The sequence below is a fragment of the Alosa alosa genome, chromosome 3, assembly GCF_017589495.1.
Source record: "Alosa alosa isolate M-15738 ecotype Scorff River chromosome 3, AALO_Geno_1.1, whole genome shotgun sequence".
Taxonomy (NCBI): domain Eukaryota; kingdom Metazoa; phylum Chordata; class Actinopteri; order Clupeiformes; family Clupeidae; genus Alosa; species Alosa alosa.
In genome coordinates, this window is record NC_063191.1 from 312501 (window position 1) to 430000 (window position 117500).

Below are 117500 nucleotides of genomic sequence, written 5' to 3' on the forward strand. Positions count from 1 at the left end.
ATCTTTAGGCCATCTGATGTACAGTATAGGCTTCCCTAGGCCTTCCCGTGTTCATGGATTTCTTTGACAGTTGCAAAGGGAAAAATGTGAGGATAGTCTTCTTTGCGCCCAGTGTACAAGTATGACGTTCCAACCACTCAGGTCTTCGTCAGATAGGCCTACACCATTACCTGTTGCAATATGTCTGTGTGCATTCCTACATTAACCTACGTCTATTTCTATGATAACATGATTTGCTAACACGTAACAATAACCCGCTATTATTATTAGGACTCTACACGCTTTAGTGGTATTATATGCTGTGGGCTTTAATTAGCGCATTTCGGGTAGCCTATCCTACATCTGGGCAATACTTATTGAACAAATTGCAGTCTACATGCCATGACAAATATTACCAGTAGTACTGACCGAACATGAAATAGATTGTTTACAAGTTATGGTAATGTTATTCTGGCGTGAACATTGCGCTTTCATCACGTTAGCACCCTATGATTACAGCTCGTTATGTCTCGTCAAAATGATTACAGCTCGTTACGTCTCGTCAGAATTCATTGATGAAGGAAGGTTCGCTTTATCCCAGAGAACCTTACTCGTTTCACTTAGGCTAGACTAAAACAGAAAAGAAGAACTTGGCACTAACCATGTAGTTGTGTTTTCTATAGCATATTCGTTAACCTGCCGTTCTTTGAACAAAAATGTTGGGATATGTCTGCGAGGTATTTAGCCAAGTTCCATGCGTAGCCTACTGCTTTTAAATGACTTTGAAACATATTTCACAAACGGGCCTCTGTGTACCTGATGGCTTGCCTTCACTATTCGCGATGTATCCAAAATAGTTGCAGATTTCACTTCACCTTTTGTTTTATCCACAAGGCCGAGGACGATCGGCAAAGAACTACTGTATGTTGACGTTGGCTGCGCACTCACTCACTCAGAGCTGCCTGCTTGACACGTCCACTTGCCTAGATGCATGCAAGGAGCAATGAGAGCAGCAGTTCACGCAGACACAGAACGTTAATTTTAATAAAGTATCGATTCTAAAAACGTCGGAAATCGTATCGTTTTTTGCGTGAAGGCATCGTGATACCTTTTTAGTATCGATACACCGTGCAACACTAACCTATTCAGGCTCTTTTTTAAACTGTTTTATTTGTTCCAAAAGCATGACACAGACCGATTCAGGCTCTTTTTTTAATTGTTTTATTTGTTCCAAAAGCATGACAGAGACCTATTCAGGCTCTTTTTTAAACTGTTCTATTTGTTCCAAAAGCGTGACACAGGCTGACTGAGGCTCTTTTTTCAACTGTTTTTAAATCGGAAAGGCTCAGCAGAGTGAGAGCTTGTGAAAATAAAAGTCTGAATTTGTTCCCATCAACTGTTTGCCATCCCATAACGATCAGGCGCTGCTAGGAGACGAGGGGCTGGTGTTTGCCATCCCATAACGATCAGGCGCTGCTAGGAGACGAGGGCTTGGTCTGCTGCCGTTGCCGTGGTCTCTTGGCCCCGTTGCATTGTGGGGAGGTGCTGGGGTCTCTCTTCTCCTGCAGACGCTGCTCCTTACGCTGCCTGTAGGTGGCGGTGTTGTCAAAGCCAGCCTTGTACAACTGCTGCAGCCGCAAGCCAGCCTCTATAGGAGAGAGCAGAGGTAAATCACACACGCATGCACACACACTCCTGTCTCTATAGGAGAGAGCAGAGGTAATCACACACGCACGCACGCATACGCACACACATAGACATACATGCACACACACACTCCTGTCTCTATAGGAGAGAGCAGAGGTGGCTTACTAATCACACATGCACACACATACGCACACACACGCATGCACACACACTCCAGCCTCTATAGGAGAAAGCAGAGGTGGCTTACTAATCACGCATACACACACACACATGCACACGCATGCACACACACACACACACACACACACTCCTGCCTCTACAGGAGAAAGCAGAGGTGGCTTACTAATCACACACACACACTCCTGCCTCTATAGGAGAAAGCAGAGGTGGCTTACTAATCACACACACACTCCTGCCTCTACAGGAGAAAGCAGAGGTGGCTTACTAATCACACACACACACTCCTGCCTCCACAGGAGAAAGCAGAGGTGGCTTACTAATCACACACACACACACACACTCCTGCCTCTACAGGAGAAAGCAGAGGTGGCTTACTAATCACACACACACACTCCTGCCTCTATAGGAGAAAGCAGAGGTGGCTCATCTCAGCTGAAGTCCCATCCCTGCGACTGCCCTACCATCGCCTATTGCTGTCCCCCTGCCCGGATTCCTGGCCCGTGCAGCCTAGCGACCCACCACTTGCCCTATGACAACTCCTAATCCCCCTGGACAATTAATTTCCTACACTGGACTATTGAACTTTCTGACCCTAAATAAGATTCATGCCCATCCCACCTCTTTGTAACATGCACCTCCGGTGGCTTTAAACACCATGTTCTTTTCTCTACACCTGACTAACTTATTCATTTATCATGTAAACAGACCTTACTGTTACTCATGGGCTCTGATTGTTTAACACTGATGTACCAAGTTTTGGCGCTCGTGATATTAAATTGAAATTGACTAAGGTTAAATCTCACTATAATCTCCTAGCTGTGCGATATGTCCCATTGACTAGGGTTAAATCTCACTATAATCTCCTAGCTGTGCGATAAGTCCCATTACAACCCATTGATTTGATTTGTCTTCTTGCCGTCCACTAGGCTATTTCGCTGTGACGCGAACAAAACGTGACGTCACATACCACGTGACAACCAGCAACAGTGAATAAAACATGTCGGAAGCTGAACATACTGTGTGTGTTTAACCCAGGGTCTGACCTCTGACCCTGCCATACCCTGCTCGCAGCGCAGTCCTTTCTTGGGCAGCCGTGGCCCACTGGTTAGCTCTTCAGCCGTGGCCCACTGGTTAGCTCTTCGGACTTATAACTGGAGGGTTGCCAGATCGAACCACGACCAGTAGGCACGGCTGAAGTGCTCTTGAGCAAGGCACCTAACCCCTCACTGCTCCCCGAGCGCCGCTGTTGTTGCAGGCATCTCACTGCGCCGGGATAAGTGTGTGCTTCACCTCACTGTGTGTTCACTGTGTGCTGAGTGTGTTTCACTAATTCACGGATTGGGATAAATGCAGAGACCAAATTTCCCTCACGGGATCAAAAGAGTATATATACTTATATATATATACTGTGTATGTTTAATCCAGGGTCTGACCTCATACTGTGTGTGTTTATGACCTCATACTGTGTGTGTTTAATCCAGGGTCTGACTTCTAATATTAATAATAAAAACAGCTGTGACTGTTTTTCTTCTGGAAACATCGTTGCCTGCCTATTGACACTGACTGATATACTGCCCTCTGGTGGACAGAACATTACAATTTAAGTTTGATACCAATATGGGTCTTACTGAAGGCATTTAATGGACAAAATATTATTTATAAATATTAAAATATATTTGAATATTAATATTAATAAACAAACGAAATATGATTTTTGGACAAAAGTTGCCGAACACTTATGCATGTATACACACACACATTGTATCACCCTGCTACACACACACACACACACACACACACACACATACATACATACATACATACATACATACATACATACATGTACAATACATACACACATGTACATACACTACACACATGTACATACACTACACACATGTACATACACTACACACATACACTCACATGCATGCACACACCACACACACACACATACAATACACACGCACACACACTCACCACACACACACACGTACACACACATTAAAACACACACACACATTACACACACATAACACACACCACACACACACAATACACACATACACACACACGTGCATTAAACACACACATTATCCTTACCTGGCAGAGGCACACTGTGAGTCTGTAGAACTTCAGTCACTCTTTTCAGATCAGGCTGATCCGCATCACACTGCAACACACACACACACAAAACACAACACAACACAACACATTTATGTATCTATACAGTATACAGTCTAAACATATTACATTGGCGTGTACGTGTGTGTATGTGGTGTATGTACGTGTATGTGTGTGGTCTATGTACGTGTGTGTGTGGTGTATGTATGTACGTGTGTGGATGTACTGTACCCTCCAGAATTATTGGCACCTCTGCTAAAGTTGACTAAAAACCTGTATCATACATAATCTGTTGGTGATTTATTGTAATCTCACAATGAAAAAAAAAATAGGAAGAATCCAACCTTGAAGGGAAGCAAATTTATTCCGAGAAAAAGTAAAATCTCATATCTCAATGAATATTTTTAACAAAATCACGTCGCTCACAATTATTTGCACCCCTGCTTGTAATACCTTAAGCCTCCCTTTGCCAATAAAACAGCTTGTAATATTCTCCTACGACACCGCATGAAGTTGGAAAATACAAAGCAAGGGATTTAAGGCCGTTTGTCTTTACCAAATCTCCCCAGACCGTCCAGATTCCTAGGTCCACACTTGTGCATTCTCCTCTGACTCACCCCACTGTTTTTTTTATGGAGTTTAGATCAGGGGACTGAGATGACTGAAATGGCCGAACCTTGATTTTGTGTTCAGCAAACCATATTTGTTTTGATCTGGACGTTTGCTCAATTTTTTATCGTTTATGCACAATTGCACAATTTCAACCCAAATTTTGCTGCTCTTATTTCTTCATTGTATGTGCCTTCTTATTTACTTTTTATATTGTTTACTTGAATGTTATGTTTGTCTGTGGACTTAATTTGTAAAATATGTCTTGTCTCCACCGTGGGATAGTGGGAAACGTAATTTCGATCTCTTTGTATGTCTTGACATGTGAAGAAATTGACAATAAAGCAGACTTTGACTTTGCTTTGGTTCATTGACCTGATGAATGATCCAATCATGACCAACTTTTAGTGTCTTGGCAGAGATTGACAGATTTGCTTTGAAAAGGTTTTTCTTGGTGTTCATGACACCATGCACCTTAATTAGGTTCCCAAGGCCTTTGGGAATAAAAACAGCCCCACAATAGCACAGCGCCTCCACCATAATTCTCATTAGGAATGGGGTTCTTTTCAGTATAGCCATTCTTCTATGCATGCCAAACACACCTTGCACACCTAAGTGTTTCTAGCTAAAGTGCACAATTTTAATTTCTTCTGACAATAGACCACACTTCCAGACAAAGTCACTGTACCATTCAGTAACTCCTGCCGTTTACATTGGTAATTAAATGATGGGACAGGCATTTACCTGGCATGCCCTCTAAATAAGCTATTAGCGGGGTTCCGCTTCCGGTCATGGGGCAGGTTAGACGTGACTGAAGCTAGCTCCATGGACATGTGAAAATTATCGTTTTATTTACAACAAACACTGTAATGCAGGTTTAATATATAAGCGCAAAAGTCATTCGGTTTGCTTAATTGTCGCTACCATCTTTTAATTCACCAGCTGTTTGCTACGTTTAGCCATTTTTACTCAGTCCTACCATGCCAAAGCAACGCCTCGCTAAAGATAACGATCTTGGGGGAACAATCGGTCCTTGGCCATGCTAGCCAGCGGATACTCCGTTGAATGTAGCTACCTTTAATGACCAGCTGAATTTATTGAAGACAGATATATTTGGAAAAATTGACTCAGTGGTCGGGTTCATTGAGGACGGAAATATCATCAGCAATGCGACGAGCTAACTTCCTCTAATAATGCTCTGCGGGCAACATTGGACTTGCATTCTACCCGGCTAGGTGAACTTGAAAACACCGCTGTGTTCTGCGGGGATTCAGTTAGAGACCTGCAGACCACTGTTGATACCCTGGTCGGCGAGGTATCGTCATTCAAATCCAAATGCGAGGAGCTGGAGAGCAGATCCAGGCGGAACAATATCAGGGTGGTTTGCCTCAGAGAGGATGTGGAAGGTTCGACTTCGCAGGGAGCTGCATGGTTTGCTACATGGCTACGCGACATTCTAAACCTCGACTTTGAGCCATTGATTGATCGTGCTCACAGGGCTCTTCGTCCCAAACCGAATGCAGAAAGCGCACCGCGCCCTGTGATCATAAGACTGCTTTATCAACGGGACAGGGCCACTGTACTTCGCAAGGCCAGGGCTATTGGTGATTCTTTGAAACACGACGGAAAGCGAGTGCACATTTTCCCTGACCTCACTGCTGTTCAGTCTAAGAAGCGTGAATCATTCTCAGGAGTTAAACGCCTGCTGCGTGGGAACTCTGCATTCAAAGGCTATGGATATTTCCATCCAGGCTATCTGAGGGTTACCCTGCTGAACGGAGAACAGCACAAATTTGAGGATCCGGCTAAAGCTGAACATTTCGTTCAGCAGCATTTGGCCTTGGGCAACTCCACTGATGTTGCTATGGCACCTGCTACCACTGGACTGTCCTGATGTGTGTCCTGTTAAGGTAACGGGCTATGCTTGATTATGTCATGTGTATTGCTTATTGACATGGCCCTACGCTGCGTTCTCAGGATAACTTGATTGCTTACTATTGATACTGCTATTGATTCTGTGTTTCAGTGTTTCCATATTGTGATATTTGTTATAAATGGTTGTCACATGTTCTAGTCGAAGCATTAGAAGTTGCTTCTAGATGTTCTGGAAGATACCAAAGTGTTCCTTAATGCAGCTTGTTTGGGTAGCTGCTGGGTTCCTATTGGCTGTGATTGTATGTTTTTTTTTTTTTTGTTCTTGTATTGTTTTTTTTTTTTTTTTTTTTTCTCCTTCTCTCCCTCTGTTTCTCCCGCTCACATATGGTCTCTACCTATCACATATCTTATATCTCCAAGGCTGCTCTCTCTCAGCGTGTTTTATAATGACATTCTGATCTTTTTGTCTTATGGCTACATCTACAGGCTCTTCCACTCAGGGAGGTAAGCTCACCTTTGTGAGCTGGAATGTCAAGGGTTTAAATTCACCTGTTAAATGTAACAAAGTGCTTAACCATCTGCACAGCCTGAACGCAATGGTAGCCTTTCTGCAAGAAACTCACCTGGGGGCTTTAGACCACAGCAAATTAAGAAAGAAATGGGTTGGGCAGCTATATCATTCCAGCTTCTCCTGTAGGTCTAGAGGGGACTGCCATTGTAATTCATAAGTCAATCCCATTCCAAGCTTAACAACACTGTAGCAGACCCCAATGGGCTTATGTTTTTGTCTCAGGCAGATTATATAATACACCAGTAGTTTTGGCTAGCGTATATGCACCTAACTGGGACAATGACACTTTCTTTCAGTCACTGTTTTTGGCAATCCCCGACGTTCAATCTCACTATCTCATATTAGGTGGCGACTTTAATTGCTGTTTAAGCCCAGTTTTGGACCGGTCCTCTGTCAGGGTCATGCGAGATTCAAAATCGGCCGGTGTGATTAAATCTTTCATGGAAGAATATGGAGTGACTGACCCTTGGCGATTTCTATATCCCCAAATAAGAAAATTTTCTTTTTTCTCCCCAGTGCATCATACTTTCTCACGCATTGATTTCTTCCTAATGGATAACAGGTTGCTTTCTTATGTACGCACAGTCTCTTACAACCCTATTGTTATTTCTGACCATGCCCCGGTGTCCCTTGTGCTCTCTTTCCCAGACAAACCTTCCTCCCGTAGTCCATGGCGTTTTAACTCACTTCTACTTTCAGACGAAGCTTTTGTTAACTTTATTTCATCTCAAATAGATTTTTTTGTATCCACCAATGTTACTCCAGGGGTGTCTGCGTCATTGATATGGGAAACTTTTAAGGCATACATTAGGGGACAAATCATAGCTTTTTCTGGATTTCAAGGTAAGCAGCGTAAGGAACGACAAACTCAACTTCTCACACAGATAGCTCAACTAGATGTTGAATACGCCTCTGCCCCTTCTCCAGAACTATTTAAGAAACTGCTCATTCTAAAGTCTGAATTCGACATGTTATCCACAGAGCAAGCAGAATCTGACTTGCTGAAGCTAAGACACTCTGTCTATGAATCCGGAGATAGACCTTCCAAACTGTTGGCTTACCAGCTGAGACAAACTAGCACGTCCAATCTCATTACTAAATTAACCACTCCCACCGGCACAACTACAGACCCTTCTGAGATAAATAATTATTTCAAAGACTTTTACAGCTCCCTCTATACATCTGAACACACTGACCCTCAGACCTTGGAGTCTTTCTTTAATGGATTGGAAATGCCCACCATTTCTTCAGATCAGAGGGAGTCCCTGGATCAAACACTCACTGAGGATGAGCTTATCAGGGCAATCTGCTCTATGCAGTCTGGGATATCTCCTGGGCCTGATAGCCTTCCGATTGAATTTTATAAAAAGTTTTCCACTAATATTGCTCCTATGCTGCTTAATATGCTAAATGAATCCCTATCAAGTGAAATCCTCCCCCCCTCTCTTCGGAAGCCTCTATCTCTTTAATATTAAAAAAAAATAAGGACCCTGACCATTGTTCATCTTACCGCCCCATTTCTTTACTTAATGCTGATATTAAAATTCTTGCTAAGGCTCTTTCTCTCAGACTGGAATTGGTCCTCCCCTCCATCATACACTCAGACCAGACTGGTTTTATTAAAAACAGACATTCCTTTTTCAACATACGGCGCCTCTTTAATGTTATTTATGACGAAAGCAATTCCCAGTGTCCGGAGGTAGTTGTATCGTTGGATGCTGAGAAAGCCTTCGATAGGGTTGAGTGGGACTATCTCTTCTCCTGCCTTTCTAAATTTGGAATCGGTGAGGGTTTCCTAGCCTGGACACGACTTCTTTACACCTCCCCTCTATCTTCAGTTCGTACGAATAGCAACTTCTCAGAATACTTTGCCCTCCACAGGGGCACCAGACAGGGCTGCCCCCTTTCGCCTCTCCTTTTTGTGGTGGCAATTGAACCTTTAGCCATTGCTCTCCGTAATCTGTTGGATTTTAAAGGGATCACTCGCTATGGTATTGAACAAAAGGTGTCACTATACGCTGACGATCTCCTCTTATTTATCTCTAAACCACTGGAGTCTATGCCATTTATCCTTAAGACCGTAGAGCATTTTGGGGCTATATCAGGGTATAAAGTTAATTTAGACAAAAGTGAGGTTTTCCCTGTCAGCGCAGCTGCCTCTTTGAGTTCACTATCAAGGCTCCCCTTTAGAGTGGCAAAAAATGGCTTCCAATACTTAGGGGTATCAGTTTCTAACAACTTCAATAACCTTTTGAAGCTAAACTTCGATACTTTACTCTCACGTACTAAGGATGATCTTCGTCGCTGGTCAGTCCTGCCTCTGTCACTTGCAGGCAGAATAAATTCAGTAAAAATGAATGTTCTCCCTAAGTTTCTTTATCTTTTCCAGTGCATCCCGGTTTTTATTCCAAAGTCATTTTTCCACAACTTGGATACGGCAATATTACAGTTCATCTGGAACAAAAAGGTGCCACGATTACGCAAGACAATGTTGCAAAAACACAAAAAAGATGGGGGGATGGCACTACCTAATTTTTTATCCTATTATTGGGCAGCTAACCTGCAGGCAGTTATGTACTGGATGCGCGTAGCTCCTGATGACTCCCCTGCTTGGTGTCTAATGGAGTCCCTGTCATGCACACCTGCCTCTCTGTCTGCGCTAGTTGCATCCTCCCTTGTTTCAACTAGATTTAAGCCTGTAAAAAACAGAATTGTCTCATCTACCCTGCGTATTTGGAACCAACTCTGTAAACATCTGAAAATTAATACACCACCACTGTGTATGCCACTCAGTAATAACCCCCTATTCCCCCCCTCAATGCAGGACGGTGCTTTTAGACCGTGGCTGCAGAGTGGTTTGTGCTCAGTAAAAGACCTGTTTATAGAGGGTGTCTTTGCATCCTTTCAGCAGTTAGTAGAGAAATTCCATCTTCCCCACAGTCACTTCTTCAGATACTTACAAGTAAGAGATTTTTATAGAAAGACGATAAAGATTTTCCACTAATCCCAGCCACCACTCCTATTGATAGAATCTTGAACGTCCCCCTGACAATGAAGGGCATGGTGTCCACACTATATGGTGTTATAGTCTCTTTCTATTCTCCTTCAAATGACACACTTCTAGCTCTCTGGTCACAAGACCTGGGCATAGATTTGACACTGGCTTGGGGATCAATTCTTGGACGTGTGCATGGCTCCTCAATATGTGCGAGACATGGAGTTATTCAATGTAAGCTTCTACATCGCGTGTATTGGACCTAAGGTCCGACTGTCCGATGTCTATCCAAATACTGACCCACTCTGTGACAGATGTCGGCAGCACCATGGTACACTTTTGCATATGTTCTGGACTTGCCCCTCCCTACATACATACATACTGGATGTCTATATTCTCTTCTGTCTCGGATGTTTTGCAGACACCCCTGGACCCAAGCCCACTCACCGCTTTATTTGGAGTCTTACCGGATACCATCAAGCTATCCAGCTCCAAATCAGACTTTGTTGCATTTGTTTTTCTAATTGCTAGGCGTTTAATTTTGATACACTGGAAAGACTGCCACCCACCCTCACATACACTTTGGATAAGGGATGTGCTAATGTTCTCAAAGCTGGAGAGGATGCGGTACTTAAGGCGAGGCTCTATATCCAAATGCAATAAGATATGGCAGCCCTTCCTTCTGCATGTTGAAACACTGAACTTGCAACTCCCAGATCCCTCATGAGCTATACCTTATTTACACAAGGATGCTAGGGTATCCCTGACATTTGCACTCACCTGATTGTGCTGGGGACTTCCTTGGAGATGCTATACGCATAATATGAGACCCCCACCCCCTCTCCCCTTCTTCTTCTTCTTATTTTTATTTATTTATTTTTTATTTAGTTAGGGTATTTTTTATTTATTTATTTTTTTATTTATTATTTTAATTATTTTAATTTGCATCCCCTGGTGTCATGTCTTAGTTTCAGTTTTCTCTGTGTTTGTAGAACAGTACAGTCTGGGTGGGGTGGGTTAGGGTGTGGAGGGCGGGTGGTATTGCGGGTGGGGTGGAGGGTGGGATTGAGGGGGGGGGAGGGGAGGGGGTTGGGTGGGGTGGGTATCCCTGTATTGAGTTTATGTCAGCTTTGCAATGTCATTGTGGAATGGACTTTTACTGTTTCATGTACTCTGTATTGGAAAAAAAAACTAAAAACTTGCATAAATAAACCATGAAAAAATAAATAAATAAATAAATAAATAAATAAATAAGCTATTAGCAATGAGGTCACTTTTGAAGATTGTTTTGGGGGACTTGGTGACACCAAGATGACATTGTCTGTAACTCTCCAATAGTGGTTCTTATGGAATTGTGTGCCCCTCTTACCATCCTCCATACTGTACGTGGGGGCAAGATAACCTTGGGTCTTTGTCCAAGCATGCTTGTGACATTTCCAGTTGATTAGAACCATTTAATCATTGTTTTAATTGTAAATATAGGCATTTTCAACAAAGTACCTAGTTTTTATAGACATCCCCTAATTTACAAATGTCAGCACGCTTTGTTTTTATTTAGATTCAGTGTTTTCTCTTGTCTTTCCAATGTTGAAAAATGACTAGAGGATTTAGCCTCCCGTCACTTTATTTTCATACCTTAGTGAAAAAGAAAGTCATGAACTACGTCTGAAAGTTCCGGCGGGAACTGCAAAAGTGTGCTTGCCCTGGTCCGGTCACCAACGTGAGCAGACAGTGGCATACGCTATGCTGAACCTGGCTTGATCCAAGCATTGTAACAGTGCCTTTCAGTGTTGGAGCAGTGGCAATATCTCAAAAGCTCTAGGAGAGGGCTATTCAACTATTGGCTTGCGGGTTGAATGCGGTTCGTTGAGAGACTGCTTTGAGTCCACTGACTGGAGAGTGCTACTGAATAGAGAGGACTTAGAGGAGGTCACACATTGCACTACTGACTATCTGAACTTCTGTATGGACATTGTTGTTCCCACAAGGACTGTACGCTGCTATCCAAATAACAAGCCTTGGATAACCAGTAATGTCAAGACCCTTCTCAATAGGAAAAAGATGGCGTTTAAGGAGGGGGACATAGCAGAGCTGAGGCGAGTACAGGGGGAACTCAAGATTAAGCTGAAAGAGGCTAAGGAGGACTACAGAAGGAAGATGGAACAGAAGCTGCAAGATAACAACATGAAGGAGGCATGGGACTGTATGAAATCTATCACTGGCCTTAAGAAGAGCAGCAGCTCTGTGGAGGGAGACCTGGACAGGGCGAACCAGCTACAAGACCGAGTCATGCCACATGCAGAAGTTTTCTGATGATACTGCAATTGTGGGGTGTATCAGGAACGGGCAGGAGGAGGAGTACAGGAGCCTGGTGGAGGACTTTGTGCAGTGGTGCAAACTCAATCACCTTCAACTAAACACTTCAAAGACCAAGGAGATGGTGGTAGATTTCCGAAGGTCTAAGCCCGCTCTGCTACCAGTCTCCATTGATGGGGTCAATGTGGAGGTGGTAAGCACCTACAAGTATCTGGGTCTCCACCTGGAGATAAATAGGACTGGTCAATAAACTGGACTGGTCAGCCAACACTGATGCACTCTACAAGAAAGGACAGAGCAGGCTGTACTTCCTGAGGAGGCTGCAGTCCTTCAATGTGTGCAGCAAGCTCCTCAGGATGTTCTATCAGTCTGTTGTGGCCAGCGCCCTATTCTATGCAGTGGTATGCAGGGGAGGAAGCACAAAGAAGAAGGATGCTGGGCGACTTGACAGGCTGGTAAGGAAGGCTGGCTCTGTAGTGGGAGCTGAACTGGAGTGCATCACTTCAATATCTGACAAAAGGACCCTAAACAAACTGATCAATATCTTGGACAATGAATGTCATCCGCTCTACAGCACTATCAAAAACCAAAAGAGCTTGATCAGCTGGAGACTTCGCTCACTGCCATGCACAACTGAAAGGCTGAGGAAGTCATTTGTTCCTAGGGCCATTGAACTGTTCAATGCCTCACTAAAGGGAAGAGGAGAGATAGACTTCTCTGCTTAGTCTGTCTGCCTCTCCACCGTCTCCATGTCCATGTTTTTTGAGTACTGACTGCCCACTACTGCTTACTACTGTTTTACTATTGTACACAGCCTAATGTTTTCACTACTGTTTTACTGCTACACTGTTTTTCCTGCTATATTAGCACACATGATCAATGGCTGCAGTCAGGCTTCTGATACAATACTGAATGAATGAATGGCTATAACCCTATTACCTCAACCTGTTCTTGCACTGAAATAGTTTTTTATTTTACCTTGTCTACATTACACTTTACTCTCCTATTTGTCTATATTATTTATGCTGGTCTCTAGACCTTACTCTTGCACTGTTGGACTAATGTTGGACTACTTTTTGCACCTTCACCATGACACTCACTCTCTTGAGCACCTTGCCAGGCACACATAACTAAGGACTATGGTTGGACTACTGTTTGCACCTTCACCATGACACTCACTCCCTTTAGCACCTCACCAGTCCTGGCCCTGTCACTACAAGCGTCTTATGCTTGATCACCCTCAAGCACATCGGACTTTCTTAATTTAACTTATATAGTGTATTTAGTATTTAGTTTTCTTATCTGTCTTATCTTCTACTGTCTTCATTGTACAGTGTAGTTTAGGTATATGTTTATACTTATACTTATGTTTACCATTTCTGCTGTAAGTTATGTCTGTATGCTACTGAGACCCTTGAATTTCCCCTTGAGGATCAATAAAATATCTATCTATCTATCTATCTATCTATCTATCTATCTATCTATCTATCTTGAATTTTACCTTTGGCCTGCCTTCGAATTTAGCTTCTATGACTGAGATCAAATCAATAAAATAAAATGACCGCAGTAATTGGCTGCAAAAATAAATAATGTCACACGTCTTGCGCCTCTCAAACTGGGCTATCAGGTAACCTACAGAGGAATTGAACTTATGAATAATGACCAAGGCATTAAAAAGCTGCTTGTTTGTCAGGATACTTTTTCACCGATTTATTTAAAAAAATATGAGCTATGAGTGTGAATGTTATATATTCCATCCCACAAATTATGTTTTACTGGTTTATTTGACAAATAATCTATATGGATTTGCTCTATAAAGCCCTTATGTCTGTTTGGAATTGTTTTGTGAGCCTGGGGTTGTTTTGAGAGCCTATTGATGTAGCCTATCTCAGATGTATCTCAGAATAAAGGAATACTTCATATTACTCTAAACCACCGTCTGTAAATCAACTGTATACTACTGTCTACATTGCACTATATTTTTTGACCTGTCTCTGTATATTTCATCACCTTTCTGTGCCTCACATTACAACACAGCTCAGATCTTTGGTTGCTATTAAGGCCAATCGTTCTAAATGGATGGTTGCTATGGCCAAAGGCCAGTTCTATCTCTGCCGTTGTCAAGCGGGCATATCGTAGAATTCTGATTAACCTTATCTTATTTAAAACATCTCTATTTTACTTAGCCCACTTCCATACAGTGGGTCCCATTAAGAAGTGGCCACTTCCTGCACGCTTACCGTGATTCACACAGCAGCATTATTAAATTAATCTGTCACCATATGCCTATGCCTACGTTTGCAAAGAAAACATTTTAATTTGATTCACATGAAACGTTACATTTCATGTACATGTTGACAATGAGTAGGCTAGTTTTGGTTGTTGGTGGTGTTATTGCATCCCTTAGTTATGCCTACAATGCAAGTTCCCTCGCGATTGGAAGCTCCTGTAGACAATAGTAGACGCATTTCAAAACATCGCGTTAGGAGTCCTTGCCACTTCTTTTAAGCTGTCACAGACGTAGGTGCTACTTTTAGATCTAAAGTGCTTCGTGAATTACTGTTAGTAAAAAAAAAAAAAAGACCTAAAGTTACCGTGGACGGTAATGAAAGTGCAAGCATCTCATATCAAATGACCATGGCATTACGCTAAACAACATAAATCCCAATTAGCAACATACATCTCCTCCCTATAGCTAGCCACACAAGAAATTAATGATACTAAATCTCTGCTTAGCATGCTTCTCCGCTTAGCATTCTAATAACAGAAGGGGCACATTTATGTTGACCACTACAACATGACTCATTATGTCTGTAACGTTAACTGTATAAAACACTTACTTTCATAAAGGACTCACACCATCCAGCACATGGAAACCGATATTTTAGGTTCTTGACCACAAACTCAAAACGTGTCTCTCTGAAGCCCTGTTCTAGAATCTTTGCTCTGAAGGCTGTGTTGCTAGGCGACATCAAATAAACAAAATGATAGTCTTTCAGTATTAAATGTGTGCGTGTGATTCCGAATGGATGTGTGTGGTTTGCAATTAGAATAAACAAGAAATAACATTTCCAATAATTTCCCATGATAAATTACATAATATTTGCACTTTCCTTACTTGTGAATCTCACACCGTATTTCAAGTAGGCTACACTAGTGAAATGTAATACAACGTTGCCACCTAGCGTTCAGATGTCGTTCTAGGCTATTTAACATTAACGTGACATTGCTTGTTTATTCTTTCGTCAACTCCATGCTTTTAGGAAAACAATCATAGTTCCCTCTTCAATGAGAGATTACCAGCTCGTTTTTGTAACAGAGATAGCTGTTTATTGTCCCTAGGTTTACAGAAACACCTATTCATATTAATACGTAGCCTATGGAGTGCTGCCGACCACTGTTCATTACGGCCCAGAATGCCTTGCATGTCTTTACAACAAAACAACACAGTAAAACCTAAATGCCCGTAAACATATGCATTTGCATACTTGTAACATTTTTAATAATACTCTCCCATCATGATATTTAACAATAATGAAAAATTTAATTTGAATACCGTCAATGTGAAAACAACTCTATTATGTAAGCTATATAGCTACTGTTCTCCTTGCTATTTCAGTTCGTAAGTCCATACTATCCCATGGCAGAGAAAGGATTTCATGATTGGGCAAGGTTGCCCGGAGACATTGTGGCTGCCCAGAGACATTGAGCATACTTGGAAGGCATTGTGATAGAAGGTGAAAGGTGCAAAGGTGAATGGTGAGAGTTACCAAATACCTGTGGGTGGTTTGCCAAATAATGGAAACTTTTGGAATATTTATTTTTTTTTTAGCTTATGCACCCTTACATTGGAGTCCCAAGTTCATATACAAAATTTGGTATCGATATGTGACAGTGTTCCTGAGATATGGACAACTTCCTGTTTCGGAGCTTCGCCGCCGATTTAGTTTGGCTGTGACGGGCAAACGCTTCTGAAAATCAAAAATCTTTTCTGTAACTTTTGTAAGGCTTGGTCCAAGGATCATGTACGTCAAGTTTCGTGAAGTTCTGACCAAATTTGTGACCTGTGAATAGAATTGGATTATATTCAATCCAATATGGCGGAAGAATGACAAGGGTCAGTGACGTCATTTTCAATTTCCACACTACACCGATTCCGGCCGGACGTCCCAGAGTTGGATCGGTGGTGATATCTCAAAAGGTCTAGGAGCAGGAGCTGGCCCAAAATCGGGCTTACAGGAATAATAATAATAAGAAAACTTAAGAAGAACAATAAGTGTGCTGCTTTGCAAGCACACTTAATAATAATAATAATAATAATAATAATAATAATAATAATAATAACTAGAAATGCAATTCCAAGGAATTACCAGTGCATGAAAATGCTAAAGTTGTGATGTAAAATATCATGTATAGTTAAAACAGATAATACAGAGATGGTTACTACGGTGATGCTAGGATAGACATGGCGGTTGCATAGCTTAATAAAAGTTGATAGTTTAAAAGTAGACTGTTTAAAAGCTGAATGTAGATAGTTTAAAAGTTGTTGATAGACAGTAGATAGTTTAAAAGTTGTTGATAGACAGCTAGTTTAATAGATAGTTTAATGATAGTTTAAAAGTAGACCATTTAAAAGTTGAAGGTAAATAGTTTAAAAGTTGTTGACAGACTGGAAGTTGAATGAATGTTGATATTCAAATAGTTTAACCCTTTAGCCGCCAGGGTTTAAAAATATATAAATTGGATTTTTACATCAAAATTTCAAAAGGCCATGGCTTGCAAGTGGTCAGAGATAAAGTCTTACTGTAAATGTGAAAATCATTGAGTATGACCAGAAGTTTATGAAGGGGGTACATTTACTCATCTAATTTGCATATTATGACGTCACTGGATGGCAACCACCGTGAATTATGCACATTTCAGTAAATACTAGATGTTGAACATATTTGAGCAGTTTTACTTTCTTTTTTTGTGATTTCACCGACATAACTAATGAACAGGAACACAGTCACATGTAAACCAACAATAGTAAACTATTACTATAATCACAAACCCTATGCTACTATACAATAAAGTAGCCTGGTCAAATCAGTTCCATATCGCTGGGTGACTTTGAAGTTCTTCAGAGCCCTATTTTTACAACCCCTGCTGTCTATACCACGCCCATTACGGACACTATCATCACTATTGTCACTGGCACCTCCAGCTATGTTGGGCAGAGGGTCGAAATAAGCATGGTATGCTTAGTGAACACTGTCTAAAAAAGACGACCTCCATTCACAGACGCTCCGTGACTATCAGTCAATAGACGATCGATCATATTCTCCAAAAGGCAGATATTCTCCTTCAGAATCAGCATAGGTGAATAACAGACCCAAGACTTCATCACACGTGAATTTTTTTTTTTTCAACATTTGGTGTATTTCTGCTTCAATTTGTGCAAAACTAAGGCCCGCGATCGTTTCCGCCAAGATTATGGAGGAAATGCACGCCTTCTTCGCGGTGTTTTCGCGTGTTTTCAGCGAGCTTCCTGAAAACTTTGAAAAAAAGGTTGAGCTTGAATCAAAGCTCTGGGTGTCTGCCAACTAGTGGCCAAGAGTACAAATGAGATTTCACACTGTACTCGCGTCTATCGTCTGTTTTATTCAGTAATGACGCTTGTCGCAATATTGCGACATGGGCGGTTAGAGGGTTAATGGCTGTGTATAGGTAGATATTTGACAATAACTGAAAGTTGGAATGGCTCTAATGTTTGCTAGCAGTTATGCTAAGATTTTTAACTATGCTAACCATGCTACTTAACTAATGTTTTATAGCAGTGCTAGCAATGCTAACCTGCTAACCATGCTACTTAGCTAACGTTTTCTAGCAGTTTAATGAATGTTGATATTCAAATAGTTTAATGGCTGTGTATAGGTAGATATTTGACGATAACTGAAAGTTGGAATGGCTCTAATGTTTGCTAGCAGTTATGCTAAGATTTGTAATTCTGCTAACCATGCTACTTAGCTAATGTTTTATAGTAGTGCTAGCAATGCTAACATGCTAACCATACTACTTAGCTAACTTAACTAACATTTTCTAGCAGTTTTGCTAAACATTTTCTAGCAGTTTTGCTAAACATGCTAACTATGCTAGCAATGCTAACTATGTTAACCATGTGACTTAGTTAACCAAGCTTATCATTTTTAGTAGTTATGCTAACTATGCTAACTAGCATGCTAACTATGTTAAACATGTTACTTAGCTAACTTAGCTAATCATTTTTAATAGTTATGCTAACTATGCTAACTAGCATGCTAACATATTAGCATGCTAACTATGCTAACCATGTTACTTGGCTAACTTAGCTAATCATTTTTAACAGTTATGCTAACTATGCTAATTAGCATGCTAACATGCTAGCATGTTAACTATGCTAACCATGATACTTAGCTAACCTAGCTAATCAACTAGCATGCTAACTATGCTAACCATGTGACTTAGCTAACCTAGCTAATCATTTTTAACAGTTTTGCTAAAAATGCTAACAATGTTAGCAATGCTAACTTTGCTAACCATGCTAACTAGCTACAGTTGGTAGGAGTCATAGTTGATGAAAAGTGTTGACAGTTGATGACAAGTTAAAAGTTGTTGATAGACAGCTAGTGAATGTAGATAGTTTAAAAGTTGTTGATAGAAAGCTAGTTTAATAGATAGATAGTTTAAAAATAGACCGTTTAAAAGTTGAATGTAAAAAGTTCAGTAGTTTAATGGGTTACATTGTTTAACAGTGGATTATTGTAGTGAGGACTTTTATTTTGAAACAGTTTTGGGCAGAGGAAACAGTTGAATAGGATGTGTAGTCTTAATTGACCCAGATTGTATGCTTAAAGCCTGAGGCTGCAGGTGGCCTGAACACCTGCCATAGGATTCTAATTGTTTAACGGTTGTTAAGTCTAAATGTTAAGTCTATGGGGATTTTTAAAAAGTTTTTCTTTAATAGTTTAAAAAGTATAAAAGTTTCAAAGTTGAAAAGTCATACCAACCCGATCTGTTTGAAGACCTATGTTACAAAGTTTGAATGAAGTTTCTAAGTTAAACTGTTTTTTGAAATTGCGTACGGAAAAAGTGGTAAGCGGAATAATAATAATAAGAAGTTGTTGCCTAGGAAGAACAGTACAGTGCATTTTCATGCACTGTAATAATAAAACTTAAGAAGAACAGTAAGTGTGCTGCTTTGCAAGCAGACTTAATAAGTTGAAATTAGATAGGAAAATGCTTCTGTTAGGTTTTGCATTGAAGATTTTTGTAGGGGTGCCAATATGTATAAGCAACGTGTTTTTGTTCAAATAATTTATTTATTTATAATATTTTCCCTTTTCTCAGAATAAATTTGTTTCCCTTCAAGGGTGGATTTTTCCTCATTGTTTTCATTGTGAGAGTACAATGAATCACCAACGGATTATTTTTTATACCTGTTTTTAGTCAACTTTACCAAAGGTGCCAATAATTCTGAAGGGTACTGTATGTGTGTGTGTGTATGTATGTGTGTGTGTGTGTGTGTTACGTGTGTGTGTATGTATGTATGTATGTGTGTGTGTGTGTGTACAGTGGGTCCCAGTTAAGTTTGGACGGGTTCCTTCATGAATCACGCACCCCATTTTCTCAGCAGAAATGGCACAAACTACAATTGACACAAACAACCACAAGGTGTCACTTGGAAGTTCTGCCACTACTATTTTTGATGCGACTTGACTTAACTGCTTCCATGACGCAGTGAGCCATTACCAAACATATATGATAATACAATAGCGTGAGTTTATATATCTTATACCCTATTTGTCACGGTTACTTATAGATGTGATAGTGTAACGATAAAGCGATGAGACTTTCAGCGGGGCCTCGGGAACTTAAATTGATCACGGTAGTTTAAGCTTACACTTAAACAGACAAAACATTCTAATATGAAAATGTAGATGCAATTGTTGTAAAATGGTGCAGCTCCTTTAAGAAAGCCCCGTGCGCAGGGATGGAAAGAGAGAAAGCGAGAGGGGATGTGTGTTAGAACTTAGATGCGTGTGGAAAAAGTAGACGTGCTGTTTAGACTGGAGCGAGTCATATTCAAAATAATGCAAAAAATAAATCCGCAGATAAAACCAATTATCCTCATTCATTGCAACCGCAGCATGCCTGCTTGCCGACGTTCAAATGAAAAAGATATCAAAGCACCTTTTGCGTTTGAATGTAGCACGATTTTTTTTAAACAGCTGGACAAATGATTTAGCTAATTGATTATAGCCTGCACACCAGCAATTGTTGAACATTTACCTGTACAAGACAGTAGCCCAGCCTAACAAGCATGTTGCATGTTGTAGGCCTACTGTAGAAATTTAACTTAAATTGCAAACCAAGAACATGCCTGCTTGCCGACGTTAAAATGACAACTAAAAAAAAAGATATCAAAGCAACAAGAGGGTTTAGTCTGAATGACACGGAGTTCAGACTCATATTGCTCCTCATAACCATCTATAAAAAAAGTGTTTTTTCTTTTCTTTTTGAGCACGTCCGAATCCCAGGACATAACACACTAGACCTTATAATAGGCTCGAGATATAATTCCAAAGGGGGCAGATAGGGGCCTACTGCACTTAAAACTTAAAAAGCACCCCGTCGCTTAAAAAGCACCTCCTTGCGACGGCCCTGCAGCTCCTCCTAAGACAGCGAGGAAAAAGTTAAAATACGCGATAAACCCAGGAAAAGTTGACAGGTTTGTTTCGGTCCAGGTGATTATTTGTGAAATTGTGCAAACGACAGCCATTTCAAGGAAGGTGTCGTAGCATGCAAGCTCCCAAATTGACCCAGTAGCCTACAGAAGGCATCAATAAATTGTTGGGACTGGGGAGGGTCATGTGTTTTTTCTCTATCACTTTGGAGGGTCATAGAAAAATTTCTTGCTGGTGAGGGAGGGTCACGTCTTTTTTGACTAACGCTCCCAAAACTTCTACGGTAGCCCCTTAAATAAATAACGAACAGTCCCTAATTGATTATAGCCTGTAGGCCTACACCAGCAATTGTTGAACATTTACCTGTACAGGACATTGACAGTAGCCCAGCCTAACAAGCAGATGTTGCAAAAGACATCAAAAAGAATTAATTAATCAGAAATAAATAATGTAATCTGCATCGCTTTATTTAACAAACTGCAAGCAACAAGAGGGTTGAGTTCGCCAGAGGCCAAACCTGAAGAGCAGAGCCTATCTGTTAAGGCACTCGATAGGCTATGGTAACGAGCTGTGTGCGTCTGGAAAGACAATAGAAGATGCTTTCTGAATAGCACAGCGAAGACGGCTCTGGTCCTTCCATACCCTCCCCCCACTTCCTGTAGCCTTCCATTATGACTTGTTGCCGTTTTGGGACATTAAGCTTTTTCACGTTAAGCCCCCCTCCCCCACCCCCTTCTTTCACAAGCAGTGGGGGAGCGCGGGGCACAAAGTAACACTTTTTGGTAGACAAAGGAGGGTTCTCCGCGCTTCTGTCGTTTGGCCACAATCCGTTGCAACCAGGCCAGGACAGATATTTTAGAGAGGAGAGACGCTGGTGCAGCTCAGATGTCTTCTTAATTTTCTTTATTCTTCAGTAAAAGGTGCAGAACATTATTAAACTTTGACTAACGTTTCGATGTGTCGATGTTTTTGACTAACGAACATCGAAACGTTAGTCAAAGTTTAATAATGTTCTGCACCTTTTACTTAAGAATAAAGAAAATTAAGACGACATCTGAGCTACACCGGCGTCTCTCCTTCTCTCTAACACTGTTTGGCTTTGGCTAAATATTTCTAAAATCATTTGAGTTTCACTAGTCACATGTTTTAACAAGGAACACTTGTTATTGAACTAATAACAGACTTGTGTCGAAAATTTACTTTATTTTCCATACGGAGAAATAACATATGCAGAGTCTAACCAAGGTCAATCTTGCCAAAAAAGCCCTCAAACCTGAAAACACATGAGGCTAACAAAGCTCTCATTTTAAAACATTACTGAGCGACAGGCACTGTACAATCAAGACATCTTGCCACTGAATTCAAAACTATGTTTAACATTATGTACAAAGCTTATAGGCTATAGTGGACTAGCATGTTGCAGGGGCTGCTAAAAACACAGAGAAACGCACTGAAAACTCGGCCAATCACAGCCCTTGCTGTCGAATGCTCAGTCCGGTTCGACCGTGGAACGCCACAGCGGACTATGCTGCCCCCAAGCGGCTGCAGTTGTACTTACATTTCACCCAGCTGCGTGAATCACCTTGATGGTGAATGAAGTGTCAATTCTTAACTGGGACCCACTGTATGTGTGTGTGTATGTATGTACGTGTGTGTGTACCTCCCAGTGACGTGATGTGTGTGTGAACAGCAGCACAGGTGTGTGTTGGTCGTCCAGTAGCACCCACAGGCGACCCTGAGGGTCAAAGGTCATATCCAACGGTGACTGTGGGAGGGGCAAACACTGGGTGGGCGTGGCTTCAGATCCTGTCTTCATCTCAAAGAGCTGTAGCCTTGGCAACCTGCACACAATGCAGCTAACACTTCACTAGGAGGTAACACACACGCTCGCACACGCACACACACACACACACACACACACACACAACACAGCTCATTAACACTTCACTAGGAGGTAATACACACACACACACACACACACACACACACTCAGATCAGCTCCACCCCCAGGCACTGCATCTTCATCAGTTGTACTCAATACACTGCACTGCACTGCATCTTTATGAGTTGTACTCAATACACTGCACTGCATCTTTATGAGTTGTACTCAATACACTGCACTGCATCTTTATGAGTTGTACTGAGTTGTACTTAATACACTGCACTGCATCTTTATGAGTTGTACTCAATACACTGCACTGCATCTTTATGAGTTGACTCAATGCACTGCATCTTTATCAGTCACTTTGTCACTCCACTCTGTCCTGTTTGTCAAGAGAAAAAAAAAGAGCTTAATGCTCAGTCAATTACCCATGGATAAACACAACACACACACACACACACACATACACCTCACCTGTCACACAGCACAGTCAATTTCCCCATGGATAAACAACAGTTGATGATGATGATGATGATTACCATTTGGCCAGAGAATGATGTGTTTAAAATGTACTTTATAAATAAAATGTACTTACTTACTTACTACTCACACACACACTGATGCCTTTTCGCCTTCACATATGCACTCGCACCACAGTCACACTCTCTGAGACACACACAGTAGCGTACGCACACACACACACACACACACGCGCGCGCACGCACGCACACACACCTCACCTGTCACACAGCACAGCTATATTTTGCCCATCAGGAGAGCAGGTGATGCGCTTGATACACACTCTCTGGAGAGAGAGATGGAGAGAGGAAGAGAGAGAGATAGAGATGGAGAGAGAGAAAACAAGAAACTAATGAAACATCAGGACATTAACAAGCATCAGAAAGAAATTAACATGCTAAAGACATTAGATAGAGAGATACTTTATTAATCCCTAAGGGGAGAGAGAGAGAGAGAGAGAGAGAGAGAAAGAAAGAAAGAGAGAGAGATAGATAGATAGAGAGATAGATAGTTTATTGATCCCCAAGGGGAGGGAGAGAGAGAGAGAGAGAGATAGTTTATTGATCCCCAAGGGGAGATAGATAGATAGAACATAGAGCTGGTATAAGAATAGACATGGTGTGAGATTAATTGCTATTTTTACTTTATTAATAAAAAAAAAATATTGTTTTGTTACTATTTATAGATGTTGGCTATTTATAAATACAAATGATATACATCAAGTAAATGTCACACATTTTAAATGTTTATATTCAACTCTATATTCATACACCTTACCTGTTTATATTCTACTTTCATATCCACTGGTGCCCTGGGGAACAAAACAGCCTGACCAGCTAAAGGTGGTTTGTTGGTTGACCAGCTAAAAGGTGGTTTGTTGGTTGACCAGCTTGTTAACCAGCTTGTTTGACCACCCTCTGATGGTTGACCTGCTAGACCAGCAAAACTCTTGCGAAAACATATATTCAGCTGGTTTAACCAGCTTATGATGGTAATTCTGCTGGTTTTGCTTGTCGTACCACCTCAAGCTGGTCATTTTAGCTGGTGTTGCTGGTCTACACTGCTGGTTTAACTGGCCGTGCCAGCTTATGTTGGTCATTCTAGCAAACCAGCATGACCAGCTTGACAGGCTGGTCACCAGCATGACCATCTTGCACCAGCTGTATCCCACAAGACAGGCTGGTCAAACCAGCATGACCAGCTTCCTCAGATGGTCGCGCCAGCATATCCAGCTGGTGGCCTAACCATATAGGCCTGGTGTGTGTGTGTGTGTGTGTGTGTGTGTGTCTCCCTCACCTCTGCTTGGTGTGTGTGTGTGTGTGTGTGTGTCTCCCTCACCTCTGCTTGGTGTGTGTGTGTGTGTGTGTGTGTCTCCCTCACCTCTGCTTGGTGTGTGTGTGTGTGTGTGTCTCTCCCTCACCTCCTCTTGGTGTGTGTGTGTGTGTGTCTCCCTCACCTCCTCTTGGTGTGTGTGTGTGTGTGTGTCTCCCTCATCTCCTCTTGGTGTGTGTGTGTGTGTCTCCCTCACCTCCTCTTGGTGTGTGTGTGTGTGTGTGTGTGTCTCCCTCACCTCCTCCTGGTGTGTGTGTGTGTGTGTGTGTGTGTGTGTGTGTCTCCCTCACCTCCTCTTGGTGTGTGTGTGTGTGTGTGTGTGTGTGTGTGTGTCTCCCTCACCTCCTCTTGGTGCATCTCCTGCAGGTCCAGACTCTGTAGCCTCTGGCCGTTAGCATATTCCCAGAGTTTTACTGAGCCGTCCTAACACACACACAGACAGAGTTTTACTGTGCCATCCTAACACACACACACATATAACACACACAGAGTTTTACTGTGCCATCCTAACACACACACACACATATAACACACACAGTTTTACTGAGCCGTCCTAACACACACACAGACAGAGTTTTACTGTGCCATCCTAACACACACACACACAGTTTTCCTGTGCCATCCTAACACACACACACATATAACACACACAGAGTTGTACTGTGCCATCCTAACACACACACACACACAGAGTTTTACTGTGCCATCCTAACACACACACACACACACAAACACTAATTTAGAAGTTCTAAATCCTCTTCAACAGAGTTAAAATCAGCTGGTGCTGCAGATATAATAATAAATAAATACATAACACACATATTTCTGTTTTCCAGCAACATATTAGGAAGCATAGGCCATTTTACAGTATTGTACAATATATTCAATGAAATGCCAACATGCTGCATTAAATGGATCCATAATCCAGTCATACTGAGCACTGCTGGTTGGGAAATATTTTTGAAATAAACTTTGCAAACTTGGATGTGATGTAGGCCTACTGTTCAATACATGGGATCACAAGAGTGCCTCCCAATCAGTTTCAGCGATTTCGCTCAGAAATCTCAAAGGCATTAATACTGTCGCTTGATCGCTTTTTGTCCCATACTCAAGTTTTTTGGTGAATGCAGTAATCTTATATGCTAGGTGAGGTAGGTGCTTGTCTTTGCCTTGTAACTGGACATTTAACTCAAATGTATCGCTAAGATATATCAAATATATCGCTAAGATAGGCCAGCTTCGTCAAGAAATGTTCATTAGTGATCGTGCTTGCAGATTCAAACATGCGCTCTTCCTCCAAGAAGAGGCTAATTGAGCTCAAACACGCGCGACAGCACTTCACCTCGGGAAAGCCACCTTGCCTCGCTGTGAAACAGTACAGCCTTTTGGTCAGCTACCATCTTTTCGCAAAGTGCGGAGAATAGACACGCTTTTAAGGGCCGGGTTAAGGGCTCTCACAACAATGTTCAAAATCTCATGTAGGTCGGGACTAACTAAGCTGCCTTGACACGAGCGCTTCCCTGTGAATAACACAGTGCGTCCATTGCGCATCGGGTGCTACCTGGGCCCAGGCTACAGATAAAAAATAAATAAATAAAAAAACCTGTTTTTCACGTCAGTTCGCGCCCCACCTGGCATGTCCCAATACCCACAATTTGAGAAACGCTGAGCTAACCCATGCTAACCCTAGCCCATGCACACTCACTCACACACACAAAAAAATCACACACACACACCAAACACACACACACACACACACACACACAGGTGAGGTCTTACCCCAGATCCTGAGAGGAGGCGGTCAGGGTGCCCCGGGGGGACAATCAGAGTGCTGACGAACCTGAAACACAAAGCAGCCTTATCAACACTGGTGTGTGTGTGTGTGTGTGTGTGTGTGTGTGTGCTCTCACTCTGTGTGTGTGTGTGTGTGTGTGTGCGCGCATTTGTGTGTGTGTGTGTACTCACTCGGTGTGTGTGTGTGTGTGTGTGTACACTCACTCGTGTGTGCAAGGCAGAAGGCCTGGATGTTGTGGGGTGCAGCCTTGTGTGTGTGTGTGTGTACTCACTCGGTGTGTGTCTCTGTGTGTGTGTGTGTGTGTATACTGACGTGTTGCCTGAACACCATCCGTATGCGGTAGCACAAAACCAATATGGCTTATACCAATACCAATAAGGCGAAAACGCAGAAAGGCTATCAAGGTAATCTGTCTGACCTAGAAAATATGATTAGGCAAATTAGGAAAGAAACTGATCAGGAATTTCATCGTAATGTTAAACCAGTGGCCTTGCAACCTACTCTTGAATTAAGTTCACCTGAAAGTGTGGAAGTGAATGAATGTGCTGTAACAGATGTTGAACAATGTGCTAGATTACTGAACCAGATTGCCCTGACCTCAGAAATACTTGATGATTATTGAATGTGAATAAAAAAATGGAAAATGAACCATAACTCCAAACAATGACCTCATAATAAATAATAAAGTGCGATGAATGAAATGTATCAATACAAGTACTTTAGTAGCCCAACATTGTAAAGTTTAGGGAATTATGTACGTAAGGAATTGTATGTCTCAAAACTGAAATGGGTAAAGTGCCTTTAAATGTTTAAATGATTGTATTCAGATTGCATTGTGTGAAGAGTTAATGCAATAAATGTTTGTAACATGTTAGAATTCAACCGATCTCTCTTAATGACTGTAAAAGTGTACGTTGCTAAATGTAATGTGTCACGTTGTTATAATTGTCGTTGAATGTAAACTGTTTGTGTAACTTCTGGAAACTATTTGTTAACCTACAGTACTGAATGTAATGTTAGCATCTCCTAAATGTAACCCGGAGAAGTAACGTGTGTCATATCAAATTGTTGGTTAAGATCTGTGACTTATAGAATGTTTTTAGCTATCGTGGGAATATCCCTGCAACGTGGGAATGTTCCTGCATCTTCTAGAAGGTTCTAAACTGTCGTGGGAATGTAGGATTGATTTGCCTTAGGAATGTGTGGGGGAGGACAAGGCATCCTAGTATAAATAGGAATGTGTGGGGAAGGATTAGTGTACCTATAGATAAATAGGGGTCGAACTAAACAGTATAAATAGGGGTCAACAGTATAAATAGGGGTCGAACTAAACGGACGGGGCGTGTGCAAGGCAGAAGGCCTGGATGTTGTGGGGTGCAGCCTTGTGTGTGTGTGTGTGTGAAGGCAATGGTACGCTCCCACGTCTGCGGCACTGGTGAGCGCGTGACGAGAATTGCGTCATTTTCACGGCATGCGTCGCGTCTTTGAGTCGACCGAAATTTAAGACCGAAATCAAAGTGACGCGTAGACTGCGCATGTGTGAAACGGAACTGCTGTAAACACTCCCCTCCAGTAGGTGGACCACATAGAAGAACAACACTTAAAACCTAGAAACAAACCTAGACAGAAGAAGACTTGTTTGGTTACCATAATGACGATGGAGCAGAACGCCTGTCCACAGCTTGCCTGGCTATCGAGTTACGTGAAACACCACGACATGGAGTCAACTTCGACTGATGTAAAGCCAAAATCCACAGATACATTCTTTAACATCATCTTTAACGGTTACTTTACCATCTATGGTGTAGAACCCAAAGTATTTCAAGACACCACATTTTAGATGAGTTGGGGACGTAATTGTCCGCTCAGGCTGGCCGTTCTGTGCGTCACCTTTCATTGTTGAAACAGGGTGGCTGCATGGGCTCATTGTGGCTACTGGCTATTATATTGGCTTGATTTGGTCATGAGCCCTGGATCATAGAGCACTGAATGAGATGGCAAACAATAAAATAAAACTGATCATAGACTGTAGAAATGCGCTACACAGCACTAAAAACCGAATAGTTTATTTATAGTTCGACTGCGGATATTTCACGTCATGTTCGAATAAAAAGTGACAGCCCTACTCCCTGCATAGAGAGCTGACATGACTTTGGATTAAATGCATCTTTTAAAAATGAGCGTAGCCTAGCACCTATTACTGAACAATGCTGAAATCAAATCGCGAAACCCAGAGCCATATAAAGGTATCTATCTACAACGCTCAGGCGAAACCCAGTAACACTTGCTGATCGAGATGCATTCTCGCCTGTTCCGTATATAATGCGTTATCAATAGTGATTATAATAATAAAGGGAATGTAGCCTACCTCTCCCAGGTGCAATCATTATCACCTACTCCTGAACAATGCTGAACTCAAATCTCGAAACTCGCCTGTCAACACCGGATAATGCATTATCATAATAATAATTGAAGGAATAACCTAGGCTACCTCTTGCTCTAAATACACCCATTATCACAGCGAGACATTATACATTATGAACACAAAGAGTTAGGCTACTTCAAAACTTTTATTGACACGTCATAATTACAGGTTTTTGGTTCATCCTTGTTGGTATGAGGCAGGTGTGAAGACTCAATACAAATTTAATTGAGGACATCTGTAATGCTACAACTCTTTTCTTACCATGACACTGCTGTGTTTAGAAAAATGTCTTTACTTTGTATCGCACCAACATTGCTGCCCTCGCGGCACCGAGTCACTTAGCTATAGGCACTTAGCAATAGGCAAGCAAGTAGGCTAAGCTATAAGCAAGTCTCTCAGCTATACCAACAGGTGTGCTGTGTGTGTTCTAGTGGATGATACATGGAGCAGTACGATGGGCCAACTTATCAAACTTTCCCAGCAGACAGTCGAAAGTACTCGTGGTGCTTTTTCCTTCGTTAGCTCTTCCTTCGTTCAGTGCTCGCACATCCCACGTTCTTCTTTTCTTCAGGCATCTTTGGTGGTTGTGTCCTACTTTCAGGCTCAACGTAGCGCCCCCAGTTGGTGGGGCAGAGTATCACAGTTAATTAGCAGTGCGCAGGCGCTAACCTTAACGATTTAACGCACATTCAGGACAGCAGAATGTGGAGTATGCTTCACGTCCACGACAAAAATGACACGTCTTGGACACGCCCAAATGTGACGCGGGACCATACCAGAGCCTTAAGACAGAAGGCCTGGATGTTGTGGGGCGCAGCCTTGTGTGTGTGTGTGTGTGTGTGTGTACACTCACTCGGTGTGTCTCTCTCTCTGTGTGTGTGTGTGTGTGTGTGTGTGTGTGTGTGTGTGTGTGTGTGTGTGTGTGTGTGTGTGGTGTGTGTGTGTAATGTGTGTGTGACGTGTGTGTGTGTGTGTGTGTGTGTGTGTGACGTGTGTGTGTGCTCACTCTGGATGTTGTGGGGTGCAGCCTTGTCTGTGTATGTTTGTGTGAGTTTGTGTGTGTGTACTCACTCTGTGTACTCACTCTGTGTGTGTGTGTGTGTGTACTCACTCTGTGTGTGCAAGGCAGAAGGCCTGGATGTTGGGGTGCAGCCTTCATAACCCATCTGTTAACGCAGGCATTCAACAATTTGTCATTAAAGCTAGGTTGCAAGCACTCCCCACTCAGTAGAACCTCAACGGTATCCACAACGTCATGAACCGTTTTGCCTTCTACACAACGACAGAACAATAGAATCGACCGTGCACATAATGAACGGTTGCCCAGCATATAAAGCACTCTACATAGCCTGACACGATCGCATTGTCGATATTACAACCAACGAACTACGCAGAGTATATGGACAAAGTGTAATACACACAAACTCTCTAGAAAGTGTTCTCAGAGACTCTCCAAACACTCCTGACATTGTTGTTGTTGATGATCTTTTAAAAACTGTTGTGATTCTGGAAGTGGGTTGTTGCTATAACATGTACATGGACCTGTGTTTCTCAGAAAAAATGTTAAAATACCAGCCATTAACTCATGCTCTTTCAGTAGGTGGTTATAGCACAAAAATGGTTGTACTTATTTATGGTAGCCTTGGACATGTTCATAGACTCTGTGTGAGGATTGCAAATTGCTGGACTTAACAAGACAAAATCTAAGCAAATGGCCAAATACTGCTCTGTGTCAGCCATCATAGGCAGTCTGCATGTATGGAGAAGGCAGTGCCATCTATACCCCTGATAATATGTATTTATCCACTGATTTAGCTGATCATATGTATTTATCCACTGATTTAGCTGATCATATGTATTTATCCTGATTTAGCTGTAAAGCTGTAAGCACTTGCACAGTGTTTGTGTTGCTGTGTGAGACACAAATGGGCTCTTTATTAATATTTGGAATGCTGTGTTGTTGTAATCAGTATTGGTCATCCCAAATAAATGAATTATATGTGTGTGTGTGTGTGTGTGTGTGTGTGTGTGTGTACTCTCTCGGGTGTGTGCAAGACAGAAGCTCTGGATGTTGTGGGGTACAGCCGTGTGTGTGTGTGTGTGTGTGTGTGTGTGTGTACACTCACTCGGTGTGTGCAAGACAGAAGCTCTGGATGTTGTGGGGTGCAGCCTTGTGACTGACTCTGATCTTCTCGTCTCTGTCTGCTGTGATGACGTAGCGGTCATCAGCCGTCACAACCTTCAGAGACACACACACACATTTAACCTTCAGAGACACACACACACACACATTTAACCTTCAGAGACCAGCGCAACACACACACACATTTAACCTTCAGAGACCAGCGCAACGCAACACGCATACATTTATCCTTCAGAGACCAGCGCAAACACACACACACACACACACATATATACACGCATACATTTGACCTTCAGAGACCAGCGCTATACACACACAGACACACACACGCACATTTAACCTTCAGAGACCAGCGCAACACACACACACACACACATTTATCCTTCAGAGACCAGCACTATACACACACAGACACACACACGCACATTTAACCTTCAGAGACCAGCGCAACACACACACACACACACACGCGCATACTATTATTTGCGATGGCCAACTCCTCTGCTACTGTAAAACACTCTGGTGCCTTTCCTCCTACAGTAGTGTTCAAAGACACCTTTTTCTTGTTAGCTGTAAAACAGAGGCCAAGTGAAGGCTATAAGCTAGGCCTACATGTTTTCATAATTAAGAAATATTAATGCAAGCTATAACTATATAAACCTACTATTCTGAATAATGTTTTTGTGTTTCATTTTCACCTGCTGCCATGTGCGTTTGGCAATGGTGTTGCATCTGAAATGTTCACAGGATTAGGCATACACTAAATCAGTCAATGGGGGCTACTTAAACATTCAATTATCCTTATTACTGTAATCTATATGCCCACTTCTGAATTGGGTTGCATCTGTAGGCCTTTCTATGAACTCAAAATAGGCTATTTAATTATTTCAACTCATTTCAGACATTCCGCAAGCTACTAATCCTCCGTAACACATATTTGAAGAACATGTGGAAATAAAACTTTACTTTTAGGGATTTAGGCTACCCTATCTGCAATACGTTGCCAACAGCCTTGCTTTGTTCACTGCCGACGTATTGGATTTTTGTCGTGGAGTGGGTTTTAATTCCTCATAACTTGTCATAATAATTGTGCATTCCTCATCCGTAAAATCGCATCATCATTGAAAGTGGTGACTTGCGCTGCAACCCTTTTATATGCCCCTTTTATATGAACGCGCACAAACTCCAATTAGGTTAACCCCGGCTCACCAAATCAACTTCATAATCAGCGTCGTAGTACCGATTAACACCACTTAAGATAACCAGGTTTTGTCCGTCAGAGAACATGCTAGAACCACACGTTATTGTGACATGACGCTATTTTACGGACGAGGAATGCACAATTATTGTGACAAGTTACGAGGAATTAAAACTCACTCTACGACAAAATTCAAATACGTCGGCTGGTCAGCAGCAAACAAAGCAAGGCTGTTGGCAACGTATTGCAGATCGGGTAGCCTAAATGCCTAAAAGTAAAGTTTTATTTCCACATGTTCTTCAAATATGTGTTACGGAGGATTAATAGCTTGTGGAATGTCTGAAATGAGTTGAAATAATTCAATTGCCTATTTTGATTTCATAGAAAGGCTTACAGATGCAACACAATTCAGAAGTGGGCATATAGATTACAGTAATAAGGATAATTGAATGTTTAAGTAGCCCCCATTGACTGATTTAGTGTATGCCTAATCCTGTGAACATTTCAGATGCAACATTGCCAAACGCACATGGCAGCAAGTGAAAATGAAACACAAAAACATTATTCAGAATAGTAATATTATACTGCAAGTTATAGCTTGCATCAATATTTCTTAATTATGAAAACATGTAGTATGCTTATAGCATTCACTTGGCCTCTGTTTGACAGCTAACAAAAAAAAGGTGTTTGAACACTACTGTAGGAGGAAAGGCACCAGAGTGTTTTACAGTAGCAGAGGAGTTGGCCATCGCAAATAATAGTGGAAGGCCGATTATGGAGGGGGTTGAGGGAGACATTCGGATTCTGGTGCTGTGGAAATGTGCAGCCTTTATGTGCAGGGTAATATGACATTCAATTCAACAATTTTATGTTAAAATGGTGATTTTAATTTATTAGGCCTACCATATGCCTGATTTATTTTCGGACATACAGTAGGCTATTCTTGCTCAGATGTTCAGCATTCTATATGTCCGATTTATTTTCGGACACACAGTAGGCTACTCTTGCTCAGAAGTTCAGCATCACCGATGGAATACATGAATTGTCCACGTAAGGGCATAGCTATGACGGGTGACATTAGAGACGTCTGCCTAGATTATCTGACAAAGATAACGAATTCTCTCGACTGACAATCTATATCTTCATTGAGAATATCGTCCGGGTATATCAGCGGATTCAGGAGGTCTCTAAAACCCCTCGCCCTGCGAAGAGAGCCCCTCACGATTTGCGCTCCAATGTCGTTTGGATCATTCAGGTACGCCGACATTGTCTAGGGAGAAGTTGTTAGTGGAGGGGTGGTACTTATAAAGGGTGTGGTTAAACGGAAACCTCGGGTTAACCAAGAACATAACCTGCTCGAGCAGGTTTGAGATGCAGCGTAAATTGCCATGGCAGCATACCTCGGTTAAAACATATCCACCTTTCGTAGTATGGGTTAATCGGAAGTTACACCACATGTGATCAAGTTACTCTCAAAGTTACCCAGATAAGCCAGTAACACCGCTTCGTAGTACAGGCCCCAGCATTGTGTGTGTGTGTTATGCCCCTTCATAGAGACCAGCACTGTGTGTGTGTATCTCACCAGAGCCAGGAGCATTGAGAGGTGTCCCAGTTGGAGGTCTCCTGGTGTGTGTGTGAGTTTAGTGGAGAAGGAGTACACATCCCCGGACTTATCTGCCACCCACACACTCTCCTCATCAGGAGAGAACGCCAACGCTGTGCACCGACGAGTCACCCATCTGCACACACACACACACTGCATTTATTTATTCATCCTGTCATCTGCACACACACACACACACTGCATTTATTTATTCATCCTGTCATCTGCACACACACACACAGCATTTATTTATTTGGGGTGTCGATCGAAATTACATCTCAATCGAATCGAGAATTTGGAGAATCATGACACCCCTATTATTTATACATCCTGTCATCTGCACACACACACACACACTCACTGCATTTATTTATTCATCCCGTCATCTGCACACACACACACACTTCACTGCATTTATTTATTCATCCCGTCATCTGCACACACACACACACACACACACACTGCATTTATTTATTCATCCTGTCATCTGCACACACACACACACTGCATTTATTTATTCATCCTGTCATCTGCACACACACACACACTGCATTTATTTATTCATCCGGTCATCTTTGGTCCTCCTCCTTTAGAACATGCCCCCTATTAGCCAGTTTCGTAGTTAACTTTTGCTCCTTTAGAACACCCCCATTAGCTAGCTCCTCGTAAGCACCCTTGGTCCTCCCTCCCTTTAGAACATGCCCCCATTAGCTAGCTCGTAAGCACTTTGGCTGCTTTAGAACGTGCCCCCATTAGCTAGCTTGTTAGCACTTTGGCTCCTTTAGAACATGCCCCCATTAGCTAGCTCGTAAGCACTTTGGTCCTCCTCCTTTAGAACATGCCCCCATTAGCTAGCTCGTAAGCACTTTGGCTGCTTTAGAACATGCCCCCATTAGCTGTGCTCAGAAGTTACTTTGGTCCTCCTCCTTAGAACATGCCCTGTATTTAGCTAGCTCGTAGCACTTTCATATTGCTTTAGAACATGCCCCCATTAGCTAGCTTGTTAGCACTTTGGCTGCTTTAGAACATGCCCCCATTAGCTAGCTTGTTAGCACTTTGGCTCCTTTAGAACATGCCCCCATTAGCTAGCTTGTAAGCACTTTGGCTGCTTTAGAACATGCCCCCATTAGCTAGCTCGTAAGCACTTTGGCTCCTTTAGAACATGCCCCCTTTAGCTAGCTCGTAAGCACTTTGGTCCTCCTCCTTTAGAACATGCCCCCATTAGCTAGCTTGTAAGCACTTTGGCTCCTTTAGAACATGCCCCCATTAGCTAGCTCGTAAGCACTTTAGCTCCTTTAGAACATGCCCCCATTAGCTAGCTTGTTAGCAGTCTTTGCAACCAACGTTACAATGTATCCGTAAACAACTTTGTCGCAATGCCTCTTCAAATCTGCCTCGTTTTAATGGTTGGCCTACGCTAGCCTACGACAGTGTTGAAGAGAAAGTCATCATTCTCAAAATGACTGAGTTAAATGTTTTCTTTACATGCCTGGATAACGGGTGAGCAATGTTTAGGAGACAAACAAATGCCTTTGCACTCGTGTATAGGCATAGTACAGGTCCTTTTTCTCTGACTGAAAGTGTGCAGAACTTGTGCGTTTACATAACAATATTTAATACATATTCTCGGGGGTGACACCCCCCAACCCCCTATAACTTTTGGGCTTTTTGGTGTGTGCCGGTTTTAAGTGTCCCGGTTTTAGTTCCGACAAATCTGGTCTGGGTTTCCCCATGCTGCCTTACGCGCGTGATTTTATTAAGTATAGTATTGTAACGCAGGGCATGCTGGGATACAGGAGTGAACATTTGGGGGTTTATGGCTGTATTTCTCCTTAGTTTTGAGTGTAATGTTAGCGTCTTTATTGTAACATGTTTCCCTTTTAGTTCTCCCAGCAGGTGATCCTTTTGGGGTGGGGGGCCCTCCCCCTGTATGTGGGGCGTGTGTGTGTGTACTTGACCTGGTCCCAGGTATTGTGTTCTGTGTCTGTGTCCCTGCCCTCATTCTCAATAAAGCTTGCATTGAACGAAGCTCTGTGTCCTGAAACCTCAAAACGTTACAGTATATATACTCTTTTGATCCCGTGAGGGAAATTTGGTCTCTGCATTTCTCGCAATCCGTGAATTAGTGAAACACACTGAACACAGTGAACACACAGTGAGGTGAAGCTACACACCATCCCAGCTGCCAGTGAGCTGCCTGACAACAACAAAGGGGCGCTCAGGGAGCAGTGAGGGGTTAGGTGCCTTGCTCAAGGGCACTTCAGCCGTGCCTACTGGTCGGGGAGCAGTGAGGGGTCAGGTGCCTTGCTCAAGGGCACTTCCAGCCCGGCCTCACTGGTCGGGGAGCAGTGAGGGGTCAGGTGCCTTGCTCAAGGGCACTTCCAGCCGCGGCTCACTGGTCGGGAGCAGTGAGGGGGTCAGGTGCCTTGCTCAGGGCACCTCCAGCCGTGCTACCGGTCGGGGAGCAGTGAGGGGTCAGGTGTTTGCCAAGGGGCACTTCAGCCGCCTCACTGGTCGGGGAGCAGTGAGGGGTTAGGTGCCTTGCTCAAGGACACTTCAGCCGTGCCTACTGGTCCGGTTACAAGTCCGAAGTGCTAACCAGTAGGCCACGGCTGCCCCCACGCTGCTAGGCAGCCTGGATTCCATGGACCCGATTTTCACCTCAACAAAGGAACCAATCACCAGTGGTGTAGTCTCGTAGAGAGCGCAGGGTATCGTGTATACCCACCTCAAAATTTTGGTTATTTCAGTATACCCACCTAAAATGTTCAGTATACCCACTTAAAATTCATTTTTCAATATTTAGAATAGCACAGCCACGTTTCATCAACGGCCACTTCTCATTGAAGCCTTGTAATTTAACAACACAACGATATTACACTTTACAATATTCATTCGGAGATTGCGGCAGTCAATATCCCATGGATTCTCCGTCAGTTGTTTCCAGATATGAAACCATGCAGCGTTGACCACTGCCACTGCTTTCTATGGGGACGAATGGCTGAATGTCAGATCACCGCCATGTTTAACCGGTATCACATATTGCCAGCATTAATCAGCCTTCCCCCCCGACCCCGAGCTGCCAGGTTAAAGCAGCAACACAGCAGCGTTCCAGGTTTTTAGTTGGTGACGACGAGGATGGCCAGGCGCAAAGGACAAGACCTTCGGAACTTTTTTAATAAGGTAGCCCGACCTGACGTTTCCGAAGGTAAGTTAAGAGTCAAAAACAACATTTGGGCAGCCGTGGCCCACTGGTTAGTACTCTGGACTTGTAACCGGAGGGTTGCCGGTTCGAGCCCCGACCAGTGGGCCTTGAGCAAGGCACCTAACCCCTCACTGCTCCCAGAGCGCCGCCGTTGTAGCAGGCAGCTCACTGCGCCGGGATTAGTGTGTACTTCACCTCACTGTTGTTCACTGTGTGCTGTTTGTGTTTCACTAATTCACCGATTGGGTTAAATGCAGAGACCAAATTTCCCCTCACGGGATCAAAAAAGTATATATATTAACTTACTTATACATTCACGCTTTTTATGAGACTTGTATTGCTACCAAGTTACCCTTCGGGTTGTTTAATTTGTGGACATAACACGGTAATAACACAGGCTAGTCATGCTGTCTATCTTTCGTTCTTCTCTCAATACTAGCAAGTTAACATACTCTGATCCACGTTACCCTACTTAGTCTTAATTTCTGGACGTTTGTTTATCTGGGACTCTTCTTTGGGAATAACTCCTAATCGCCATGTCTGTCTGTAAACGGTCTACATGATGTGTACTGTGGCTGTCTGGATTAAGTATCTATCATGAACTTTATTTACTAGCCAGAACCATGCTATCTCCATGGTATGCATGGATGGAGAGATATATTATCTGTACTTAAGGGTAATAACATTATCTACCACACTGTTACTGCGATATAATGCCAGATGCAAAAACCTTTAGTGCATGTGATGAGTTTACAAAACAGGCTATATTTCTATTGACCAACATTTAAAAATCAGCTAATCTAATTTTATTTGGGCTTGACTTGCTGTAGGCCTACTTGATAGTAACATTTTTGATTGTCATAGATGAAAATGCTTAAAAATTAAACTTAAAATTGGCCTATTTTTGTCATAGCTTTTAGAGGGCTTTGCATCTGAACTCTTTGCATCTGAACCAGGGGTGTCGCTAGCTATTTAAAACATTCGGGGCTAGAGCCCAGAAATTAGAGTCCTTTTTGTCCGGGGGTTTGGGGGTTTCTCCCCCGAGAGATTTTGAAAATCGGGCTGATGAACATGCAAATTTAACCTACTTTGAGAATGAAAAGGAAGGCCAATTGTAATCACGTCACGGCATTCCGAATATTTTGATGTTTACTGTAAAGACCGTGTAAGGAGAACGTCTCTTCTGCCAAAGTGCACCACATACAACACCCAAAATATGACATTAAAATAGCCTGTAGAATAAACATCGTCATGCACCTCTGTCAAGTGCACAGGTGTGAGCGTTCGTCTCGGGATAAACATTTGGACGTCATCCCCTTTAATTAATGGGCTATGGGTGCCTTGAAAGCAATGCATTTGGGTTGTGTAGGCCATCACAAACTTTTGCCCAAAGAAAAACTTCCATTCTGTCAAAATCAAGACCAACATGCATTGCTTGGAAGCCCCCTCAAACAAGGTCAGATTTACCATATTTACTGCGCATGTGATTCAATAGTAAATCACGATATATTGAAACTGAGCTGATCGAAATGTCCTCCTGGGTTGCGGGAGATGATGACACACTGTGAGTTTCCACTTCTTGTCCCTGCTCTGCCCTTTTTTTTCTAAAGAAACTTCTAATATCCATTTGTCCTTCTGTACACTTATTTCGCTAAGGCTAGTTAGTAGAAGCACGAAACAGCAATGCATAATAGCATAGAGGAGAATTAAAATTGCAACATTTTGCAACAAATGATTCTAAACCTGCCCAGATCACGTCAGATTTTCTTGCGCTGCTGTTAATGCACACAAACACAAAAGTCTCTTCTACGGGGCTATTTATTTCATTCACGATTAGAGTTTTTGTTGTTGTTGACTGCCCATAGATCCGGGGCTATAGCCTCGAATGCCCAGATCTAACGACGCCACTGATCTGAACTCATATGAAACAGAGTTGTTCATTGTTTTCTCTAGATGGCAGTGGCAGTCAGCAACAAGGTTGACCTTGACACTGAGATGGTGGACCAGCAGGAGCAAGCAGGAACTTCAAGAGCTGGAGAGGGTATTTGATGATTATTTACTATTGGTTTTGAAAGTTAATTTATGCCGTCCCACACGCATGCAAGGGGCAGGTAATTGCAAATCTGCGACCCCCACAAACATTTTTGTCCCTTAATATTGGTCCCGAGGGGTCGAGTCCCGACCCCTAGTTTGGTAACCACTGAGCCCATTACTGGCCAAATATACAGTATGCCCACCTCAAAAAAGTAGACTACACCACTGCCAATCACAGAACGGAGGGGGGACAGCAAGATGATGACGACACACCGAAACGGTTATGAGCTACGTACAGACACATTTGATAGACATTCGTAACACCCAATAAATGGCTCTGGGCATTCGTAAACCACGTCTCAAATACGAGAAAATGAATGTGTAGTTCCCAGACCCCATCTTAATGAGAGGAGGTCTGGCGTTAGCCAGGCTAACAAATACCGGCCTTTGTATCTGCTAACCCCACACACCTGCCTTCTCATCCTCTCCACACCACACCACACCACACACACCTGCAGCTCTGGAGGTGCCAGTCCGGTTCTGTCGCCAGAAGCAGCAGGCGTTTGCGGTCGTCGGTCAGGGCCAGCAGCCTGCCGCTAGGAGACGCCGCCACCGCGAGCACCGCATCGGAGCCCGCCTCTTCTCCACACTCCTCCCTGTAGCAGCGCACCGAGACACACGGGGAGAGAGGGATATATATATATATATATATATATATATATATATATATATATATATATATATATATATATATATATATATAGAGAGAGAGAGAGAGAGAGAGAACCGCCATTAAATTTAAGGAAGAAGAAAGAGAGAGAGAGAGAGAGAGAGAGAGAGAGAGAGAGAGAGATGCCATTTGTAAAGGAGAGTTTTGGGTGCGTCTGAAAATGTGATAGACTATAAAAACTCCTGTGTCCTGTCCAGTAAGTTTGTTTGTCGGACTCGCCTGCTGTTGTCGGATGCGACGGCCTCCTTCGGTTTCAACTCCAATTTACTGCAGTCGAACACGAACGCGTCTCTGAAATCACAACACAGCTTTCATCATGAACACAGCATCCTCTCTCTCGCTCACATAACGTTACACACCCCAGCGCTATCCCGGGGTACCAACCAGATAATGACACCGACTCACCGACTCTCGCACGTGTGTACAGCTGTCAGTTTTTCCCCACTTGTTGTAACTAGCCATTCACCACATATCACGGCTGTCGCCATATCTGCTGAGCGATATCCTCACATGGGTCGTTGCTGAGACTATGTCGCGCATTTAAGACGTCACTGTCCGTTGCTGACGTACCAAGCGAGTCTGTAAACAGCAGCAACAGGCAGCAGTGGGAGCAGTGGTGCGCTGAACGTATAGCGCGTGTACCTTCGAACTATAGGGTAGGGGGCGTGTCCCTGCAGTGCTATACAAGGACCCTCCATTACAGGCAAGCCGACAAGCACACCGGGCGACTTCAGCAAGGGATCGCTTCGCAGTTTTTATAGAACAACAGTTATTTACTTTCCCTGCCGAACGGCGTCTGCGAAAAGCCGGCGTGCATCTCCCTGCGCTCAACCTGCCTGCAAAACTCCTTGGCGTCGCACGGAGCTAGAGAACAGGTAAGTTGCGAGTTAACTTTCAAGGAACTTTTGGCAAAGTCACCGTGACCCTTGGTTCACCTCGTTGCAGTCAGCCAAATGCATTTAAAGGCCTTGTAAAATGGCGTGGTCTATGCCAGCTCGACCCGTACGTATAGCCCACCATACATTTGGCAAGGTTCCAGTTGGACAATTGGGTCCTAAATTAAAGTAGGTTTTACCGGCCTGGTTTTGCTTAGCCGAGGCCTAGCAGACACTAGGACAACTTTATGTAGATTATTACTCAACAGCTTAAGATGTGGCTCATCAGCCCTGTTATTGCAAACTGTGCTTCATTGCAGCTGTTACTAGGTTTCAATGGGCTTCTCTGCACCACAACTGCACGTCGACTGGAATTAAATCCAGATTTAATATTATGATGTTTCTGGAGCACGCTACCAACCTGTGTAACGTTAAATGGTTGAATGTTTCGAGGTGTTTACACAATGTTTCAGGCTGTGGCTGTAGCCAAACGACCTGTCATTTCTGACAGGGAATCAGCTGCAGATTGTTTTATTATCGAGATCCTCCGCGCGACAAGGGGGAGGAGACAGACTGTCCTAGCCTACAGAAGCCCGTGCGACCGCAGGAACGCAACAGCAGCGAACATGGCGGCCTCCCTGTTAAGGATCGGACGGCTCGGAGCACTGAAGGTAACACCGTGTACTTTCTCAATTAAAACATTCTTCGTAGCTTGTAACCTCGTGTGAATGGTCTGAAAAAGTTCCCGAAGCCCGATAGATGTTAGAATTAAATGCATGTCGCTGAACTGTCTTTACTAGCGCCTGCGAAAAGACAATTACGTTGGGATGCGCGTGGAAATCAAGATACTTGAATGAAAGTTAATGTGATCCTATGAACGGCTCTGGAGTCGAGGGATAAAATACTAAATGTAACCTTTTCGTTTGCTAACGTTCATACCCTAGTCTTGTATATCGCAGTGCAAATTATCGGCCTTCATTCGTTCACATTTCATTATTCAAACCGAAGCACTTTGTGAATGTCATGCGCATCTCACAAGAATTACGTTTCTTCTCAAGCTTAACGCTTAGTTTTGTATTCACAAAGTTTATTGAGCTCTATAATTAACTTGGCGATTTGGGAGATGTTCATATTCATTTGTGGGTCATTGGCAGCTTTGGGACTCTGTGTAGTCGTGGGCTATAGGGATCAGGACACTCGGAAACACCAACTTTCCAACTGGAAAGCAGCCGCCCAGATAGCACATTCATTATGGCCCAAATTTGGCCCAAAACTGGCTTGGCATTTTGGCAGAGTTTTGGAGGGATAAAAACAAAAGGAGGCCAAAACTCACCCAAAACCAATTGTGGCATTCCAAAATATGGCCATAACCATCGCAAAGAGAGCCCAAAATCCAGCCAAAAAGTAGCCAAAACTGACCCAAAGTGAGGCCATCAGTATGCCAAATGTATGTAATCTATGAAACTCCACTTGAAAATCTTTAAATTTATTTAATTTTGCAATATGTCTACATTAGTTTTATACATTAATTGCTATGTCCTAGTGCACTAGGCTCATAATGTTAAATTGGCCTATATGTCAATAGATATTTTTACAACAACAAAAAAACACGAAGCTTAAATGCATTTCATTGTGATTTTGTATTTATTAAGTCATATCAGCATACTTATTACTGTAGACGGGTAGACTGTTTGCAGAGCAAACAGAATTTCTTCTCTCAGCATCTGAAATTGACAACATACACACAAAGACAAAAGAAACACAATTACTAAATCTACTCTTTAAATAGCCTTGGAAATTGTTTAGTGAAATTTGATTCAGATGCGGGACATTGAGTGTAGGGTAAAAATGAGGCTGTATTAGGCCTGCAGTGATTGAAACTTACCCCATTACTATTGCCTTAAGTGCAGCTCCACTGAATGCCTTATGCACTGAAAACAGAAGAGAACAAAGGGAGTTAAGTGGATGTGTTCATTGATACAAGTCTGTCTGTGTTTTTAAAAATAAGTTTGCCACATGCAGAGCATGTCACATGTTAACTAGCTACTATATTAGGGCAAAAGAAAAATATAAAAACATCTGTTAGAAATTGATCTTAATGCCTTAATTAAAACAAATAGTAAAAATCCAACCTTTAAGGACACAAATTTTCTTAGTGAATGAAGAATGTATTGTAAATAAATAAATGTTCTTCCTTAAATTACAGGGGCAATAAGTATTTGACCCCCATGTTAAATTCCCATAGAGGCAGGCAGATTTTTATTTTTAAAGGCCACTTATTTCATGGATCCAGGATACTATGCATCCTGATAAAGTTCCCTTGGCCTTTGGAATTAAAATAGCCCCACATCATCACATACCCGTCACCATACCTAGAGATTGGCATGGTGTGTTTTTCAGTTAGCCTATTAGCTGGTTTGATTTGCATTGAACCCAATGAGCATTTTAGTCAACTTTAGCATGGGTTCAAATACTTATTCTCCCCACTGTATTTGTTTATCCAACACCAGCTTTGCAAATAACGATGTCCACAGACAAGGTAGAATATTTTGCCTGACTTATAAAAGTACGATGTATTGCGACATCAGATGCAAGTCAAATTTGTAGTTTCTTATGTCTCATTCCATCGAACTACAGATCCGCTACCCGATCTGGCAAACTTACATATGCGGTTATAGCCGATAAAGGGGGCCGGTTTAATGCAGAATTGCCGCTCACCCTGTTACGAGTTGATGAACCACTGAAACGATTTTGGAAACATTTTAAGGTACAAAAAACTCTTTGGTGTTGCTTTAAGTTTGCCTGTGTTTCACAAGTTTACCACCTGCAGAGCCTTTAGATTAACAAGCTAACGTTAACTAGCTACTTAGCCAGTAGGCTACGTTACACCTACTGTAATAAAAAGACGTGTCGTCGATAAATAACGTTTGCATAGTGGGCTGTTACAAAGCTGTTCACCAAAACGAAGCTGTAGTCATATCTGTTATAGAGCTATGTAGAAACATGACTATATTTGTATACAAGTCAGACGTGTATTTGAAGACAGGAAAATGTTATTACCGTCTGTGATGGTGCTGGAGAAAGTGAAGTGGCCTACTAGACGTCTCTTCTAGAGAAAATTCCCGGTCTTTGATCAGTCTTCTGGCAAACCACAAGGTCGCCAAAACGCACCTGCATAAGTCAGTAAACTGTCCCGCTATTTGCCCATTCATCTGGTTAACCAGACATATGCCATAACACATCTACCGCTGACGCCTTTTTATCTATTATGGTAAACCACAATCTTGCCACAGTTCAGCCGAAAGCATTTACTTTGCCGCTTCTATGCCAAAACAAACCCAAAAATACCAAACGTATGCCAGACTTGTGCTACAGTGGGTCCCCGTTAAGTTTGGACGGGTTCCTTCATGAATCACGCACCCCATTTTCTCAGCAGAAATGGCACAAACTGCAGTTGACACAAACAACCACAAGGTGTCACTTGGGTGCCACTACTATTTTTGATGCGACTGACTTACTGCTTCCATGACGCAGCGGGGGCACGGGAACTTAAATTGATCACGGTAGTTTAAGCTTACACTTGACAAAACATTCTAATATGAAAATGTAGATGCAATTGTTGTAAAATGGTGCAGCTCCTTTAAGAAAGCACCGTGTGCAGGGATGGAGAGAGAGAAAGCGAGAGGGGATAGGCCTATGTGTGTTTGAATTTAGCGTGTGGAAAAAGTACGTGCTGTTGAGACTGGAGCGAGTCATATTCAAAATAATGCAAAAAAAAGCAATTAACCTCATTCATTGCAACCGCAGCATGCCTGCTTGCCGACGTTCAAACGAAAAATATATCAAAGCACCTTTTGCGTTTGAATGTAGCACGATTTAATTTAAAAAAAATTTTTAAACAGCTGGACAAATGATTTAGCTAATTGATTATATAACCTGTACACCAGCAATTGTTGAACATTTACCTGTACAAGTACATTGACAGTAGCCCAGCCTAACAGCATGTTGTAGGCCTACTGTAGAAATTTCTCTTAAATTGCAACGTTGCTTGCCAACGTTCAAACGACAACGAAAAAGATAATAAAACAACAAGAGGGTTGAGTCTGAATGACACGGAGTTTTTAGACACTGAGTTTTTGTAGTTAAGAAATATTTTCGTATAAAAAAAATGGTCATTCTTCAATCTCCTTCACTGACGCCTATGGAAAAGGCTTAACGTCCCAAAACAACGATCAATGATCATCAAATTTCTCTCTCACATTGCTCCTCATAACCATCTATAAAAAAGTGTTTTTTCTTTTCTTTTTGAGCACATCCGAATCCCAGGACATAACGCACTGGACCTTATAATAGGCTCGAGATATAATTCCAAAGGGGGCAGATAGGGGCCACTGCACTTAAAACTTAAAAAGATGAAGCTTTCCGAACTTTGAAATTGCGATCAGTGACTGGCATCGGGTGAACGAAGCTTTTCGAAGTTGAACAGGCTATTAAAAACTATTTGCGCACCTCCATGTCACAGGAGAGACTGGGCTCTCCCTTCTATGAAAGACGTTAGGCTACCTGCAAACTGGCCTATGATTTCATTGCTGAGTTTGCGGCAAAGCAAGAAAATGTTTTTTTTCCTGAGTCAGGATATGGCGAGTCAGTGTCATTTATTTGTCCAATGTTAGCCTATAGATACAGACCAGTACATCTTATCAATAGTTTGAATGTCGCGGTGTGTTTCTGCTCATTGACAAATACCGCTCAGCACAATGATTCATGCCCAATTAATTCCCCTGTTGAAGTGTTCGCCTTTGTTACACTATTTGGTTTCGCGGATGTAGCCTATGATAAACACCATATGGCCAAATATGTGACTCAGCTAATGTTATAGGCTATACAATTTCCCCTCTTAAAGGCAAGCTGATGTAGCTTATTAGACTAGGCTACTATTAAAATACACCGACGGTAGCCTTGGCTATGTGTAAAGTAAGCTATCGCGATGATTTCATGCACGAAGTGAAAAGGGCCTTGCATCTGTCAAGTTTGCACAGGGCCTCGTGATCCCTTGCGACGGCCCTGCAGCTCCTCCTAAGACAGCGAGGAAAAAGTTAAAATACGCGATAAACCCGGGAAACCCTTTTTTGACTAACGCTCCCAAAACTCCTCCGGTAGCCCCTTAATTAAATAAATAACGAACAGTCCCTAATTGATTAATAGCCTAGGCCTACACCAGCAATTGTTGAACATTGACCTGTACAGGACATTGACAGTAGCCCAGCCTAACAAGCAAATGTTGCAAAAAATACATCAAAAGACTCAATTAATCAGAAATAAATAATGTAATCTGCATCGCTTTATTTAACAAACTGCAAGCAACAAGAGCATTGAGTTCGCTGTAAGGCCAAACCAAGAGCAAAGCCTATCTGTTAAGGCAGTCGATAGGCTATGTAACGAGCTGTGTGCCTGGAAAGACGATAGATGACGGCTCTGGTCATCCCATACCCTCCCCCACTTCCTGTAGCCTACCATTATGAAGGCCTGTAGCCTAAAACCACTCGTTGACGTTTTGTGACATTAAGCTTTTTCACGTTAAGCCCCCTCCCCATCCCCTTCTTTCACAAGCAGTGGGGGAGCTGGACACAAAGTAACACTTTTGGTAGACAAAGGAGGGTTCTCCGCGCTTCTGTCGTTTGGCCACAATCCGCTGCAACCAGGCCAGGACAGATATTTTAGAGAGGAGAGGCTGGTGCATCTCAGATGTCTTCTTAATTTTCTTTATTTTCAGTAAAGGTGCAGAACATTATTAAACTTTGACTAACATTTCGATGTGTCGATGTTTTTGACTAACTAACATCTAAACGTTAGTCAAAGTTTAATAATGTTCTTCACCTTTTACTAAAGAATAAAGAAAATTTAAGAAGACATCTGAGCTGCACTGGCTCTCCTCCTCTCTAACACTTTTTGGCTTTGGCTAAATATTTCTAAAATCATTTGAGTTTTACTAGTCACATGTTTTACACGCCGCATATTTTTGTATTGCAATCATTGTAGCCTACAGTTGTAACAGCTGCGTAACAGTCGCTTTTACTCCTCGATGTGCTCATTATAAAGAACGCTTAACGTGGTCCCAAAAAACAGCTATCAATTAATCACCAAACGCCTTATAAACAAGGAGCAACACCTTGCAAAAAATGATAACAATAGGCCTAGGCCTTTATATGGCTCTGCTCCTGCCTAGATTCGAACTCAGAACTGCCTGAAAGTTGCAGACCTGTTCTGGAAATACGCGCATTAACCCACTCGACCGCCAGACAACGCATATCTGCTTCGAGTAGGCCTATTGGGTAGGACTGTAGCCTACACTGGTTGCTGTGGCACAGTCTTGAGTGACCGAATTCGCTTTTTCTTTTTGTCATATGAATGCTGTCATTTTGTTAACATTACTGTTAAGGAGATGCTGTAGGCAAAGTCTATATTTCAACCTCGTTAGTGTAGTAAAAAAAATCAGAACTATTCACAAGGTTTCTGGGCAGCATATTTATGTTCTGTTAGCAAGTTTAACTTCTCATGACTACCGACAAAGTAGCCTACTGCCAGCTGACGAAGCTCTCATTTTAAAACATTACTGAGAGACAGACACTGTACAATCAAGAAATCTTGCCACTGAATCCAAAACTATGTTTAACATTATGTACAAGGCTTAGGCTACAGTGGACTAGCATTTTGCAGGGGCTGCTAAAAACACAGAGAAACGCGACTGAAAATCCTCGCCAATCACAGCCCTTGCTGTCGAATGCACCGCCTGGTTCGACCGCGGAACTCCACAGCGGACTATGCTGCCCCCTGCCGGCTGCAGTTGTACTTACATTTCACCATTCACCATGATCGTGAATAAAGTGTCAATTTTTAACTGGGACCCACTGTATGTGTGCTATCTGGGCGGTTCTGTCAGCCCACGTTACAATGTATTTGAGTGCAAAAAGCAGAATTAAAGATACAGGGTCCTAATTAAAGACACAGGGTCCTAATTTAAACACTGAGTGCAAAGGCACTTAATGAACGAAGTGCGAGTTAAAGCGATCATCTGGATGTGGGAGCAAGGGCTGACCCACTGATGTTTGTGGTTAGGATCTTGTTCATGGTATTAAAATAGTTAATAGATTTTTTTTGCCTCGTTATTGAATTTAGTTAGACGTTGCACTTTGCCTGCCCACAGTCTCAATCACAATATGTAGGGATGAGTAGGTCACCAACTCTCCAAACAACCCACTCGGCGCTAAATGAAATGGAAGCCTCATGGGACAGACATCTTGCTGTAGGCTACTACTTGCTGTACAAGAAAAGAATGCACTTTACTCTATATCCTGGCTACCAATCTGCTACGCAATAGGCTACCAATCTGCTACGCAAGCAATAGGCTACCAATCTGCTATGTAAGCAATAGGCTACCAACCTGCTACGCAAGCAATAGGCTACCAAACTGCTACGCAATAGGCTACCAATCTGCTATGCAATAGGCTACTAATGTAGGCTATACCTCTACAGATACAGTGGTCAGTATATAGGCTAGTTTACATCTACAGATGCACAGTGGTCAGTATATAGGCTAGTTTACATCTACAGATGCACAGTGGTCAATATATGACTAGCTTACATCTACAGATTCACAGTGGTCAATGTATAGGCTAGCTTACATCTACAGATATGCAGTGGTCAATGTATAGGCTATCTTATATGTCTTGTCTTCACCATGGGATAGCGAGAAACGTAATTTCGTAATCTCTTTGTATGTCTGGGCATGTGAAGAAATTGACAATAAATTAGACTTTGACTTTGACTTTACATCTACAGATATGCACTGGTCAATGTATAGCCTAGCTTACTGTACCTCTACAGATATGCACTGGTCAATGTATAGCCTAGCTTACTGTACCTCTACAGATAGGCTAGAGGTACAAGGCTGTAATAGCCTTGAAACGCTTATACTAACTGCAGTAATATTTAAAGCTTCTAAAAACCATAAATGTAACCTTTTAAGTCATAGAAAAACACCACAAGAACTGGTACAATTGTAACATCGATAGCCTATATTTTTACCAGTGTTTTATTCTCAAGATATAGCGTAGCTATGGAAACGTAAATACACACATCATGGAACTATCTACAATCTTATAGCCATCCAAATATGAATGGTCTACAATTAATTCCAGAACAAGCAAACCTGCAAAATTCAAGCATCGCAAAAAAATAGGCAACTTTGAAACATGAACTGTTTAATTGCTTTGTGAAATTTGTGCTGGTGGACTACATGTCGCTGTTAAGTCAAATTCTTAACAAACTATAGCATATTTTTGAATTCTATTTCAACTTTCTTGGAGTAGGCCTAAACATGTATGAGTCCTTTCTGGCCAAATTTCACAGCTTTCAAGTCTATCTTTATATGTTAAAACGGGCTTGTCTTGGAATTGCCAGGTCATGCAAATAGATGCTAGTTAGCACATTTGCAAGTTTTTGTGTAAACTAGGCTGTTGGTGTTTCATAGCCTTTAGCTTGTGTGTAGTTATTTGCTAGATTTCGACAAGAGCTTGTAGTTATTTGCTAGATTTCGACAAGAGCTTGTGACATTGCTTTAAAGTAGGCTACTTGGCAATGGCAAGGGCTCACGCAAGCTGGCAAACACGGCCCACTATGTGGTGAACCCCTCTGCTATAAGCTCATCTTGAAGTGTTTGTTAGCTAACTGTATAGAATGTGGTGCTATCAAAGCAAGATGCTATAGATGGCGTATGACGTGCAGTGATGCCTTGTATTTAAAAAAACACACGAACAAAAAAAACGCTGGAGATTTAAGGGGCATCTTAATCAGGCACTGAAATCCACGTTGTTATTCGATGTCGTTACTAGCGTCTGCCTCGCCGCTGGTTACATGTTGGAACTCGGTGTCCAACCCTAATGTCGGATCCATGAAATAGAGCCAATGATGATATTGTTATTTTGAAAACATGTAAATTTGTACCGCGACCGGAATAGCGGGAAAAACTAGTTTTATCGATGTATTGATATGAATGGAGTGTGTCGTGTTTGTATGATTGGCGTGTTTGTGTATTGATAAGTGCCGTGTGGCGTGTTTGTATGATTGGCGTGTTTGTGTATTGATATGAATGGTGTGTGGCGTGTTTGTGTGTGTTTGTATGATTGGCGTGTTTGTTGTATTGATATGAGTGGCGTTTGTGTTTCAGTGTGTCCAGCTCGAGAGTTGGGCATCTCTGAGAAGGGCTCCGGCGGCTGCTTTCAGCTCCAAGTCTGGGGACAAGAAGAATTCCAAGAAAAAGTCAAGTGAGTTCCCCATGTCGGTGTGTGTTTGCTCTGCCATTCAGGGAAGGTTGTTTTCTCCCACAGACAGTTATTCATGCTCAATGAACTACTCCAGAAGGTTCAGCTGGGTTCTCTTACTTATTCCAACAACACGAGGGAGATTCTGGTACCCTTCTCATGCACAGTTTAAATCCTAACCCTGTCTAATATATATTTATAACCCCGTCTAACAGATATTTAGCTCTAGCGACCATCTCCAGAGGGGCAGTTAGTTACCTGTGTGAGGGGCAGTTAGTTACAGTTAGTTACCTGTGTGAGGGGCGGTTAGTTACCTGTGTGAGGGGCAGTTAGTTACCTGTGTGAGGGGCAATTAGTTACCTGTGTGACTGGGTGCTGCTAGGAGAAGTGTCCAGAAACAAATGGTCAAGACCTGAAGAGGTCACAGGAAAGCTTTGAAGAGACCAGAGGGAAGCTGAAACGGACGACATCAGGGGAAAGCAGGAGACCTTGTGAGGAGGCTGAAGCCATGAAAAGATTGTGGGGAATCTGAAGAGATCTGTGTGAAGACTGACGAGATCTGGGGAGAAGACGGAACAGCTGGTGAGAAGACGGAACAGCTGGTGAGAAGACTGAGGAGCTGAAGAGATCGGGCGGGAAGAAGCTGAAGACCAAGTGAAGCAGGAGAGATGAGACACCAAGATGAGTGCCTTTAGTGAGACACCAAGTAAACAAGATTACCTACAATCCCAAGCAGCATCCAGAGCATCACTGTTGTGAAACCAAGGTCAAAGCCTGCCCCATCAATGCTCTGTGCGTAAAAGACATTTAGTGACATTAGTCCCCCTGTTAGGATGCTGGAGAATATGTTTGCTACATTGTTTATTCCCTTTGTGTTACAGGTTCACAATATTTTCATTCATAATTAATTTCTTTGTCAAATTTCATGACCGTAAGCAAGTGAGGATCGTCAGGGAGGGAAACGGTGCTAATTCCCTCACAAAACCCTTGTCTGCCAAACCGCTTAGAGACGAGATTGTTGCCAAACCGCTTAGAGATGAGGTTGTTGGCTGATGCAGACGGCCTGATAACGACTCAGCTGCATTAGAATCATAATTTATTTTTCATTGAACAAGTCCAACAAAATGAAAATAAATTGGTGTCATGTTTTGTAGGGTGTTGTGTGTTCTGCAAAGAGGCAGCTCTGTCTCTGTACTGAGGATGAATTCTTGCATATTTCTGGGGGTCATGCAGCAGAAGACCGTCGTAGTTGGGATGCTCATTCTGATGGTGATCTGATGATCCAAAAGGTTTTTAGAGTTTTTAACTTCTGTGAGTGATTTGCTTTGGCTGGATACTTAGTGGAGGAAGAAAACTCCAATTATCATATTGCCATTTTCACGTACTCGTATTAATTTTGTCAGACGAGACAACAAAATATGTTCATGAACAAGCTTTACAAAATGAGAAGACGGAATATCCAGCTGTTACGCCTTCAAAATATTCTGAATGAGAATTCTGTGGCTGCAACAAGAAACTACATGGAGCAAGAACACCAGATAGTCCTGCTAGAGTTAGCAGCTAACTACCTAAGCCTTATGCCACAACACAATCATAAGTTGCACCTTCTCATATACAGTGATGGTCAAAAGTATTGGCACCCATGCTAAAGTTGGTTAAAAAGAGGAACATAAAATCATCTTTTTGGAAATTGATTTTAATGCCTTAAGTAAAAAAACGAGGAAATATCCAACCTTTAAGGACACCAATTTATTTGTGAATGAGTAATGTATATAAGTATATATACTCTTTTGATCCCGTAAGGGAAATTTGGTCTCTGCATTTATCCCAATCCGTGAATTAGTGAACCACTCGGCACATAGTGAACACACAGTGAGGTGAAGCACACACTAATCCCGGCACAGTGAGCTGCCTGCAACAACAGCTCAATGTAATAATGTATCGTAAATAAATACATGTTCTTCCTTAAAATACAGGGGTCATAAGTATTAGCACCCATGTTAAATTCCCATAGAGGCAGGCAGATTTTTAAAGGCCAGTTATTTTATGGATCCAGGATACTATGCATCCTGATAAAGTTCCCTTGGCCTTTTGGAATTAAAATAGCCCCACATCATCACATACCCTTCACCATACCTAGAGATTGGCATGATGTTATTTCAGTTAGCCTATTAGCAGTTTTGCCTTGAGCTCAATGAGCATCAAACCAGCTAATAGGCTAACTGAAATAACACCATGCCAATTTCTAGGTATGGTGAAGGGTATGTGATGTGGGGTTCATTCCCACATGAGAAGGAAGTTAGGTAATAGTCGGTATGACTCCACAAGTCGAGACGCCATCACATAATTAACACTAATTATCATTAAATGCAGATTGGACCGTGCCTTTTAAAACTGATTAGTTAGAAGCCTCTTTAGCTAGCCTGCATAGCAATGAGACACACAGGCAACAGTTTACTGCATAACCTGAAACAGTTATCACTTGCGCTCAAAGTGATCACAACCATTTGTGGATTATATTAATATTACTAGCTCATTGAAATATATTAATGACGGAACTTTGCCTTATTGAGAACAGCTGAAATTCCTTCATGACGCCAGTGTCCATCGTTCATTGGGCCACAGTGCTGGCAACCCCATGTCCTTGGTACTCAGCTGCTGCACCCTGAGGCCGGGTGGGTTTGAGAAGCATCTTTGAGGAAGTTGTGAATAAACTCGTGTGTTTACCCTCCTCTCCCCTGACCGTCCTAGCAGAAGTCACTCCGCAGACCTACTTCGATCTAGAGAAGATGGTCCAGCACAGAACTCTCGTGGACTTCCCCAAGAAGGAGACGGTAGTGGCAGCGGCCGAAGCAGCAGTGAAGTCCCCAGTGTCCGAGCCACCCGCTGAGGCCACAGCCCCTGCTGCTAAACCAACTGCTGCCGAACCTGCATCTGAACCTTCTACCCCCATAGCTGAAACAGTTCCAGAGGCAGCACCTGGAGCAGAAGCCCCTGCCCCAGTGGTTGAAGCAATCACAGAAGCTGCCCCAGTGGTTGAAGCTGTTGCAGAAGCTGCCCCAGTGGCTGAAGCTGCTGCCCCAGTCGCAGAAGCAAAACCAGTCGCTGAATCTGCCCCAGTGGTTGAGGCAGTCGCTGAAGCTGCCCCAGTGGTTGAGGCAGTCGCTGAAGCTGCCCCAGTGGTTGAGGCAGTCGCTGAAGCTGCCCCAGTGGTTGAAGCAGTCGCAGAAGCTGCTGCCCCAGTGGTTGAAGCAGTCGCAGAAGCTGCCGCCCCAGTGGCTGAAGCAGTTGCAGAAGCTGCCCCAGTGGTTGAAGCAGTCGCAGAAGCTGCCCCAGTGGTTGAAGCAGAAGCAGTCGCTGAAGCTGCCCCAGTGGTTGAAGTAGTCACAGAAGCTGCCCCAGTGGTTGAAGCTGTTGCAGAAGCTGCTGCCCCAGTGGCAGAGGCTGTTGCAGAAGCTGCCCCAGTGGTTGAAGCTGTCGCAGAATCTGCCCCAGTGGTTGAGGCAGAAGCTCCAGTTGTTGAAGCAGAAGCCCCAGTTGTTGAAGCTGCTCCTGCAGCAGAAGCCCCAGTTGTTGAAGCAGAAGCCCCAGTTGTTGAAGCTGCCCCTGTTGCTGAGGCAGAAGCCCAAGTTGTGGAAGCTGCCCCTGTAGCAGAAGCCCCTGTAGCTGAGGCTGCTGCAGAAGTGGTTGCAGAAGCGGTTGCGGAAGTGGTTGCAGAAGTGGTGGAAGCCCCAGTAGAGGCAGTGGCACAAGCGGTGGCTGAGGCGGTGGTTGAAGCGGTGGTTGAAGCAGCAGCTGAGGTGGTGGCTGAGGTACCTGCCGAAGCCTCCCCAGCTGCAGAGGAGCTTGTGGACGCCGCTGCAGATGGTACACCCCTCTCACACACACACACACACACACACACACACACATGCGTCATGGTGTCCACACAACCCTTCCTTTGTCTTTCACTTGCCCTTTGTGGGATCCACCCACTCTGCCTGTATCTGTTTCCACATTCTCCTGAGGAGGTTAGGCCTAACCCCCACCACCCCCCCCAAGGAGGTTAGTAGTCCCCCTCCGAGGTGATTAGTAGTCCCCTCTCTCTCCTGAGGAAGTTAGTAATCCCCCCCTCTCTCCTGAGGAGGTTAGTAGTCTCCCCTCTCCTGAGGAGGTTAGGCCTAATACTCACTCAGGTTGACCTGTAAGTTTCACCCACCGAGGCTCCTCCTCTTGGGCCTTGGTGATTTTACTCCTCGCAGACCTCCCCTGCAGTGCTCCAAGAACCAATCACTTTCTAGTGTGTCCAGAAAGCCCTTTGAGGTCACGGACCCTGCTCAGGGCTTCCTGACTTGTACAAGGTCAACATGACCTGTAGAATGATGGGAGTTCCATGCCCCTGATTGTGACCTTTTAGATGGACTCTGGAGTATTGAGCAAGAGTACTACCTGAACCATAGAATCTACCATAATAGAATTCTACATCATTCCGTTTTGAAGCAACTTAATTCCAAGTTGACATTGTGATGAAGGCAGTGTGAGCTTTTCTGACTGATGCTTAGCGTCACCCTTTCAAAGATAAATAATATAAATGATTGTGATTCGGAAATCCGAGTTGAATAAATGCACTTGTGGCACATCAAACCAACGCACATGCACTGGCAGCAATGCTGCGGAGTGTTGCCATGGTGATCTTTGAAGATTTTAAATTGCTGCACGTGTACTGTTAAAGATGAACTTGGGCTAACAAGTTTTAAGAATGATCAAGACATTCTTCCTGTATCAGTGTACCACAAGAGAATGTGATTGGTTCTTCCAAGCTACTGGTTCTTCCACTCCATTAATCTATCCAGGTGGTGCTGATGCTTCCTCACCAGTGTAGCACCTCCACCAGTGTAGCACCTCCACCCCTGATCTGCTTATACCACCCCAGATCTGCCCAGATCTGCTTATGCCACCCCAGATCTGCTTATACCACCCCAGATCTGCTTATACCACCCCTGATCTGCTTATACCACCCCAGATCTGCCCAGATCTGCTTATGCCACCCCAGATGCTTATGCCACCCCAGATCTGCTTATGCCACCCCAGATTGTCTTATGCCACCCCAGATTGTCTTATGCCACCCCCTTATGCCACCCCAGATCTGCTTATGCCACCCCTGATCTGCTTATGCCACCCCTGATCTGCTTATGCCACCCCAGATCTGCCCTGATCTGCTTATACCACCCCTGATCGCCACCATCGCTTAACTGCTCTCTACACATGCGCCACTGGGCACGCAACACTCTTACCTGGTCACTCCATACCTGCTAGTAGTCATCCCACACACACATTCCTTTACCTGGTCATCCCACACACTTACTCCCTTACCTGGTCACTCCTCACCTGCTACTGGTTGCCCCACACACTTATTCCCTTAACTGGTCACTCCCTACTGGTAATGTAGTTCTGCATGTGGACACATTGTGCCTGCAGCATGTTGCCATTGCAATGCTTCCCTGTGCAGTCGTGGTCAAGCCTGCCTACCTGCCCAGGGTCATGGGGTCATGCCTGCCTACCTGCCGGGGTCATGGGGTCATGATCACACCTGCCTGCTCACCTGGGGTCTCACCTGCTTTATCCCCTGGGTTCATGCTTGCTCTCTAATCAGGACTCCTTTCCCCTGCTGCTCAGCATGTGGTTATGTGATCTTTCCCCTGCTGGTCATGTGGTCTTTCCCCTGCTGGTCAGCATGTGGTCATGTGGTCTTTCCCCTGCTGGTCATCGGCTGCCTGAGCTCCAGGCTCCTCCCTCTGTTCTCGCATGTCTGTGTCTCTGTCTCTGCGGTGGCCATCTTCTGCCTCTCCCTCCCCTCTCTGTTCTGGTGCTGTAGCGCCCCCTGCTGCCTGGATTTATATTCTTTGGTGTTTATTCTTTTCTGTGCATAATTGGCCACCTCTCCAGCAGTGGGCATTATCTGCTGCAGATAATGTTAACGCTAAAACCTGTCCGCAGTGTTATTGCTAATGTTAAAGCTAATGTTAAATTCTGAATCCCTGATTGATGCAGTTAAACATGTGTCAGCAATGTTACAGATAATGTTAAATTCTTTATCCCTGATGAAGTTAATACTGCATTTGTTCAAGTGTGACGTGTTAAAAGTTAATGTTAATGCTTGACTGAAGCCTTGTACCATGTACTACTTCCTTTGTGTGTGATTAGATGTAGCCCTGATATATTGTGCACCTTCCATAGCTTTGGAACGTGTTGATGTTACATTGTACAGCCCTGCAGTCCTCTGTGTTGTGTTTATAATTATATTATTATATAGTCCTGATGTTCTAATGCCCTTTATTATATAGTCCTGATGTTCTAATGCCCTTTATGATAGTCCTGATGTTCTAATGCCCTGTAACCTTGTGGATGTGAGGCCACTCTGCATCCCTCCTATCCTCTTGTTCTTTCCTGTTCCTGGTCTCTATAATCCCGAAGTCACACGATAACAGTAGTCTGTTATCTCAACCTGCTCTCTTTGCCGACTCTGTGTGTGTGAATGCATTTGTGTGTCTGGAATATGGATGCCACTGTGTGTGTGTGGAATATGGATGGCACTCTGTGTGTGAATGTATTCGTGTGTGTGTGGAATATGGATACCACTCTTGGTGTTGTCTCCGTGCATGAGATCTATATTCTTCTGTTTGTCTCAGAGTGTGTGTGTGTGTGCGCGCGCTATTACAGGTGTGTGTGTGGTGTTTAACTGTTCCCTCTCTGCTTGCAGTGGGGATGGACCCAATTCAGAAGCTCTTCCTAGACTCCATTCGTCAGTATTCTTCACAGAGCCAGTGAGTCTCTCTCTTACACTCTCTCTCTTACTGTCTCTTTTACTCTCTCTCTCTCTCGTCGCCAAGGAGACCAGAACGCGGTTGCTTGTCCAGTGTAGCCATGGGTCAGTTCGGGGGTGGGGCCTCATGGGTCAGTCGACACGGAAAATGATAAGTGTGTCTGCAGTTCGGGGGTTGGGGCCTCGGCACCTGCACCTTCTCTTCCAACATCACGGCTTCTACACACAGATGCGTTCCGTCAACGCATGCCAGTGGGTGTTCCCGATGGTAGCTATGCAAATAACTTGAAGTATATGGCTGAAAACTGTATCACGCTATAAGTATTTCATATCGGTCGATATCGATAATTATTGTTTTTTTTTTTTTTTTTAAATATATATTTCCGATAAGGACCCATAGGAAAAAAAGTTAAACTTAAACACTTTTATTTTAAACTTAACCTTCCTCTGATTTTAATCACCTCAGTTATCCATCAAAGCAAACAGGGGAAAGAAATAGCAACACAATCATGAGAAACACTCAAATAAATAAATGTGCACATAAGTCTGAATGAAAAGCAGCACTGTTTGAAGCCTGGAAATATTGTAAACAAAGTAGCTTAATTTGCTAGTTTATCATAGTCTACTGGTTAGACTTCAGTTTCCCCACGTGTGTAAGTTTCAGATGAATACTTTTTCTCCTTGGGACAGGCCCGTTTGAGACTTGGAAAATACTTTTCCATTTGCGTCGGCATCAATTTGAATGCAACAGTTTTGAACAAATTCGTGCAGCGTGCTAATGATGCAAACCGGATTTAATACGTTCGGCAACAGATGACGTGAGCCCATGTTAAGTGAATGGGATGCGTCTCGAGCAACGCAACGCATGCAACTGTGTGTAGAAGCCGTCACTGACCCGATCGATACACCCGACACTTTTGCTTTTTCTCTGGTGGTGGTGGAGCTGACCGGACATCTGAGGCTTCAGGTGTTACCGATTCACCATCATCCGTCGCTTCGGGCTTCTGAAAAAAGCTTTTAAGGCTAGTCTGCCTGGGCCTGGCCATTTTTGAACCATCTCACTCATTTGTTCATTGTTTAGCTTAACAGACGTTAAGGTGTGTGCTTTATTTAGAACTCCCACCCCGACTCTCTCCCACTCGCTTCCTGTCATTCTCCACTGTCCTGTCATGAAAAGGCCACAAAAATATACTTTAACTTTCAAACGGTACAGCCTGCTCCTTTAAAACATAGCCAAAGGACGGTGTATTCTTGCTTTAGTATAGGCTGACATTTTAGGCTTATTCTCAAATTCACATTCAGACATTTAATTTTTTTGGTATCAAGGTATCGTTGAGGAGGACTGCACCAGAGGTACAGCGTCTCTAGTGTAAGGTGACCTGTGCTGACTGTATGACCTCTGACCTGTGCGCTATTCCCCAGGGCCTCTGGTGAGATGGTGGACGCGGGCCCAGAGTACCAGAAGGCGCTGGCAGACGAGGTGGCCAAACTGCAGCGCCTCTACGGGGGTGGCGACCTGGACGCTTTCCCAGAATTCACTTTCCAAGGTGCAGCACCACCAACATACACACCCCACCACCCCACACACCCCACCACCACCACACCCCACCACCCCACACACACACACCCCACACACACCCCCACACACACACACACACCCCACACACCCCACACACACACACACCCACCATCACAATCACCACACCCAACCCCACAACACCATCACCACCACCACTGCTACATCAACACCACCACCACTGCTACATCACCACCACCACTACACACACACACACACACACCCCATCACAATCACCACACCCAACCCCACCACCCTACAACACCATCACCACCACCACCACCACACACACACACACACCCCATCACAATCACCACACCCAACCCCACCACACCATCACCACCACCACCACTGCTACATCAACACCATCACCACCACCACCACTGCTACATCAACACCCCCACCACCACTACTGCTACATCAACACCACCACCACCACCACCACTGCTACATCAACACCACCACCACCACCACCACTGCTACATCAACACCACCACCACCACCACCACTGCTACATCAACACCACCACCACCACCACTGCTACATCAACACCACCACCACCACCACTGCTACATCAACACCACCACCACCACCACCACTGCTACATCAACACCTCATTACCAGCAGAGCTACAGCTGCTCCCATGTATGCTGAATATGCATAAACACAGACACTCAGTACAGACACTCATATATGCTGAATATACATACAATCACTCAGTACAGACACTCATATGCTGAATATATATATATATATATATATATATATATATATATATATATATATATATATATATATATATATATATACACAATCACTCAGTACAGTAACAGTACTCCCTCATGGTGTTTTAGACACTCAGGGCCAGATGTACTAACGCTTTTAAGCCCATTTCAGGCGTGATTTGTCTCGCATAATGTGCATGTAAAATCATTACGAGGTATGTACAAACAGGCGCTAATGATGTAAAAGCATAAAACTGCCTGTCGCGGGAGCTGAAAGTGGCAGATTGTGTTTGTCATGTCATGTATATGCATTCATGGGAGGATCCAGGGGAAAGTGGGAGTTTAGCGTAAAAGATGGGAGGGGAAGAGTAAAAGAGCCCTAGTTATGTATTCCTGGTATGTACAAAGACTGCTCCTGAAAGCGCCGCGCCTGTTCTGCGCCTAAATACTTCATGCCTTGTAAAAGCAGGTGTTAATCCACATTGCAGTTCAATCGTCAATAAGAGAACCTTTCAAAGACAACAGAATCGCTATTTAGAGCACCAGTTTTTTGTGGTGAAAGTATTTGTACTACCAAAAGCAACCTCAACTTTCGTTGGCCTTTCGTGATGTCTTACTTTCACTTTCGTCATTCACTTAAACTTTCCTACTTGCTAGATTTGACCAATCTTCCATAGCCTACGGCACAAGTAGTTTGAGTAGAACTACTGATCTTCATTATCTCCCTGCTTGTTGACATCTTATCATGTATGGTATTATTTCATGATCACTAAACGTTTGATTTTTTTTAATGTTGTCATCAGTTAACTTCATTCTACTGCGCTTGTCTCTTTCAGAGCCCAAGTTTGATGAAGTAGCTGCCAAGTAAACAACAGCATTGTCCTCCTCCTCCTCCTCCTCTTCTGCCCCAAACCCAGGACTGTACTGTCTCTGTCTCAGAGGACCTGTTAGTTTCATTTCTATGTGAGAACCTGATGGCCTTTTAGCCAAGAACTCTTTAACAGACAAACACATTCACACTCTGATGAAGGAACAGGAGGCCTTTTATCAGTAGCCATAGCGCACACACATACACACACACCTACACACACACATACACACACATACGCGCACACACACACTTGTGTAAATGTGATGGCCTTGTTGCTTGTTAAGGGAATTGCTGCAAGCAGGTAGGGCTGTTTGCCCCTGACTGCAGCCTCAATGAAGTGCCACCAGATGGCGCCCTTGGGGATGTCTGGATTAAAGCAGGAAATAAAGTCTACTGTCTGGATATGAAATGTCTGTATGGAAATAAAGTCTACTGTGAGCCACTCGGTCTGTCTTTATGCATGTCACTCTGGTCCCAAAGATGCTAAATGTACAAGATGATGCACAAATCAGACCCCCGTTCTGTTTTATCAGACCAGCCAATAGGAGGGAAAGAGATGCCCACCCCCTCTCTGTTTTACAACGCTCAGCTAGTACAGTTTGACATAATGTACTTTAAACAGCTACAAAACCTACACTTGCTGCAGTTTAAAGGGACACCAGGCAACGTTTTTGTGTTAATTACTCATCTTTGTAAGTCGGTGTATGGTTAAATGACTCATTACGGGCCAATAAAGACTCATGTAACAAAAATAATAGTCAGTCAGTCATTATCTATCACTTTCAGATGATTGATCTGAAAAAGTAGTCTACAGGATAAGATGAGTTAACAGTTAAAAGCTTTCCTATACAGGTATGTTTTCAGATTTAAAATTTTTTTTTTTACTGAACTCGCCTGCTTGATGTACAGAGGCGGGTGTTCCACAGTTTGGGGGCATAATGGATAAACGCAGCTTCTCCACTTTGTTTGTGGAGCACTTTGGGTACGATTAAAAGATTAGAATTGGATGATCTAAGTTTCCTTTGTGGTTGATAATATATTAAAAGCTCAGAGATATATGAAGGTGCTATGCCATTCAGAGCTTTGTAAGTAATTAACAGAACCTTAAAATCAATTCTATAGGAAATAGGAGCCAGTGCAGTTCAGCCAACACAGGGTGATGTGTTCTCTTCTTAGTCTTAGTTAAAAGTCTAGCCGCAGAGTTCTGTATGAGTGCCAATTTCTTTAGATGTTTTTTTGGGAAGACCAGTGAAAAGTGCATTGCAGTAGTCTCACCTGCTAGTGATAAAGGCATGAATTAGTTTTTCTGCATCTTGTTGAGTTTAAAAGGGCGCGACTTTGGCAATGTTTCTCAGGTGGAAATAGGCTGTCTGAGTAACTTTACTGATATGGGGCTTAAAACTTAACTCTGCATCTAAGATGACACGAGGCTTGTTACTTTGGTTTTGACCTGGTGCGCCAAGTTCCCCAGATTACTAAGAACAATGTCTCGCTTTGGTTTTGGTCCAACCAAAAGTACCTCTGTTTTGTCATCATTTAGTTTCAAAAAATGTTTGCTTATCCACTGATTAATGGAGGTTAGGCATGCAGTGAGGGAGCAAAGGCCATCTGGGTTAGTTGGCTCCACAGAAATATACAATTGGGTATCATCTGCGTAGCTGTGGAAGTTTACATAATGCTGACTTATGATGTTTCCCAATGGAAGCATACATAGGGAACATAGCAGGGGACCAAGGCAGCTCCCCTGGGCCACACCAAAAGGCGAGTCATGTTTTTCAGACACATGATCTCCTAGACTGATATAAAAATCTCTGCCAGTAATGTAGGTTTGAAACCAGTTTAGAGCATTATCAGAGAGACCCACCCACTTTCCTGAGCCAGCGGGGTGTTCCAGTGGAAGTAATTAAAACGTTGGATGAAGAAAAGGTAAGGCATTTCCTTTCCGTTCATGAGAACATCTATATATCCGTAGAAAAGTTAAGGCAGTTCCTTTCAGTTCATGAAAACGTCTATATATCCGTAAAAATGGTAAAGCAGTTCCTTTCAGTTCATGAGAACGTCTATATATCTGTAGATGGGCTCCGGTTTAATCAAATCGTTACAGATCCCATTCTACCCACTGATTGAGCTGGTTGCATTTGTCAATAGTAGTTGTAGGTCTACAAACCTTGCAACCCCTTCCCCTGTGAGATTGTCTTGACTCACAGCATAGAGTTATGTGCAGAATAATAGCAGTGTGTGTCACCCCACAAGTTTTCTATACGCCAGTAAATAATAAAGATGTCAATGAAAGGTTTAGTTAACATGTGTTTACTACACAACCATATGGGAATCACACAGCCCAGAGTGGAACATCCAAGTTAAAGGGTTAACTAATTAACCAATGACACTTCTGGCGCTACCCTCTTTTCCTTCAAAACAAACAAAAAAAAACCAATAAGAAGCATGGCAAATGACATACAGCATATACAAAACAATGCACACAAGCCATACACACAACTGAATAGGAAGACAAAAGGGAACCCAGAGACACCCAGAACATGTCTCAATACATTTCAAACCCCTCCAGTCTTTGTGGCAGATGTCGCCTTGGCAGCCAAGAATGTCTAGGCCCAGCCGGGATAAACGCAGATCTCATCTGACTCCACAGAGGTGATGCCACAACAAACTGGTCCATGTCATCACGAGGGGGACAGGGCATAGGAGACTCCGACATGGCCGGAGGAGGCTCCAATATGGCCGGAGGAGGCTCCGATATGGCTGGAGGAATGTCAGGGCCCTGCGGATGCGGTACCTCCAGGTCGTCATCTGACACAGGGTCATCAGGAACCATCCCCGCAGATGTCTGGGGAACTCCCCACCATGTAGCACCGGGCCAATCTGACTCTGTAGGAGGTCCGACGGAACTGAGATCCGTGAACTTCCGTGATATTGCACCAAGCAACGTCGACACTAAGGACCAGGTATCTGTCTCGGGCCTTTGACTTGTTACCCATAGAGATACACAAGATCCCTGGGAGACAGGCACGGAAGTGCGGCCAGAGGGTGTCTTAGACTTCATACTGTATGGATGGTTGGTGATACGCTGCGAGTGCTGCGACATAATAAGAGCCCGGTCATCCACAGGCAGCTGATTATGGGAGAACTGGCCACACTGAAGCAGCACTCCACAGGCAGCTGATTATGGGAGAACTGGTCACGCTGAAGCAGACAGGCAACGGGATCTCACACCGCTGTTCAAGCGTTGCTGTGGCAACAGAGAGGAGTAAGGGAGTAACAGCGCTGCAGTTGGGCTCAACACGCAAAATCTCAAGCTCTTGAACCTCTTTCTCAGCGACCGCGACATTCTTGGCATTCCCCACCTCAACAGTCAATCTGTGTTTAGCCAGCAGCTCATCTCCAGCCAACGCGGCAAACCCAGATCGGTCCTAATCACTGGGCCATCAAGGGGTCACAGGCCCTGGATCAGTCCTAATCATTGCAAAAGGACCATCAAGGGGACACAGGCCCTGGATCAGTCCTAATCACTGCAAATGGCCCATCAAGGGGGCAGAGGCCCTGGATCCTAATCACTGCAAATGGCCCATCAAGGGGACACAGTCAGTCAAGTCAAGTCAAGTCAAGTTTATTTATATAGCACATTTCATACACAGAGGTCATTCAATGTGCTTTACATAAACAAAACCAAACAATAATAACAAATAAAAGCATAGAAGGGCAACATAGTCAAAGAATAGTTAAAATGTAAAGATCATAATAAACATAAAACACAAGGTAAAATCATTTAAAAATAAAGAATAATTAGTAAGCAAAAACAAAGGCAAAAAGTAGTAAAAAAAGTAATAAAAGACAAAGTAGAATAATTATCGAGGCAGATTCAGAATTTGTAACTCGCACAGTTAGCAGAAAGCGCCTGAGAACAGTTTGGTCTTAAGTCTAGATTTAAAACTGGCTCCAGTTGGGGCCTTTTTAATGTCATCCTAAAGTTGGTTCCACAGCTGAGCGCGATAGCAGCTAAAAGCTGCTTCACCATGTTTAGTTCTAACTGTAGGTTTTACTAGCAGGCTTGTCACCTGGGACCTGAGAGGACGAGAAGGTGTGTACTGCTGAAACATGTCTGACAAGTATTTAGGTCCTGCTCCATTTACTGATTTATAAACAAGCAATAGAGCTTTAAAGTCAATTCTGTGACTTACTGGAAGCCAGTGCAAGGACTTAAGAATTAGAGTAATGTGGTCAGTTCTTTTAGTTTTTGTTAGAGTCCTAGCTGCTGCATTTTGTATCACCTGAAGCTGTTTAATAGTCTTTTTAGGAAGGCCTGTGAACAGTCCATTGTAGTAATCAACCCTGCTGGAGATAAATGCATGAATGAGTTTTTCTAAGTCATGTTTTGACATCAGCCCTCTGAGTTTGACAATATTTTTGAGGTGGTAAAAAGCTGATTTAGTTATCACTTTCACGTGGCTGTTGAAATTTAGATCACTGTCAATTAATACACCAAGATTTTTAACAGTATCCTTTGCCTTCAACCCTTTTTTGTGTCAAGGAGAGTGGCAACCCTAAGTCTTTTCCTCATTTTTTACCAAATATAATTACTTCAGTTTTTTCTTTGTTCAGCTGAAGAAAATTTTGAGACATCCAGGTGTTGATTTGTTCTATACACTGACACATAGATTCAAGAGGACCATAGTTGTTTGGTGATAGAGCTAAGTAAATTTGTGTCCAAATGATATGAAATCAAATTATTTTGAATGATTTGTCCAAGTGGGAGCATATAGAGGTTGAATAATAGTGGCCCCAAGATCGAGCCCTGGGGAACACCACAGGTCAAGGACGTTGGTGTTGAGGTACAGTTTCGATGGCAACAAAGAAGCTCCTTTCTTGTAGATATGATTTTTTAGCCAGCTGATAACTATGCCTGTAAATCCAACCCAGTGTCTGTGTAGTAAAATATTGTGATCAACAGTGTCAAATGCTGCACTAAGGTCCAGTAGCACTAGGACTGATGTTTTACCTGAATCTGTGTTGAGGCGTATGTCACTGAGAGCTGTTTCAGTGCTGTGATTTGCCGGAAAACCAGACTGAAAGTAATCAAAATACCCATTTGATGTTAGGAAGGTGGTTAATTGATTAAAGACTACTTTTTCAATAATTTTGCCAATAAAAGGTAGATTGGATATGGGCCTGTAATTGTTTAGCATGGAGGCATCCAGGTTATTCTTCTTGAGAAGTGGCTTTACAACAGCTGTTTTCAGTGACTTAGGAAAAGTGCCAGACAGCAGTGATACATTTACAATTTGAAGGACATCCGCCGCTATGAGGTGAAAAACAGTTTTGAAGAAATTGGTAGGCAGAGCGTCTAAGGCCCTGGATCGGTCCTAATCACTGCAAATGGACCATCAAGGGAACCCAGGCCCTGGATCGGTCCTACTCACTGCAAATGGGCCATCAAGGGGACCCAGGCCCTGGATCAGTCCTAATCACTGCAAAAGGACCATCAAGGGGACAGAGGCCCTGGATCAGTCCTAATCACTGCAAAAGGACCATCAAGGGGACACAGGCTCTGGATCCTAATCACTGGGCCATCAAGGGGACACAGGCCCTGGATCCTAATTACTGGGCCATCAAGGGGACACAGGCCCAGGCACAGGCGGAGCAGGGCATCTCTGAGGGTATCACGCCGTTCATCTTCAATTACAGAGGCCAACGTGAACGATGTGACACACTCGCAGACAACAAGAATAAACTGGCGGTCACACCTGAACACATCAGCTGCAAAAGCAGAGCCGACAATCTCAGGCGGGTCACCCGTCGACTGGGTACACGTGAACACAGGAGGCTTGCTCAAAGCCGCACATTGATGGCAGCCATTGGTGACACGCTGAACAGCAGAATCCATGTCTAACGCATAAAAGTAGCGCTGCACCATTGTCCTCAGCTGGGTGGAGGTGGGGTGGTCAAGCGTGATATGAAGAGAAGTGAGCAGACCATCAAGGACAGACCTGGGCACCACAGACCTGGGCACCACAATGCAGTCCGTTGAAGTGGCGAAAGGGGTGTGCCGACGGACAACCAACAGGCTTTAGACAGGGTAGTAACGTGCAAGTAGCGTTTCACATCTTTAGACAGGGTGGTAACGTCCAACAGGCCATCTTTAGACAGGGTGGTAACGTGCAAGTAGCACCAACAGGCCATCTTTAGACAGGGTGGTAACGTGCAACCAACAGGCCATCTTTAGACAGGGTGGTAACGTCCAACAGGCCATCTTTAGACAGGGTGGTAACGTGCAACCAACAGGCCATCTTTAGACAGGGTGGTAACGTGCAACCAACAGGCCATCTTTAGACAGGGTGGTAACGCGTGCAACCAACAGGCCATCACAGACAGGGTGGTAAGAGGGGCAGTACGTGCACCAAAGGCCATCTTTAGACAGGGTTAGCGTGCAAGTAGCCATCCAACAGGCCATCTTTAGACAGGGTGGTAGCGTGCGTGCAGCAAGCCACGACGTAGCGTGCAAGTAGCCATCTTTAGACAGGGTGCGGCAAACCAACAGGCCATCTTTAACATGCAAGTAGCCCAACAGGCCATGCCAACAGGCCATCTTTAGACAGGGTGGTAACGTGCAACCAACAGGCCATCTTTAGACAGGGTGGTAACATGCAAGTAGCCATCTTTAGACAGGGTGGTAACATGCAAGTAGCCAACAGCCATCTTTAGCCAACAGGCCATCTTTAGACAGGGTGGGGTAGCCAACAGGTACAGGGTGGCATGCAACCAACAGGCCATCTTTAGACAGGGTGGTAACATGCAAGTAGCCATCTTTAGACAGGGTGGTAACATGCAAGTAGCCAACAGGCCATCTTTAGACAGGGTGGTAACATGCAAGTAGCCAACAGGCCATCTTTAGACAGGGTGGTAACGTGCAACAGGCCATCTTTAGACAGGGTAGTAACGTGCAAGTAGCGTTTCACATCGCGAACATTGGTCAGTTTCTTGGAAGGGCGTGTCCCTGACGGAGATGAGCGCAGGTCCGTCTGAGGTCAGAGCACTCAGACTGAATAGCCAGCCATGCTGACCTGTTGGTAAAAGGCAGCTTTTCGGGGAACCACTCGCATGACATCATTGGCAGTAATCTACGCACAACAGTGTCAGCAGCGGTGTGGACAAAGGAACATATCTGGCACGTGGGGCTGTCACACTCTGGAGCATTCTGCGGCTTGCAAAGTCAGAAGGCAGGATAGCTGCTCCTGCTACGCTGCGAATCAGCACCTGGAAGGCGACTGGCCGTAGAAGGAAAGCGGTAACGCGTGGGCGCGCGGAAAACTCCCCCTCGCTTTCTCAAATGCCTGAGCGCAGGGCTTGCTGTCCGTCAATACTGCACGTTTTCTGAAGACTGAAGTATGTATGGGGCAAAAATGCTTCAATTCGCGCTATGGACCAAAACCTCCATTTCACAGGGCAGCCAGGAAGTCTGATTCTTACGCGGCTTTATGCTGAAGTAGCCCGCCACTTTCACATGGGGCAAAAATGCTTCACCTGCCGCTATGGAAAAGCCTCCATTTCACAGGGCAGCCAGAAGTCTGATTCTTCCACGCAGCTTTGCGCTGAAGTAGCCCGCCACTTTACCGTGTCTTTACAGGTGATGTATAATGTAGCTTCCAGGACAGGTTCCCTAACAGCACCATCAGTGACAATCCACAGCTGATCATCAGGCTGGGGTAGAGTGATGGCATGATTCGAGGACAACGCCTTCTGAGCATAGCTGAAGGCACCCACCAGTTCGTCTGAATGGCATCCTTGAATCGCATCCTGCGACCACATCATCCAGAGGAGCAAGTATGGTGGCACAGTTTTTAACCCTTTAGGCGCCAGAGGTTTTTTTCCGGAACTATCAATTTTGACATCTTCATTTCAAAAGGCTATATCTTAAAAGTGATAAGAGATAGAGACTTTCTGTAAATTAGAGAAATATTAAGGATGACCCAAAGTTTATGTAGAGATTAAATGTTTATATCTAATTTGCATATTATGACGTCATATGTGGCGGCCATCTTGGATTATAGAATTTTTTCATGAAAAGTCATGTTTGAATGATAAAATGCACCACTTCTTTCCCCTGAAAATGTCCCTCACCTTCTGTATGCTATATTGCACAATACTTGAATGCTCAGGTAAATAGTGAATGGCATCGCGGAATCGTGAACAAACTGTGTAAATCATTACTAATAAATTTTGGCATCTTCATTTGCAAAGGCTATGACGTCATAATGGCACTTGTGTGTAGAATTTTGGCCAGTTTTTGAATGATAAAATGTTTATATCTAATTTGCATATTTTCCATTTACATATTGGCATACAGAATTACTAATAAAGGCACTCTGATTCCATGCTCAGGTAAATAGGGGCACATATATATTATTCAGATGACACACAAACACAAGTAGACAAGACCTGTTTAGTTCAAAAGATTCATTTGCCATTATTCAGATGACACACAAACACAAGGCACAGATCAGGAGTGAGATGACGAGACAAGACAAGAGACAATGTTAGTATTTTTTTTTTTTTTGTTGTTTTTGTTGATGTTTTTTTTTTTTTTCTTAGCTGACAAAGACACACACATCACAAGGACATGAACACACAAAAAAGGAACACATAGTGTACTGTATGTCCTAAATGATCAGGAAGTAGATAGCAAATCAACAGTGTAAATCATTACTAAATGGCTGACATTTTTTTTATGTAGCAGGCCTTTTTGCTGTAGAGATAATGACTCCCTATCCCTATCCATACAGGGCCGGCATTCCCATCATCTTGTGATAGACTATGCATGACCTAATGTGTGTGTGGGGGGGAGAGGCGTGTCACCACCTCCACCATGCGAGCAGCATGGCCAGATCTGCCTCGCGCCGCCGAAAGTGGAGAGAATTTGCGAGCTCGGGACTAGGCCTACTGTCATTCTCATTGCGACTCACACTGCCACTACGTTGCCCCCTAACTGTCCTATGAGCACTTGACCTCGTCTAACATACCCAGTGGCATTAGACAAAGGCTCCACCACGTTACTGTCGCCGCGATTGTGGAGAGGCACACGTTCATAAGACAGAAGCTAGCGCTATGGACATCATGCTACCTCCATTATGCTACCTCCAGCCTCGTTCGCCACACCACTAACACCCTGCTAACTTCCCGATGAACACTCCGAACCCGTGAAACATTATTCCAACCAGTGACATTGGGCAAGCGATTCAACGTTTGTGCTTGGTGTAAGCTAAACTATGGAGTAAACTCTCACTTTGTCCAGCTGCATCATTGCAAGGCAGGGACGCATCTGAAGCCTCACTAAACGAATCACCGTCATTTTCTGAAGGCAGATATTCCCCTTCAGAATCAGGTTCCGCGAATAGAAGACCCAACACTTCATTTCAGGTAAACTTTTTTGATGCCATTAGACGATAATCTAATGCAAATACTCGCTGACGTTGACAATATCGCTCTGACAAAGTGGCTCCACACGCACACTAGCTCGGTATTTCACCCACTGATTCAATGCGCTGTAGCTAGAAAGTTTTGTTTAAAGCATGCCCTTTTTCGACTTCGGGGATGACGATGACATGTCTGCCATCTAGTGGAGTGGAAGTCGAACGAAATATGACACCCTATTTGACTAAATCGGCCGTTTTATTCAGTACCGCATCTTGTCGACTATAGTCGACTGTGGCGCCTAGAGGGTTAAGTACATGGGCTAGCACCTTGTATGCCCCAATGAATGAGCGCAGTCCAGTCACAGTCTTTGGAGGAGGGCATGTGGCTAGGGCAGATACACGGTGTGGGCTGGCTCGGATGCTTCCTTGACGCCAGACCCAGCCCAGGATGGTGGTCTGTACAGGCACGATAGTGGTCTTGGTGGCAGACAGGTTCAGTCCACAGCGCTGTAGGGTAGACAGAACCGCTCTCCAGACTGCTAGCAGCTCCTCAAGAGTGTTTGCTCCGCAGTACAAATCATCTGCCACCTTTGCTACACGGCCTTGTTCAAGGAGATCACCAAACACCCTGCACGTCAGCTCTTCTAGTGCTGTCTCAGACCCTGGCATGCCCATTGCTCTCCGTACATATACACGAACACCTTTAAAAGGTGTAACAACTCCACAATACCTCCATGACTCTTTGGACAGTGGAATCTGGTAAAAGGCTTTGGTGAGGTCTGTAGCGATAGCTATCAGGCACAGGGTGGAGTTGACATCAGGCAGGGCGGGCTGAGGCTTGCTGTAACGCGTCTGCGAATGTTGTAACAAGGCGAAAACCACCTCCAGGCTTCTTGACAAGGAACGAGGGGTTAACATATTCCACAGAGACGCCGACATCCTCAGGCTTCCTGAAGACACCCATGCCCTCCAGCATGTCAAACTGGTCCTGGAGGTCTAGCAACTGACCCCTAGAGTATTGTGGGACCCTGCCCTTGCGCTGTGGGGGTTGGACTGGCCCCATGTTCACCCTAGCCTGGAATGGGCCAACAGCACCTTTGTAGCCCTTAAACTGTGGATCAAACACCTCGTCAAATTCTCTGTGCAGTGCACAGAACTTGTCCCGGACATCATTATCTGGGTCCAAAAGCACACAGTCAGAGTGAGGGACAGACTTGATAAGTGGGCCAGGTTTGAGGGGATGAGCTGACACTGCTGAATCACTGAGGGGGGACGTAAGTAGCGCATACACGGCACACATGGGCATTTTCTGGACTAGCCATGGCTGGCCAGTAAAGTTGGGGATGCGAATTTTCCCTGAAACACTCTGAAGCATAGTCGGAGCAGACCATTGAAGTGACCCCATCTGCCTGCAGGAGTTGTCCATATGTGGCTCAACGGCCAGTTCCCCGTCCAAATCACATAGCTCAAGGGGCAAGTCGAGCTCAATGTATTCCCCTGGCCACACAGTAGACTTAATTGGTGCACGAAGCACGTGAGCACGACGCACAGCATGCCTAGCGGTAGACATCATCACCAAGGCATACCTGATGTTTGGCTGGTCTGATGGAGACAACGTTTTTCTCCATAAATGGAATTCCAGCTAGAATGTCTGAATCAAGATTTTCAACGACAAGGCCCTCAAAATACAGTTTGTGGCCATCTCTGTAAAAGTATGTCCGCGTCTCACCCAATACCTTCAAAGGAGACGAGCCATCTGCTTGGTGTGCTGACTGCTCACTTCCTGTGATGGTGACGCCCAGTCTGGTCGCACACAAGGCCCTCAATGGTGAGCCGTGCAGACAGGTGGTCATGAAAGGCATCAAGGTATGGGGACTGTTTGATAAGCAGACGCTGCACAATGGTAGATGGATGCTGCTTCGTCCTTCTCTGAACTATCCAATATGTCCTCCTGTTCCCCCAGCACCTGGCGGCTCTTCTCCGTATATGTTCTATCATGTGGGGGCAGGAGAGGGCATTTGCTGAGGAAGTGACTGTCAGGCATCCTGGACACGACTTCCTAGCACGGATGAAATGGGTCTGCTTAGCTTTTGGGAGCTCAGACAGCTGTACGCAGAGCCCTAGCATTCTCAGAGGCCTGCAGCTCATCCAATAGTGACTGAAGGGCTTGTGAGATTTCTGGTTTAATGGATGCCAATGTGCGGGACCGCAATTCTGTGCCATATCGCTGCTTAACAAGTTTAGGCAATTCAGTGTGAATGAGACGAAGCCATGTGAGCACAACAAAGTTCTCAAGTGAGGGTGTCAACTCCTCATCTTCAGTCACGAGAGCCCCCATATGGCTAATGTTAGAGTCTTTGCGTAGTAAATTGTCTTCCATAAAGGCCATTAAGCGCTAAAACAAATCTTCTGGTCTCTCACTAGGCTCCAGTTTAATAGCAGCAAAGTCAATAAAATGAGCACCAGTGCACTGGAAGCCATAATGCTGGCGAATAGTTTGCTAAATATGGTCGATTGAAGTGGAGTTTTTCACCATAGACTGACGTGAAATAAAAGGACAGTAATTCGCTATTTGCCCTAACATTAATTCCAACAGGCTTACTTCATACCTGTCAACATTGCATTTCGGTCGTTGCTTTTACCTTACCATTACCTTACGCATGCCAGTTATGTATCCACCAGCTGCCTGCCTGCAGCCTACTTCCAAAACTCCAAAGCTGCAGCTGTCAGATTTGGTTCCGAGGGAACAAGTTCAGTACACCCTACACATACACGATCACTTAGTTTCAATGTCAACCGTTTTGTCATAGGCTAAAACCAGGCAACCCAAAACCCAAATAAGGAAGCCGGTGCCGACTGCGCAGCCTGAATCTCCTCGTGCAAGCGGGCTAGTTGAATGGCCTAGGCCTACTCCAGAACTAGCTGTTGTGAAATTGTTGGAAATTTAATTGATTAACACATCACATAAACTGTTATTGAGTGTTGTATATTTCATACACAATCTGGCAACCTGGGAGATGTCAGACTAATAGAAAAAAATGAATGGATCAATGATTTTAAAATTAAGTTTGATGGCCATGCAAATTACGGGAGTTTTCCAGGAGAAATAACAAAACGGGAGGGTGCTGGGAGATGACCTTGAAATACGGGAGAACCCGGGTGTTGCACCAAATTCTGTGACCTGTCGAATTTTGTGACTCTAGAGGGCGCTGTTTTATTGGAGTCTATGAATGTACTGAGCTGTACTGACACACTGATGAGGCAATTCTGTTATGTGTATAATTCTTCTAATAAACTTTGTACATTTTTGAAACATGGAACATTGTCTGGGTGTGGGTGTATTACTCCACAGGCCTGCATGTGTATCTTCCTCTCTATACTATCTCTATAGAGTACAGCTAAGGCCATTCCCACCACTCCAGCCAAGAGGTGGACTTCAGCTGGACAGGTCACATATGATGATAAGCCTACTGTCAAATTATGTTTGACAGTAGCCCACTATATTTACTATTACCCCACTATAACTCTGCAGAAATGGACTGATGTTGTACATTGTCATTGACATCAGCAAACACTTTATTTACATTATTGACAAACTTCTTGTCATTGTCCGTTAATTTACTTTTTGGCACCTCAAACTGATATACAAACTTAAGGAGGCAGTTAGTGACCTCCACAGCATTTTTTTTCTGCAGTTACAGTGACATAATTTGACAGTAGCCTATCAAAATATCTGTCCTGCTGAAGTCCATCTGTTCACAGGAGTGGTGAGGGGTAGGCTTTAGCTCTACTCTAGAATAATACACCCACACCCAGTCAATGTTCCATGTTTCAAAAATGTACAAAGTTTATTAGAAGAATTATACACATAACAGAATTGCCTCATCAGTGTGTCAGTACAGCTCAGTACATTCATAGACTCTAATAAAACAGCGCCCTCTAGAGTCACAAAATTCGACAGGTCACAGAATTTGGTGCAACACCGGGAAAAACGGGAGTGTTGACAGGTATGGCTTACTTTTTGCTCCTTCGTGCGCCGCTGTGTGCGGGCGACGGAATCAGGATCATCCGTGAAGCCTCTGTATGGAGAAGTTTTCGACTTTTCCCCCCATTCCACACCACCGACCAGGAAAGGAGCAAACTCGTTGTCGAGTGACAGTGCGTACAAAAGATTCTGACGCCAGTTCTCGAAGGAGTTCACTGTCTCAATTAAGCACCACTGCTTTGGAGCTCTGTGTGAATTCGCCATACTGCTGGATTACTCCGGACGCGTTCTGACGGTAGAATATTTCCACAGCGTGACTCTCTTGTCTGGATACCGCAACGAACTCGGAGTTTAATCCATCTTCAGGTCGAAACGTAAGTCCGGTAAACGCTGCCACCACGACAGTAAATAGTAAAGATGTCAATGAGTCACAAATGCTACAGGTTTAGTTAACGTGTGTTTACTACACAACCAGATGGGAATCACACAGCCCAGAATGGAACATCTGGGTCACAGGGTTAACTAATTAACCAATTACACTCTTGGCGATAGGATTGAGGTCTGGGGATCGGGCTGGCTACTCCATAACATCAATCTTGTTAGTCTGGAACCAAGACTTTGCTCGCTTACTGGTGTGTTTTGGGTCATTGTCTTGTTGAAACACCAATTTCAAAGGCATTTCCTCTTCAGCATAAGACAACATGACCTCTTCAAATATGTTGATGTATTGAAACTGATCCATGATCTCTGGTGTGTGATAAATAGGTCCAACACCACAGTATGAGAAACATCCCCATAACATGAATTGTGCACCACCATGCTCTACTGTCTTCTTGAATTTCCCCTGGGGATCAATAAAGTATCTATCTATATCTATCTATCTATCTATCTATCTATCTATCTATCTATCTATCTGTCTTCAGTGTACTGTGCCTTGAATTCAGTGGACGTGGGCCGTACACTTTACTTACATTATTGACAACCTTCTTGCCATTGGCTGTTGATATAATTTTTGGCAGCCCGAACTGATATACAAACTTTTTTTGTTTGTGACTTCCACGGCATTTTTTTCTGCAGAAGTACAATGACTTCATTTGATTATACACCCATCAACATATGTGACCTGTCGTGCTGAAGTCCACCTGTTCACTGGAGTGGTGGGGTAGGCTTTAGCTCTACTCTATAGAGATAGTATAGAGAGGAAGATACACAGGCTTTAGCTCTACTCTATAGAGATAGTATAGAGAGGAAGATACACAGGCAAGCCTGTGGAGTAATACACCCACACCAGGTCAATGTTACATGTTTCAAAGATTTACAAAGTTTATTAGAACAATTACACACATAACAGAATTGCCTCGTCAGTGTGTCAGTACAGCTCAGTACAAGCTCAGTACAGCTCAGTACAGCTCAGTTCAGCTCAGTACAGCTCAGTTCAGCTCATAGACTCCAATACAACAGCGCCCTCTAGAGTCACAAAATTTGACAGGTCACAGAATTTGGTGCAACACCTAAAGAAAAATGCAATTTCGGTTTGTAAAATGTATGCTATCCTTGTGTAACCCAGACTAAAATCTACAGAGGCACGGATTCACAAGGGGTGGAGGATGTGATATTTTTGACCTGATCCATTTGCCTAAATAAAAGGCCTTAAATTGGAAGTATTGGCTTTGGTTCTCTTTTGACACTTCAAGGTAGATCTTGCCTTTCTTTGTTCAGGGCCGAGGTCAGGGATCTTGGGCTCAAAAGGTTGGTGACCACTGCTCTAACGTGTGAGTGGGCATGCTGCACACTGCACGCTCAGAAGGATAGAGGGGGAGGAGCAGGAACTAACTAGCAGATTCCATCCCAGGTAGTGTTGCTACACGGATCACAATATTGAGAGCGCAAACATGGCGACGTCCCTGCTACGAATAGGACGACTCGGGTCGCTCAAGGTAAGTCATTTGTATTTCAAATATAGTTTATGTGCCCTGTCGCTACTGGCACGGAAACGTATTACCAAGGGAAATTACTATAAATCATTTGCGAAAAATGTAATGGAGACGTCCGTCGTTTCTTTATAGATTCCACTGCTGCTAGTTAGCTAGCTAATTAGCTCACATTCCTCCTGTCGAAAGGGTAAAACCTAATGTTCGCAATGCCCTCTGCGTTTACTAATGACTATTTCTAATAGAGAACGACAAATGATTAGGCACTTGTCTATTAGTCCGCGATATCTGAGTGGAATGACATTGACTACGAGTTTGAATTGACACTTGTTAAAGTATGTGGGCTAATCAAACAAATTGCAAGCATCAAACATAGCCATTAGATAAATATGAGTAGCAGCTATAGTATTTTGATCCCGTGAGAGAAATTTGATCTCTGCATTTATCCCAATCCGTGAACTAGAAAATGTAATTCCGGGGAATTACCATTGCATGTAAAAATACATTGTTAATTCGATATTGATCAACATTCTTTGTTTTAATACAGCAGAATGATCCTCAGAATACACTAATGTACACTTAACAACCAATGTAAGCTTGAAGTAAAAAAAAAAAAATCAGTTGTTGAAACCAATTTTAAGTTACCCAATAATGATTAGAGAGAAACCAGATGTCTACTGAATTTGCATTCTTACCGAACTTGATAATGCCAATCATATTATCCTAAGACAGATCTATTTATCAGTGGTAATTCTGAACTGGCAGCAAGAGCTAGAGGTCTCAGGTAATAGTAATAGGTCACATTTGGTGGTGATATAGACTGAAGAATAAGATGCAGCCCTTCAGATGATCAGTTTTAGACAGAACTTAGGTTAGAATCTTAATTTTCACAGCTCAGGTCTAACAACAGAGGTCTAACAGCACAGCTAAGTTTCACAGATGTCACAGCACAGGTGTGATTCAAATGTATGCATGCTTCATATAGTTGTCGGCATAGTCCTCCTGTAACAATATAATACTCAGAATGTCTCAGTGTAGGTCTCAGATCTACGTCTCAGTATATTTCAAGGGTATGTGCAGACATGGTCACATGTTTTTAGGAATGAATGTAAGTGTTAATGTCAGCGATGTATGGTTGGCAGGATGTGCACACAGACAGACACACACAAAATGGAATACAGGGTCACCACCACACTGGTCTGGAACCTAAAAGACAAAAGCAAACAAGTTAGTTATACCAAAAACAAGGAATGTGTACAATTGTACAACTTAGATATTTAAGTGCGATTGTTGCACCATAAATTTGTAATGGTAGTTAAATATACTAGCCTATAGTATCACAAACAAAGCAACATTTTGTGTTTTATTCATTTCAGTTTAAGGATAGTTGATAGCCAAACAGTTTCAGGTAAACAGCTTAGAACACTTTGTAGGCACTTTGTGTTGTTGCTGTTGATAATCATAAACTGAGTCTTAAGGATGGACCATTCTGATATTATGTATCTTGATAACTACAATAGTTTATACAGCTTGCTAGGTCGGTCATCCACATTTTTTCTACAGATTACGATGTAGGCCTACTCTAGGATGTACTACAACTGGGAAGCTTGATTCGTGTTCCAGGCTACACTTTAAATTTTAGGCCAGAATAATGCAGAAATCAGTAACGTTAGGCCAAGTAAACATACTCTGTAGCCTATGTTGACGACACAAACGTTATACTTCAACTTCTGTAGTGTGTATTAAAAATACTTTGGTCATATGGTCCGTTTCCAAACAGTATGGCTTTTATCAGGTCCCTTTCCACAGGTGTATTTAATCAATAGCCAGATAGTATCTGTACAATATGATTAGGCTAGACTACTGTATCTGGTTAACGTTAGTGCTGGTTAGTGAGCAAATGTAACGTTAACGTCAGTGATTAGCTGGGAGCAATGTTAGGTTTGATTGTCGTTAGCTAACGTTATTAAAACCTACGGCTAACCGGTCACTTTAAAGTTGACGACATACAGTACAGTAGCTGCTAGGCCTATTAACGCTGATAAGGTGGGTGCTAAAGTTAACTATTCCTCTAACGTTATAATGTTAGTTTGGCTATTTGTGACCTATCATTTCATACAACATAATGTTTGACGACATAAATGAGTCAAATGCCAAAAATCGGACCACTTACCTTGTCTGTAATTGGAGAAGGACAGTTAGTTACGAGCAAGTAGCCTAAAGTGGATCACGGCAGGCGGTAAGACTAACGTTCAGAAGACTCACAGCTCCAGTGGTAGAGGTTGATTGCGTTCAGCTGCAGGTCACATCATAATGCTAAAAGTTGCCGCCACGGCGGTCAATGTTAACTTAATGGGAATTTGTTGCTCTTTTATCGTAAATATCTCAAAAGTATAAAGTTCACAAATGTAAATAATACATTGTACAATTGTCCGTTACAAGACCTTTGTAAGAGTGTTTGAATGACGGCAAACGGTTCAGTGGTTTTAGTGTCATTAAACGTCAAACTTGGTCGGAAGAAGAATAATAAAAGACGATAGTAATAATAAGAACAGTGATAATAGTCCACTGCATTTACATGCAATGCAATAAGAACAGTGATAATAGTCCACTGCATTTACATGCAGTGCAATTAGTGAAACACACTCAGCACACAGTGACACAGTGAGGTGAAGCACACACTTATCCCGGTATTGTGTGCCTTCTGGTTTCTCCACCTACTGGTTTCCTTGCGCGTGCATGCGCTGCAGCAGTTGTCAGACATTCACAAACAAGTTGTTTTAGGCGGTTTGAAGTCGCTTTTCATACGCCATGAGCGCTCGGCTACATTACAGCCACTCGGACAAAAGACATGTAAAAAATATACAGAGGTCTAACAGCACAGCTAAGTTTCACAGATGTTACAGCACAGGTATGATTCAAAGGTATGAATGGTTGACAAATATGATTCACAAGTATACAAGTTCCATATAGTCCTCACACAACAATATAGTTCTCGGAATGTCTCAGTTGTATGGTTAAATGTTATGTGCACAGATATGTTGAGATATGGTCACATGTTTGTAAGAATGTATGTCAGTAGGTATGTTGCTAGCAACATTGTCAGAGATGTATGGTTGACAGGTGTGCACACAGACAGGCACACACGTAATGTCATACACGGTCATCACCACTGGTCTGGTCTGGTCTGGAACCTAAAAGGCAAAAGCAAACAAGTTTAACAGTTATACCAAAACAATACAGGGAATGTCTGCAATTGTCTAGTTGTCCAGAACAGTAGCCTATTCATGGCTTTCATAAGGTCCCTTTCCACAGGAGTATTAATCAAGCACCAATGCATTCATAATCTAGGTGCTTGATTGTATACACCTGTGGAAAGGGACCTGATGAAACCCATCAATAGATGAACTATGATAGCATACTGTGATAGTGTTTACTTAGGCTACGTAAGAATCAGGAACATAGAAGAATGGCATTAGCCATGGCCTATTTGATACAAACAAGCGGTGTAGGTAACAACCATGATGGGTTTTATCAGGTTCCTTCACACTGTATAATCAAGCACCAGTCTGCATTCATAATCTATTCTAGGTGCTTGATTCTATACACACCCTTGGAAAGTGACCTGATGTTGAATAGAACCAAAGCCATAGTATCTGTAGGCCTAGCTGCTAGCTACTTCTCTGGTTTACATTAATGTTCTAGTTAAAACGCTGCTGGTTAGTAGGCCTAATGAACAAATGTAACGTTAGTGCATTACGTTTGACCTAACGTTATAACGTTATAGTTTAGCTTATTTGTGACCCATCATTTCATACAACGCTAACGTTACATAATGTTTGACGACATAAATGGCTCAAATACCAAAAACCGGAACACTTACCTTGTCTGTAATTAGAGAAATGTGCCTCTGAAGGAGAGTTTTACGAGCAAATAAAGTGACCACGACACAGCAGGCAAAGACGTTCAGAGGATTCACAGCTCCAGTGGTAGCTCGCGCTCAGCTGTTGATTGCAGCTGCAGGTCAGGTCATAATGCTAAAAGTTGCCGCCACGGTGGTCAACGTTAACTCTATGGGAATTTATTGCTCTTTTATCGTAAATATCTTAAAAAGTATAACGTTTACAAATGTAAAAAGACAATGTACAATTGTCCGTTACAAGACCTTTGTAAGAGTGTTTGAATGACGTCAAACGGTTCAGTGGTTTTAGAGCCTTTGAACGTCAAAGTTGGTCGGAAGAAGAATAATAATAAGAAGAACAGTGATAATAGTCTATTTACATGCAATGCAATGAGAACAGCGATAATAGTCCATTTATATGCAATGCAATGAGAACAGTGATAATAGTCCATTTACATGCAATGCAATGAGAACAGCGATAATAATCCACTGCATTTACATGCAATGCAACGAGAACAGCGATAATAGTCCATTTACATGCAATGCAATAAGAACAGCGATAATAGTCCATTTACATGCAATGCAATAAGAACAGTGATAATAGTCCATTTACATGCAATGCAATAAAGCTTATTTTTGTTATAAATGGTTTAAAACTGAAAAGTGTGTATGTTGCCTTATGATGTCCTAATATGTGTGTGAAAAAAACAGACTACAGTCAGATCGACAAAGAATCGATTTTGCTTTATTAACAACAGGTGAACCAGAAGCATACATTGTGTAACCGGCTAGATCAAGCAGGGAGACACTTGGAAAACGTCAGATCGAGGCTGCACAATGCCTACCTAGAGAACGACCATGCCCTCCGAAAAAGCTTGCTGGGAATGCCCCTTAGGACTGAATTGCTTATCAGTAATAACATGTCAAGAGGTAAATAATAAACAACTGATGACTAGCCTAAATGACTGATCAATTAACAGCCTGTAAACGCAAACCATAATTGACCATTTCTGCAGTGGATGTTGTGTATCAAAGCTACAGTCTTAAACAAAAGATCTTCGTTATCAATCTCTGGCCCTGTTCATCAGCATATTATAATCTTTAAGAAAGACGATATATGTAGGCTATAGGCTGCATAGTGAGCGCATAGTGAGCGATATATGTAGGCTATAGGCTGCATAGTGAGCGATATATGTAGGCTGCATAGGGTGAGCAGACGTCCTCTTTTCCCCGGAGTAAATGACAAACAAACTGCTGACTTACTTTACACTTTACACGGTCCTGCTGCTTCATTGTGTTAACCAATATGAGCTACTTTACACGGTCCTGCTGCCTTCATTGTGTTAACCATGAGCTGCTTACTTTACACGGTCCTGCTGCCTTCATTGTGTTAACCATGAGCTACAACAGGCACATCGTTTAATGTGTTAACCAATATGAGATACAACAGGCACGTAGTTTAATGTGTTAACCAATATGAGCTACAACAGGCACATTGTGCATTGTGTTAACCTTTTTGAGATACACGTCGTGTCTAATTATGCCTGGTCTTCCTTCTCTTCTCTTCTGCCGCGTGATCCTTGCGAAGTCGAGAGAAGACGTTTAAACTTTCCCTCGCCAAGTGCCCAAAGCTGCTTGACGTATACTAAAAACAATGGCTGACCTGGATGTGGGTGGGGCCTGGATGTGGGTGGGGCTTGATGTCAAGCCCTGCCTTCCTGCAGGCTGCAGCGAGATGCTCCTCGCCAAAAGAGTCAGCGAGATGCTCCTCGCCAAAAGAGTCAGAATGGGTCAGAATCTAGAGTGCGAGAACCGGGATACCGCCCACACAGAGTTAAGCATCCCAAATAACTCCTTTAACGAATAAAGAACCGGTATACCGCCCACACAGAGTTAAGCGTCCCAAATAACGAGTTAGCGAGTTAAGCGTCCCAAATAACTCATTTAACGAATAAAGAACGATGGGAACGACATCATCATCTACATCACAATTCACAACTCAAGAGATGCCACAACACACACACACACCCTTACAACACTAAAGAGATGCCCCCTGATTTATGTGTGTGTGTGTGTTTCGAGCGTCCATCGTGGAGCATGGAGCTTCCTGATTAATGTGTGTATTGCCTTGCCTCCTGATTAATGTGTGTGTGTGTGTGTGTGTGTGTGTGTGTGTTTAGAGCGTCCATCGGGGAGCATGGAGCATACTGAGGACCCCCCCTGCTGCCTCTCTCTGCTCCAAACCAGAGGAGACCAAGACGCCGCCCGCGCCGCCCCCCCGAGCCAAAGTTCCCAGTAAGATCGTCCCTCTAACTATTTCAGCAGCTCCCTCTCTAACCGCCCCTCCACTGTCTCTTAGTAACACCAACCCAGGGCTGTACAGTGCTACATATATGTAGCATATGCTACAAAAACATCAGTTCCCTCCTCTGTCTCTTAGTAAGTCAGGGCTGTGCAGTGCTACATATATGTCTACATATGTCATACAGTCTCTTAGTAAGCCAGGGCTGTGCAGTGCTACATATATGTCTACATATGTCATACAGTCTCTTAGTAAGCCAGGGCTGTGCAGTGCTACATATATGTCTACATATGTCATACAGTTTCTAACCCAGGGCTGTGCAGTATCCTCCACTGTCTCTTAGTAAGCCTGGGCTGTGCAGTGCTACATCAAAACTCTCTGCTGGGACACCTTATTTAAAATGTTTTCAAGAGTATAGCCTATGAATGACATTTGATGTTTGTAACTACATACCAGTGTTAGAGATTGTGTGTATTCTGCTACAAAGCTAGCAATCTCTACTACTAGTGCCTGGGTGCAGTGCCAGCACCATTAGTGATATGAGTAAAAACAGCCCTGTAACCTGCCAGCCCTGTAGCACATCCAGCCCTGTAACCTGCAGCCCTGTAGCACATCCAGCCCTGTAACCTGCAGCAACCCTGTAACCTGCCAGTGATCAGGACAAACGGATCCAAACCCCCTAATGCGGTATTAACACCAGCCCATCTCTACAGGGTGTCAGTACTGTTACCCCCACACTCCCTGTGTCAGTGCTGTTACCCCCTATCTGCCCCTGTGTCAGTGCTGTTACCCCCACACTCCCTGTGTCAGTGCTGTTACCCCCTATCTGCCCCTGTGTCAGTGCTGTTACCCCCACACTCCCTGTGTCAGTGCTGTTACCCCCAGCAGGTGGGCCTCCTCCAGCAGACCTGGTGCTCCCTGTTTGACTCCATGTCCTCGGTCTGCTGAAGTGCTCGGCCACTGAACAGCACTGGGAAACTTAAACGTGTCTGATCTGTACCAGGGGTGCCAGAATGGGCGGGTCCTAGTACCAACCACTCAAGTGGATGACTGAAATGTTCATGCAGATGTTAATAATTTGTACATTAAAGGTTGTATCAGCGAAAGCAGGGATATGTCACTTCAATTGATGTTCAAACAAAACCGAGAGCTAGCTCGCTACTCCCTCCCCCTCCCTCCCGTGCAATTAAAACTCCTTACCTCCTTAAAACTCCTAAATGCGCATCTCATCGGTTATTGGTTGAAACACTTTATTTCGCCTTTGAGTGGGTTGCCAGCCCTTGTTGGTAGCAATTGTTTTTGTGTACAGATCTCGGAGCCTAGGCTGCCTACAGAGACACGTTTTTTGACTGCCTGCTTATGGGGCAGACAGCTAGCGGATCGTTTGGGAAGATTAGATGAATGTGATCATTTATGTTTGGGCCTTTTTTGGGCCTGAAATCGCTGATACAACCTTTAACCGTAGCTTCACATAATCTGATTATCTACTGTCCTCATTGATTGCATCATGACACTTGTTTGAGGTAATGATACCAACCATTTAACATTGACATTGATCTACATACACTGCCGTTCAAAAGTTTGGGGTCACTTAGAAATCCATTATCGACAGAATACCAGCTGAGATCAGTTGCATTGTTTTTATTTTTAATCAGGGCAGCAGTTTTCAGATTACATTATGTGCTTACATAATTGCAAAAGGGTTCTCCAATGTTTTCTCAGTTAGCCTTTTAAAATGATATCAGATTAGTAAACAGAATGTGCCTTTAGAACATTGGATGAATGGTTGTTGATAATGGGCAATGTAGATATTGCATTGAAGATCAGCCATTTCTTTCTACAACAGTCATTTACAACATTACTGATGAAAACAAGGACATTTAATAACGCTCAGGTTGGGATAATGCTCATGCTGTCTTCTGTTCCACCCGTGGTTTCCATAGCGATTTTGGGAGAGGAGGAGCGGGCCGCTCTGCTGGCCTATAAGACGCCCGTCTCCTTCCCTGTTAAGCTCCTCCCCCCCAGTGCTTCTCCACCCGCGCTAGCAGCAGCAGCTGAGGCAGCACACTCAACAGTCCCAGAACTTGCAGTCACAGACATCACTCCAGGGTCATCTCCGGCAGAACCCACTAGCACCCCAGCTACCTCGGAACCCGTGGCCTCTGAAACGGTGGCAGCTCCAGAGCCAGAAGTTGCAGCTGCAGAACTTGCAGAGACCGAAGCAGCTGCAGAACCAGCTGTGGCAGCAGAACTCATAGTGACCGAAGCAGCTGCAGAACCAGTTGTGGCAACGGAACCCATAGTGATGGAAGCAGCAACGGAACCAGTTGTGCCAATGGAACCCATAGTGACGGAAGCAGCAGCAGAACCTGTAGTGCCAGAAGTTGTGGTAGCAGCAACAGAGACCAAAGAATCTGGGACATCACTGGCTACTGCAGAGGAAGTGAAGGCCGAGGCAGTGCTCCCAGAAGTAGCTGCAGAGGAAGTGAAGGCTGAGGCAGTGCTCCCAGAAGTAGCTGCAGAGGAAGTGAAGGCTGAGGCAGTGCTCCCAGAAGTAGCTGCAGAGGAAGTGAAGGCTGAGGCAGTGCTCCCAGAAGTAGCTGCAGAGGAAGTGAAGGCTGGGGCAGTGCTCTCAGAAGTTGCTGTGGAAACGACAACAGCAGAAGCTGTGACCTCAGAAGCTCCATCTACTGGTGACGCTGCTGCTGAGCCTGTCGTTGCCATGGCAGCAGCACCTGCTGATCAGGATGCCTCATCTTCCTCTTCCAGTGACTCGGACTCCGATTCAGACTCAGACTCTGACTCAGAGACATCTGCAGAGGCTGCAGGGAAGCCCAGTGTGTCAGCCGAGCCGAAGCCTGAAGCCCCACAAGTCCTCTCTGCAGTGGCCGCTACCCCAGAGGTTGCTATGGAGACCTTAACTGTGGATCCCACTCCAGCGCAGGAAGCACTGGCAGCTGCCACTGAAGCCGTAACAGAGGCCGTAACCGAGACTGTAGAAGCTGCCACTGAAGCCGTAACCGAGGCCATAACCGAGGCTGTAACCGAGGCTGTAGAAGCCGTAACCGAGGCCGTAACAGGGGCTGTGTCTGAGGCTGTAGAAGCTGTGGTGGAAGCCGTTGCCCCAGCTGCTGAGGAGCTGGTTGATGCCGCCCCAGTCGTAGATGAATCTGCCCCTGCTGTAGAAACTGCAGCCGAAGCTGCCCCGGTAGAAGCTGAAGCTGCCTCTGCTATTGCTGAGGATGTGGTGGACCCTGCCCCTGCTGAAGAGCTGGTTGATGCTGCCCCTGTTGTAGCTGAAGCGGAAGCTGCCCCTGTTCTAACTGAAGCTGCCCCTGCTACTGCTGAGGGTGTAGTGGACCCTGCCCCTGCTGAAGCTGAACTCCCTGTAGAAGAGTTTGTTGATGCTGCCCCTGTTCTAGCTGAAGCGGAAGCTGCCCCTGCTGAGCCTGCCGCTGTAGCCCCTGTGGCTGAGGCGACGGGGGCAGCTGTAGGTGGGGCAGAATCAGGAGCAGAAGAGGCAGCTTCGGCGGTAGGTGGAGCAGAAGCAGAAGAGGCAGCTGAGGCGGTAGGTGGGGCAGAAGCAGAAGCTGGGAGCGCAGAGGAGGAGCTGGTGGACCCAGCAGCTGTGGTGCTGACGGAAGCCCCAGCCACCGAGACACCCGAGGGTACACACACATCATTCACACACTTACACATACATTACACACTTGTACCCACGTAACACGCATCACACACACACTTCTCTCATACGCTCTCTCTCATACGCTACCGTGGTTGTAGGTTGCTAAGTAACCGTATGCTACCGTGATTGTAGGTTGCTAAGTAACATGTTCTGGTGGTTCTGGGGCCCACTGCATGTGCTGCTTTTATCATCACCGCACGCATGCATACACACACACACAAAAACACACAGCTTCGCTGCTTGGCCCCCATTATGCAATCATTTAATTTAACAATCACCAAACAATTCAGGTTTGGTCATGTGCAAGGGTTTCTGCCTGTAAACTAGCACATTAGCTTTCATTAGCAAGCTAACTACCCACAAAGTAGGCAGCTGAAGTACATCGGCTATCAAGCAAGCAGACCCATCACAGTTGTTGCCATCACCACTATGTGAAGTTATGTCAGGCTACAGCGTAGGAGGCTATGTATAAATTACAGTGGAGGAGGCTATGCGCTAGCTACAGTGGAGGAGGCTATGCGCTACCTACAGGTTAGTCGACTAATCGCTAGCTATAGTGAAGGAGGCTATGTGCTAGCTACAGGTTAGTCGACTAATCGCTAGCTATTGTGTAGGAGGCTATGCGCTAGCTACAGGTTAGTCGACTAATTTCTAGCTATAGTGGAGGAGGCTATGCGCTAGCTACAGTCGAGGAGGCTATGCGCTAGCTACAGTGGAGGAGGCCATGCACTAGCTACAGTGTAGGAGACTATGCGCTACCTACAGGTTAGTCGATTAATCGCTAGCTACAGTCTAGTAGGCTATGCGCTAGTTACAGCGTAGGAGGCTATGCGCTAGTTACAGCGTAGGAGGCTATGCGCTAGCTACAGTCTAGTAGGCTATGCGCTAGTTACAGTGTAGGAGGCTATGCGCTAGCTACAGTCTAGTAGGCTATGTGCTAGTTACAGTGTAGGAGACTATGCGCTACCTACAGGTTAGTCGATTAATCGCTAGCTATAGTGTAGGAGGCTATGCGCTAGTTACAGCGTAGGAGGCTATGCGCTAGCTACAGTCTAGTAGGCTATGTGCTAGTTACAGTGTAGGAGGCTATGCGCTAGTTACAGCGTAGGAGGCTATGCGCTTGCTACAGTCTGGTAGGCTATGCGCTAGTTACAGTGTGGAGGCTATGCGCTAGTTACAGCGTAGGAGGCTATGCGCTAGCTACAGTCTGGTAGGCTATGCGCTAGTTACAGTGTAGGAGGCTATGCGCTAGCTACAGTCTAGTAGGCTATGCGCTAGTTACAGTGTAGGAGGCTATGCGCTAGCTATAGTGTAGGAGGCTATGCGCTAGTTACAGTGTAGGAGGCTATGCGCTAGCTACAGTGTAGGAGGCTATGCGCTAGTTACAGTGTAGGAGGCTATGCGCTAGCTACAGTCTAGTAGGCTATGCGCTAGTTACAGTGTAGGAGGCTATGCGCTAGCTACAATGGAGGGTACATGGCCAGGTGTAGCTTCACTGAAGGTGAACGCAGAACTTAAAATCAGCCTTCAGTCATTTTGCAAACGCTGCTCTTCATCACACACGCTGCTCATCATCATCTTCATCACACACGCTGCTCTAAAAGCTTCATCAGATAGAAGCCTCTTCCTCAGCCAGCAGTTGCCTGAACTCTCACCTTTGCCCTCTGACCTCCCTTTTGGGTGTTTCTGCATGTGCTGCCTCCTCCCTGCTCTCTGCTAATCAACACGCACACACACTGAATTCTCATGCCCATGTCCACCCTCCTCGTCCCTGCTCTCTGCTAATCAACACGCACACACACTGAATTCTCATGCCCATGTCCACCCTCCTCGTCCCTGCTCTCTGCTAATCGACACGCACACACACTGAATTCTCATGCCCATGTCCACCCTCCTCGTCCCTGCTCTCTGCTAATCGTGCGCACACACACTGAATTCTGCCCATGTCCACCCCCTCGTCCCTGCTCCTCGACCGACGCACACACACTGAATTCTCATGCCCATGTCCACCCTCCCTCGTCCCTGCTCTCTGCTAATCAACAGCACACACACTGAATTCTCATGCCCATGTCCACCCTCCTCGTCCCTGCTCTCTGCTAATCGACACGCACACACACTGAATTCTCATGCCCATGTCCACCCTCCTCGTCCCTGTGTTTGTCATTTCTCTCCCTCCGACTCTCACACATTTCTCTCTCTCTGATGCACTCTGGGATTTTGAGTCTCTGGCATTTCTCTCTCTCTGATGCACTCTGGGATTTTGAGTCTCTCGCATTTCTCTCTCTCTGATGCACTCTGGGATTTTGAGTCTCTCGCATTTCTCTCTCTCTGATGCACTCTGGGATTTTGAGTCTCTCGCATTTCTCTCTCTCTGATGCACTCTGGGATTTTGAGTCTCTCGCATTTCTCTCTCTCTGATGCACTCTGGGATTTTGAGTCTCTCACATTTCTCTCTGTCTGATGCACTCTGGGATTTTGAGTCTTTAAAGTCCTGCCTTGGCTGCCTAAAACAGGTTTTGTTAAAAGTTAATGTTAAAGGGTTTGACCATGCTACTGTAAACTTTATGTTAAGGTGTTTCACCTAGCTAATGTCAATCTTTCCAGTATTTGTTAATGTTTTGTTTATTTTTGCTGATATCTCCCATAATTGTTAAGGTTAATGCTGATATATGTCCAGTATTTGTTACGGTTAATGTTTTTGTATTGTGTGCGTGTGCTCTGCTAGCATTTCTGAACCTGTTCTGGATAAGGTTACTATTTTGCTCACCCATAAATCTGTATCTGATAATAGTTAAAGGTTAATGTTGTGTTTAGCCATAAATGTTTACTCATTAAGGTTAATGTTGTGTTTGGCTATAAATGTTTACTCGTAAAGGTTAATGTTGTGTTTACTTGTAACTGTTAATGCTAATGTTAACGTTTCCTCTTTCTTTTGATGACTCTGGTCTCAGCTTCCTTCTTACCCTCTTTTACCTCTAAACTGTCTGAAGACCGAACCGAAGAGTGTGTGTGTGTGTGTGTGTGTGTGTGTTGGGTGTGTGTGTGTGTTGGGTGGGGGTGGTGTGTGTGTGTTGGGAGGGGGTGGGGTGTTTTCCTCCTCACATTAACTGTCTGGATAGTCTTTGCATGGTGAGCCCCTCAGTGTTGCCATGGAGATGGGGAATGAACACGCGGGAATTCTGAGTGATGTCTCTCGAGCATGTCAATCCTTAGGGCTCACTGAAACTGTGTGTGAAGTGAACATGTGTATTGTGTATTCTGACGTTCCTTTGGGTGTGTGTGTGTGTGTGTGTATTTCGCAGAGGCAGAGCCCTTTGATAACAGCTCGTACCGAAACCTTCAGCATCATCAGTACAACGAGTACACCTTCGCCGACATGGACGTGGAGATGAGCAAGTACCGCCTGCCCCAACCATCGTCACGACGACCCTCGCCATGACGACCCTCGCCATATCCCTGAACACACACACACCCTGCCCCAACCATCGTCACGACGACCCTCGCCACATCCCTGAACACACACACACCCTGCCCCAACCATCGTCACGACGACCCTCGCCATATCCCTAAACACACACACACACACACACACACACACCCTCACACACACCCTCACACCCCCATCACACACAAACACACACACTCTGCTCCAACCATCGTCATGATGACCCTCGCCACATCACTAAAACACACACACACACACACACACACACACACACACACACACACACACAAACTCTGTCCCAGCCATCTTCCGGATGATCCTCACCACTGAATACACACATACACACACACCCTGCCCAACCCTCACCTGGACACACACACACACACACACACACCCTGCCCAACCCTCACCTGGACACACACACACACACACACACACACACACACACATTCCCCTCACCCGGCTCCCTGATCCATGTGTGATGTCCTTATAATTGTGGAGTCTGCAGTAGACCTAATAAATTACTTCTTATATTAAACCCTGAAGAGTTCAGTGATGGTGGTGGTGTGTGTGTGTTTATGGGTGGAGTGTGTGTTTGAGTGGTGGTGTTGGTTTTTTAAAAGTGGTCCGAAATAAAGGTTAGTAACTGCTTCTAGAGGTCATTAGTCATTACAAGAGATGCACCGATGGCAATTTTCTAGGCCGATTCCGATTTTTCTTAGAGTTTGACCTGCCGATACCGATTTTAGCTCATTTCGATTTAATTTCTTCTAACCACTTTACAGCACACACAAATAATTATATTCTTTCTTTTATTTTATATAATTTTAACATAGAAATTTTATCAACTTTTCAATAGTGGAATGGCTGTTAAAAAATGGAACAGGTGAACAGACGATTCTTCTTCCAGTCTGACTTCAGCTGCTGTATGAAATTATAATGCTTCCCAGTGAGGGACATTCACACATTTCTTAAAGGAAAATTCCGGTATTTAGCACTTGAGTCCCTTTTCTGGTTTGTTTTGGATGAACTAGAGTGGTGGACACCGAAATTTTGACGATTGGTCCTGTCTCGACTTTTCTGACTCGTTTTGAATCGCCTTTGACTACTCAGAGTGACTGCCAACAGGCATGCTCAAACATGTCTTAAAACAACCCTTAACGTTCGTTTTCAAAACTGTGCAACTCACGGAGTGGTTAGTGGTGTTCGTTGATGTTCCAAAACAAGTAGCGTAGCGAAATACAGTTTCTGTCGTGTTTTATTTGGCATTTTGTAAAATCCCATTGATTTTTGTTGGAAGACTCATTGCACGTTGATATTACTGCGCCACCGTCTATGCTTCAGGTTCAAATAGGCCTATTGAGCGGAAGTTTATATGCGGTTGTGAGGTGTCTGAAAAAATAGTTCCACAATAGCAAATAAGATGTCTGGAAGTCATACATTGCGCCGATATATTTGTTTTTAATAATCAACGAACACCACTAACCACTCCGTGAGTTGCACAGTGCTAATAGTGATTAATTAGGTACTCAGCCATATGGATAAAAAAAACAACGCTTCCGTGGAAAAACCTCTGCCTGTTAAAAGCAGGTGTAATCCGAATTCCGGTTAAATGCTTCAGAGACAGCTGAATCAGTATCAGGAACTTCAGTTTTCTTCATTGTAGGTTACCATGTCAAAAGCAACTTCAGAGACAGTTTTATTTATTGTAGGTTATAGTCAGGGGGCCAATATATTAAAACTTTGATATTAAAACTTTTGTCGGACACTTTTTGGTACAAGCGTACAACCTATCCAGTATTAATATTTAACCCCTCAACATGTGTTCTAGCCAGGTTGTCAGCTTAGAAAATTGTTTTTTTTGTCCATTAACATAATAACAATATTCTTAAAAGCGGATTTCCCCCCCCAAAGTGCTTTCATTTCATTTTCTTCCATGTTACCTACTGTAATTTTGGGCAAATGTGCAATATAATCCCAATTTATGTGCAAGCATGATCATTAAAAAAGAACCATCAATAAATAGCACAAGAGTATCACACCACAAGGGGGCACTGTTGTGTCAGCACAGCTGTGATTTGGATAGAATAGCTGGACTTGGTGCTTCATCCTCACCATAGTTGTGGAGAAGATGAGGGCACTGCTGGAACACTTTCCTTTTTCCTATTCCAGTGTTACACGTCCAGTGATGGCATGAAATGCCAACAGTTTCCAGTTTGGGAACGTGCGCACATCCAAATTAAGGTGCAGGAGCCAAAAGTCCCAAGATCCCGTAAGAAAGAAGGTCCGCACACTTGCTCTCCGTTTATTTTCTTTTATTTGACTTCAATCCCCAGGATAATGAAATGCCAACAGACCATCCAGAATCTCATTTGACATTTTAATATCATACACTTTATTGTAGCGTGGTTTCTTGGCAGTTCCTGCTTTCATCCAAATTTCTGGGCTCAGCAGGTTGCAAACACAAGATGCAACAACAGTACATCTGTGTCTCTGATACGGGCACTGAATGATGAGCCTCTTACCCTTTGGTTGTGGCATCATGAGGTTGTGCCTTCATCTTCTCCACAACTTTGGTGAGGATGAAGTACCAAGTCCAGCTATTCTATCCTCAGCAGAACAGTTTGTCTGCAAACTGTCTGATCCAAAAACGACCAGCACTTCAATCCATGATGTTCGCTGTGCCCTGTTTCGGAAAGTGAAAGCCAATGTGGATACTTTACCACCAACTCAGGATGCCTTGTCTCTGCATCTCATGAGGGCCCACTATCAAACAAAGGTTTGGAAACAGTCACTAGTCACCACAGTTAAAGTATGTACAATTATAAGTATAAACAGCGGGGGATGTATAAGTATATACAAGTATATGTACAAGTATAAGTATATACAGCGGGGAAAATAAGTGTTGAACACGTCAACATTTTTTTCAGTAAGTATACTTCCAATGAGGCTACTTTGCATGACATTTTTACCAGACATTAGTATTAACTCAGATAATCCACCCATATCAAAAAATCCAAACATTAAAGTCCATAGGTAGAGTTATGTGTAATAAAGTGGAATGACACAGGAAAAAAGTATTGAACATTAATTGAAATTTCTTAAATACTTTGTGGAAAAGCCTTCAAGGCATTTCCTGTATGACAAAACTAATCAGTCACAGTATTCTGAGTTTGGCCCATTCTTTTAAACAGATAGTCCTTTAATATTGAAGATTTCAGGGGTCCCTCTTGTGAATCATGATCTTTAGTTAACTTCCAAAACTGTTCAATTTAATTGAAGTCAGGACCTTGATTTCCTTTCTCTGAAACCAATTGAGAGTTATCTTTGCTGAATGGTTTGGATCATTGTCCTGCTGGAAGGGTCTAGCCCAGGGTTTCCGGTGTCCGGTAATTACCGGACATTGGCCGGAAAAAAACAAAATCCGACAAAATTAAATCTCTCCGGTCAAATTGTCCGATTGAAATTGGCTAATAATCCCGTCCCCCTAACGCAATCTGAATTTGAGAATAATCTTTAAAATGTAAGACTATATTAAAGCAATACGTCCTCTGGCTATGTTTTTAAATGTACTGTTTGAAAGCTATTTAACAACACGCATAACCTATGCTGCATTTTAAATAGGAAGCGCACGCTTAAAGCGTCCATGTTAAACAACGAACAAATGAGTGAGGCGGTTCGAACATGGCCAGGCCCAGGCAGACTAGCCTTAAAAGTTTTTTCAGAGGCCAGACACGATGGATGATGATAAATTGGTAACGTCTGAACCCACACAGCAAAAGGACTGTGCCGTCAGGTATGACGGCTTCCGGAACGGACCCGTATCGGAGTCCAGATGCTCTCAGGAACGGATCCGCTACGAAGGCGGATCGCGGACCCGCCGTGGCTCCGCACTGCATCCACTCCGCATCCGCGATTAAAACCTTACCTCAGCGGCGGGTCCGTTTGGGATCCATAAATTGATACATACATCCGCCGCGGACCCGCAACGGACTCAAATGCTCATCTGGCCGGGTCCGTTTTGGACCCGTTATCTCATTTTCAAAATTCCTTCTGTTCTTGCTGTAGGATAAAACTAGGCAACTATAGGATAAAAGTAAAACTATCACTAGGCCTAGCCTAGGCTACTACAGCAATATAGGCCTACGATTAATCTGCATTGCCTCGTATTTTTAACTTAACAATACTGTCAATAAACCTAACAGAAAAGGTTTAAGTCAAGACATCAATTTACTGTACAAACGTGATCACTACTCAATGGAAATATAAAATGGACATTTATGGAAAGTCACAGGTTATAAGCTATTCTGTTCTTGTTAAGTAGCCTACATTGCCTAGGCTACTTTACATTCATTTTGTGGTCAAAACCTAATTTAGTGCTTTATAGGCCTAGGTCAGTGCAGACATGAACATATTTTATCTAATAGGCTACAACTTCAATGAAATACTGCGCTATGCACAGCTAAAATATCAGAACATGAATAACTGGTGAATGACAAGAAGTTCAATAAAAAGATTGTTTAATGCTTATTTCTCCTATTACTCCATTTGTGTGGATGGAGGCGGAACACATCTCCTTGTTGCCCGATCCACCGCCGATTGAAACACCTGATTGCGTGTTTGGTGTCCGTGGCAGACCGTGTCACCATGTTTTTCCTCACAGCACCTGTAATCAAACAGACAGATATGTTTATGTTTATGGTATGTAGCATCCAAAGCCAAGTATGCTTACACAATACAATATATGAGATAGGTATTAAGGAGATTAAATTTAAAAAGAAACATGACTTACAAAGCTCCTCTGTTCGCTGCACGTTGAGGGCTGGTGTGGGGGTGGAGGGAGTTGAGGTGGTGAAGAGTGTTACGGTCCTGCCCCATGGTGAGGTGCTAAGGGAGATAAATGGTTGTGATCTGTTAACCATGGTAGGCTGAGAGCTACAGGGCCAAACAATGGCAAACAAAAACAAATCTCTGGTCATGCTGGACATGAATTTGTATGTTTCAATATTTTGGTATGCACTATCTATATCAACTCCATGAATGGATTGACATTGAAATCAATGTGTTTCAATACAATCTGATAATAAGGAATGAACTTTTCAGGCAATATTGCATGAATGCAGATGTTTTAACTGACAAAATATTTGGCTGAGATTTTGAAAGTAATGGATAAAGTATGCAGAAAATCTGAGATGGTAATGCAGATGCAATCTGCTGATCTGAAATGGAGTGACTACTGCTGTGTTAATATAGATGGGGCCACTGTATTCAATATTATTTCAGAGATCAGTCTTTACCTTAACAGTTTTCTTCAGGTTGAGGGGTAGTGACTCTGGCTGCCTGGCACTTTCGGCGAGATGGTGGAGCTGGAGGAATAGATACAAAGAGAGGGGAATGTCTTTAGCACTAAGAATGTTAACCATATCTCTAATATTAATATTATGATTTTGTTATTTCAATGTTAAGAGATTATTACTTACTTTGCCAGTGCAATTGGCTTGGGCTTGAGGCTTCAACTGATATACCAGGTCGAGTTGGAAGGTACCTCAGAGATGAGGTACCTCAGAGACCTCACCATTTTCTGGCTCTTCACTGTCATCAGAGTCCCCGAAACGATGGCTGTTACATAACGATATCATTATGGTTATTGCAATCCCAAAATTTCCAAAAATGCATATAGTACAAGCAGACCCGGCGGCAGACACAAATTCCGCGGGCCGGGCATTACACCTTTCCAGGGGCACTGGAACTTAAATTGATCACGGTAGTTTAAGCTTACACTTGACAAAACATTCCAATATGAAAATGTAGATCCAATTGTTGTAAAATGGTGCACTTGAGACTGGAGCTAGTCATATAAAAAAAAAAATGCAAAAATAAATCCGCAGATAAAACCAAAATCCTCGTTCATTTGCTAACCACTTTCAGTGTTAGAGGGCCGAAGTTACGGATAACTTCGGCCCTCGAGTGGTAAGCTCCCTGTTCTCCGACTAGGTTAGAAGAAAAAAACTGTAAAGGTTAAAGCTATCAAACAAACACAGAAACTACTAGGCATACTTCTACTAACTACGATATGAGATATAGCCTACCTGCGAGCCGATAAGCTATATTTGTCATCGGATGACAGGGGTTAGTGCAGAAGTGAAGTAGACTGCGCCACGTAACCTCCTCTCCATTTAGGTGATGGGCTTACCTAATGTTCCTGATTGATTAGCTACGGAATAATACAGATTTTACAAGTTTTATTTGCTACTTGCTAGACTGACAAACGTATAGGCTAGGCCTACATTTAATAAGTGTTCAAAATAAATCTATGGGATTGGGGTTGGTTGGACCAGCCAAGCTCGTCCAGGGCGGGCACAGATGACTTCCAGGACGGGCCTGGCCCCCAAAGCCCCCATGCCGCCGGGACTGAGTACAAGCATCTCTGGTCTATTCCATAACATTACAGTTAAGTTACGTTAGCATAATAAATCACAAACAGATGCCAATAGTTGTCTGAACCGACTTAAACAGTGATTAAAATGCCGAGGCTTTCATTACAAAGATGGCAGATAGACACTAAAGTTACGTATGAGACCAAACTTGGCAAAATGCAAACGTTAATGCACAGCTAGCTAGAGGCTAGGGCTAAACCATTATCAGTGAGTCAACATGCTAAAGTTGTAGTGCTAGGTAGCTATCATAGCAGACGAGTGCTTCACTGACTTCATTGACTGAAATACCAGTGCCAGTATCACCTTAATCAAGGTTTGCATCGCAAACGTGATGTCAATATATGTATAGCACTAATAGACATTAGCAATAACTTATGCAATTGCGCCTAGCAGCATGCTAGCTAGCAGCTATATGCCGCTATGGACAACAGCGACACATTAAAACAGACAAGACCAGACTAATGTTAAATAACAATGTGTGTTTTTTTTCACACTACCATAACATATTCTGCCGAAATTGCTATCCCATTTTAAATCAGATAGGCTACCCCAGATAGCAAACATACACTGGGATGGAACTGGGCCACACCTACCACAACGTCCGGCACGGATCTGCATAATGGACCTGATCCGGCGTCCAAACGCACATCGGTCCAAAATTGGTCTGGATCCGTTTGACGGATCTGGTACCAATAAGGGCTAAGACTGGCCCAGTTCCGTATGGTAGTCTGTGTTACTGACGTGTTCCAGATCTGTTTATCATATGCAATACGGGTCCGCTTATTGTGTGTGGTACGGACCCGTTTATCAGACATCAGCCGGTGTCGTGTCGAGTTAGGCTCCTTTGTCGAGATGAGCTACCGTAGCGTAAATCGATAGCATAGTAGAATAGAATAGTTAACCTCACTGATTCATAACCTTAGGTTAATTTATTTATTTCCGTAATTTAGGTTTAAATGAACAGTTTTCAGCGTAAAAACGATTAATGTTATTATACCCTATAGGTTATTACAATACACTGTAAATAAGGACACTTACGGTACGTTAATTTTGCTGAATTAGATTTAACTTACTGTTATTTCTAGAGATGCGTCTTTCCTCTTCGACAAATTGCCACAGAATGAATTTGACAACTTTGTCGCGCGACAGAAGTTACAGTGCAGTTGCTAGGGAAACACATCTAAAGCATTTAAGTTGCTAGGGAAACACATCTGAGCATTTGAGGTAGCTCAAAATTACAGTCATTCTGTCAACAAGCGATTGTGACGCTTTTTTCCCCAACTGCGCTTGCGTGGTAGCATAACTCGACGGGTAGCCCAGTTCGACACGACACCGGCTTTATTTGACATGTGAAATGTGATTGGTAATTAGGGCTAATTATCCTGAAAAATCTGTTTGCTACACATTTGCTAACAGGTTCGTTATAGGTTCACCCAGGCTAAAGTTCGTAACGTTTTCCCAACAGCTCAACTGATAAACATAAGCTAGGCTACAAACACAAGGGGGGTAAAAAAAACTTTACACATAAGTGTCTTATTATTTTTTTTATTCAACAACCTGGCTGTAGAAGTGCAATCCCAGACAAAGTTTAAGGTGTTAATTCCACTGTTCCCATCGATATTCAGGCTGTCTTCCTCAGTCATCTCCATGGTCAATCTGAAACAACAAAAATAAACATGAGCCATTTATTCCTTTTTTTGAAAAAAGGTTAAGTCACAATTACACTTTTTTTTTTATCATCAGTGATCCTGTTGGCGTTAGCTGTTACCAAAATAGGCTAGTTAGGCTAGTTATTGTGATGGCTGTTTTGCTCAAGCTAAGCTAGTAGCCTAGCCTATATTGCTGGAAAATAATAGTATAACCTTACAGTAAAGTTATCAATCGCTCGTTTGCTTATTGTTGTCTCTGAATAAACCAACAGAGATAAAAAGCAGAAAAGCAGAGCCTACCTTGAAAAGTTGGGCTGTCCTAGTCCAGGCTGGCAAATCATGTCAAAAGATTGATAGTGAGCAAACCAAAGATCCTTGATTAACGTTACTGCTTGGACTTCTGCATGCGTGGCAAGAATATGGGGTTGTCTCATAGCACTGTTTGATCTGACACAAACAACAATTGACTACTTTTACCACTGCTAGGTAATAATAAAAATAATGAAACGAGCATATGATCAATATTGAGCCAACTATATCTTCTTTTCCAGCCTTGCTATAGAAATGAAGTGGCCATGGGAACATAGTGCACCCCCATGGTTTCTAAATTTGTGCCATTCCAAAATACCTTTTTTTTTCTTTAGCAGCCAGTTGACAATGAAGTAGGGAAAGGTCAATTTAGCAGAATCAGCACCTTAATTAATATCATTACCACCTGGGTCTGCTGTGAACAAATGGTCCTTCGGCTCATATCCGTATCACAGGTTTGGGCCAAATCGGTGTTTTGTATTTTAAACGCATCTCCTGACTTCCAGTTGAGTTGCGGAAATTGGACCTGGGACAAATCTGTAAACCGGTGATAAAACAGCATTGCCAGCAGAGCTGAAACCTGTATCAGGAGCAGACCTGGCCCACAGTCAGATACCGTATGTCCGCTACAGGCGGATCTAATGGCTTTTATGCGGATCCGGCCCAAAGGAAATTGCTATCTGGGACAGACTCATATGAGCATCACAGCTAACAATAACGTTAACTTGTTATTGTTGCCTGTTGCACAAAATGACAAACGTCTCTGGTTGCACTAACGTTAACGTTAGTCCTAATATCAAACAACGTCATTACAATCAATAAACATGATGATTATAAAACCACAAAGGCCAATGTTTAGCTATTGTGAATGTCGCAATATATTAATAAACATCACTTACTCGAGAGGGTTCAGCGCAACCGTGTCCCAGCAAAGAAAATATCCACTAGTATGACTCTTCTTGGCTCTTGGTGTACAGTCATGTTCAACCGTTACAGTAAAGCGTCCGCCAGCGGATCCGACATGGGTCCACTCAGGATCCGCTGTTTGACAGTAGAATTTCACGGGGCGCCTGGAGGCGAGCTGATCCTCTGTGCGGCACCAAAACGAATGCGACAGTCACGCGGGTTTGGCGACTTGAAGGCGGATCCGCCTAGGAGTCTACTGCTGTGTGGGAAGCCTCAGATGTCCGGTCAACTCCACCACCACCAGATAAAAAGCAAAAGTGTCGGGCGTATCTGTCGGAATCATGAAGTTGGAAGTGGAGTTGCGGGGTTGCGGCCGCTCCAAGACACTGTCATTCTCCGTGTACACTGGACATGCAACTGTGTTCTGTACCCAAAGCATACAGTAGGCCTATGCTTTCTCTGTCTATGATCTGTAAGGTTAGGGCCTCCTCGACGAGGAGATTGCTGGTCATGTGGATAATTTCCGCACAATTAAAGCGGTATCATTGAACCCTTGGACCAAAAAGAAAAAATAAACTAAACATTTCCCAGAATAGGAAACATTTCTTTATTTATTGTTATCAAATAAAGAGGCATAGCATTAGGGGGTAGTGGTGTTATCAAATAAAGAGGCATAGCATTAGGGGGTAGTGGTGTTATCAAATAAAGAGGCATAGCATTAGGGGGTAGTGGTGTGAGCACTCATTCTTGTGTGTGCGCATCTGTGCAAGTTAAACAGTCACCACTGGAGATAACGTGGGTAGCAGCAACAAACAACGTAGGCCTAGCCTGTTTAAAACAATGAACGAAGCGGACTCTTGCTGTCCAACATACATAGCCTACTGGCAAGATCTTGTTAGGTATGTTTACGTAAGTTAGGCTAATGAACATGTTGCATTTTATTCAGCCTGATTATGTCATTCTTTAAGCTACATAGCCTGTCTCCAGTTTTCCTCAACTTGACTAATTAAGAAGCGATAATAGGATATTTGACCGGCATATCATCAAAATGTCCGGAAAACGAAACCTCTGCCGGTCACTTTGACCGGCACCATTTTTTTCTAGCGGAAACTCTGGTCTAGCCATGTCTCATCCTCATCATCCTGGTGGATGTAAAGATTCTTCCAGAACAAAATGACTCCATTCATCATTCCTTCAACTGTATGAAGTCTGCTAGTACCATGAGATGAAAAACAGCCCCACACCATGATGCCACCACCTCCAAACCTCACTGTTGGTAGGGTATTTTTAGGGTGATGCACAGTGCCATTTCTCTTCCAAATATGGTGTGTAGTATGACATCCGAAAAGTTCAATTTTGCTCTTGCCTGACCAGAATACATTCTCTCAGTATTTCATAGGATTGTTCAAATGTTGCGTAGCAAACTTTCAACGAGCTTTCACATGTTTTTCTTCAGCAATAGTCATGCGGGATGAGCGTGCATAGAGGCCATGGTGGTGGAGTGCATTACCTATGATTTTCTCTGTAACAATTGTACCTGCTGCCTCGAAATCTTTCTGGAGCTTTCTCCAAGTGGTCCTTAGCTCTTGGGCTACTCCTGGTCAGAAATCTTGCAAGGAGATCCTGTGCATGGCCAGTTGATGATGCAGTGATGTTCCTTCCACTTGCAGATAATGGCTCCAATACTGCTTGCTGGATGATTCTGAAAATTTGAAGTGCATCTGTAACCAGTTCCATTGATATGTTTTCCAACAATAAGGTTGCAAAGGTCTTGGGAGAGCTCTTTGCTTTTACCCATCATATAGCCCACCAGTATGTACTAACCCAGCTTATATCAATTTGCACAGATAGGAGGGATACTTTCTTTAACTTCTTATAGATTCCAGTTTGTTCCTTAAAAAAAATGTATGGGAAAAGTGAAACCACCCCATTAATTAAGAGACAGGTCTTCCTGCTGAAAAACTGCTGGTTTCATCTCAAGCATGAACGTATTTTGCGTTTTTTTTATGTAGCCAACATTTTATGTAGTTGCCGACAAAAAAAACAGATATTATAGGTAGGCTATAGACAGATATTTACTTAGGCTAGGCCAGCTACACATGCGGGAGAGATGCAAACAGATCCACTTCACGAGTATTTCCTCCTGATTGCGAAAAAAAAAGTTTTTTTTCCTGTCGGTCCGTGGTTCCTTCATAAATTGCGCAGCAAACAGATGCACCGGTCCGCGCACAATTTGACCAGTAGTCTTCGTGTCCATAGTTTGTGAAATGATGCTGCATCCGAGCAAATAAGATTGTAAGCCCAACGCAACTCCAAAAAGGAGGACAAATGATCGTCCGGCTTGAGGCTGCGCCGGACATTTTCTCCCTCTTACTCTACCACTCACGGCTACCTGCTTATCTCTCAGGCCTCAGCTACGCCACGAAAACGTCAGGCACCACTAAACTTCCTCCAGTTGCCTTAGTCACTTATACAGTTGCGTTTAAAAAATACACGAAACCGGCTGAAGACATTTCACTCGCTCTGTCGCACTCGCTGGCGGGTCCATAGCCAATACCTCCTTTTCGAAAATTCAAGACATTCCAGACAATTTAAGACTTTTAGTTGTCTTTAGTTGAAAGTTGTATTTAAGACTTTTTAATGATCCGCTGGAACCCTGGATGGAGAGATCAGAGATGGAGAGATCAGAGATATGGAGAGATCAGAGATGGAGAGATGGAGAGATCAGAGATATGGAGAGATCAGAGATATGGAGAGATCAGAGATGGAGAGATGGAGAGATCAGAGATATGGAGAGATCAGAGATATGGAGAGATGGAGAGATCAGAGATGGAGAGATCAGAGAGGGAGAGATCAGAGAGGGAGAGATCAGAGATATGGAGAGATGGAGAGATCAGAGATGGAGAGGCACTGATATGTAGTCTGTGTTTACTTGTTTATTTGTATATATATATATTTATACATAAATATTCATTACATGTTTACTTGTTTATTTGCATATATAAGTTTATACATAAATATTCATTACATGGCAGTGTCCTTGTAACATAACATATTGTAGCAAACCTATCTAAACTTAGCAAACCTAAATATCACAATAACCGTTGTTTGTCATCTAACAAACCTAGATTTGAACTTTGTACATATCTCTCCATGAGATACTGAAGCCCCATGTCATACACGGTAGTGTGTGTGTGTGTGTGTGTGTGTGTGTGTGTGAGAGAGCTCTTAATGTACTAAGCTGCCTTCGTGAGAACTATAAAACATCTGGTGTGTGTGTGTGTGTGTGTGTGTGCATCTGTATCTGTGTGTGTGTGCATCTGTATCTGTGTGTGAGTGAGTGTGTGCATCTGTGTGCGTGTGTGTGTGCATCTGTGTATGTGTGTGTGTGTGTGTGTGCATGTGTGTGTGTATCTGTGGGTGTGCATGTGTGTGTGTGTGTATCTGTATGTGTGTGTGTGTATCTGTGTGAGTGTGTGTGATCCGTGTGGTGTACATGTGTGTGTGTGGGCATTAGTGTGTGGTTGTGTGTGTAAGATCTGTGTGTGTGGCATGTGTGTGTGTACATGTGTGTGTGTGTGTGTGTGTGTGTGTGTGTGTGTGTGTGTGTGCGCATCTCTGTGTGTGTGTGAGTGTGTCCTGAGCTATGATAGCACCTGGTAAGAATGCTTTTGCCCTTTTTATTTCTGTAAGGATGTGTGTGTGTGTGTGTGTGTGTTTATGCATGTTACCTGTCTGAAGGAATATGGATTGTGAGTTTATCGATGCTTGAGTGTGTGTGTGTGTGTTGTTGTTAATGTGATATGAGTTGTGTATGGGGAGTGTGTGTGTGAGAGAGAGAGTGTAGTTTCTTCAGTCATCTGCACTGACTGTTGAGGGATTTAGATTTTCTTTCTGCAAAGAGAAAGAGGGCGGTGTAAGAGTGGCTCTCACACACACACTCACACTCACACACCACACACACCACACACACACACACTCACACACCACCACACACACTCACACACACACACCACACACACTCACACCACACACACACCACAACAATAACACACACACACCACACACACTCACACTCACACCACACACACACACATCAATTCACACACACACACACACACACACACTCACACATTCACACACACACACACACACCAACCACATTACCACACACACACACACTCACACACACCACACACACTCACACACACACTTCACAATACACTCTACACACTTCCAACACACTCACACACACACCACACTCACACACACACACACTCACCACACACACACACTCACACACACACACACAATCAACCACACACACTCACACCACACAACAATTCACACACACACTTACACATAATATTATTAATTCACACACACACTTACACTATTACACTCTTACACACACACACTATTACTACCACACTTACACTTCACATTAATTTTACACTACACATTAATTTCATATTACACATGCAGCTCAAAGTGTTTTACATTTGAAATATAACACAATAATAGTTACACTCACATTATCAATCTCCTTACACTTTTAATATTTATTTTATACTCAGCACTCACTATCACACTTTACACATTACTCACACACACACACACTTCAAACTACACACACTCAAACCATACACACACTTCACACACTTAAACTATAATAATTTCACACTAAACCATACAATATACATATTATTACACCACACACCCACATACACACACACACACCACACATTACACATTATTACACACACACCCACACACACTCACACACACTCACACCACACACACACACTCACACACTCACACACACAAACCATACACACACTCACACCATACACCCACATACACACACACACACACACACTCACCACACACACACACACACTCACACCATACACACACACTCACACCATACACCCACAATAATAACACACACTACACCATACACCTACATACATTTCACACACGCAAAATATGTAACATGCACACACATACACAGACACACACACACACTCACACCACACACACACACCACAACCATACACCCACACACGTGCGAACATGCACACACATACACACTCACATACACACACACACTCACACCACACACACTCAAACCATACATCAAAATCACATACACACACAAGCAACCATACACACACTCAAAACATATACCACACATACACTATACACACACACATACACATACACACGACACACACACACACACACACACAATTCACTCACACACACACACACACACTCAAACCATACACACTCACACCATACACACACACACCACACACTCAAACCATACACACACTCACACCATACACCCACATACACTCACACGCACTCACACACGTGCGAACATGCACACACATACACACTCACACACACACACTCACACACCAATAACACACATCACCTTACAACCTATTACCAGACACTCATACAACCATACACAGACACAGACACATTGACACAATATCGCGGTGCACACATGCACACGCACACTCACACACACACAAACCATACACCCACATACATGCACACACCCACATACACTCACACACCATACACACACTCACACCATACTCACACAGACACACACACACACACACGTGTGCACATGCACACTCACACACACACGTGTGCACATGCACACGGACACTCACACACACACACTCAAACCATACACACACTCACACCATACACCCACATATATGCACACACCCACATACACTCACACACCATACACACACTCACACCATACTCACACAGACACACAAACACACACACACGTGTGCACATGCACACTCACACACACACACACCATACACACACTCACACCATACACACACACGTGTGCACATGCACACGCACGCACACACACACACACACTCACACCATACACCCACATACATGCACACACCCACATACACTCACACACACACACATGTGCGAACATGCACACACATACACACTCACACCATACACACACACACGTGTGCACATACACACACATGCACACGCACGCTCACACACACCCACATACACTCACACGCACTCACACAAACGCACACACATTCACGTTTATATATGCACATGTTGTAGCCAGACACACTGGTTGTGTTTAGGGGTTTATTAAAAAATTATTAGTGTGTGTGTGTGTGTGTGTACCTCCATGTGTGTGTGTATACCTCCATGTGTGAGTGTATCCAGCGGAGTGTGTGTGTGACGCGTGTGTAGACTCCAGGTTAATTTCTAATGTGTAGAGTATGTGTGTGTGTGGACCATGTGTGAGTAGCTTGTTCCTCAGACGGATGTGTGTGTGTATTCCACATGTGTGACGCGTGTGTAGACTCCAGGTTAGCCCATAGTGTGTGTAGAGTGTGTGTGTGTGTCCATGTGAGTACTCATGTGTGAGTGTACGAGTGTGTGGTGTGACGCCAGGGTGTAGATCCAGGCTTGCTGGGTGTCAGCGATCCCTTTTCCCCCCCCAGCTGACCACTCCCACCAGCTTCCACACAGAGTCCACGTCACACGCCAGGGGACCACCACTATCACCCTGCACACACACACACACACATATATATATATATATATATTACACACACACACACATATATATTACACACACACACACACACACATATATATTACACACACACATACATATATATATATATATATATATATATATATATATATATATATATTACACACACACACACACATATATATATTACACACACACACATATATATTACAAACACACATATTATACACACACACACACACACACATATATATATTATATTACACACACACACACATATTATATACACACACACATATATATATAACACAAAACACACACACACACATATATATATATATATTACACACACACACACACACACATATATATATTACACACACACACATATATATTACACACACACACACATATTATACACACACACACACATATATATTACACAAACACACACACACACACACATATATTTACACACACACACACATATTATACACACACACATATATATATTACACAAACACACACACACACACACACATATTATACACACACACACACATATTACACAAACACACACACATATATATTACACAAACACACACACACACATATATATATATATATATATATATATATATATATATATATATATATATATATATATATATATATATATTACACACACACACACATATATATTACACAAACACACACACACACATATTATACACACACACAAACGCACATAATATAAACACACACATACACTGTGAAAGTAGATTAGTGTTTAGCACCAGCAAAATAAAGACATAAAGAATAAAACAACAGTGATGGGTCATGAAATGTTTAGTTGCAGATATATCACATAACACATGGTGAACGGTAACGTTACTCATTTCTGGTGAATAATGTCTCGTCATCTCATTTGCAAAAAATAGCCTGCTAATTTGCTTCCTTCACTGAGGTAACGTTAGCTTGAGGTTGGCATTGTTAGCCTGCTAATTTGCTCCCTTCACTGAGGTAACGTTAGCCTGAGGCTAGCAATGTTAGCCTGCTAATTTGCTCCCTTCACCGCTGAGGCTCGCATTGTTAGCCTGCTAATTTGCTCCCTTCCAGGGCTCTCAAGTTTTGAAGTTTGCAAGGAGTGAGACTTTGTTTCTCAGGGGAGGGGCGTGGCATTGGCACAGTGCCACGCCCCCCTGATCAAGTACATGAAAGTCCTACGCCTGCTTGAAGCCCTTCCCCGATCAACAGACCCATGAGAGAAACACAAATTCCATTATTTCAAACACACTGTTTTATTTATTCTAGAACCCTATAGTAAATAATAATAACATAAATTATAATAATAATTTTACCCAAATGGGCCCATTGAACAGCAGTGGCTCATTCTGCTCTAAACAAACAGAAAACAACCAAATGAGAAAAAGCATATTTAGCCCCAAAATTGTCTCTTGAACAGTGGTGGTTCTGTCTGTGTGTGTGTGTGTGTGTGTGTGTGTTGTAAGTGTTTGTGGCAGATTTTGATGCCTTGATGACTGATACTGGGGGCTCCCATTTAAAGAACTGTGGTTCAATGTCAGCCATTTTCACAGTCATGAGGCCATCCTTAAAAATATTCTTGTTTGCAGTAACAGCCAAATTAAAAAAAAAAAGTTAAAAAAAAGTCGGTAGGTAGGTCAATATATTTTTTTTCAAGATTCAAAGTAAAAAAAAGTACAATTTTGGTCATGGTGATTACGTAGGTATGAATTTAAACAAACGTGCATATTGTGACGTAACTGACTGGGTCCTCAACCCGTGCCTTCAGGCGCATCACTGCAAACCTCAATCTGATGCAGGTTATGTAGACCAGCCTTTCTCAAACTTCTTTGACCTGAGGCCTAGTCATGGCAGACTTTGGGGTCATAGGGCTCATCTACACGTACCCAACCCCACTCCCTCCAAATCAAATTGTCATTATCATTATCACGATCATTATTATGCCTATATTGTTATACATGCACTTTCACTTAAATGTTTTGTGACATGCACATCAGAGGACTGCTTTACTAATGTAAGATATAATTAGTTTAATTGCTTTTGCATGGTTGCATGATGCTTGCTTAAGAAAAGAAATACTTATCAAAACAGCAACAATTATATGGGTGCTATTGTTTTGGGATGTTTCCCTCATGCAAGCATCATACATTGGTAGGAAATGGAGAAAAAACGTGTTTTAAGTGTCGTTAAACAATTAAATAGCATTCAACAGGTTGAAGTGGAGCTTTGATACCAACGTTATCGCATTAGTTTCAGTTTCTCTCGCGCAGACGCCTGCATTGAATGAACACTCATACTACCACCACTTTATTGTATGGCTCCATGTTTAATGACATCGATAGCAAAACGCTTTTTTTTTTTTTTTTGTCGGTCCGGGTATCTTGATCAACTGCGCAGCAAATTATCAAACGAAGCACCAGGCCTAATTTCACTCCACGACTCCACGGACCAGCAGTCCACGTTGCGGACCCACATCAAAACAAAACAATTTCCCTGATTGGTTGAGAAATCCTATTTTCTGACTGGCCGATAGGTTAGTAACTGAACAGCAGCTCTCTGAGCTGAATGAGCCGCTACAGACAGCAACGTTGTGTGACACGTTTGTAAAAATATAGCCCTTAGAAATTTCTGTGCGGGCAAGTTAATAATTTCTCGGAGGAGAAATGCCATGTGTGGCGTGAGCCGCAGGAAGTCATTGAATGCGTGTGTCTCACGCTTCAATGCGCGGAGACTTGAGAGGTCTGCTCCCTTCACTGAGGTAACATTAGCCTGAGGCTAGCAATGTTAGCCTAGGATAGCTTTAGTGACAGTGCAGCAGGTTCATCATCACTAAATTGATCAAGTTCAGTTCAAAAAAGTAAATCCATGTCAGGTTTAACTGTCCTTGGTGGTCAAATGAGTCACCGTTTCATGCACTGTGCTTCTCCCCTAACGTTAGTTCCTCATCATTCTTGAGCTGTAAGGGCCAACGGTAGCCTAGCTAAAACCCAAATAAGTGCAAGATACGCCTGTCTATTTCAATGAAATCAGTATCTCGTTTCCCAGCTTCTAATACAGACCCATGTGAACCATATTTATAACTTTTTGCTAGTGAAAGACTTGATGACCCATGTGAACCATATTTATAACTTTTTGTTAGTGAAAGACTTGATGAACGTTTTTGCGCTCATTTTCAGGTGCATTTGATTCGCATTTCGGCAACGTGTTCCCATCCAGGTTGCCTACTTCCAGTCCAGAAAGCTCGTAACTTGAGACAGTCTTGATCTGCCCCATCGTCCGTAGGAGAATCTCAGTCTTACGGCCTCTAGCGTTTAACTGTCTTCTCAGTCTCTCCGTACAGAACGTCCCTGAACTTCCTGGATCCAGAAAGGCGTAGGTCAGCACAGCCTTGCTTCCCTTAGTGACTTTTACTTGCACCGGCACAATTGACAGAGCACAGTCTTTGCCTGCCCCGGTTACTTCACCAGCTTTGAGGGTGACATGACCGCTGTTGATGGAGGTCTTCTTCTGTTTTACTGGCTCAGTTGGCTTCACTTTGTCTAAATGCAAGACGGTGGGGTGCCTACCTTGACATTTCTCACAGGTCATCCTCCTCTTGCAGTCTTTACTCATGTGTCCTCTCAGAAGACATCCAAAACAGAAGCCTTTGGTTTTCAGAAACTCTACTGTGGCCACATGTGGCTGTGTCTTCAACTTCTGGCAATCCTTCAGCTGATGTTTGCCTTCACAGGCGGCAGAGATGTTTTGATATTTGAATGTTTGGTCTTTTGCACATGTTCTGATGTCGCAGTCATCAGTCAACACTGCTACTGTTGTAGCAAAGCTACTGCCCTTGCTCCTTATTGAGTTTGGCTGTTTGAAAATGGCTGCAGTCTTGGTCTTGTTGAGGTCTTGAATGTCATCAAACAGAGGGTCCAGCAGGATCTTGGCCTGCTTCTCCATAAAGGCTACGAGATGGAAACGGGCTCTGCGACCTGTTCTTTCCAGGATATCACATGCAGTCGATCTCCACTTCTCTCTCAGTTTGTAGGGCAGTTTGGTAATAATCAGTTTCATGTTGGAGGGTAAATCTAGCTCTTCCATGATCTTTAGGTCTTGCATTGTGTTACAGCAGCCTCTAAGATACAGTGCATATCTCTGTAGTTCCTTTCCATCGTCGGACTTGATATTTGTCCATTTCAGGGCCTTATCCATGTATGCCATTGTAACTTTCAGGTCATCTCCAAAGTTCTCCTGTAGGAGTTTTTTAGCTTTGCGGTATCCTCTTGATGGATCCATATGGAAGCAGCTTTGGACGAGTTCTCTGGGTTGTCCTGTCGTATACTGCTCAAGATAGTAAAGGCGATCTTGACTGTTTGCTGTTTTGTCTTCAATGCTATATTCAAAGGCATGCATGAATGTTGTAAAGCTTAGTGGATCACCTTGAAAGGTTGGTATTTCTATAACAGGTAATAGTGCTTGCTTATGTTGCAGTACAAGTAAATCAACAATGTCATTCTGTCTTTGAATGACAGAAGACAAATCGTCATAGTCTGGACTTGGCTTAGGCTTTTGACTACCACCTTTTCTATTCATCTTATCCTGCTTGAGCTTTGAAGGGATTGATGTCTTAGCAATCGTGATAGACTGCTTTGAAGTTGAGACTGGGCTCTTTGGCATTGCCTGCTGTTGCTTAGGAATTGTAAGGACTCGTAAGGACTTGTAAGGAGAATTTTTTGCAGTGGCGTTTTAGGAACTGTAGATATTCTAGCAAACTCCACAGGCGACTGTCTTTGTCTTGATGCATGTAAAAATGGTCTATGACTTTCTAAGTAGGAGTTCATGCCATCTTCAGACTTTCCTGACTGCAAATCAAAGCTTTCCAGAACCTTTATCTTGGCATCTGATGCAGCGATTTCTGCTTCGAGTTCTGTGGCTTCAATCTTGGAGTCCAAAATCAAGTGCCTGCTTAGCATTCAATGCTTCCCTACGTGACAACAGTGCAGCTTGCTCAGGAAGAGCTTTCCTATGTGCAGATGTCACTGAAGATGATTTAGATTTACTAACAGAAATGCTATCATTTGGATGAACGAAATCTTGTAGATCCCTTGACTCTGGATTTAATGCACCCTCTTGCTGCTCTGATATAGTCACTGGTTCAACAGACTCCTGATCTTCTGCAAGAAATTCCTGTTTATCTGATTCATCTTGCTTTGCCATTAATTCCTCCCAATCCTGTACCTCTTCCAGGAAATCTTCAAATGTTTCTATCCTAGGTTTATACCATTCAACTTTGTCTATTTGTTTTCCTGTTCAGGTAATACATTTTGCACAGAATCATGGGCATTCTTAAATTCTTCACAAACTGATTGGAAAATGAGAAAATGTTTTTTCACAGCATCAATATCCTTTTCTTGCATTGTCCTTTTAATGTCATTCATTTTGCGTGTACATTTTGCTAATTTGCCTTTTCTGACCTTCTTTAGTTCCTTAATATGCTCATCCATTTCAGCAGAATGAGTATCATCCATAGTGGCCATTAACAATTTTAGGCTTGAAGGACACGTTCAATAGGCCTTTAAATGCAGCGTGATTCACGCAATTCAAACAAACAATCAAAAGTTCCACTAATGAAACCCAAAACCGTATGCTATCAAATCAATTATTTCTAAATCAATGAACACTTATGCTTCAAAGTTTATATTTTAAAGTACAGCCAAGCACTTCACACTTAGTAGACAAGGTGACTAAAGCACAATGTTACAACGTTGCAGTCTCAACGTTGAAACGTTTCAATTCAAATCACGCTACACTGCATCAAATTTTCCCGACGTTTATCAAGCACTCAATCAAAGAGTCAACGTTATGCTTGTCCACATAAAACAATCAGAGTTCGGGTGGTTTATCGCGTTACTCACGACCCGACGAAAGTTTTCACCATCAGCAGCTTTCTCCAATGCACCAGGTGTCCTGATAACAGCATTTTAACTTTATTTTGGCAACTTGTCTCACCTTCTTATCAAGCCGCCGCGCGAGCCAGGCCGGGGGGATTTTGGACGCACGTTCAAACAAACTTAAATATTCAAATTCCAACAAAAATAGGATCTTCTATCCTTCTAAATACAACCTAAATATATTCCAAAGATGTATGCGTGTATCAATGTAAATGTAAACGAAAAGCTTCAATGTTGTTTTGTAAGTTGTTACTGTAGTTCGTGAGTTTGTGTGTTCGTGGTCAAAAAACTGTATCGCTCCCAACTGTGGCTAGAGCTTCTTCTCTAATGCGTTCACCTGCCAGGCCTCACTTCCTGTCTCCATATATAGGAGTTCCTGGTGGTGTCATAAAGCAAAGTAAAAGTGCCAGCAGGAGGAGGTAAATTTCAATAAAATAAACTTAAGCTTAAATTGGCCCTAACACCCTACACACACACATATACACACACATACACTGTGAATAGATTAGTGTTTAGCACCAGCAAAATAAAGACATAAAGAATAAAGACAACAGTGATGGGTCATGAAATGTTTAGTTGCAGATATATCACATAACACATGGTGAACGGTAACGTTACTCATTTCTGGAGAGTAATGTCTCGTCATCTCATTTGCAAAAAATAGCCTGCTAATTTGCTCCCTTCACTGAGGTAACGTTAGCCTGATGCTAGCAATGTTAGCCTGCTAATTTGCTCCCTTCACTGAGGTAACGTTAGCCTGAGGCTAGCAATGTTAGCCTGCTTATTTGCTTCCTTGACTGAGGTAACATTAGCCCGAGGCTAGCCATGTTAGCCTAGGATAGCTTTAGTGACAGTGCAGCAGGTTCATCATCACTAAATTGATCAAGTTCAGATCAATTATATCAAATGATGTGAAAGTAATAAAAAAGTAAATCCATGTCAGGTTTAACTGTCCTTGGTGGTCAAATGAGTCACCGTTTCATGCACTGTGCTTCTCCCCTAACATTAGTTCCTCATCATTCTTGAGCTGTAAGGGCCAACGGTAGCCTAGCTAAAACCCAAATAAGTGCAAGATATGCCTGTCTATTTCAATGAAATCAGTACTCACGTAAATCAGTACTCACGTATCTCACCAGCTTCTAATACAGACCCATGTAAACCATATTTATAACTTTTTGGTAGTGAAAGACTTGATGACCCATGTGAACCACATTTATAACTTTTTGTTAGTGAAAGACTTGATGAAGTTTTTGCGCTCATTTCAGGTGCATTTGATTCGCAACGTGCACGTAAAAACATGGTTAGTAGAACTACAACGTGCAGGTAATGCACAAACAGGAAAAACGTGTAACGCAGGTAATGCATAAAACAGGAAAAACGCACGTAGAAAACATGGCGAGGTATGTACAAACAGGAAAACGTGCACGTGAAAACATGGCGAGGTATGTACAAACAGGAAAACTGAGGAATAAGCGCAGACTGCCTGATTAGTAGAACTACTAGGCCTACTCTGTATGTCACTGCTCATTGACATCTTATTATCATGTATGATCGCTAAAGTTTGATTCTTTTTAATGTCACACACACACACACACACACCTGACAGGAGTCAGTTCCTCCATCCAGGTATCCAGCGCAGATCATTCCCGGAGAGATGATTCCTGGATACACACCTGGCTGAGTGCACACCTTAGAGGACATGAGAGGGACCCGAGCTCCCTGTAGAGACACACTGGGCTCACCTACACACACACACGCACGCAGGCACGCACGCACACACACACACACACACACGCACACACACACCTTAGAGAACATGAGAGGGACCCGAGCTCCCTGTAGAGACACACTGGGCTCCACCTACACACACACACCTTAGAGAAGATGAGAGGGACCCGAGCTCTCTGCAGAGACACACTGGGCTCACCTACACACACACACACACGCTCACACACACATAGACACACCTTAGAGGACATGAAAGGGACCCAAGCTCCCTGCAGAGACACACTGGTCTCACCTACACACACACACACATACACACACACTACACACACACACACCTTCATACTCCTGGCTACCCCAGCCTGAGATCCAGCACATCCTCCCCTCCTGAAACTCCTCCCCAAAGCCAGGCAGACAGATGGGCTCCACCAATCCTGAGAGGGGAGAGAGAGGGAGAGAGAGAGAGAGAGAGGGAGGGAGAGAGAGAGAGAGAGAGAGAGGGAGGGAGAGAGAGAGAGAGAGAGGGGAGAGGGAGAAAGGAAGGGAGAGAGAGGGAGGGAGAGAGAGAGTGAGTGAGCAGTAGTGATGTAGTTATGACATCATTACATCATCCGCTGTCCCGTAGTTATGACATCATTACATCATCCGCTGTCCCTTAGTTATGAGGTAACTGAGGGCCATTGGGTGAGAGATGGGTGGGGCTTACCATTAAAAGTCAGTGGATTGGCTAGTTTCATCAGTGCGATGTCATAGTCCAGCCCTTTGGGGCGGTACCGGCTGTGGTAGATGATCTTCTCCACGGCAACGGACTGGGCTCCATATACTGGTTGGTCGATGAGCCCCACATGCACCGCCCACAGGCGGGGATATGCAAATCTGAGGCACAGAAATCCACCAATCAGCACATCTGAGTCACAGCAATCTACCAATCAGTGTGTATGTGTGTGTGTGTGTGTGTGTGTGTGTGTGCATGTGTGTGTGCGTGAGCGTGCATGTGCGTGTGTGTGATGATGGAGCCTCCACACAGGTGTGTGTGAGTGCGTGTGTGTGTGTGTGTGTGTGTATGTGCATGTGTGTGTGTGTGTGTGTTACCCGTAGACGCAGTGTGCGGCGGTGAGGACCCAGGTGTGTGTGATGATGGAGCCTCCACACAGATGCTCGCTGTGGAAGTGGAGGCTGACCTGCCATGGGAACTGCCCCTCCCCCGACACGTTCCCCCCCACGATACGGGCACCGAAACGAGGCCTGGAGCCACAGGCTACACACACACACACACATACGGTACACACACACACACACACACACACACACACACACACATACATGCACGCACACACACACACACATGCACACTCACATACACACACACATGCACACATATACGGTACACACACACACACAAACACACACACATACACACATATACGGTACACACACACATATACGGTACACACACACATACACATATACGGTACACACACAAACATACACACATATACAGTACACACACTCACACACATATATGGTACACACACACATATACAGTACACATACACATATACGGTACACACAAACACACACACACACATACACATACACAAATACGGTACATACACACACACATACACAAATACGGTACATACACACACACACACACATACACATATACGGTACACACACACACATATATAGTACACACACACATACACATATACGGTACACACACAAACACACATACACACATATACGGTACACACACTCACACACATATACGGAACACACACACATATACAGTACACACACACACATATATACACACACACACACACAGATATACGGTACACACACACGCACACATACACACACACACATACACAAATACGGTACACACACACACATACGGTACACACACACACACATATACGGTACACACTCACATATAAATATATTTATACAGTATATATACACATATGCCACAATTGGAAATTGTGTGTGTGTGTGCGTGCGTGGGTGAGAAAGACCCACCTTGGCATTGGAGTGTGACGACCATCCCTGATGGGCACTGTGTTCTGCTGCACAGACATCATTTAAAACAAAGAAAATGAATAAGACAACATCAAAGACACGAGATAATTAGAAGACAGATTCAGCATGTGTACACAAGATAGAATAATTAAAAGACAGATTCAGCATGTGTACACAAGGTAGAATAATTAGAAGACAGATTCAGCATGTGTACACAAGATAGAATAATTAGAAGACAGATTCAGAATGTGTAACAGTGCAGTCAGCAGAAGTAGTGTTAATTTCGTCAGACGAGACGAGAGGAAATATGTTAGTCAACAACCTTTTTTTTCATGACTAAGACGCAAGACGATGACGAGACAGCAGTAATGTCCTGAAACACTGACTAAGACTATCTTAAGATGCATTATTGTTGACCTAAAAAAAGAGAGAGACTAAAATGTTTTGCATGAAATAAAAACTAAGATAAAAATCTCTTCATTTTCGTCTACAAAATGAGAAGACAGAATATCTAGCTGTTATTTTTTCAAAATATTCGAATGAGTTCATACGCAACAGCTTTCCTGTAGGCTAGTCTACGTGCTGTTGCTGCAACCCTGTGGCTGCAACACGAAACTACATGGAACAAGAACACTGGAGATTTCTGCCAGAGTTAGCAAGATAACTACCTAAGCTGTATGCCACAATGCTACATACCCAGAAGTTGAAGCTTCTCTCATACAAATTAACATCCCCAGAATGTCCATACGAAAAATGTTCATCATGTAATGTCAACTATTTAACTAGTTAGACTGATGATGCAAAGTTTGCAAGTAAGCTAATATGGAAAGTTAAGCTAGCAAGTTAGCTATGGCTAAGATGGAGAGTCTGTTTGGGGAATGTGTTGTGTTTAAGATATCGCCATCTAGCGCAAAAGGAGTAAAACATTAATACTTTGGTTCACGACAGTGTTTCTCAAACTTTTTCAGTTTCAGGACCACTTAACTAACCCTAGCTAAAAAAAAAAAAAAAAAAAGATTATACCTTCTTCAACAGTAGCCTATAATTAGTCTATACTATAGGCCTACTCACTGAACCACTTTGCTTATTGTGTGGATTCATACTGTATGATTTAAACTGGCATATCTTACATAGACAGTGTTGCAGAACTGTTTTTACATACAAGTTGGTTCAATATTGCAAACAACTCATCTATATTATATTTTACCACGCCTGCTCGTGGACCACTTGGGAAAGCTTTATGACCACCAGTGATTCCCGGACCACACTTGAGAAACACTGGTCTACTTAATATGACAGTGGTCCATTCAAATCTTTACATCTATGGTCAAATCCCAGCCGAGCTATAACTGTAGCTCGACTTACCTGTGCATGTAAACATACTGACTGACAAAAAATCAGAATGAGTAATTATAACAGACGAGTAGCCCTGTGGACACACAATATTGTTGGAAAATTGAGATGTGTGAAACACTATTTGACTCAAATGGTAATCAGAAATAATTTGTTATAAAAAAAAAAGACTAAAATGTGTTGACTAAAACTGACTAAGACTAAGATACCTTTAGTTTTCTTTTTGACTAAAACTAGACTAAAATGACTAGACTTTTAGTCGACTAAAACTTGACTAACAAAAATTATATTTGAATGACTAAATATGACAAAGACTAAAAAGGACATTTCGTCACAAGACTAAGACTAGGACTAAATTAAAAATAGGTGACAAAATTAACACTAAGCAGAAGGCATCTGAGAATAGTTTGGTTTTAAGTCTAGATTTAAAACTGGCTACAGTTGGGGCCTTTCTGATGTCCAGTGCTGAGCCGTGTTGCTGTATTGATAGTCTCAGGTGGCTCCAGAGCTGAGCCGTGTTGCTCCAGAGCTGAGCCGTGTTGCTGTATTGATAGTCTCAGGTGGCTCCAGAGCTGAGTCATGTTGCTGCCTCAGGACCACTATGTCAGGATTGTCTCGGAAGCGCAGCATCTGACTTGCTGGAGTTGCACAGGTAGGGAGGAGTATTGCTGTAGAGGTGGGTATTGGTAGTTGATCAGGTGCTGTAGAGGTGGGTATTGGTAGTTGATCAGGTGCTGTAGAGGTGGGTATTGGTAGTTGATCAGGTGCTGTAGAGGTGGGTATTGGTAGTAGATCAGGTGCTGTAGAGGTGGGTATTGGTGTAGAGGTGGGTATTGGTAGTTGATCAGGTGTTGTAGAGGTGGGTATTGGTAGTTGATCAGGTGCTGTAGAGGTGGGTATTGGTAGTTGATCAGGTGCTGTAGAGGTGGGTATTGGTAGTAGATCAGGTGCTGTAGAGGTGGGTATTGGTGTAGAGGTGGGTATTGGTAGTTGATCAGGTGTTGTAGAGGTGGGTATTGGTAGTTGATCAGGTGTTGTAGAGGTGGGTATTGGTGTAGAGGTGGGTATTGGTAGTTGATCAAGTGTTGTAGAGGTGGGTATTGGTGTAGAGGTGGGTATTGCTAGTTGATCAGGTGTTGTAGAGGTGGGTATTGGTGTAGAGGTGGGTATTGGTAGTTGATCAGGTGCTGTAGAGGTGGGGAGGAGTATTGGTGTAGAGGTGGGTATTGGTAGTTGATCAGGTGCTGTAGAGGTGGGTATTGGTAGTTGATCAGGTGTTGTAGAGGTGGGGAGGAGTATTGGTAGTTGATCAGGTGCTGTAGAGGTGGGTATTGGTAGTTGATCAGGTGCTGTAGAGGTGGGTATTGGTAGTTGATCAGGTGTTGTAGAGGTGGGTATTGGTAGTAGATCAGGTGCTGTAGAGGTGGGGAGGAGTATTGGTAGTAGATCAGGTGCTGTAGAGGTGGGTATTGGTAGTTGATCAGGTGTTGTAGATGTGGGTATTGGTAGTAGATCAGGTGCTGTAGAGGTGGGTATTGGTAGTTGATCAGGTGCTGTAGAGGTGGGGAGGAGTATTGGTAGTTGATCAGGTGCTGTAGAGGTGGGTATTGGTAGTTGATCAGGTGTTGTAGAGGTGGGTATTGGTGTAGAGGTGGGTATTGGTAGTTGATCAGGTGGGGAAGGGCATTGGTACTGGTCTTGCAACCCTTCCTTTCTGATAGCACCTATTGGTACTGGTCTTTCTGATAGCACCTATTGGTACTGGTCTTTCTGATAGCACCTATGAAGGCTGCTGAGAGGCCTTATGCTCATTACATCCATTTGTTTGCTG

At 43.4% G+C, this 117500-nt stretch overlaps 4 protein-coding genes and 1 long non-coding RNA gene across 12 annotated transcripts in view; 2 read left to right on the top strand and 3 right to left on the bottom strand.

The window, feature by feature from the left end:
• Positions 1-1177: 1177 nt before the first annotated feature.
• On the bottom strand, positions 1178-40444 carry wdr4 (WD repeat domain 4). Its single transcript, XM_048239999.1, has 11 exons — positions 40273-40444; positions 40087-40158; positions 39650-39793; positions 33878-34034; positions 31081-31193; positions 26514-26574; positions 25077-25157; positions 23624-23688; positions 22662-22842; positions 3910-3979; positions 1178-1627 (listed from the first exon to the last, which is right to left on the bottom strand). The coding sequence occupies exons 1-11, from the start codon at positions 40353-40355 to the stop codon at positions 1446-1448; spliced, it is 1209 nt and encodes a 402-aa protein (XP_048095956.1). The 5' UTR covers positions 40356-40444; the 3' UTR covers positions 1178-1445.
• Positions 40445-40481: 37 nt separating this feature from the next.
• On the top strand, positions 40482-60478 carry si:ch211-140m22.7 (uncharacterized protein LOC570370 homolog). 3 transcript variants are annotated; one of them, XM_048239997.1, is made up of 8 exons: positions 40482-40742; positions 41254-41413; positions 49969-50065; positions 52814-53184; positions 53215-53929; positions 56802-56865; positions 58287-58411; positions 60002-60478. In XM_048239997.1, exons 2-8 carry the CDS (start codon positions 41369-41371, stop codon positions 60031-60033), a joined length of 1449 nt encoding a protein of 482 aa, XP_048095954.1. In that variant the 5' UTR covers positions 40482-40742; positions 41254-41368; the 3' UTR covers positions 60034-60478. The 3 variants fall into 3 exon arrangements, with proteins under 3 accessions (XP_048095954.1, XP_048095952.1, XP_048095953.1); XM_048239995.1 differs by having other exon boundaries at positions 52814-53929; XM_048239996.1 differs by having other exon boundaries at positions 52817-53929.
• Positions 42375-73561, bottom strand: LOC125292609. Its single transcript, XR_007193235.1, has 3 exons — positions 73480-73561; positions 42628-42673; positions 42375-42466 (listed from the first exon to the last, which is right to left on the bottom strand). It is a non-coding gene; the product is annotated as an uncharacterized LOC125292609 (long non-coding RNA).
• On the top strand, positions 73452-88892 carry ndufv3 (NADH:ubiquinone oxidoreductase subunit V3). 6 transcript variants are annotated; one of them, XM_048239993.1, is made up of 7 exons: positions 73452-73820; positions 75166-75383; positions 80037-80208; positions 81459-81573; positions 83524-84560; positions 84606-85248; positions 88568-88892. In XM_048239993.1, exons 3-7 carry the CDS (start codon positions 80137-80139, stop codon positions 88702-88704), a joined length of 2004 nt encoding a protein of 667 aa, XP_048095950.1. In that variant the 5' UTR covers positions 73452-73820; positions 75166-75383; positions 80037-80136; the 3' UTR covers positions 88705-88892. The 6 variants fall into 6 exon arrangements, with proteins under 6 accessions (XP_048095950.1, XP_048095949.1, XP_048095948.1 ...); XM_048239992.1 differs by having other exon boundaries at positions 83524-84155; positions 84198-85248; XM_048239991.1 differs by having other exon boundaries at positions 83524-84035; positions 84078-85248.
• Positions 88893-104247: 15355 nt separating this feature from the next.
• tmprss3a (transmembrane serine protease 3a) overlaps positions 104248-117500 on the bottom strand; it is a gene marked incomplete at its 3' end in the record, with an annotated part of 57797 nt that continues 44544 nt past the window's right edge. The window contains 7 exon segments of the mRNA XM_048239415.1: positions 104248-104300; positions 104516-104597; positions 112166-112308; positions 112630-112725; positions 112998-113167; positions 113384-113549; positions 114317-114363. Of these exon segments, the coding sequence (XP_048095372.1) occupies positions 104248-104300; positions 104516-104597; positions 112166-112308; positions 112630-112725; positions 112998-113167; positions 113384-113549; positions 114317-114363 (757 nt within the window).

Coding starts and splice junctions, on each gene's coding strand:
- wdr4 (XM_048239999.1), bottom strand. CDS start 40,355: ATGGCGACAGCCGTGATATGTGGTGAATGGCTAGTTACAACAAGTGGG. Junction 40,159..40,272: donor GTACACACGTGCGAGAGTCG/GTGAGTCGGTGT, acceptor TTGTGATTTCAG/AGACGCGTTCGTGTTCGACT. Junction 23,689..25,076: donor AGGAGATGCACCAAGAGGAG/GTGAGGGAGACA, acceptor CTCTCTCTCCAG/AGAGTGTGTATCAAGCGCAT.
- si:ch211-140m22.7 (XM_048239995.1), top strand. CDS start 41,369: ATGGCGGCCTCCCTGTTAAGGATCGGACGGCTCGGAGCACTGAAG. Junction 50,066..52,813: donor GAATTCCAAGAAAAAGTCAA/GTGAGTTCCCCA, acceptor TGACCGTCCTAG/CAGAAGTCACTCCGCAGACC. Junction 53,930..56,801: donor TGTGGACGCCGCTGCAGATG/GTACACCCCTCT, acceptor CTCTGCTTGCAG/TGGGGATGGACCCAATTCAG.
- ndufv3 (XM_048239989.1), top strand. CDS start 80,137: ATGCCCTCCGAAAAAGCTTGCTGGGAATGCCCCTTAGGACTGAATTGC. Junction 80,209..81,458: donor CAGTAATAACATGTCAAGAG/GTAAATAATAAA, acceptor GTGTGTGTTTAG/AGCGTCCATCGGGGAGCATG. Junction 81,574..83,523: donor CCCCCGAGCCAAAGTTCCCA/GTAAGATCGTCC, acceptor TGGTTTCCATAG/CGATTTTGGGAGAGGAGGAG.